The sequence below is a fragment of the Eutrema salsugineum genome, unplaced genomic scaffold, assembly GCF_000478725.1.
Source record: "Eutrema salsugineum unplaced genomic scaffold, Eutsalg1_0 scaffold_6, whole genome shotgun sequence".
In the NCBI taxonomy this organism is placed as follows: Eukaryota; Viridiplantae; Streptophyta; class Magnoliopsida; order Brassicales; family Brassicaceae; genus Eutrema; species Eutrema salsugineum.
Genome location: NW_006256547.1, coordinates 5,638,689 through 5,760,584, shown reverse-complemented (window position 1 = coordinate 5,760,584; position 121,896 = coordinate 5,638,689). Strand labels below are relative to the sequence as shown.

Sequence of the window (121,896 nt, the reverse complement as noted above, 5' to 3'; positions counted from 1 at the left end):
ACCATGAGAAGCGACCCCACCGCATTAAGGCATCTATTTCGATGTGTATTTGTCTCATTTTGTAGTAATCTTCACAAAGCTCTAAATAGTCAAATATGAGAATGGTCTGATTTGCCTTTCCTATCCATTCATCTATAAATACCTTCTCACACCTTCTCAATTTTTCACACACTCAGCTTTGTTTTTCCCCCTTTTTAATATATTCCTCCATCTTCAAAACCAAATCAAACTCATCAAAACAGTTACGTTCTATCAACTCTTATAAGTTTCGCATTTTACGATACATACGACATAACATGGATTACAGATCATCAATGGAGTCGTCGGAAACCCTAAGGTAACTATTTTCATGACCTCTTAACATTAAAACAAACAAAAAAAAGACTAGTTTCATAATTTCATGACCTACATCTATTATATCATACCTAATTCTATCAAAAACAAAAGATTCATGGAGTGGTATGCAATATCATACCCAAATACTATCAACAATTGATGAAAGACTAAAAGTAAGTATTAAATAAATTGTATATATATGTACACGTGCAGGAACAAGTGTGCCGCTTGTTATAGGCAATTCAACAAAATGGAACATTTAGTGGAGCACATGAAGATCTCTTATCACTCCGGTCATGAGCCTACTTGTGGTGTTTGCAAGAAACATTGTCGCTCTTTTGAGTCCCTCCGGGAACATCTTATAGGTAAATGATAACCTCTAGTACTCTATACACTTTGCATATGTAGCATTTTCTTATATTTTTAAATGTTGTTTAATCTATAGGACCATTACCAAAACAAGAATGCAAGAACATTTTCAGCCTTCGTGGATGCAGATTCTGCATGACAATCCTTGAAAGCCCGAACGCTCGTAGGATTCATCAAGAGAGATGCCAATTCTTGAGCGCCAACTCTGTAAGCCTCTCTTCCCATCATATTTATATAATTGAACTAGTAAAAAAAAAACCTTTGAACTATATACATATGATTTTCTCTTTTTCAGGGATTGACGACTCGTATGGCGGCTTTAGGCCTAAGAGATAAGGCCATGATCGACTACACATCATCACGGTCTCCAAAAGTGGTTGCACTATCTTGCAAGATGGTAGGAGGAGGAAGCGACGGGTCGGTGGATCTATGCGCCAGGGTTTGCATAACGGATGAGAGCGACAACGTTGTGTTCCACACATATGTGAAACCGTTGATGCCTGTGACGAGCTATAGATACGAGACGACGGGGATACGTCCGGAAAATCTAAGGGACGCAATGCCGTTGAAACAGGCACAAAGAAAGATTCAAGAGTTTCTTTGTAATGGAGAACCCATGTGGAAGATTCGTCCAAGAGGTGGGAAAGCAAGGATTCTCGTGGGACATGGCCTCGATCACGATCTTGACCGCCTTCAACTTGAATATCCGTCTTCCATGATAAGGTGACATTTATAAATTTATATAAAAAACTAAAGATTAAGAAGACACATATAACAAGATTCCCTAGTGTTACCTGATTTGTTTGAATATATCCATGATTTTATGTGAGAATATTATATAATTAGGAATTTTAATATTATTTTTTGCTCTATATAGGGATACTGCGAAATACCCTCCGCTGATGAAAACAAGCAAGCTCAGCAATTCACTCAAGTACTTAACCCAAGCCTATCTCGGGTAATATATCCAGTTTTCTTTTTGTAATTGAATATTTTCTTTTGTGCACAAACTGAATCGAATACTGTATATCAATTTGGATAGTGAATATAGACGCATGCATACGTATATTGATACATATATGTATCTTATATTTTTCCATTATGTTTTAGGTGCTGTGGGTATATATTGATACTTTGTATGGGCTTAAAGTCATAAGGAAGAGATTCAAAACGTGAAATGATTCTTCACATTATTACAATATATTCATTTCTAATTTTCTACATCTACCCACACATATACCGATATACGTATACATGTACCATAATACATTATATGACTAGAAACTGTGACCCAGAGAAAATTTTTTTACATGGTTTAGAAATTATTATTTTACATGAAATGCTTACTTTTTTCTCCGAGTCGTATACGTCAACCTATTTATTTCATTTTCTTTTCTATCAATCGCAACTAGTTCAAATATTGTGTGTATACATAGTTTTCTGTATGTAAAATAGGATAAGTGTGTATGCCTCGTATCATATGTTCCATAAACTAATCTATGTTCGTGTATATAAAACGAATCTAAAACATTTGAGTTCAATCAAAACGCGCGAATGTCTAACGTTCAAGATTTTATTTTTTTGGTATGATAACGTTCAAGATTTTTAATGATGATTATTGATTAATGTGTTTATAGGTACGATGTTCATGTTGGAATACAAGACCCATACGAAGATTGTGTAGCGACGATGAGGCTTTACACAAGAATGAGATATCAAAAACACAGGATTGAAGCTTACCCTTTAGCTGCGGACGCGCAGAACCGTAGCAACCAGGTGGCTTGGAGGCAGAGCGAGGTCGAGAGGATGTCTCCTGTTGAAATGCTCTCCATCTCTCGCTCTGACTATTATTGCTGGTGCTTGGACTCCCTCGCTTAATTTCGAAAAAAATTGTATGAATATTTGGGTAATCACTCAAATTACTTCATAAACTTTTTTCGAGATTTTAAATTTAGTAGCATAACGTCGAATAAGCATTAGTTCTGGATCCTAGTAGTATCTAAATTTTATAGTGTGTATCGTGTGAGATGCATTAATTGTTGTTGTACTGGTAATATTGCATTGCTCTCAATTATATTAATTACTTGATAGCTTTTTATCCATAAAACCATCTCTACTTGTTTTGAAGTTTTTTCAGTACATGTAAAAAATTACGCAAACTATCTATTACAAATTTTGTTAACATGCAATACAAGATTGGGAACAATGTAAAAAACAAAAATCCTCGAAATATCAAAATATGCAAGAGCAAACTCGGTTTTTGGTTAAAAAAACTACAAATGAAAATCTATGTAATAAGAAACCATCATTTTGACATAAAATAAAATACGTTTGTGAGTTAAAAAAATACACAATAAAACATAGTTATATATAATATCAATTTATGATAAAAATAGCATTTGGAATCAGAAAAGGATATGTATTAAAATACAAAACTGTTAATAGTAATAACATGATTTATACATCTTTACATTTTACCAAAAAAAAAAAAATGATTTATACTACAACATTAAAACAATATTAGAGCAGATTAATAATACACACATTAGAAGGGAAACACGTATCTTTTTTAAATGACAGAATACAATACTCGACTATTCTATCTAATAGAGCGGGCCAGCCCAGTTTAAGACTTGGGACGTTAAAGAGCCTAATAAGAAGAGCTGGAGCTGCGAATCTCGATGTCACCCATGAGATTGCTTCAAAGGGTTTAGATTTCTCTGACATACAACACGTAATCAACTACGACATGAATGATGCAATGGAAGAAGCAGAGACCATTGCTAATGCAAGTGGTGTCAAGGGTTGTGCTTATTGTGGGGGTCTCGGACATCGTATTCGAGACTGTCAAACACTGGAGCACCAGAATAGTGTGGCCATATCTAATTCAAGAAGAGAGTATATTGGCTCTGGTGGATACAGAGGAGAGATATATAACCTTGTGTCAATTTTCTTACATAGTTTTACTTTTATCCAAGAATCTTATTTTAATCTGCCTGCCATCTTTTTCTTTGACCGTGAATATAACTTTGTGTATATATATACACTAGTATTTTAAGGATTCATAAGAGCATTTTCCCTCCATCATGCAATTTTTTAACTTCATTATACAAAGTTCCTAAAAATCAGTTTTTTTTTCTACTCAGTTTTTTTCTTTCTACCCACAACAAGAAGTCACATCCTAAGATTTATTTTGCAACATCAAAAATTAAGTATTGAATTATGTTGCTTTTCCGAATTTCCGAGAAATAATTAGTAGTACCATCAATTTTCCGCGGGAAGACAATGATTTTTGTTCTTTTCCATTTTTACTGTTAGAGAATAATTGATTTTGATTGTGCATATTAATTCATCAAACTTAAAATGTTCCTCAAAATTCTACATACACCTATTTATATGTGTAGCATATAATAGTTAATATCTTTCTTAGACGAAAAAGGAGTTTCAATTCCATACACGAAATATGATATCGTTACTTAACGTATAGTTAAGTCACCCGAAGGCTTGAAATAAAAAGGACTTAAAAAACTAACTGCATCTTTTATTAATCTAAAGTATATATTCAAGCCGAAACTCGTTTAGTTTGTCCATGGTTGCCACTGAGTTGTAACTGAGAGTTAATCTTAGAAAGACCTTCCTCATCTTCTTCAACATCTTTTGGTGTTGTCTTGTAATAACAAGCATAGAGTATAAGTTGTACTGCTCCTGATACGGTTCCCAGTCCATTTCCAATCTATGATTCAAAAAAAAAAAGTAAGTGAAACAAGTAAATTCATAGAAGATATAGTAATACTATATAATTAAATGAACTTACCAAAATGAAAAGATCGAATTTAATAAGGGCATAAATAACCCAAATGACACCGTTGAGAAAGTTGCCAAGTGAAAGAGAGAACGGCATGTACTTCACACTTTTGGTCTTGATTACCTTACTCTGTTTCATTCACATCAAAAATGTTGTACAATAAAATATAAGATATTAAATAATAAGAAGTTAGGGAAAAACAAAGGAAATTCAAAAAATAGTACCATGATGGTGAGAGGAGCAATATACATGATGCTAACAAAAACGACACAAATAATTCCTACAAAAGAGGATCTCTGGTTATGTGTGTGGAACAATAGCAATGTGCATGTGGCTACTATTCCTACAAACACCATCTCTCCTATCAGCCATAGCCCCACTTTCACCTGCACCATGAATCAATTTAATTAAAGAAATTCAGAATAAAATTGTATAAACCATTTTTTTTGCCTATCACCATCCTAAAACAGAATCAATCATAGTCGACTACTGCTTGTTACTTTAGTTTTTGAGCGTTCATTTTAAGCCAAAAGACAAGAATCGAATCGACTTGAGTTTAGTTTTGGTTAATCTCGGTTTGATTACCATTAAACCAAAGCTAAAATTTTGTTAATAGACAATCTAAATTTTGTTAATTGTTACACACACACACACACACACTGACACACACACACACACATATATATATATGGTACACAGAACTCGAATTCAAAAATTATATATGTACCGTACCACTCTCGTTTAAATTCTTGTAAAATTTTCCGGATGACATTATAATTAGACCAACATATTAAATAACATTTTTAAAAATAACAATAATATCTCAAACTTCAAATAAACATATATATTGCTGCCTTGTTATATATCTATAGGAGACAAAATATGATTCAAAGAATCCAGATGGAAAACCAAAACCAAACCCAAAAGTTTCTAGTTTATGGATTTTTTGGTTCATCATTTGGCGCAACGAATTATCGTAAATGAAGAGAGTCATAAGGATATATAATAATATACCTTGCGAGGGTTGGGAGAAAAGTAGAAGAAGATAGAGAGATAGAAGAGTTCAATGGCAAGACCAGTGGCATTAATTGTGATCACAAGTAGACTATCTGGATGCACCATTGGTAAGCCATAAAAGACCCATAGTGCGCAATTTAGCACAGTGGCTAAGTATGGGTCGGCTTTGTACTCCTCCACCCTCTTCATCTTGTATATCGTTATGAATGTTGGTCTGCATTAATTATATTTTCTTATAAACATTGATTAATTAATATAAAATTATGTTATATATGTGCCTGAGAGACCTAAGTTAGTTGACCAAAAAACAAGGTCAAAGCAAGAAAAAGAAAAGGTCAAAGCAAGATAGAGAGAGAGTATGATTACATGGGAGATAGGAACAAGAACAAGGAGATGACATTTCCTGCGACAATTGACATATAATTCATAAATATTAGGAAAAAGGTTAAAGATTATTCAAAAGTTCATGCACATAAAAATCCCATATTTATATGTATTTTTGCGCTAACCAAAAATGCCGGCAATGTTTCTCGCAACTGTCGCGCTAACCATTTCACTAGATAAAGCAAATTCCGTTCAAGAACAAGAAGCAAGAACAGAAGAGAGAGAGAGAGAGAAAGAGCGAGAGAGAGAGAGAGAGAAAGATGTAATTTGGTAAAGTCTGTATGGTTTTTGCTTATATTTATAGATACACGATGAGGTGGTATAAATACAGATACGCATATAAGTAAGTGTATATATGTATTGTGATGACGAAGCGAAACTCAAGAAGTTTAAGGAATTGAAATGAAAACGACCTTCATGAGTTTTTCTTTCCAGTTTGAGGAAACTATCATGACACTTATCTGATTACCTTGCAAAACTTTCTCGTTGGCTTATTGTTTTTGGAGCCATGATCATAACTATGCCTACCCTTTAGAGTATACGTGTATATATATACATCACATGCATGTGCACTGCAATGTAAGTTAATTGTAATAATCTGTTTCACGGCCATAAATAATTTACAAAACAAGAATATTCAAAGTGATCCACGTGAGTGTAAGCTGACAGAAAATCAAATCACGCAACATTTATTTCCTTCTCCTTTTCGAACGATGAATTCATGATTTTCTTTTTGAACGACTTCTAAATTTGCGTTGTCATGTTAAATTATATATATATATATATATATCAATATCATATATATGATTGAAAAGGTAACTTTTTTCAATCGTCATGGATTTCATATGAATATATTCCTCTGCATTTCTCCTTTTATTAGACATCTAGTTTTAATTTTGGCTTTTTGCTAAAAAAATTTTTTATTATATTTTATTATAAGTAATTAATCCTTTACACAAAATTCATTATTAATTCAATTAATTAGTTTTTTCTACGATTTTTGCAGAATGTATAAAAATTTAAAAACTTAGGAAGTTGGATAATTGATCCATTTATAGTTTGTACAACATAACCGTATTAATTTTTCGATTTTTTGCGACGGCGAACTGATTCTGTTATAACAAAAAGACATAATATTCGCTTTATTGAAAAAACAGTTTCAATGATAAATAACATTCCGAAGCAAAAGGGAAATTCCTTTAACAGGTGTTATGAGAAGGTACACAAAGCAATGATTTTTGTAAGAAAAAATAATAATATAAAAATAAAGTAAGCATGCGACTATATGTCGACTTCGAATGTTGGATTCCAATTTAACCATTCTTTTTATGCTCAAGATTTTTTTTTTTATTCTTTTTGAAATATATGGATGATAAAAATCGCGACATATATGTTTTAAATTTGAATATATAAACATAAATTTGTTAGTGATGGATAAGGTATACCAACAATTAGATCAATGTTTACTTAGACACAATTGGTCATCTAAACATAAAACATGATTGCTATAAGAAAATTATTTTAAAATACTAATTTACTCACCTATTCCTTTATTATAAACAGAAATTATCAAAATAACTACAAAACCCATCATGGTGATTAGTAGTAATTGAAAAGTTTACCAGAGATCAAGATTCTAATTATTGCTGCCCATTGTAGATAATTTAGATGACAATAGAAAGTTTAGCTCTTCCACATACATTTTGGTAATTAATGTGTGTTTCAATCCATAATTTCCTTGACTAAAGAAAACTTTTTTTATTTCATTTTGTTATTCTAGGAATGGTTTAACAAAAATTAATATGTACAGTATATTATAACCATCAACATGATTCAACCATGCGATTTTTTTTTTTCGGCATTATGCGATCATTTATTATTTTAAATAATCATTTGTATATTTTTCTGGAAATACTTACGAATATCCGCAAGTCAACAAGACACAAGTGATCGATTTTCTTAAAACACTGGTAGGATGTTCTTCTAAAGACACTTCCGTGATTAAATCAATAATTTTAGACACGATTCGGAAGAGTGTTTGGAGGTTAAATTCTATGCAAGATAAGATATGATCCTAACTTATAATGTGAACTTTAGTGAGGTTTTTTAGAGTAGAAATATCGAACGAGCTAGGTTTCCTTCGATGAGTGGGACTACTGTTTAGTTCTAGAATTGGAACCTCTATTAAAGAGAATGTAATAAGCTTAAGATTTTTTGGGACTTCCAGACAAAAGAAAATGTGAGAATCGGAATCTCTATTTCTCCAAGTTCGCTCTAGCTCGGTTTAGGTTTTTTGCAACTATTCACGTTTATAAACGCTCTTTGGCTAACCCAGAGCGAGCTTGGAGAAATAAACTCATGCATGAGATTACAAACCGAATCTCGACTTGAGATTAGCCATCTCAGTGCCGGCTCAACGAGGCCTAGGGGCTAGGAGTACGACCTCTCTGGAGTCTACTAACTTTTCTAATCATTTGCGTCAAATATTAATTTTATTTCTGGTGTACATGATTATAGCTTCGTACGTCCTACCTATGTCAATGGGACTATCACGTGTCGTAATTTCATTTACTTTCTCCAATAGATTTTTATTTTTATGCCGAACCCGGTATATCTTTTTATCCTCAATAGAGAAAAATGATACCGCTATTAGAATGTTTGATTATTTATCAAAGGTAATGCATTTTTATTTTTTAACCCTACGTTAATTGTCTTATAGTATACAAATATATTCTAGGCGTTAGAATCTTGATGGATAAAGCTTTCTTCTCTTTGGTAATTACTTGACAAAATGTCACACATTTAATGGCTAGCCCAAGGGCTCCAACCACTTTAAAAAATGGTTGATATTTTTTTTTTCTAAATACAGCATTCTGAAAATATATAACCATAAGTTAATACGATGAAGTTCGTAATAAAGTAAAAATTCAATAATACTAGTGTTACTAATCAATCATAAATTAAATACGGAATTGCCTGTGTTGGTTTTTTTTCTCACTATTGATGATGTATTAGACATGAAAAATTTGAGACAACAAACTTGATACCTAAACTAATTTATACTGTCAAAAACACAAAATGTGGTCGGCCTAAATTTCCTAGCAGATGTGTTTGCTAAGTGATAATAGTCGAATTTTTTTCTTATATAGCTAAAACACTTCTCTTTAAATTAGATATGGTATATATAAATTATACATTTGAAAAAGATTACTTTCATTTATACGTTTATACACTATACACATCTCTTTCAATTTGAAACGTTTTCTTTCTTTCTCAATTAACAATTTAATACGTTTTACATTGTCACGAAGGCGTCGAAGGACATAGATGTTTCTCAACTTAAACATATAGGATGGTAGGATGGTTTGGATATATTATTATATTGATATCTAGTATGACTTTTTGCTAACCTGTCTCAGAGACTAAACTGTAATCAAAATAGGGTTTCATTTCACGTACACTGGCTACAATGAATAGTTATGTCTTAAAACGCTAACATTTCTATTTATTTTTTTGGACGGAAAGCTACTATACTGACATAAATAGATAAATAAAATAAGAGAACTATTAAACCTACATTTGATTGATTATGAATATGATCTGCATACATACGACATTACTACGATTTGTCTTTCAAATCTAATTCATTGAAATCAAATACTATTCAGTTGGCTAAACTGATGAGGACATATGCTGTTTAAATATAGAAGAACCAAACAGAGGAGACTGACACTGAAAGAAACAAAACAGAAAGCGCAAAAAAAATTATTGTCAGGATATTGAAATGACCAAGATACCACAAAATGTCACTCTAGCCGCTCATCATTTCCACGGTCACACACATCAATCTTTTTTTTTGGTTGGACAAAATCGGTCACACACATCAAATTTGTTACCCTCTTAATTTCTTTTGTTATAAGATGAAATAATTCAAACTTTATGTCTCTATTTGTAAGGGATGTACCGCAAAGCTTTTGCCTTATTTAGACTATTTTTATATGGACGGTTTGGAATTGTTCCTTGTTAGGATTCAATTCCATCGTGTTTGGTACACAACTTTTAAAGTAGTAAATTTATTGACCCAAAACAATATAGTAGAAATATTACAGTTAACAACCGATTATTAATTGCTTTGATCTTTTCATATCACTATTTGAAACATTCACCTGGACCACTTGGTTCCATTCGATTGATTTTACATGTGGCAAAATGAGTTCGGTTTTTTTAATATTTCTTTTTGTTGATAGCATATACATGTATTTTATTTCATCGGGTTTGAATATATATGGTAGGTATTGACAAAGAAAAAAAGAGTTGTATGTTGGATGTAATATATATTTTTAATAATTAATATGAGTTTTTCTAATTAATGCTTTTCTAAAAATGAAGAAAATTTAAAATTTGCGGTTAAAACTATAAAATTGTAGACAAAATAAAAAGATAGTTTGCATAATTTAAAAATTCAAAAATTTAAGAAATACTTTTATCTCAAAATATTCAGAAATTTAAATGAGTGACATAATAAATTATCTATTTTAAATTTAATATAATTAAAAATAAAATATAAGATTTAAACGAATAGAAGCATCTATTTACCTTTATGCTCTGCTAAACTTTGGCTTTTTCTCTTTTGCTTTTTCTTGTTCTTGCTTTTCTTTGTTGGTCGGCCATTCTTCATTGTTTTTGCCTTCGTGTTGGTCGGATCATTAGAGACCCGGTTACACGATTTAAAAACCCACCCGCTAAACATCACACGTTGCCTAGCCCGTTTTCGTTTGAGTCGAAAGGTTTAAGTTTAAAATTGGATTAGAGATTCAAGCAAACTCAATTGGTGTTGGCAGTACTTTGATCAGAACGAAAACGCACTGAGCACATTGGTTCATTTGAGACCTTCAATCTCTTAAATCTTCTATTTACAAAACCTTAAATATCTATTTTGTTAAAAAAAAAAAATTAAATATCTATTTTGTTGACTACAGATTTTGACGCATTGTATGGGCCAATACTGAGCCGGTCCAGTTATCTCATAAAGCGGGCCTGGACCATTTGTATGTGTAACCGTTGGGTCAAAATATTACGCCTCTAAACGACGTCGTATAACTTTAGATCGGCCGTCTACTGTATAAAGTGCTCTTGGCGGCAGCGATAACCGGCAAAGTCGTTGCTCAGGCGGCGAAGAAATTAAGAAACTGACAAAATATGGGAGTGCAAGGGCTTTGGGAGCTGCTCGCTCCCGTTGGTCGCCGCGTCTCTGTTGAAACCCTAGCCGGTAAACGATTGGCCATCGGTACGATTTCCGGCGATCACTTGGACATTTCCAGTGTCCTTAATTTCTAATTTTTAGTTTGTCACTTTACGAATCAATGATGTTGCTTCTCGTCGATTTCAGATGCGAGTATATGGATGGTACAGTTTATAAAGGCGATGCGGGACGAGAAGGGAGATATGGTGCAGAACGCTCACTTGATCGGCTTTTTCCGGAGGATTTGCAAGCTTCTGTTCCTGAAGACTAAACCGGTGTTCGTTTTTGACGGAGGCACTCCAGCATTGAAACGCCGAACTGTGATTGCTCGTCGTCGTCAGCGAGAGAACGCTCAGACGAAAATCCGGAAAACCGCTGAGAAATTGCTGCTTAATCGGGTCCGTGTCTGTTCTTAGTAATTAATAGTTTTAAATAAGAAGTTTAACGAGATTTATCTAGTTTTGAGTAAATTGCTTTGCTCGGTTTTGGGATTGATTGTTATAGCTCAAGGATATGAGGCTTAAGGAACAAGCGAAAGATCTTAAGAACCAAAGACTGCAGCAGAATATTAGTGCCGGAGAGAAGAAACGTGTATCTTTCGAATCTGTGCAAGAACCTTTGCGAGACTCTGCAAAGAAAGACGATGTGGGGAGCAGTTGTTTTCAGGAGGAAAAGCTAGATGACATGTAAGCTAACAATTATATATATTTCATTGAAATTGGTAGAATTGCTTTAACGACTTCAGTTGATGTAGATCTCCAGCATCTATGGTTGGAGAAAATGGTGTTGATAGTGTCATCAAAGGGAACACGGTAAGTGAATACTAAACATGGAATGGTGTTTTGTATTTACTTTTTAGCTCATTAGTTAAGACTGTGTTGTTGTTAGGATTTGTTGGTACTAGCCACTAGGATTCTCATTTCTCTACACGGACCAACTCAAACTAATTTGAAGTTAGATTGTGCTTGTCAGAGAATGGCGGAGTCCAGCTAATATTCATTTTGTTCCTTTTTATGACTTCAATCATGCTTCTTGCGGTAATTAATAGTTATAAGCTGGGAAATTTGTTTACGCTGTGTTGTGATGTTTTTCCAGTTTATGTTATTTCTTTTGCTTTCACATGTACTTTGTCTAGCATCTTTCGTAGTTATAACTATAGAATCTTGAGAATAGTTGACGCGACTTAACACTTAGTAGCAGACGTGGTGTAAATTTATCAATTTAGCAGACATGGTATTTCTATGTTCAATCCTTAATCTATCAATTCTTTCATCGTCCGTCTTTGTTCAATAATTTGCATGTCATTTGGTTACTGAGATTTATGAAATGCCTATTTTGTGGGTGACTCACAGAGGTATGATCCCAAGGGAAAGGGAGTTTTGTTGGATGGGGATGGCCAAGATAACAAAATGAAGAGTAATCTTGAACAAGATTCCCCAGCACGGACGAAGGAGTATCAGGAAAAGTTAGATGAGATGTAAGCAGTAATTGAGATATTGGTTGAAGATTTTTAGTTGCATGTAGTTATTTCATGTTTTCCTGTGTTGGTTTAATATAGATTGGCGGCATCCCTTGCAGCAGAAGAAGATGGAAATTTTACTAACAAAGCATCGTCTTCAGCTGCAGAAATCCCAACTGAGGAAGAGGGCAGTGAAGAAGATGAGCAAATTCTTTTGGTAATGTGTGATCTATGTACTACTACATCTTTCTCTTGTTTTAGTTACTGATGCTTAAGTTAAAGATCACTATTATTCAGGAGATAAACTTGGGTAAGTTATAGAAATTTTTTAATTTGAAGATTTTTAGTTAAGTTGGTGAATCTTCATTTCTTTAATGAACAATCATGACAGAATTGTGTATATATATATTTTTAAAGGAGTTATCTGATACTTTACCGTCTTCATCTGCTAATAATATTTTGCGTACATTTCTAGCCAGCAATGGATGGGAATGTCGACCCAGCTGTTTTGGCGTCTCTTCCTCCATCCATGCAACTTGATCTCCTTGTTCAGGTAACTAACTATATTGACAGCATATCTTCGCAGCATGTTGAATTTCATGAACGTTATAGTTTATTTGATTATTGACTTCCTTGTAGATGAGAGAAAAATTGATGGCAGAAAACCGGCAAAAGTACCAAAAGGTCAAGAAGGTGAGTCACATAAATCACTGACCCATTCCTGCTCCATTATGTATTTGAATCTTTATATATGAAAGAGATACGGAACACTGACTATGGAAGTTATTACTTTCTTTTATGACCGTATAGGCCCCTGGAAAATTTTCTGAACTGCAAATAGAAGCATATCTTAAAACTGTAGCTTTCCGTCGAGAAATAAACGAAGTTCAGAGAACTGCTGGTGGAAGGGCTGTCGGTGGGGTTCAAACTTCTAGGATAGCTTCTGAAGCGAATAGAGAGTTTATCTTCTCATCTTCCTTTTCTGGTGATAAAGAGTGAGTTGCAGTTTGAAGTCTACTGAAGAAATAGGTTCTGTCGTTTGAGAATATGACTGATATTTTTAATGTGTTCTAGATTACTTGCGTCTTCCAGAGAAGGAAGAAACGATGAAATTCAGAAAAATACGCCACAACAGTCTTTGCCAGTCCCTGTTAAGCATGTTTCTTCGCTGAATAAATCAGATGCTACTACTGAGTTGGACAAAGATGAACCCACAAATCCTGATGAAAATATTGAAGTATATATCGATGAAAGGGGGCGTTTAAGAATAAGGAATAGACACATGGGGATCCAAATGACTCGTGATATCCAGAGGAATTTACATTTGATGAAAGAAAAGGAGAGAACAGATTTTGGTTCTAACAATGATGAAACATTCAGCGCCTGGGAAAGTTTTCCTTCTGAGGACCAGTTTCTTGAAAATTTACCTAATAAGAACGGTGATGATGTGAATTTGGATGACCAGAATGATGATTCCATGCTGTTAAATCCATCTGCAATAGAGATATCATTTGAACATGATGGTGGTGGGAAAGATCTCAGTGATGACGATGATATGTTTCTTCAGTTGGCAGCGGGAGGACCAGTGACGCTTAGTTCTAAAGAAAATGATCCTAAAGAAGATTCTTTGTCTTGGGCTTCTGACAGTGATTGGGAAGAAATGCCTGCTGAACAGAGTAATGTTGCCTCTAAGATCGAAGTGAATTCAAGCAGTCAGCATATCCCCGAGGATATTAGTACCGAGGAGGATGCAGCAAGGGAAGGAAGTACTTGTAAAAATGCCAGTAACTCCATGGAGAATGATACAGTAACAAAGCTCTCCAAAGGCTATCTGGAAGAAGAAGCTGATCTGCAGGAGGCTATCGAGAAAAGTCTTCTTGACTTACATGATAAAGAATCCGGGGATATCCTTCTTGAAGAAAATCAAACGGTAGGGGTAAACCTAGTTGTTGACAAGCCAACTCAAGATAGTCTGTGTTCTAGTGAAACCGTTGGTAAAGCTGGGGAAGAGGGAAGTCTGGACGGAATAACAATCTTAAAAACTAGTGGTTCTATACATGAGCAGTCCAACACTTCTGTAACGGACAATATAGATAATCAGAGAGGGACAACCAAACAATTTGGTACACACCCTTCTTTCAGCTCTGATAAAATTAGACGTGATGGGAGCAACGAAATGCCACTGGTAAAGTCAGTTATCATACCTGAGAAAGCATTTACTAGTGCTAGTGAGAGCAGCATGCCGTCCACCATGGCTAAACAGCATAATGAAGACGGTTTTGTAAGTTTTGGTGGGGAATCTGTGAACGTGTCTGCGATACCTATAGCTGATGCGGAGAGAACTGGTTTTTTGGGTGAAACATCTATTCGCGGTAGTGTGGAAAAAGGTAATGCTGATGATGACTTAATCATTATGGATAATAAGAGAGATTATAGTAGAGATAAACCCCAGAGCCCTGTTTCTGAATCAAGGCAAGAAACTAAGTCTAACGACCCCGCTTTCAATATTGAGAGTTCAACGGATTTAGAAGAGAAAGGCATACCTGTTGAATTTTCAGAAGCAAATTTAGAGGAGGAAATGCGTGTTCTCGACCAAGAATATGTAAGTTTAGGTGGTGAACAGAGGAAACTTGAGCGGAATGCTGAATCTGTCAGCAGTGAGATGTTTGCAGAATGCCAGGTTTGCCTAATGTCGTTTAATACATACAAGAGTCATTTTCTTCTCTATACGATCGTCTTGCAAACTAGTTTTTGTTTTGTTTGATATGACAACAAACTTATAATGTTTTGTTGATTTTGGATTTCCTTAGGAGCTACTCCAAATGTTTGGCTTACCATACATCATAGCTCCCATGGAGGCAGAGGCACAGTGTGCATTTATGGAACAATCAGACCTTGTTGATGGCATTGTCACTGACGATTCGGATGTGTTCTTGTTTGGAGCTAGGAGTGTGTACAAAAATATATTTGATGATCGCAAATATGTGGAGACATACTTTATGAAGGTGTCCATAGCCGTCCTCGAACTCTGTTTTCTTACTTTGGATTTAAATAATTTGTTTGCTGCGATGAGTTTATTTTCTTCTTCAATTTCTAATCAGCTCCCATATTGTCTCTGGCTCTTTTGTTATAACTTCTTAGCACTTCTGTTCTTTCCTCTGGATTGTATAGTAGGTTGATACATGTGCCTTTATTGGCAATAGGTTGCTATGTCGCGTCGGTAGTTGTTTTTATCGATCTATTCCAGTTACATCTCTAATCCTTTGTGTTCACTTTTCAAAGTTTTAGTGATTACACCTCTAAACTCTTCTGATTTTCAGGACATTGAGAAGGAGCTTGGCTTGAGCAGAGATAAAATAATCCGCATGGCAATGCTGCTAGGAAGTGATTACACAGAAGGAATCAGGTTTGCAGAGTTTTTAAATGAACAGGGTCAAAGTCCCATTCTTTATGTACTTGATATCGTAATCGTTTTGACATGCAGTGGAATTGGTATTGTCAACGCTATTGAAGTGGTGACTGCGTTTCCCGAGGAGGATGGGCTTCAGAAATTTCGTGAATGGGTTGAATCACCTGACCCAACCATTTTAGGAAGGACTGATGCAAAAACAGGTTCGAACGTAAAGAAGCGTGGATCTGACGCTGTGGATAATAAAGGGAGCAGCTCAGGTGTCTCGGCTGATGACTCAGAAGAAATAAAGAAAATCTTCATGGATAAGCATGTACTGCTATTTTTCCTAAACGTATTTGATATGGTTCAACTTATCAGAGATTGACTTAAACTTTCTACTAATTTGATTTACCATATAAAATTACAGAGAAAGGTCAGCAAGAACTGGCATATTCCATCTACTTTCCCTAGTGAAGCTGTTGCTTCAGCCTACTTAAATCCACAAGTGGATCGGTCAACCGAGCTTTTCTCATGGGGCAAGCCTGATCTTTCAGTTCTTAGAAAGTAAGTGGTCTTTTAACTAGACAATTCACCAAGATTAGATATGTACAGTACCAGGTTTGCAAACTAAGAGGACTTAAAATCTAATTCCATTTACCTTTTAGCTTCCTTCAAAAAATGTGGCATAGCTTGACATTTTTGTGAAACCACCTAGGCCATGATAAGGGTTTCAATGAATCTGAAATAGAAACACGGAGAAAGTTGCATGATTTTGCCCACGGAAATGGTTTCTGCATAAAACTACTTGCACTTTATGAAACATTGTCCTGAGTTCTGATTGTGTAGTATCGTTTTTTGTTTTGGTGAAGGCTATGCTGGGAAAAGTTTGGTTGGAATAGTAAGAAGACAGATGATCTGCTACTACCTGTCTTGAAGGAGTATGAAAAACGCGAGGTCTTCATCTACATTTAATCTTTTATTTTACGTATGGATATGATTAATGTGTATATATATATGACTTCGTTTCCTTTTCCTCTGTTTCCATGAAGACGCAACTTCGGATGGAAGCTTTCTATTCCTTCAGTGAAAGATTTGCAAAGATCCGTAGTAAAAGAATTAAAAAGGCTGTCAAAGGAATTGGCGGAGGTTTATCATCAGAAGTGATTGATAATACTCTACAGGAAGGTCCAAGAAATGAAAATGAGAAAAGACCTGCTCCTCATGATACTGAATATAACACTTCAGAGAAAGATTCAAACATAGTCGATGAGAAGGAGAAAAACAAAAGGAGTCGCTTAGAAAAACCATCTAGTAGTAGTGGCAGAGGTAGAGCCCAGAAAAGAGGACGTGGAAGAGGAAGAGGAAGAGGAAGAGGAAGGGGCCGAAGAAACATCCTCCCTGAGCTTTCAGACGGCAGTTCTGATGATGATGATGATGATAAGGTAGTTGATTTGCAGGCTCCTCATGATGCAGAACCGGGCAGTTCTCAAAAAGTGCGAAGGGTAAGCCTTTTATATAGCTTTCATATTGTGGATTTTGATTGATAGTGTGGTGGGTTCACTTTGTTATCTGTTATTTCCAGTCAACACGATCTCGGAATCCTGTGAAGTACGATGCGAAAGAAGATGATGAATTGGACGAGTCAAGAAGCAATGGAGAATCCCCTAGCGAGAAATTGGAAGATGATGAATTCCTCAAAGACGAAGGCAGGGTAGGAAACGTCTCTGCGGAAAGAACAGAGAATGAAACAACAACGATCAACGATTGTCCTTCTGAAGATTATATCCAAATGGGAGGTGGGTTCTGTGCAGATGAAGCTGAGGTTGGAGATGCTCATTTGGAAGATAATGCTACAGATGATTACAGAGTGATCGGTGGCGGATTCTGTGTTGATGAAGATGAAACATGTGAGGAAGATGATGCAATGGATGCGGAGCTGCTAAAGACGGAGAATGAAGAACACAAAAACAAAGGTAAACGTGGAAAAGATGACGATGCATCGTTGGAAGAGAATGTTGAGATTGAAATTGGGAATTCTTCAGCTGGAGGATTAAGTGCTATGCCTTTCTTGAAGAGAAAAAAGAGGAAGAGCTAAGCAAAAACTAACATTTATATTGTAGGGAGTAAAATTGTATGATTTGAGATGTTTTAATCTTCTTTTTTTCTTGTTACTGATTTGACACAATTAACAAATGATTATGATGTGAATAGAATCTTGAAGGTATAACTTTTGTAAAGGCAGATAGTATTAAAGCTGAATTGGTTTTGTGGAAAACAATAAAAGGGAAACGGCAGAAAGAATTAGCGAAGAGATCGAGAATCAAACTTCAAACATGCTTATTCGTTGACCATCTCCATTGGTTTTTTCCCTTTGCTTCTCAAGAAAATATATTTTTACATCTTCATTAATCATAGATACATAACTCCATCGATACAAAAGAGCTATGTTTGAGGCATTGCAATACAAAATTAGTTACGGGTTCCCAAATTATTTAAACTAGGTGAATATCCGCACGTAACGTGCGGGTTTTTCTTTTCAAAATTTTTAATTTTTTTTATATTTTTATAAAAATTAATATAATCATCACTTGTTACTTACTTACTTGTTAATATTTTATTTTAAAAAATTATAAAATATTAATACATATTGAATATTATTTAATAATTTAAAGTTATATTAAGATTAATAAATATCATTCAATATTTTTAATTAGTTATAACATAAATTTTTGTTTAACATTTACAGAAATATTAATTGATAGTCAATTAATTAAAAAAATAAAATTAATATAATCATCATTTCATTTGTTACTTGTCAGTATTTTATTATAAATAATTTTTAAAAATTAATTTAAAATACATCTTGAATATTATTAAGTAATCTAAATATTATTAAGTAATCTACAATTATATAAAAATTAAATACATATCTATCAATATTTTAATTAGTTATAACATAAATTTTTGTTTAACATTAATATAAATTTTAATTAAGAGTCAATTAATAAAACAAACTTTTCATATTCTTTAAGTGTTTTAAATTTTAATATTAAAATTTATTAATTAAAATTTAAAGACAGGTGTTAACCTATCCAATGCTGATGTGTCAATTATATGGAGAAAGTTGAGCAACTTTTATATATAAGATTTTGGGTACTTTGAATTTTCATGAGCAACTTATGTATTTGTCCTATGTACAGTGTGTGAAACTTTTGTTTACATTGATTAGTAAGCCCTTTTTAAAAATTCTGCACGAAACTTCATATATCTCGGACACAACTCGTATAAGATATATGAGAAGTTTAAACCATTTTAGGCTACATGCAGATAGAACTTTTAAAAAATAATTTTTAATATATATAGTGTGAAAATAAAACGCGTAGAAAATTGTAGTGTAGTAATGTATAGAAGAAATTTTTTACGTTAAGAACCAAGTTTAAGAACAATGAAATGTTACAAAAGTTTGGGCTACCCTTTAATTCACATCTATGATTATGTGATTAATCTAAATGCTTTTAAATATCTTAGGGTTCATATAAAATTACACTTACACATTGTTCTTCGAAGTTCAAATTTGAAAGAAAATAAATGAGCTTCCCATTCTTATAAGACTATGTGCCAAAAAGAATATCTTGAAATGGGTAAAACAATAATTATTGAAAAACGACCAAGATTTGAGAACGTGGTCCGTTCCCAAGCATCAGACACCATCTTCAATCTTCAATATCTTATCGGCACTGTTTGCTATTATTGTGTAACGATGGCATCTTAAAATAATTACAAAATAGAATTGACACGATCACTAAATACTAAATACAAGAATATAATATTAATGGAAAGCGATAACTAAATAGTAAATACGTGAACATATGATCGGATTCAACAATTATTATTATGATTTTTGCCCTTGTTTTTAATATAATTTTCTTAAAAGACATTGTTAATATTTGATAATTTATAATTATAGTGCTAATTATATCATTTCGGTTTCCTCAATAAGGATTATTTTTTAGTTGCGTCTCTCTATCTATAAAGCATATTGTATTTTACTGTCTAATCAAAACAATATGTAGTGTAACCAAAACTAAACACGATCACAAATAATAGTCAATGGTGTTTTCAAAAAGAAATGTCTCTAACCAAGAAACATATCAATGTCCCTTAATAATAAGATTAATAGGGTTTAATCTTTAAAAAACTTAAGTGTAGTTCGTAATTTGAATCTAATTGAGAGCGGGGACGAGAGAGAGTGTCGGGACAAAAAGACAGATAAGCTAATTGTGCGGTGGATTTTTACACATAACTTTGTCAGTCACGAGTCTTTCTTGTTCTAATGGCACCAAGCCCTATTTTTGTTCTTTTCTTCTTCCTTTTTTTTCTTTTATTTCATCATATTTTATTTGCATTCTCACTTCATAGCTCTCTATCCCTATTGACCATACCCTTTCTTTTTTTCTCATATCTTCCTTTTCTCGTGATATGGCTTTTCACTCTATTATTACGTGCAAGTCGGGGCAATTGTATATCTTTACTTACATTCAATTGACCGGTTGTAAACATTATTTTAGTTTGGATTTCAGTTTACAAATCATTATGTAAAGAGTATTTATACCAATATGAATGATTTAATTTTTTTTTTAAATGACAGTGAGTTTCCATATTCAAGTAAACAAAATGAAAAAAATTATGATTTGGACATTTGTACTTATATGACTTAAACATTGCTTGACATATGATTTATTATTTTATAGCATGTTCTTGTTATATATGTGGACATCCAAAATATTATCTAAACTTTTTTTGTCATATAAGCTTGCTTTACATATATAGCGTGGTACATATTATGGTTCCATATTTTAAGAATACAATATACAAACAATAAAATCACTAACTAAATTCAGTTCACAAAATGACAATTACGTTTCCAATTGGTCTTCTTTTTTGTTAGATGGTTGTGATTTGTGTTTAGTTGTTTAAAATTGTTAGGCTCCGTTTGTTTAACTTTATATCATTTTAGGTGTTTAAAACAATTACCAGTTTACCACCCAAAACCTCGTAAGATGCTATTAGTTAATGGTCTGACTTATTTTACTATGTAACACGTGAAGACACATCCACTCAGAGAAAATCGAATAAACCGGACATTTTTGGTTAGACCGGAGCAGAACATGTGGTCCATTTGGCCTTAGGGATTCTATGTAACTCGATCTAGTCATTGTCTTCTAGCTAATTTCAGAATCTTACACTCACAAACACTTCGAGTTTCTTCTCATTGGCACAATACTCAACTCTTCTCTTTCTCTCTCTCTCTTCGCTCTTTATCATCAAAATGCTATAATTCTTCTACTCTCTCTCTCTTCCCGTACCAAATCAGCTTTATCTCTCAACCCAGCAAGAGAGAGAGATTTCTTGAATCCATCATAATGGGCGATCACAGAAGAAAATGGATCTCATGTACTCTGTTTCTGGCAATGACATTGATATCATTTACCAATGGTGATATTGACTCAATCCAGCTAAACGACGACGTCTTGGGTCTCATCGTCTTCAAATCAGACCTCAATGACCCATCTTCACACCTCGAGTCTTGGAACGAAGACGATGACTCTCCTTGCTCATGGAGCTACGTCAAATGCAATCCCAAAACATCTCGAGTCACCGAGCTTTCTCTCGATGGTTTAGCCTTAACCGGAAAAATCGGCCGTGGAATCCAAAAGCTTCAACATTTAAAGGTACTCTCACTTTCCAACAACAACTTCACGGGAAGCATCATCGATCTCTCAAACAACAACGATCTCCAGAAGCTGGATCTTAGCCACAACAATCTCTCCGGTCAAATCCCATCTTCTCTCGGTTCAAGAAGCTCCTTGAGATACCTCGACTTAACCGGAAACTCGTTCTCCGGCAGGCTCTCTGATGATTTCTTCAACAACTGTTCATCTCTTAGGCATCTCTCTCTGTCTCACAACAATCTCGAAGGTCAAATCCCTAGTACTCTGTTTCGATGCTCTGTTTTGAACAGTCTGAATCTCTCAAGCAACCGTTTTTCCGGAAACCCAAATTTCATTTCCGGATTCTGGAGACTTGAGAGGCTAAGAACATTAGATCTATCGTTAAACACTCTCTCTGGATCGATACCATTGGGGATACTCTCGCTGCATAACTTGAAAGAGTTGCAATTACAGGGGAATCAGTTCTCAGGATCATTACCTTCAGATATTGGACTCTGTCCTCACTTAAACAGAGTTGATTTGAGTTTCAATCGTTTCTCCGGAGAATTTCCGAGCACTCTTCAGAAGCTGAGATCTCTAAATCATCTTGATTTATCCAACAATTTGCTCTCCGGTGAGTTTCCGGCTTGGATTGGTGACATGACCGGTTTAGTACACTTGGATTTCTCCAGCAATGAGTTAACCGGAAAGCTTCCTTCTTCAATTGGAAACTTGAGGTCTCTAAAGGATCTAATCTTTTCTAACAACAAACTCTCTGGCGAGATTCCGGAATCTTTGGAATCCTGCAAAGAGCTTATGATTCTTCAGCTCAAAGGCAACGGCTTCTCCGGTAACATTCCCGATGGTTTGTTTGATCTTGGTCTTCAAGAAATGGATTTTTCCGGTAACAGTTTGACCGGTTCGGTTCCGAGAGGCTCAAGCAGACTCTTTGAGTCACTCGTAAGGCTCGATCTGTCTCGCAATAGTCTCAGTGGAAACATACCTGGTGAAGTAGGCTTATTCAACCACCTAAGATACCTCAATTTGTCATGGAACAACTTCAACACAAGAGTTCCTCCTGAAATCGAGTTTCTACAAAATCTTACAGTCTTGGATCTCAGGAACAGCGCTTTGATTGGTTCAGTTCCAGCTGATATTTGCGCTTCTCAGAGTCTACAGATCCTTCAATTAGATGGTAACTCACTAACCGGTTCTATACCGGAAGGAATTGGAAACTGCTCTTCTCTTAAATTGCTGTAAGTCTCTATATATCTCTTATATATCCCTGAAGCGCAATGTTTCCTCATTTTAATCATAAGCTTCCTTTTGCAGGAGTTTGTCTCATAACAATCTTACCGGTCCAATTCCAAGATCACTTTCAAACTTACAACAGCTCAAGATTCTAAAGCTAGAAGTCAACAAACTTAGCGGCGAAATACCAAAAGAGCTCGGTGACTTGCAGAATCTGTTATTGGTTAACATATCGTTTAACCGAATCATCGGAAGGTTACCCTTGGGAGGTGTGTTCCAGAGCTTAGACCAGAGTGCTCTTCAAGGAAACCTAGGCATTTGTTCACCATTGTTAAGAGGACCTTGCACATTGAATGTCCCAAAGCCTCTTGTCATCGATCCCAACTCCTACGGGAAGGGGAATAACAACGAGGGAATGCCTACAAACCAAGAAAGCAATGGCTCCAGAAAGTTCCACCGTGGAATGTTCCTTAGTGTTTCAGTGATTGTAGCTATATCAGCTGCAATACTCATCTTCTCTGGAGTCATAATCATAACGCTGCTTAACGCGTCTGTGAGAAGACGGCTTGCGTTTGTAGACAACGCGCTGGAGAGTATTTTCTCGGGGTCTTCGAGATCGGGAAGAAGCTTAGTGGCCGGTAAACTTGTTCTGTTAAACTCAAGATCATCGCGTTCTTCGTCTTCGTCTCAAGAGTTCGCAAGAAACCCCGAGTCTCTTCTCAATAAAGCTTCAAGAATCGGTGAAGGAGTCTTTGGAACAGTATACAAGGCACCTTTAGGGGAACAGGGGAGAAACTTGGCAGTTAAGAAACTCGTCCCATCGCCAATCATTCAAAACCTAGAAGATTTCGATCGAGAAGTTCGGATCTTGGCGAAAGCGAAGCACCCTAATCTAGTGTTGATCAAAGGGTATTTATGGACACCAGAGATGCAGCTTTTGGTATCGGAATACATCCCAAACGGTAACTTGCAGTCCAAGTTACACGAAAGAGAACCCTCAACACCGCCTCTTTCTTGGGACGCAAGATACAGAATCATCCTTGGTTTAGCCAAAGGACTCGAGTATCTCCATCACACATTGCGTCCAACAACAGTCCACTTCAACCTGAAACCGACCAACATCCTCCTCGACGAAAAATACAATCCGAAAATCTCTGATTTCGGACTCTCTCGTCTTCTAACAACACAAGACGGGAACACGATGAACAACAACAGGTTTCAGAACGCTTTAGGTTACGTAGCGCCTGAATTAGAGTGTCAGAACTTAAGAGCCAACGAGAAATGCGATGTTTACGGGTTTGGGGTTTTGATACTCGAACTCGTGACTGGTCGGAGACCCGTGGAGTACGGTGAAGACAGCTTTGTGATACTTAGCGACCATGTTCGAGTTCTGTTGGAACAAGGGAATGTGTTGGAGTGTATTGATCCTGTAATGGAGGAAGAATATTCTGAGGATGAGGTTTTGCCTGTTCTGAAACTTGCTCTTGTCTGTACTTCTCAGATACCTTCGAATCGGCCTACAATGGCGGAGATTGTTAAGATCTTGCAGATCATCAATTCTCCTGTTCCTCACCGGATGCTGGATAGTTTCTAAAAAAGCTTTGTGTTAGTTTAATTTTCTATAAGATCTTTGCAATTTTTCCTGTCCCTTTTTGTGTGTAGAGATTGCTTTCTTTCACAATGCTACGTTTACTCTTTCTCGCTATGTCATCATCATCATCATAAAGATCATTGACCATTGTCATCAGTAATAGGCTTTTTTCCTGAGAATACTACATGTGTTTATTATTTAGCAATATAGTACAAATGTATGATAATTACTGCCGTTGAACAATAAAAAAATTATCATCCAGTGACAAGAACTGGGTACGACAGACAGACAATAATGTGGCATATTGTTGTGAATGGTTCTTTTCTATGATCTTTTTTTCGAAGTCGTTTTCAATCATCGAATAAAAAAAGTTTTGTATTCCTTTATTTTACTTGTGGGGCAAAAACTCTTATCACTAACTGATATCTTACGCCGTAGTTTTTCTACCAAGTTGATTACACAAACACAAGCGCATCACGACTACTTGTATACTGTTTCTTCTAGATTTTCATATTTTCCTCTATGACTGACGTAAAAGCCATTCCCAAATGTTCTTGTATATGTTGTTTGTCAGGCTGCTAATATATATAATTTTGAATTCACTAAAAAACTTAAACATAAATCAAAGAAGCATGAATTGAATCAATGAAATGTTGTTCATCTGTTTAAATTCGGCTATTTTATTTAGAAAACGGTAGTTTTTGAATTTTGACTAATTATAAATATGAAAGAGAATAAAGAATACAATATTCAAGTCCAGACCAATAGCCAGAAAAAAAATCTCTAAAAAATAGAAGAAGTAACATGAAAACCAAAAAAAATGCCTTAAACCAAATCATTATTATAGTTCTAGTTAGTTATTTTATTTGTTTCATTGGTATTTTCAGTTTCATATTATTCAATTGGAATTCTTTTTTTATTTGACTCTATTAATATTTAGTGATAGCTAACTATGTCTTATTTTATGGCGTGTGGAAGATGCATGCATTATATTATAGAAGAACGGCCAAAACCATGTGTTTTGGTATTCAATTATAAATTTATAACAGCTATTAGCCTATTAGTTAGGACTTGGTTACTTTTTGTGATTATGATATAATCCTATAAGCTTTGATTGGTATAAGTAACCTCTTACCACATGTCCACATCGGTTATTAGGGATATTATCATATGCTGGCTATTTTCGTTACAAATGACAAGAATTAACGAATTTATTAAGATTTAACTTAACAAAAAATTAACGTTTTTAACTATTCTATCATATTATAGTGTTATATTTTCACCTTTTTTGTCTTCTCTTACCGCTATTATTTCCTTTAAAAAATTCTAACCGCTTTATATGTTACTTAAAAACATATATATTATTTAATCTCTTTTTTGCCAAACATTATTTAATATCTTAAGAAATGTGATAACTGTAAATTTATGACCACTTGTAGTTTCTAAAATTCCCGAAAACTCTAATCCACACGCTAGTAATAATTTATATTTTATGGAGTTTAAAACTCATCGATACATTAAAGGATGTCCAGTTCAAGGGTTGTATAATTCAACACTCTATATATTTTTAATAGCGTATATGAAAAACTGAATTCTCAAGTTATTGACCAAAATAATGAATTTAAATGATTTGGAAGAAGAATCTTTCTTTGTACAAAAAAAGTACTTAAATCTTATATATTAGAGTAATTAATCTGTCTAAACTTTAGGGAAGCGGTACAAAGTTTAGTGGTTTCAGAAAACAGTAGAAAATTATTTCTTGACCAATGAACGTGATATACATGAACTTTTAATTCTTGACATTGCTTGACCAAAAAAATGGACCCGAGTAAATTCCATCTATATATGTCATAAGAAAAAAACATTGTATTGTCAAGCATGTTACATGGCCTTTTTTGTCTGCTTCACATCTCTTACAAGTACTACACATTTGCTGAAAATCTAACTTTCACCCACTCACACTATTTTCTTCTTTTTTTTTTCCCCAAATAAAAAGAACAGAACGGCTCTGTTTCTCATCTTTCATCTTACTCCGTTTAAGGAAAAATCACTTCTCCGAATCTCCACATCTACAAGTAACAGAGAGACAGAGAGAGTAGAGACAAAGAGAGGATGGCGCGAAAATACTTTCAGAGAGAGGTGTTGCCGGTAACGGCGCTGGTAATAATGGAATGTGCGAACGTTGGCTTAAACACTCTGTTCAAGGCAGCGACTTTGCAAGGCATGAGCTTCCATGTCTTCATCGTCTACTCTTACGGTCTTGCTGCTCTTCTTCTCCTCCCTTCTCCTTTCTTCTCCTTCAGGTTAGAGTTTTATCTTTCTCCCCTGCTTAAAATTGATCCGATCTTTACGAATTTGAGCTAAATGTTTCGCCTTTCGTTGAAATAGAGTAATGGGTTCTTGTTTATTTGACAGATCACGAACGCTTCCTCCGATGAATTTCTCAATCCTCTACAAAATCGTGCTTCTAGGGTTAATTGGGTAAAGTTTCATTTTTTCCATTTCTTCAATTTTAATGCAATAATACCACATGTCTGATTTGAGCTTTGATTACCCGAAAGCTTCTTCATTTCGGGTCAGGTACGATCCGGAAAAGATGAGAATATTGCATCAGAGTTCTTTAGATTCTCAGGTTTTTCTTACCCAATCTTAGAGACACTTGGCTAAAAGTTGCTTCCAAAAGCTGCAAACTTTACTGCAAAAATCTAACCTCATTACCCTCCAAAAAAAAAAAAAAACTAACCTCATTGTGTTTTTATTTATTTATTTTCTTCGTAATAATTTATTTTCTGGAGGGGTTGCTTTCATCTTCGTAATAACCGGAATACATTATATTTTGTTAGATAGATTGATAAATAAAAATTGTCTTAAATAATATAGATGCTGCTCGAACATAATGGGATACACAGGGATAAATTATAGCTCTCCAACACTTGCTTCTGCAATCAGCAACCTCACTCCTGCGTTTACCTTCTTGCTCGCCGTCCTTTTCAGGTTTATTATCCTCTTATATATTCCTTTTACACTATCAATTTCCTTAATTACCCTCGGCCCATGAATTGTATTTTAGCCCTTAATTTTCAGCCCATGAGGCATCACTTATTTTTGTTTGAACATTTTTTTGGAGTTTGTTGATTGCAGGATGGAGAGTGTATCTTTCAAGAGGACAAGCAGCGTGGCTAAAATGTTGGGAACCGTAGTTTCCATAGGAGGAGCATTTATAGTGACTCTTTACAATGGACCTGTCGTGATCGCTATGTCACCACCGTCCGTTTCTATGCGATCACAGTCACCAAACCATAATTGGATCATTGGCGCGGCTTTCCTCTCGGTCGAGTATTTCATGGTTCCATTGTGGTACATTGTTCAGGTCTAGTCACTAAATGAACTCTATGTGCATATAGTATTATATTTATATTTCTTGATCTTTTCTTGTTTTTAAATATAATCATATTCCTTTGATTTTTGCTTCTTTTTGTAGACTCAAATCATGAGAGAATATCCATCCGAGTTTACCGTCGTTTGCTATTATAGCTTAGGCGTGAGCTTTTGGACTGCGCTCATCACATTGTTCACTGAAGGGAGTGACTCGAGTGTATGGAAGATAAAACCTAATATAGCTTTAGTGTCAATCGTTTGCTCGGTTAGAACCTAACTACTTATTTTCATGTGTGTGTTTCCTAGATATATAAATATGCGTGTAACTAGCTTGAAACAAGCATATGTTAATTACTGAGCATATCTTCTATGTTTAGGGTTTCTTTGGATCTTGCATAAACAATACTATCCACACATGGGCGTTGCGAATCAAGGGGCCTTTATTTGTTGCAATGTTCAAGCCTTTGTCGATTGCCATTGCCGTTGCAATGGGCGTGATCTTCCTCCGAGATTCCCTCTACATTGGCAGGTGAAAAAAAAAACTCACACTTTACATCAAATTCAAGTCTAGTAGTTTTGTCATGTTGTCTAAGATCAGTTTGAACTCGTTTTTATGTTAAATACATATATATATATATATATATATAATGTATACCAAGTCATATCACAAAAGGTTCATGTATCAAATCTCTATTTTTTTTTTAATCTTTTTTAAAGTATTTTCTTTCCATTTATGTGCTTGAATGTTGATCTCAGCTTGATCGGGGCAACGGTAATAACAATAGGGTTTTACACGGTGATGTGGGGCAAAGCCAAGGAAGTAGCCATGGTCGAAGACGAAAACAAGACTAGCCACGAGGATGCCGACGAGGCTGACCTCGACTCTCCATCGGGCTCGCAGAAGGCTCCTCTCTTGCAAAGTTACAAGAACGATGAACATGTCTAAATGTCATCAACCCGTCAAGATAGCTCTCTCTATATATATATAATATTTGTGTGAAATTTTCGTATATGAATGTAATTTATTTGACGAAAATGTGATCTTCAATTTTAGGAATCAAGTTATTTCTAATCACAATTTCATAATCTAGATATCAAGTCTTTTATTAAAACTTATCTTAGTCTGTTACATATTTAGGCACAAGAATGATTCTAATATCCATGAGTAAGACTGACTCTGGTGAGATAGTTAGTATATTTTTTGTGTTTTTAATTTAAGCACTAGTGTGATGAAGTTGTCCTGCATTTCTATATCCATTTTTTTACAGAAGATTAATTGAAAACCAGTCAAATTCCATTAAGTTCTTTTTTTAAAAAAAAAATCATTAAATTACATTAAAAAAAAAAATAGTTGAAATGGAGAAGGCAGAAGAAAATCTCCGTCGATCATAGTCTCGTACATTGGTCAAACCCTCACGGACAGAGTTCTGAATTCAGACAGATCTTCGAAACAAAACGAAGAGACAACGATGGCTGGGAGATTGTGTCAGAGAGACGGCGGAATCATGGCGGCGATGGTGGCGGTTGTAGTGTCTGACGTCGGAATGAATACTCTGTTCAAAGCGGCGAGCTCAAAGGGAATGAGCTCTTACGTCTTCCTCGTCTATTCTTACGGAATCGGAGCTCTTCTTCTCCTTCCTTCTCCTTTCCTCACTCACAGGTCCCTCTTTCTTTTCTCTCTAGATTCTTCTTCATCCTCCAATTTCCAAAATCTGTGAAATTAATTCTCAGGTCAAGATCTCTTCCACCATTGAAATTCTCAGTACTCTGTAAAATGGGACTTCTTGGGCTACTTGGGTAAGAAAGATCTCTTCTTGTCTGGTTTCATCTTCAATCTCCGATTTTAGATTTGCTGTTTGTTGTTGACTAATTACTAATCATCATTACTCTTCTTGTTGGGCAAAAAAAATGAGAGAAGGTGTGTGTATTTGATGTTAGGTTACACAGGAATCAAATATAGTTCTCCTACTTTGGCTTCAGCTATGAGCAATCTCACTCCTGCTTTCACTTTCCTCTTTGCCCTTCTCTTCGGGTAACTCTTCTTCTCTTATCCGGTTTATCTAAATATTCTGAATCGAATTCTGATTTTGATTTGGTTTACCACATTTCCGGTTATTCGGTTTGGTATATTTTTTTATTTTTTTTGGTATTGAAAGAATGGAGAAGGTATCTATAAAGAATAATAGCAGCTTAGCCAAAGTAGTGGGCACAATAGTTTCGATAGCTGGTGCACTCGTAGCCACTCTTTACCATGGTCCCATCATCTTCGCCGCATCTCAGCCGTCCGTTTATATTCCTCAGCCTCTCTCGCCGCCTCCATCGTCACCGTCGAATTCTAATTGGGTTATCGGCGGTGGTTTCTTAGCCCTTGAATACACTCTAATCGCCGTATCTTACATCATTCAGGTATAAATAACACTTTGATCATAATTCATACATGTATGTATTCACAAACTTTAATATATATTTATATTTTCCTTTTTAACATTTTTGATGGTGGTTAGACGCATATAATGAGGGAATATCCATCAGAGTTTGCCTTGGCACTTTCCCACAATGTATGTGTTTCGATCTCTTGTGCGTTTGTTAGTATTTTTGCGGAGGAGAACAATCCGAGCGCGTGGATTATGAGATCCAAAATAATGTTGATATGCATCGTTGCAACGGTATGGATCATATGTTTCTCTGTAGTTTTAAATAAGTATTCAAAAGAAAGAAGATTATTAGTTAAGCAAGCTTATTTTGTTGAAAATGTTTATATTATAGGGGATGGTAAATTCGACGGGGTATGTGGTCGAGTCATGGACGGTCCGACACAAAGGGCCATTGTTCCTAGCAATGTTCAGGCCTTTATCTATATTAACCGCCGTGGTACTAGGCGCGATTTTTCTAGGCGATTCTCTCTACTTGGGAAGGTGAAAAATAAGAGTTCAAAATCTCAAAATCTACTTAGTATTATTCACATTCAATTAATATTCTTTGTTAATTTGGCAGTGTGATTGGTGGAACTTTGATATCAGTCGGTTTCTACACAGTTATGTGGGGGAAAGCAAAGGAAGAGAAGGCGGATATCGACGCTTATGCGTCTGCGACAACATCATCTCATTCGAGGAGAGTTCCACTTTTGACGAATTACGCCGCAGAGAAACAAGTCTAACATTGTTAAAATATATTGATCTGGTGTAGCAACAATTCGTTTTCAAGGTTTTGATGTCCATATTTCATATATACACAAATGTTTTTGGCTTTAGCGGTTTAGCCTCATCCAATGGTCCGGACCAATCTATATACTTGTCGAACCAGCTGTGCAACGGTAAATCAGTAAGTACCACGGGGTGGGATTATATAAAAAATCCAAAAAGCTTTATAAAACACCATAAAACTCTATAAAAACCCGCAAGACGGATTGTTCGTGTCGAACTGATTTTATTTTATTTTTAACTATTTTTTTTGTTGTTTTCAAAAATAAATGGGAAGTTTAGGGTTTTGCTGTAAATGGACTCATATGGCTCTTGTGAATATGTACATGTCTACTGCTTTCACGTCACAGTCCCGTTAGTTTATCCACATGCATTCACAAAAATAAGAATAAAAGTTTATCTGAATTGTGGTTGATCCGCACGGGGTAGTACCATCCGTTGAAGATCTCAAGTAGCTCGTACAGTTCATAGTATATAAGATCTCAAGAATATTATTATATTTACTTCCCTCACAATTCAATGAAACACACGTACAGTTCACAATCATTAGGATCATTTCTATGAGCTAGGATGTTAAAATACCAAACTAAGTTTTATTAAGATGTGTGGATAAATTTAATGTTATCTTTACCTAATATATGAAGTGCCTTTTTCTGAGAGAAAATGAGGAGAAATACCATTTCGTCTAATTTTGTCAAAAACAACGATATCAGAAAGCTTATGTGTTTCTGATCAGGCTGAAATTCTCGGGTTATTTTTGTAACTCACTGATTTTGATCAGAGGTGAGTTTTGCATTCGAATAGTACACTTGTCACAAATTTGATTTCTAGCGGAACTATTTTCTAAAGCATCCACAAAAACTTGATATTATGTTCATTCAAAAAAAGAAAAAGGAATTGAATACTATGTTTATGATGTGTCCAAAAGCCCATATAACTAGGGTTCTTGGCTTCTTGCCAAGTAGGGACTCATGTGTTAAGAACATTAATGTAAGGTAACTTTGAAAGTTGTCCTCTTATAGTCTTATTGTATGATATCGTCATTCAAAGCATTACTAAGTTTGGTGTCCTTCAATTAATATTCTCATTTCTTTTATTTTCATGCATGTAGTAAATAAAGCTCTAAATGAGCTATCTCATTATAGTTTCATTTTCTATCTTAATAACCTCTTTGTTTGATTGGGAAATTGGAGCGTATTTCTTCCGAAAATGTTGTAGACTCGCGTATTCAATTCGTCCATTCGAAATTTGAAAGCCAATAAAAAGATAATTTTGGACCACAAAAAGGCACTTTCTTTTTTAGTCATAACACAAAGAAAAGAAACAAAGAGATAATAAATTACGGACTCTCATTCCACTCTAAGCTTTCTATCGATTCCAAAAATGACCGGAGCCATTAGTCTCTGGTGTACAGAGGCCATGTTCTTGACGGCGATGCTTGTGTCGGAAACCGGTATTGTCGGAATGAATACTCTGTTTAAAGCAGCTACTTCAAAGGGACTCAACTCTTACGCTTTTCTCGGCTATTCTTATCTTCTTGCTTCTCTTCTCCTTCTTCCTTCTCCATTCTTATCCAATAGGTTAATTTCTACTAACTTTAATCTCTGGACCATTGGTTATCTTTTCTTTTTTGTGAATTTTCATTTGATTTGTTTTTTTTTTTCCAGGTCAAGATCACTTCCTCCATTGAGTTTCTCAATTCTGTGCAAGATAGGTCTTCTTGGACTATTAGGGTAAATCTAATTAGCTACACAATTATTCTTCTTCTTTTTCCAATTTTGAATATGGAATTATCTTCCACTTAAGTGTTGATAATATACAAATTATGTTTTTGTTTCGTCTAATTAATATTTGGCTGAAAAATAAATATGATGAACAGATCAATGTATGTGATTACGGGATACATAGGCATTAAATACAGCAACCCAACCTTAGCATCCGCCATTAGCAATATCACTCCGGCTCTTACCTTCATCCTCGCCGTTATCTTCAGGTTTATCAACTGTATCCTTCTCTTTACCATTTTCTTAATCATGAGAGACTGTTTTGTAGTTTAAAACAACTTTTTTAGATCTTCATTATTCTAGTTGATGGGTCCATATATAACAAGGGGGGATTTTTTTTTTTTTTAACTTAGATCAATTAACTCAATCTTCTCCGATGACTTTATATATGTAGCTTGACAACTTAAATTTATTGAAATTAGATCATGTTGGTTTTTGTACTTGATCACTATATTGAACTTCGATATATTTAGCAAACCAAGTTTTTCCTAATTGGGTTTTCATTAATGCCTACGTTTATTTTTTTCTTCTCCCTTTTAAAGCATACATTTATTCAGGTTCGGTAAGATGGTAAGATTATTATCGCACAATCACGATCAATGAGACAAAAAAATATCACGATCATAATTTGTGGTTAACTCTTAGCAAGTACGTTGGTCCCATCCCTAATAAATTAAAGGTGCTTGCATTATTAGACAAGATGCGTATTTATCGGTCTTTCTTTCATATTTGGCAGCCAGGGTTTCCTTTTTCTTTTGTTACTTGGCATTTCGAAAAGAGAACAAAAATATATGGTTTTGAACTAATTGGAATAAAACATGACATAATCATTTTTAATTTGTGAAAAAAAAAAAGAATGGAAAAAGTATCTTTCAAAGAAAGGAGCAGTGTAGCCAAAGTGATGGGGACAATATTGTCATTAGTAGGCGCACTTGTGGTGGTTCTCTACCACGGTCCACGTGTCTTCCTCGCATCTTCTCCGCCGTATAAAAACCACCGTCGGATATCTCCGCCGTTATCATCTTCGAATTCCGACTGGATCATCGGTGGATGTCTTCTTACCATTAAAGACATTTTCGTTTCTGCTTCTTTCATCTTACAGGTATCATTTTAGATTCTCATGCATAATGGAAAATTTGTTTGTATATGGGAAAGATGATCCGTATCAAGAAAAAAAAATAGTCTATAGAAGTACATACATAGCCATTGGAATTATGAAAGTTGAATATTTAACTAATGATTAATCCGTTTATCTTATATCAAACATCAATTTATTTCAATGTTTTATTATGCAATGATTTTTGGCAGGCACATATAATGACTGAGTATCCAGCAGCATTTACAGTCTCCTTTTTCTATACTCTATGTGTTTCAATCTTAACCTCGTTGACTGGACTCGCAGTCGAGAATTCAAGCATTTGGATCATTCGATTTGATATTACTTTGATAAGCATTGTAACTATGGTACGCTTTATTTAAAGATTTTATAATTTGAATCAAACTTTCTCCGTTTTCATCTTAACATATATGGTTTTCTTGTAAAAACATTTCAGGGAATATTCACTCCAGTATACTACGTGATTCATTCATGGACAGTGCGTTACAAAGGACCTCTTTACTTAGCGATATTTAAGCCGTTGTCGATTCTAATAGCAGTGGTTATGAGCGCGATTTTTCTAGGCGATTCTATCTATCTTGGATGGTATATTTATTAATAGTCTTGATTCACTTATTTGTAAAGAACCAAAAAAAAAAACACTAATCATCTTCGGTTTTGTGCTTTTTTGTTGCAGTTTGATCGGAGGAGTTTTGATAACGTTAGGGTTTTACGCTGTGATGTGGGGGAAAGCAAACGAAGAGAATACTCGGTTATTGTCACTTTCAGAAAAAGAGAAAACCCCTCTTCTACTGAACCAAAACGACGACCAAATTTAAACAAAAGAAAAAATGGAATCTACGCAGAAAAAAGTTACTTTTAGAATATACATGCATAGTTTTAGTATTTCGGTACATAACTGTGACACTCTTGTTTCCATCATTTGATGGGACTATCATTCAAAGATTATATTTATTCGAGCTATGTAGATATCTTTTTCCGAAGACTCGGATGCCAAAATATTTTGTGGAATGCATTGATTTAAATAATAACACCCATATTAATTTATGAAAAAAGTTCAAAGAAAGGAGCGGTGTAGCCAAAATGGTGGGGACAATTGTATCACTGATTGGTGCACTTGTGGTGGTGCTCTACCACGGTTTACGTGTCTTCACCGTCGTTTCTCCTTCGTGTCCACAACTCCGTCAGCTTTCTCCGGCGTTATTATCATCAAACTCCGATTGGATGTCTTCTAGCCATCAAAGACACTCTCCTTTCTGTTGCTTTCATCTTCCAGGTACAATGCATATATATTAATTCATTTTGTTTTTGTTCGTACATAGTACAATTTTATTTTGTTTCTGCAAATTTGACGTTGCGGAAGCGTCAAGGATAAAAACTATTATCCATTTAAAGCACCCGGAAAATTAAGGCCTTTGTAATCTACTCATTTTTACAGAATTATATAGAAAAGTGAATAAAAGAAAATAATAATTTTGTTACTAATAATTTTACTTATATATATATTATATTTTTTATTGATTTGAATTTGGACACGCGCATATAATGAATGAATATCCAGCAGCATTCACGGTCTCTTTCTTCTATTTTGTATTTGCTTCAATCTTCACCTCGTTAATGGGACTCGTAACAGAAAAGAATAGCCCAAGCATATGGATCATTCGATTTGATATTACATTGTTTTGCATATTAGTCGAGGACCTCGAGGTACGTACAATTTTAAGTTTCTAGAACTTTTATATATACTAAAATAAATTCTGTATAAATTTTGGTCTTGTAGGGGATATTTCACCAAAGGATAGTACACAATTCATTTGTGGGCCGTACGTAATAAAGGACCTGGTTATATTTGGACCTTTGTCGATATTAATAGCAGTGAATCAGTGATCATGGGAGCGACTTTTCTCGGCGATTCTCTTTATCTCGGAACACACTTGTTTGTAGAGAAAAATCATCTAATGGTGCAGTTTAGTCCGAGGAGCTTTGATTCATGTGGGGGAAAGCAAAAGAAGAGAAGAAGACTAAATTGTTGTCACTTTCAGAGGAAGCTCCTCTTCTTATCAAAAAATAAAGACGACCAAATTTAATTCATTCCCCCAAAAAAAAAAAAAAAAAATTGGAAACAAGTAGAAGAGAACTCCACTGGATGCATTTATTCATGGTATTTAAGAGAACTGTCCTTAATAAAATCAAGATCTAGAATATCATGTCATATTCTTTACTCTTTTGTCATTTGTAAGGAAAAAGATGAGGCTATAATTTTTTACTTATTTTTTGTCGTCATTTCACTATTTTTTGGGGTTTAGTTAGATCTCTAATTAATTTTAAAATTATCTGAGTAATTCACGTACTCATCTTCCCCATTCGATCCAGCCCATAAAAATTCCCCCTTTTTCCTTCGTTTTCTCGCTGTCAAGCTTACCTTCTCCACCACTATCACTCCCGATCTCTCTTCCTTCTTCTCAATCGCTCTAAGGGTTCCTCTCTGACCCAAAACACTCCGAGATCTCCGTCTCAGATTCTCTGTGCCCTCTTCGATTTTCCGACGAAAATCAAAATAATGTCGGAAGGCTACGCGATCGAGCTCTATTTTGACCCAGCGCTCGAAAACCAAGTCTTGAAAGCTTGGAACGTCTTCGCTCGCCGTCAAATCAGCACCAAATTGATCAACACCGAGTCTCGCCCACACATAACCCTATTCTCCACCTCCTTCGTCGACTCGGCCAAGCTCGAACCCATCATCAAGACCTTCGCTTCCAGGCAGGAGCCACTATCGCTCTCTTTCTCATCGATCGGAAGCTTCTCCAGCGACAACAACGCACTCTTCCTCTCGCCGACGCCGTCGCTCTCGCTCCTCCAGCTACAGGTTCAGCTATGCGACGCGATTAAGAAAGAAGGTGTTGAGATCGGCGAGGAGTATCGTCTCGATTCTTGGGTCCCGTTCTGTCCTGTGGCTCTTGAAGTGCCAAGGTCTCGTATTGCTGAAGGGTTCTCTGTTTTGAGGGATTTGAAGCTTCCCGTGAATGGTTACGCCATGGATATTGGTCTCGTTGAGTTTTCTCCAGTTCGTGAAGTCTTCTCTTTTGCTCTTGGTAACAATTTGGAGTCTTGATAACATTTGTTTTGGCTAGTGTCTGTTCTCAGGTCCGATGATTTTTAGCTTATTGGTTTTATGTAATGGTTTAGAAAGATGAATTGAAACAATGGATGTTGTTTTAAGAATTGCTATTTCACTGTGTACAAAAGCTCCGAGCAGGAAATTTTCTCTCTTTCTCAGAGATTTAGCTATTGTCTTTCTGCTATAAAAGATTGATGATATTATTGTTCTGTAGAAATTCTCCATATCTTAAGTTGTTTCTGTTTCATCTACTTTTAGTCAAGCAGTTAAAGCTTGACTAAAGCCATATTTTTGATTTGAGATTCTTCACTTGTGTTCCAAGAACACGCATTGCTCGAAGCCAGTTAATATCCTGCAGGTTACAACGGCTTATCAGCGTAGAACTCGGCGAATACATGAATCATCATTACTCTCTGCAGGAGAATGGGGACAAGTATATGAGGTAAACGAAAGTTATGTGTGTTCTATGGAGTATCGTGTAATATCTATGTAGCATCAGATGTTCTAGAAGCCGCAGCAAAAAATTACATCTGTGATATACTTATTCATAAGTTGAAGGTAAAAGAATGGTTTTTATACAGTATTTATCCACAAATCATCATCTTAACCGTCTAATTATCGCCATTAGAAACTCGTTCCACGCATCAATTGGCCCTGGCAAACACCAGTGGACGCAATCATTATAACCTTTCATCCATTTATTTCCCCAGTTACCATTCGGATGGCCATCAGGTCTCATCATCATAACCTTAGTCACATCCAAAACCGCAAACTTCTTTGCCTTGTGGTCTTGTTTTGTTATTCTTTCAAGCTGTTCAATCTGTGATGTCCTGATCTTCATCTCGTTGCTTTCCAGGTCAATCTGGTTTTCACCAAAAGGACTCGTCCTGCTGCAAGATCCACCTGTATCCCAAGTCCCATTCTCGAAATGGGCAGGTGAAATAGTCCTCAGGACCGTCACTAAATCTTCCTTGCACTTCTCACACTCTACGATGTGCTTAAAAAACGCTGAATAAACAAGCTTAAACCCTTCTTCTGGTGTAATTTGTGTCATATTTGGTAAGTTACAGTAGATGCAACCAAGCGACTCGTCTCCTCTATGTATGAATATTGGTCTGAAGAACCAATGAGCAGCCGAGATAATAGCAATGTCTGTATTTGGTAGATCCTTAGACCAACCTTGATCGATCTTGCCAATATCTAAATCAAACAATCCAGTTCCTGTATTGTTAACGTCTCTCCTCTCTCGTTCCGCCACAAGAAACTTAGTCCACGAGGTCGAGAGAGTGAAATCATGGTTTGGAAAGTACCAAATCCTGTTTCTATCTTCATCATCCGTGTAGATATCCTTGGGTGTTTCTTCCTGCACAAGCAAAATACAAGGGTTAAGCAAAAGCAATTATTCTTTATGAAAAACTTTTCTTGTAAACAAAGCAACACATTGATCCTCAGATATATACGGTATACCATACCCTTGACAACAAGCAGAGAAGAGATTCCATGTGGTTCCTTGCTACAGAATCACCGATAAAATTCATCTTCTTTCCTTGAACCATACTGAGAAATGCCTTAGGGTTAAACCTCGGTAGATCGCAGCCATCGGGTTTCCATCTCCAGGACAAGAAATCTCTGTCTGGTCTCCCCTGTTTTATGCAGTTCTTCGAGTCAGGAATCGTGGAACAGCTTGAGTTCGTGTACAAAGATCCTCTTTTGTCTGGAACCCAATGTCCCTTGAACAAATCACACTTAGGATCTAACCAAACCACAACAAGAAAAACAAATCAATACAAATTTTCCAACAATATCTCAAGAACAAAAAAAAAAAGGAGATATTGTTTAAAGAGTTGGAAGGTTTTCAAACAACAGCAAAAACGTGGGAATAGTTAAAACACATAACATAAATCCATATAATCTCACGAAATCTTCGTAAACTGAGTCGTGGGAAAAAAAACCCCTAACAAATTCATAGATACAGCAAGATAGTAATGATCATGTTTTATATATTTTTCTTTATGTTTTACCTTACCGATTTGAGGTTGGAGGGAGAGAAACTGTCGATCGGAAATGGGTTTAAAAGGATTCTGATGGTAGACGAAGAAACCGGTGAAGAAGAGAGTTATACAAAGAGAAGACAAGAGTAATGGCGTTAATCTCCCCATGTTCGTAACTATCCATCTCTCTGTTTTCTCTGAATTTTCACGGAAAATCGATGATGATTTCATTGTTGCATGTCGATCATCCCAAGAAACATACCCACGCATATGTACATATATATGTTTTTCCAAATACACGCGGAGAGATTTGCCTTTTATTCTGTGTCTCTAAACTTTATTTTTGGCAGTAAAAATAAAAATTTAGGAAGATGAAAGGAAGGAGAAAGGTTAACAATGTTCAAAAAGAAGAACAAATTAAAGGAGAAAGGTTAACAATGGCGATTTATGAATTTTTACTATTTTTGTTTGTAATTTTTTTTAAAAAATATTTTTGTTTGCTTTTCATTGATGATGTAACGGTAGCCGTTAGATGACGACACGTGGTGTGCGACGATGTTGTATGGGTTTGCATGTGAATTGTGATGTGGTGACTCTTGACTCTTTTTTACATTAAACCACATTTCACGGCGTAATCTCTTTTTTCCTCTTTGTAGAAATTTTGTTGCCACTTTTTGTGTGATTTATTTAATGTATAACGCGTATACTATAATCTTTCTTCACCTTTTTCTCCCATCTTGCAAGGTCATTGATAAACAAATCATATTGTATCGATTTCTGAACTTTTCTAAGCTATTTTAACATTTTCCAAATAAATATAGTACCCTTTTCAATCGGTTTAAACATGTTATTACTACATCACTAATGACAATCATGTCAAGTAGTTCTAATTCGCATAATAATTTTGTTTTTGACAGCTAATTCGCAAATATACAATCGAGAAAACATATTCAGTTTAAGAAACTTGGATTTTTCAGCATCCTCTCCGCAATTGGAAATCGGTATAACTGACAAAATTGGCGTGTATTTATTTATACTAGAGTTGTACCTGTGCATACGCGCGGGTTTTGTTTGGCATAATATTTTTAAAAATATGTTTGTGTTGATATATATATATATATAGTTATAAGAATATGGTAATTGGTTTGATTGTTTAGTATTAGATTTTTTTTATAATAAAATCTTTGTAAAACAAATAACTTTTTCTTTAAGGATTGGAAGTAGGGTAAGTAGAAAAATTATTCTATTATTCTAGAAATCATAAACATGATATGTGTAAAAAATACGTAGATAAAAGTCATATTTTTTTGGTTGAATTGCTTGAAAACATATAATTGCCTCTGATTTTTAATGTTTTCATATTTATGACACACACAATTGTTATGGTTCTGCAAGAACCACTCCATATTTTATGTTCCACAGTAAAATGCAGCTATAATAATATGATATTTGACCCATAAAAACCGTCAAATCTTTGAATGAAGTGAACACTACATTTTTATATTCTTTCATATAACAAGCTTCGAAAAATGTGTTCATGATGAGAATAAACCGGAAAAAAGTATCAAGTTAGTACAAAAAATATTAAAAAATTTTAGACGAATGCCAAAAGATTAGAAATGTTGTTTATTTATTTTTGTTAGGAATGTGGAAAGTCTTAATATTAATGTAACTTAATAGTTATGAACATAAATACATATGAAATTAACATGAAATAGAAAATTTAAGTTAGAAGTAATGGTATTAATTAATTTTTATTTTTTTATTTTAAAATTTATAATTTATTAATTGGATAAAAAGATAGGTGTCCTCCATTCAAATGCTGATGTGGTAATATGATGAGAGTTCACATAAAATCATATATATGATTTGATATCAGAATCGAAATCCAGCCACATCATAAGTATAGGATAAAAGTGCTAAATATTATAATTCACACCACTACCATGGAAAGATCATGATGATAGATGTTCGTGTAAATCATCTAGTGAGTGATGAGGTCCAATGGAAATCCGAACGAGATTCCCGCATTGTGCAACTGACTTCTAATGGACTAGGAAAGAAACTTTAGAAAATTGGTGTCTTGTACATAAAATCTCCAAAAAAAAAAAAAAAAATTACACGATTAATGTGGTTTAGAGGAGCAATTGTAACTATATCATCAACTATCCTCGTCTTTTTGTTATCTATGTACAATATCACTAATACGAATCTCTAATCAAAAATATCTACTGAAACGTGGTGACCGGTTAAGACAGTATTCATCGTTTACTTCTTCTGGTAAAGCGGTAGTTATAATTTTAGTTAGAGCCTCGTACTTGTGATATTGTATATAGATAACAAAAAGATTAGGATAGTTGTTTTTGGTCAAGATAGATAGCTGGTGATATATTTATCATTATATAATATACACAATCACTTTTCTTCTACTAAGGGAAAATTCCATAATACACCAACTAAAAACTGAATATTTTCACTAAATTTATTCTTCTTCATTCCATACGCTATAAATCTATCGTCAACGAAATTGAAATGTCGGTTATATGGGCCTTGAAACATTACATCTAAATCTCACCTACAAAGCAGTTGATTGATTCCGATCCAGCCCAAGTCTTGCTTTTCCGTTACTTTTTAAAAAAATAAAAATCTAATATCGGAAAGAGTTCATGGGATCTTGAAGGAGTGGTCGACAGTTGAGAAGCCAATTGCAAGAAGCAACAGAAAGAATGGTTACTGGCATGGCTTGAACCAAAAGGTTGGCTGAGCCAAGATGCTCAAAATGGTGTTCAATCGATCATTGCCTTTAATCTTACTAACGAAGAAGATTTTTTTTTTGAATAATACAAAAGAAGAAGATTTTACAACTTGTTAGCCTCGCGATGAGAGAGCAGATGATATGGTTATAGAGGCTTTTGACAAAGGAAGAAGATTATATACAACTTGTTAGTCTAGAGATGAGAGAGCAGATCGATGATATGGAAGTTCAATAATTTGTTAGTACAGTTCATCTGACAAATTAAATACAAAGATAAGTATATGATTTTTGTTTATATTCTTTTGGTTATAATACTACAAAAGTTAATTATTCTTCAATGTGTAATATCCAACATATCACGTTTTCTTTTTTGGGTCGAATAGTATTCAATGTTTGCTACCTAGAATACTGTTTCGTAGATGTATACTCCATGCATATCATATGTTAGATATGAAGGAAATTATATCCAGCTAAACATATGGCTACCTCAAATTCATAAATCTAATTCAATATCAGGACTTACAATTACAAATTTTGATAGTCAAAAACTTCCAGCTTCTCTCCCAGAGCTATAGATGAGAGTGTTAAAACAACTTTACGTTATGAAGTTTGATTTCCAACCTATGTTCTGACTTCTGAATCATCAAAAAAGATCATCGAAACCTTGTATTAATTACAAATAAACAACCGTTTTTAAGGTTTCGATTCCCTACAAATTCAAAACTATTCTGAAGTTAAATCTATATATGTTCAAACAAACTACTTTGTAGTTCAGCTATTAATCAATCCAGTAATATATCCCAGATAGAGTTGTTTTGGAAGGTTTATCCACTCTGTAATTAGTCGGACGGTACAAACATTTTATACCAGTAATATATTTTCGTTTGTTTTGGAATTGAATAGTAGACCATTTTTTCCTTTTGGACCAAATAACACTTGATGGTCCCGTATTTTGATTGGGACGTAGTTATACATTTATATCATTGTGAACGATATAGCAGTTTCATGTTGTATTCGTGGTTGCAATTGCAAAAAGCCATTCGATTCGAAATTTGAGTTTGGGTTGTGAATAGTTGTAACCTCTAAAATATTCCTTTTGTTTCTAATTGGTAAATTTTCACATGCACAGATAAAAAAAAAACTATACATGATGTCAACAAAAATCACTCATTCTCTTTCAAAATAATTGATGTTTAAGATTTTAACACATAGATCCAGAAAATATTCAATTTTTATTTTTATAAAGAAAAATCTCATTTCTGATTTACCTTAACACAATTCAATCAATGAATGTTAAAATACAGGATGGTTCATGAGAGTGGATAAAGCTTGCAAAACCAAATATATGCAAATCTCAAAGAATAAACCCGCTAGAGTGAATCAACTTGGAATCTCCTTACCATCTATCATCTATGCTTAATAGAATTAAGTCTGGCCGAGTATAACAAGTTCATTTTTATATTGCTAGTATATGACCGTTTATACTAACCCTCTTTGACCTAGCAAGAAATTTATTAAATCAAATATATGTATTATTGATTAAGTAGAAGATTATATTGCAAATCTAGCTATAAATGCAGATCCAATTATTGTCGTATATATGTTATATAGTAGCTAGATTATGAGAACACTGGAGATTTTATCATGAAATCCCAGGCCCAATTATCAGAATAATAAAAAAAAACTCAACTAAATGATTCGAAAACTATTGTTTAAAATTTTTATGTATGTACACATTATTATACAATCATGGCCAGAGAGGCCATACCACATGTGTTTAGTACAATTTCACATGTGACAATGCCAATGAAAATTCACAAAACTAAAAACATTAGCTTAAGAGTTCAAGACATGTCCCATGTTCACTTTGGCTTATCTCTTCAAGACTTCAATATCTCCTTGATTTTGCATTTGCTTGGTTGCTAGGACACACTCGCATATAGGCACATGAATTTCCAATGACCCATATGTTCCTTTAGGTCCAAAATTAGGAGTAAGAAAATAATACAAATTTCTTTTTTACTCTCACATGTACTAGTCATTTTTGTTTAAACCGCTTTTACATTCTTCGTGTGGAATGGTGACAAATCTTACTACAATAGGTAGTGTTCCGCCCAAAAAAAATGGAGCTTTATATCCATAAGAACTATTTTCACGTCGATCGAAAGTGATTTGAATGTTATTTTCTACTATATTAAATCATATTACGAAAAAAGAGTTTAGTACATAATAATTCACCTATTTATATGAAAGTTTTTGGGGATTAATTTGGCGTGGGATTCATAATTTAGTTCAAGTCCCAATTAATCCCAAAATGGGCATTTTGTCTCTAACTTACTTTATTTTGGATCCCACTACTTTGTTGGAACTTTTTAACATTGATAAGATTCGAAGATTTTACAATATATAAAATGCAATGGAAACTAACGAGTCAGTCAAATCGAGATCGGTCATTCCATAGTGTCTAGGGTTAGAGATCATAGAGATGTTCAAGGGTATCCATACATAGATATGTGAATGAAAAAACAATAGACTAAAGTAGAAAAGACCCTCATTTGACTTCTAAGCAGTTAAAATATTGTCTTATTGATGAAATTGACCAATCAAGACACAAAAGAGGATTGTATTACGATGGAAAATAAGTTTCAATAATTTAAAACCAGAACCCCACCGATTGCATCTAAAAAATATATTGCTTATTGTTTTTTTTTTTTGATATTGATAAATATTCATTGTATAAGTTACATAAATATATCGAATTTTCTTTTGTTCAACCATACTGGCAATATATATTGAAATGAATATCTGATTGAGAATAGAAGATACAAAAACTTGGCCTTCTCATGTACGTGGTAGACCTTACTTCAGTGAGACTGTGCTGAGTAGAGAGCATGTGCCTCTATTAATGACATATAATAATTTTTATATATGGTTTCTCCAAAATGTTTGTATGTAACATAACACAGATATATATACAACTAAAAAAATGTTTCTTGGCCTGGTAATTAAGTAATTAAAACCTAATAAATGCTAAGTGGGAGGAATCCCCATCAGCAAGAAAACTCATAATTATTGGGAAAGGTGTAATTCTTCATAAAATTTGTTTGCTAAAAAAATATAAAAATGAATACTATACTCCAGGCTCCAGCTTCAGTAATGCTATATTTGATACTTTAGTATACATTTTGCAAAATGTTTTTTTTTTGCTGGATTTTCGAAATCATATACGTAAGAGTATTACCATTTACCAGCTCATGCGCGTTTTAGACCAATTGCTAAATAAATCTGGTCAATATATATCTAATCACATAAGCATCATAAGTATGTCGTAAGAGAGTAAGATTAGTGAATAAAACACAAGTGGTAAACACGTGGGCTTATAACGTGTATAGCTGTATTATATATTCTGTTCCTAAGTCAAACTGGTAAAATTCAATATATATCCACCGTTTGTTTCAATATGTATATTATAATAATGTTGTGAAATAATATTTTATGCTCGCAAAATAGAAACTTCCCATGTGCTTTTCTGATTTCTCTCACCAGTTACGGTTACTGTCTTTTTCTTAGTATGTATACTTGAAAATAATAACTCATTAATTTTATAAATACAAGAATATTGGCATTGCTGATAAATCACTTTTCTTAAAATGCTATACGCGTGTAAGTAAATAATTTTTGAGTTTTTTGCTGAAATAAAACAAATGAAAATGTTTCTATATATAAAGGGAAATCAATAGGCTACAATAAGCGGATACATTCAACCAAGGGCATTTAACACTGTTAACCAGGATAATTAAAGAAGTAAGAAAAAAGAAAAAAAGAAGTTGGAAGACAGTGAAGGGACAACATTAGCTCCGTTCTCTATTAGTGTACTTTGAATCAAAAGTAAAAGGATTTATTAAAGTTGATCTAATTACATCTTATATAAGTTAGTTCTGGTCTTCGCTGGACCAAGTTGTCATCCTCCAATTCCTTGCCAATCAACCAAATTTATTTTAGGGATTTTCTTGGAATCATCTTATTTTCCTTGTGTTTTCATTCATTTTTTTCTGAATACATACACATATCTTATATATGCATGTATCCACACGGTTTTATGATTGCATATTTTATTGAAAAATGTATTTACGAAATTATGGGGATAGAGATCTAAATTTTCCTAAAATAATATGTACAACCGCCTTTCTCCCTACACATTCAGAATAAGTAGACGCGGCTTTATGCTTTTCAAAGTAACTTTAACTAAAAAAGCTCAATATGTAGAGTTTCATTGGTAACATAAAATTGACCAACCAACGATCTGTCATATTGGTACTAAACTGGAGGAATAGGTAGTATTTTCCTGATATATATTTGTAATACTTTTTCTTATCAATTTTTGTTTATTTTTACTATATATACAGAGGATTATAATTTTTAATCTGATTTCATATTTACAAAAGGTTACTTACCTTGTAATCTCGAGTCTTGTTTTATATATTACCACAAAAATCTGAAAATTCAGAAGTATCATAAACTTTAGATTTACTGTTTACGTAGATAGTTAACACTTTCTGAACCTAGAATATGTAATACTTCTAAAGTTTTGGATTCGGATGATATTAGAAATAAAACATGTTTTCTGGTATCTAGGATATTTTATCTTGTTCTATTGTTATAAATCTCTCTTCTTTTAGTTATGAAAGCTGGAAATAAACATCCACTAATAAGATACCTGCCGCCAAAAAATAAAGAGGAAAAAAGATCCAACTTTTCTTTACTTTTTTAATTTTTTTAAAAAAGAGAAGAAAATTCAAAGAAAGGAGGACTCTTTGTTCTTCTTCTTCTCTCCTCTTTATTACCAGTTGTTAACTTCAGCACATGATCCTCGTCTCTCTCTTTCTCTCTCTCAATCACAAGTTTCAGTTACACAGCTGCACAAGCGTATCCCAGATTCTGATCTGATCACTGTTTTGTCTGTGAAAACAAACGATCCAGTTTTTATGGAAACTTTAATGAAACAGTGACGACCCAAATCCTTTTTCCATTTCCCTGTTTCATCTTTATAATGACAAACATTTCGTAGTATCAAACATCAAATCTCTCTTTTTTTTATACTCCTACTCTGTTTTTCTACTTCTTCTCTCTTAAAAGTTTCATTCATGGCTCCAAATTCAGTGGCAGTGACAATGGAGAAGCCAGATAATTTCTCTTTGCTAGAGATCAACGGCTCAGATCCATCCTCATTCCCTGACAACAAAAGAAAATCAATCAGCCCAAAACAATTCTCATGGTTCCTCCTCCTCAAAGCTCACAGAGTCGTCTCGTGCCTCTCATGGCTTTTCACTTCAGTCAAAAAAAGAATCGATTTCTCCTCCAAAAACATAAACGAAGAAGAAGATCCCAAAAGCAGAGGAAAACAGATGTACAGATTCATCAAAGCCTGTCTCGTTATCTCCATAGTTGCCTTGTCCATAGAAATCGTCGCGCATTACAAGAAATGGAATCTCGATCTCATAAACAGACCGTCTTGGGAGGTTCGTGGCCTTGTCGAATGGTCTTACATGGCTTGGCTCTCGTTTCGATCCGATTACATCGCTCCTATTGTCATCACTCTCTCCAAATTCTGCACTGTCCTCTTCTTGATCCAGTCTCTTGATCGGTTAGTCCTCTGTCTCGGCTGCTTCTGGATCAAGTTTAAGAAGATCGAACCAAAGATCATAGACGATGATCTCGATTTGGAAGACGCATCCAATTTCCCAATGGTCCTTATTCAGATACCAATGTGCAATGAACGAGAGGTAAACTGTAAATACTCTGTTTTTTGGACTCTGTTTCTTACTCTGTTTTGTGTTCTGTTCTGTAATTGTCATGTTCTGTTTTTTGTTAGGTGTATGAACAATCAATAGGAGCAGCTTCGCAGCTTGACTGGCCAAAGGATAGGATCTTGATTCAAGTTCTAGACGATTCGGACGATCCAAATTTACAGCTTTTGATCAAGGAAGAAGTATCGGCTTGGGCCGAGAAAGGCGTAAACATAATTTACAGGCATCGATTGATCAGGACTGGTTACAAAGCTGGGAATCTAAAATCGGCTATGACCTGTGACTACGTTAAAGATTACGAGTTCGTTACCATTTTCGACGCAGATTTTCAACCAAATCCTGATTTCCTCAAGAAGACTATCCCTCATTTCAAGGTAATCACACAATATACCCTTACTAAAAAAGGAAAATCTTTTTCTTTTCAAGTTTCGTAATTTACGATGATGTTTCAGAGAAACTCAGTGAAAGTTCCTTTTTTTTTACACTGGTTTTATAATTTAGGAAATAATCTTCCAATTATACTCGTCACCGACAGTTGTCTCGCTTTTAAAATTATATATTTTTCGGTGGGTCATGTTCAAAGTAGCCGACAAATACAAAATATTCTTGAAATGAGTAAGAAAATCTAAGTTGGATGTTATGTATGAAAATCATTAACCGACAAAAGTAAAATTACAAAAATCAACACGTCGTTGGTTGATTTTCACAGAATCAAACTAAATCTAGTTGAACCTAATTTTGAAAATTTATGAGATTTTTTTTATTAGTGATTTTGTATTAGAAGACGACTAGAACTAGAAGTTAAAAAAAGTTGGTCTTTTGTTGTGTTATTTGTTTCTTTTTTTGCTAAAAAATGTTCTGTTGTGTTGTTTATTACAGGGAAATCCAGAGCTAGGATTAGTCCAAGCAAGGTGGTCCTTCGTAAACAAAGACGAGAATCTCCTCACGAGGCTACAAAACATAAACTTATGTTTCCACTTCGAAGTTGAACAGCAAGTGAACGGAGTGTTTCTCAACTTCTTCGGTTTCAACGGAACCGCAGGTGTCTGGAGGATCAAAGCATTGGAAGAATCCGGCGGGTGGCTCGAGAGAACCACCGTGGAAGATATGGATATCGCGGTTAGAGCACATCTTAATGGATGGAAATTCGTCTACCTCAATGACGTTGAAGTCACTTGTGAGTTACCTGAGTCTTATGAAGCTTACAAGAAACAGCAACATCGTTGGCATTCCGGTCCAATGCAGCTTTTCCGGTTATGTCTTCCTTCAATCATAAAATCAAAGGTAAAAATAAAACTAACATTCAATTTCTATAATGACCTACTATAACCACTTAGCTAGGTTGAACATCCAATTTCCAATAATATGGATAAGACTGAATTGTTTTTTTTTCCTCCTGTTTTTGATTTTGGTTTTGCAGATATCCGTAGGGAAGAAGGCGAATTTGATCTTCCTCTTCTTTCTTCTGAGGAAGCTTATTCTTCCATTTTACTCATTCACACTCTTCTGCATCATACTTCCATTAACAATGTTCATACCAGAAGCCGAGCTACCTTTGTGGATCATCTGCTACGTTCCTATTTTCATTTCGCTTCTCAACATTCTCCCTTCACCTAAATCTTTCCCTTTCTTAATCCCTTACCTCCTTTTCGAAAACACAATGTCGATAACCAAGTTCAATGCCATGATCTCTGGGCTGTTCCAGCTCGGATCGGCTTATGAGTGGGTTGTGACCAAAAAGACAGGGAGATCATCTGAATCCGACTTGTTAGCGTTTGCTGAAAAGGAAGAGAAATTGCATAGGAGAAACTCGGAGTCCGGCTTGGAGCTTCTGAGCAAACTCAAGGAGCAAGAGATGAATCTTGTGGAGCAAGAAACCGTGAAGAAGAGCATTGGAGGGCTTAGGCCGAAGAACAAGAAGAAGAGGAATATGGTGTTCAAGAAAGAGCTCGGGCTTGCGTTCTTGCTGCTAACCGCAGCTGCAAGGAGCTTTCTATCGGCTCATGGTCTTCACTTCTACTTCTTGCTGTTTCAGGGACTGTCTTTCTTGGTTGTAGGATTGGATTTGATCGGAGAACAGATCAACTAGACACACACACACAATATGAAGACAGAGAAGAAGGGAAAAAACCCGTTTATATTCGCTTATTTTTTTGTTTGTTTTTTTAATTCTTTTCCCTTTTTTAAAATGTGGGTTTTATACATAATTTTCAAGAACTTATAATGTCCAGTCTCAGATAAACAAATGAAACGATTAATTTGTGATATGATTTTGGCCTAACTGTCAAAAAGTATAGCTCTTAAATGTTATGTATTAAGAGTGGTTAATTAAGATTATGCTAGTGATCAGATTGAGTTTAAAACATTGTCCTATTAACAAGGGAGGCAAAAGAGAAATGTAAAAGAGATATGTTAAAAAAAAAAAAGATGAGCCAGCTGGGTTTACTAAACCAGTTTGCCATGATCTGGTTTGAAATTATCTTCATCTGTAAGTCTTCTGTTCTCATTGTTTATCACAGTGGCGGTCCTGGCGGAGGCAGGTGTAGTAAGATGGGGGCAGGTGCCCCCAATAAAAAAAATAATTAGTGTAAATTGTTATAAAAAATATTCTTGTCTAAGACTCCCACTAAAAGGGGAGCCATAAAAACTCTCCCGGACATACCTCCCTAGGTGTCTCCTTCCTTTGCTCAGATCTAGCTTCTCCTCCTCTCTCACCGGTCGTTTGTCGACGCTCCGCCTCTCCCCTCCTCCTTTACTCAGATCTGCCTCCTTGCGTCGAGTCTTTCTCCGGCCTTTGGCCGTGAGAAAGGGCCGACACCTTTCTCCTCCGCGTCGTCTCGTCTTCAATCTCTCCCATCATGTTGCTCCTTTGCTTCTCGTCGTCAAGCTGTCTTCACACATCATCTCGCCGTCTCGCCGTCTCCATGACTCGTTGGATGGTTGATTTTAGAGCGCTGCGCTCTCCTCTGCTCTCCTCCGTCAGATCTGGCTTGTCGTCGCCAGCGAGTCTTCCTCTCCCCCTGCAAGGCTGCCCCTCATTGTTTGTCATCTGTTACCCAAAGGATGCCTTTCTGCAGTTGGTTTTGGAGATTACGAAGCTCGCTTCTGTCCGACCACCGCCATGATCGCTTTTCTCAGAGGGTTTAGCTCATCCTCCGACAATACCATCTCCTTTCCTCTCCCGGTCCTCTAGGTTTGCTCCTGCTCTTCACTCTCTGTTTCCTCTGCTTTGGAATGTTATCGGATGATTGTTGAGTGGGTGGCTCTGGTTTTGTGGAATCTGGGTTTGATTTGTTATGTCATGATGGTTTTGGTCGCCTTCGGTTCCACTCTTCTGCCCTGTAGTGGCATACTTATCGCCTTGGTGCGATCTTTTACTGCAGTTTGCAGTGTCTTTACTGTGGAATACAGTGTCCTTACTGCGGTATACAGTTTCTCTATTGTACTCAATCCGGTTTTTGGTGCTGTGAGTTTGTTTTCTTTCTTTTGGTGGCAGATTGAAGATGAATCAAACATTACGTCTCCTCCGGTGATTCAGGTTCCATCGGTGTTTGTAACCCTTTGGGTTGCATTGGATGCAGTCTTTCAAGAAGTTCATGAGATCGTTTTAGTTTTTTGATTTCTTATGGCTTTTTATGAGTTGTATTGCCAATCTATTTTTCGGCACTTGTTGCCTTGCTTTCATGTATTCTCTCTTTTGTTGGTTGCATTTTTTATTTTGTCGATAGAGTTTGAGGCTCCTAAGTAATGAAAAAGTATTTGTTTGACAAAAAAAAATGATTCTTGTCTCCACACCATATAATATATTTGTTCTTATCATTTGATAATGTTTTAGTATAATTGTTTTTGCTTCTAATAAAAAATACTCCTAGCTCCGCCACTGTTTGTCAAACAATTTTGTCTTTTGTTATTGTTAGTTTTACATTTTTAAGATAATAATACTAAAGAGATCTCTAATACTAAATGTCCATGTTTTGGTCTTTCTTGTTTTTTTGGGAATGTATCCAACTATCCATGATTAAACATGGAAACAGAGAGAACTGTGGCAAATGTTACACAAATATGACTACGCATGGTGGTCTTTGATCCACATTAATCTGTAATGTTTTACATATCTTTCTTTGATCCACCTTAATCTGTAATGTTTTACATATCTTTCTTTGATCAAATTTTTGATGTCACATCTATGTTTACGTATTTTAGAATTTCCTATATTCAAATATTTAAACCTATTCAAACCTTTGTACGATGGTCAATCGACAAATAATCAGTTATCTTCAACACGACAGGTAAAAGTGACTATTCTTTGTGTTTAGGAAACACAAAAGTATGAGAAATACTTTGGCAACCCCCGCAGCACCAAAAGTACGGATTAGTGTTTTGCGATTAAATTGTTAGCTAACTGGCAAAGACAACAAAAATAGGTGAAAGTACATGAGTATACGACTTTTAGATCATAATAGATAAAATATCTTGAAAAAAATCGGGATTTTTAGTCAGCTCTTTTTTTATAGCTTTGACGGCCAGGATCAATGACAAATTACCAACATATTGTGGGTCCGCTAAATCACATGCTTCGACAAAAATCACAACTGTGTCTAGCTATCATTGCAATATTTCCAATTCTTCCTTCGAATTATATTTTATTTTAAATAACTTGTCTTTCAAAAGAAATCACATAGCTTCTACGATCAACCGATATATCTAACAAACTTTGAATAAAACTTCGATCATCATCACATTTTGGGCTATTTGTATGCTCTTAATCTCCGAATAAACGATTCAGTTTTCTAAACACAATCCTACAACTATCATTTAAGTTTTGGGGGAATTTATTATGGCCGTATCTAAAGCATATATGAGGAGTACTGTATGCGTAGACTTCATTAAAAATTGGTGTCTTTAAGGATCTGAAATATTTGTAAGAAAAACACATGTAATTCTAATTTATATTTTAAATATCGAACATTCACCATAAGTATTTTTGAACCGGCTTCGAGTCATTGGCGTTATCTGTAAATTAACGTAAATTAATTATATTACTTTTATGCAAATCGTGTATTACTAATCATTTGTTTATTTCATGGGTTTTTAGGCCGATCCTAAATATGTTTGGGTACGATCTTACAAAGATTTGAACAACTTAATGGACAAAACAAATTTCAACTTATATTCTCCGAATCATTAGCATTATGTGTAACTTAATGTAAATGAATTATCTAACGTCATATATATATATATATATGTTAGTTTATGCAGATCGTGTATTACTGATTTACTGATCACTTGCTTCTTTCATGGTTTTAGACCGATCTTAAAAATATTTGGATACGATCTTACAAAGACTTGAAAAACTTAATAGACAAGACACACAATAGGTAGCTCACTCGTATCCTCTGAGGTATACATCTTTAGGACAGTATTCTTGACGTTAAAATTATTCACGTTTTGACTTTCCTCATGTATAAGACTAGTCTAGTTAATGAGACAAATGAAATTTAGAATTATTCATTTTTAGGAAAAAATATAAGATTAGACTAGTGAACTCGTTATTTTCTCGAAAAAATCAACTATTATAAAACAGAGGGAGTAAAAGATTCAACAAATAATCGTCTTTATCAATGTGCGTTTTAAATAATTTGTCGGCCATCTAACACAAATAACGGCAAGATTGGCTGCAATACTCGACTATCCCATATACTTTCTACCCAACACTCGATCCGGTATACTAATTTGGAATATATAAATCCAAATTTTTAATTTGTTGCAACTTAGTAACAAACGTGGTGTGTGTAAAACATTATTTGCAGGATCGTTAGCGGGAATATTCATTTTTGTTTCTTCGATATGTAATTTGTTCGATTTAATTATTATTTGTAAAATGCTTTTAGATGGAAATAAGAGAGCCTGAAACATATTTGGAGTTTCCTCACCGTCAGATATCTGATGATAATATGGACCATTACAGTTGTATTTTGCTGTTATTTCTTCTATTGGGTATTACAAACAGAAGATAACAATTGTTAACCAACCCAAGACGCCTCTTTATTATAATTCAGCACCGACATTAATACACACATAAATAATCACAAGTACCATAAAAATGTTTATGCGGTGATTATTAAATACTAATGAGATTCATCACATAAATATTTGGTACTGCCATTACAGCCCAAACGAGATTTCTTAAACACAGTGCTTATTAGGCATGATTTAGGGGACCGTTCCGTTATCATCAGGCATAGGTAAGATAATCATATAGTTTTTTATTTTTCCAAAACACATTTCAAAAAGTACTATTTCAGATCATTAAGTTAAATTAAATATGTAGTACATCATTTCACTCAAGACAAAAAGGACGACACTTTTTAACTTTTTTTTAAAACGAACTGTACTCAAATGATTTTAATCCAGCCAAAAGTCATGATAATTCTGAAATTACCGAATCGCCACGTAATTTTCAATTAATCAAATAAAAACCATGAGACTTTTTAGATTTGGCTAGTCTGTCTTCTCCGCGTGGACGAGAGAGATATTACACAAACAAAAAGTTCAGCTGCATGTGAACTACGTAATGTCCGTCAATTTCTCTGTTTCGCCAATTTTTGGTATTAATAAAATTATCTACACGAATAATTGAATATAAGATATGCATTATCACTAAAAAACGTCATTAATCTATACAACTAACTTTTCTACCGTTGTAAGATTATTTCTATGAACACCCTTATTAAACTCAAATGTTTTCGTTATTAGGTTAAAAATCTATTATGCTATTCCATTATCCATAGATCAAAGTCCAAATTTCTTAATTAAGAATTCGGTTTGGTTCGGATTCAATTTCAGGTTTTTTTTGGGTGGATATCTAACAAGTAATCTTTTAAATCAACTTTATTTTGTGTTGCTCAAATTTAGATCGATTGGGATCAAAATCTCGAGTAAACTGTGTTTTAATTGCCAATAAACCGGTCTACAACAGATAAACCAATCCATCTAATTTAAATTAGGTAAGTGAACCGGATCCTCCATCTACATCCCCGTGATTAGTGGACCGTACATCGGCGCGTGGCATTCACTCTCCCTCCCACTATCTTCATCTTCCTCCTTCCCATTATAATCCCCAACCCCTCTCACTCTCTCTCTCTAGCGCCCCCAAAAAACCTCATTTCTACAACAATGGCGGAACAATCGCCACTCAAATCTCTCTCCCTCCTCCTCTTCTTCCTCACTCTACTCGCCTCCACCGCAGAATCTCGCCTATCCACCGATTTCTACTCAAAATCATGCCCTAGATTCCTCGACATAGTCCGCGACACAATCACAAACAAACAAATCACGAACCCAACCACCGCAGCCGCCGTAATCCGCCTCTTCTTCCACGACTGTTTCCCCAACGGCTGCGACGCCTCCGTCCTCGTCTCCTCCACCGCCTTCAACTCCGCCGAACGCGACTCCTCAATCAACCTCTCCCTCCCCGGCGACGGATTCGACGTCATCACCAGAGCCAAAACCGCTCTCGAGCTCGCTTGCCCAAACACCGTCTCTTGCTCCGACATCATCTCCGTCGCGACTCGCGACCTCCTCGTCACCGTCGGTGGTCCTTACTACTCCGTCTTCCTCGGCCGCCGCGACTCGCGAACCTCGAAATCGTCTCTCGTCGACGATCTCCTCCCTGTTCCGTCTTCTCCGATCTCGAAGCTCATTCACCAGTTCGAATCCAGAGGATTCTCCGTTCAGGAAATGGTCGCTCTCAGTGGGGCCCATTCCATTGGATTCTCGCATTGCAAAGAGTTTGCGGGTCGGGTCGCCCGTAATAACACCGGGTATAACCCGAGATTCGCGGACGCGTTGAGGAAAGCTTGTGCGAATTACCCGAAAGACCCGACGATATCTGTCTTCAACGATATCATGACTCCGAACAAATTCGACAATATGTATTTCCAGAATATCCCCAAAGGTCTCGGGGTACTCGAGTCGGATCACGGGTTATACTCCGACCCGAGAACCCGGCCTTTTGTTGATCTTTACGCTAGAGATCAAGATCGATTCTTTAAAGATTTCGCTAGAGCTATGCAGAAGCTGAGCCTTTACGGTGTACAGACTGGCCGACGGGGAGAGATACGGCGAAGGTGCGATGCGATTAACTGAGTTTTTGGTTTCTTATTTATTTATATTTTTTTGGGAGGAAAAATGTGAGATTTGAGATCGTGAATGGTCTGAGTAATTTGCTCATGTTTTAATGTAATGGAAAACACACATATAATAACCATTATGGTTTATCGTTTTACTTTGGTACAAAATGTATTAACTTTTGTGACGAGATTTGGATATGAAGTTCTGCATTTGAGTGTTAAGATGATAACACGGTTTTTTTTTTTTTTTGAAAGAATGTAAAATTCAAACAAAAAAGTTTTTACATCAAGTGCAGCTGTAACTGAATATGTTTTTGATCAAAAAACAAGCTATTCTAGAAAATTGTAGACAGAGAGTTTATTGAGATATGCAAGAGAAATGCTTTTAGCTTCGCGTCGAGAAGCAGAGTTCTAAGCCATCGTCGTAGGTGTGATCGCCCTGAGTTCGAATACCACTCAGCCTGTTTCGAACCGTCTTGTCAATGAGCTTGATAAGTCGAGCCTGATGGGAGGGGTTTCCTCCATGCCGTCTGTCATTCCTTTCTCGCCAAATGCCATACATGGTAGCTTGGAGTGTATAACGGAGGATGAACATAGAAATCCGATCCTGCGAGCTATCTTTCACAAGGCTAAGGACCTCATGCCAATTCGTGGTGTACCGATCTCGTAAGAGCCCTCGTATCAAGGTTTGCCAGATCTGTTCTGAGAATGGACAGCTGAAAAAGAGGTGATCAACTGTTTCAAGAGGATGATTGCAGAACACGCAACTTGGATTTGCGTTTGCATTCCATTTGATCATACGATCCCCTGTGGAGATACTGTTGTGCATTACCGTCCAGTGGAAGAGAGAATACTTAGGCGTAGCATATTTGAACCAGACCACTTCCTCCCAGCCCCATCGAATGTTGGTCTGTCGAATTTGCAGCCATGTATCTTTTGATCTAAACCTCTGTTTAAATTTTTCGTGACCACATTTCCAGAGTGCTACATCTTTCAGATCGTAGTTTGCACTGGCTCTGTATTTCTCTATTTCATCCTCGACCTGATTCAGAATCCCAACTCGATGTCGCCTGCGTCTATGGTGTTTGAGGACCATCTCCACTGTTGTATTCTCTCGGAAACCAAGATCTATATATCCCCTCTGACCCAGAATATCAACGAGACGTCCAAGAGATGACCAATGATCAAACCAGAACGATGTCGCCGAACCACTGCGAATGTCCATGCGATGGAAAAGTTTTGCCACTGGTCTTAACTTTAAGAGTTTCCTCCAGATCCAAGAGCCAGCTTGAGTCTTTTCCTTGAGAGACCAGAAAGAGTTCTTGCCAATCAGATTCTGGTGAGTCCACGTCACCCACATTGAGTCGTGAGCAGAAAGGATCCTCCATACAAGTTTTAAAGCCGAGATCTTATTGATTTCCTTGAGAGGACGTAGACCAAGTCCTCCCTCACTCAGCGGACGAGTAACCATATTCCAGGAGACTTTTGCTTTATGCGAAAGAAGAGATGGACCAGACCATATAAAGGCAGAGCACATCCCCTCGATTTCTTTAATCTAAAGGCCGCCAGCCAGAAGTTTGCTATGCTTGAAAGAACAGAACGAACCAATTGTAATCGACCAGCGTAAGAAAGGAATCGAACTGTCCAACTTTTGATTGTAGTTCGAATCTTTTCTATCAACGGAGCGTAGTCTGCAGACGTCATCTGCTTCGTAAGTAAAGGCAGCCCCAAGTACCTTACTGGAAGATGACCCGAGGCAAATGGAAAGTCCGCAAGAATCGAGTCTTGCTCGTCCTGTGCCAATCCTGCCATGAAAATGGTGGATTTCTCCACACTAATCTGCAGGCCTGAACCAAGAGCAAATTCATCAAACACACCTGTATGACCCCTTCAATGGATCTCTTTCTACCATCCGTGAATACCATAATATCATCCGCGAAGCACAAATGTGTTAAGGGGATATTTTTACATCTGGGATGGTAACCAAACTTCCGATCAGCCGCCGCAATATCCAATTTTTTTGATAAAGCATTCATGCAAATGACAAACAGATATGGAGATAGTGAACATCCCTGCCTCAACCCCCTTTCACTCCTAAAAAATCCAGCCAATTCACCATTAACCTGGAGATAGATAACACGGTTTTTTACCTAAAAAAAAAGATGATAACACGGTTTAGAATTGATTTCTGCTAAACCAATTAGTCATGAGTTTGTTGGATCATTAGTGGCAGTCTGATAATTAGTAGTGTCTCTTGAAAATGATCTCATTGATAATGGACTTGCCGCAAATGAAATGTGTTCCTGATCAAAAATTGAGTTCCGAGAGATTTGCAAATTTGGTGTTACATTTCAAATTCTTGTGACCTATCAAATCTTTGTGCATTTGGAAACATTGATATTTACGAATTCAAGAAGTTCATTTTTTTGTTATTTTAATTTATGAAAGATTTGTATGCGTTTTCAATATATTAAAGCAGAACAACTATCTCACTATCGGATAAGCAAATCTCATGTAAACCGCTCTATGGGTATATTCCGAGACATTTTTAGCTAACACTGCTTAAACATGATTTGTCTAGATGACTAGATAGTATGCTTTCCAGTTCCTATTCTCATGTTAGCTGACACCTAATGATGTATATATAAATTTAAATGGAAAATTGAAGTTGATAGATAGTCGATTTTGAAAATATAATTGACTACTAGTTACCTTACGAGTTACGACCCATAAGTCTTGCTTTACGAAAGAGTCACAAGTATCGTTTTTTTTTTCCTACAAAGTACCACATTCCATACCTTGAGGTAAGTGGCTTATCACTACATATTCGTTTCAACATGGAGATGTTTGGGAATTACTTCAACCACTTTTTTTTAAGGTATCGAATTGTCAATGATCTTATATGTTTCTAACTACTACATGTTGCAATATCTCATATAACGTGGTACAACAGCCATGAGTTGGAAAGAAAAGACCCTTTAGGAAAATGCAGCTTAATCCGTTGTAGCGCGTCAAATACTAAATATAATATTTCAGCTGAAAAATGTAGTTGAAGTGAAATGCAAGAAATGTTATCCTGTTGATATATAATATTTCATAGTTGAAAAATTAGATCAAACCAATTACATAATTATGTCGGAAAAATAACGAAATATATAAATACTTTCTTTACTATCTTACAAAAACAAAAGTTGATCCCTTTTTTTGGTCAACAAGATAACATTTTATTTGATCTAATTTTCTAAATATTAAATATTAATATCATCAAATTTATTTGACTAAATATAAGATAAGCTATTAACATTTTTTTTTTGTCGACAGATAAGCAGCTATTCACATAAAAAAGATAAATTAGGAAAAATGTAATATTAGTTTTTTTTTTTAAGGATTCAATAAAATAGGAACCAAAATGGGCCTAGAAACATCTAAACCGCGTCCTAAATCCAAAATAAGGAAATAAAAAAAACGAGAATAGTCGAGCAGAGGAAGAAACCAACTTGGATGCTGGCTTTGCCTCCAAGTCAGCCCCAACGTCTCTATATATAAAAATATTCATACGGTTTTCACAAACAAGAACATACCAAATCGAAGGAGAGGAAAATCAAGAAGAAGAAGATAAGCTATGGTAGGAGGAGGTACAGAAGCATTTCCTGATCTCGGAGAGCATTGTCAAAACCCTGATTGCAAACTCCTCGATTTTCTCCCCTTTACTTGTGATGGTTGCAAATTGGTAAACTTTTCCCGGAAAGTCTCAGTTTTTAATTCTTTTCCAGGATGAATCCCTCAATTGAATGCTTGCTTAATTGAAACCTATCTGTATCTGTGTGCAGGTGTTTTGTTTGGAGCATAGATCATACAAGTCTCACGATTGTACAAAATCCGATCACGGAAGCAGAACTGTTTCTATCTGTGAAACATGTTCTGTAGCGATTGAAACAACTGGTTTCGATGAAGAAGGAATCAAATCTATGCTAGAGAAACACGAGAGATCTGGAGATTGTGATCCTAGGAAGAAGAAGAAACCAACTTGTCCTGTAAAGCGCTGCAAAGAGATTCTGACTTTTGCGAACAACCTTACTTGCAAAGATTGTGGAGTTAAGTTCTGTCTGAAACACCGGTTTCCGACAGATCATGTCTGCAACAAGAAGGCCGTCGCTAACTCAGGAACAAGCTCGAGATGGAATGAGAAGTTTATGGAAGCTTTGAGCTTGAGAAACGAGAAAGGATGTGGAAGAAAAACTTCTGTTTCATCAAGTTCTCCATCTGTTAGATCATTTTAGTTTCCTCTCTCTTCCTTTCTTTGCAACAGTTTGCTTCAACCAAATCTTCTTTTTAAGTTTCTCATATATTCTCCATTGTTTTCATGAGCATTTCAAAATGTGTAGCATTGCTTAAAAGAAGGAAGAAGATAATTGGTTTTTATCAATATACCGATGTACATTACAAATTACAATATACACAAAGCGATTCTATCTCTCTCTCACATATTAGCTGTGGTTTCCTTTATTTCTTCTGATGTAATAGTCTGCAAGACACAAAGTCATCAAATGATTAATCTTGTGTTTCAGTATAACAAGATATGATTTGAGTTGTTTGTACCTGATCTTTGCCAGCGAAGTCGTTGTCAGGAGTTAAGAAAAGCATACAATGGCACTCCTTTCTGATGAACCAAAAGGGTCAAAATTTTAGTACAGAGGTGAAAAGATACACAAGCATTTTCCAAATTAGTCGGTTGCATATGCAAAGTTTATCTGTGTTTCTACCACCCCAAAAAGATATATTCCTCTAGCTAAACAACATAGCACAATTCCCTAACTAGTCACTATATATGAATTATTCAATCAACTTCTGTCCAAATACTAACGAGTATTGGTAACGCGTCTGAGCCTGCTAGATTCTCTACTAAAGCAATCACGAGGAGAACACAAGCTTAGTTTTCTTCCTCTATATAACAGAACATCTTGACTTATGGTAGAACCAGTTTATAGCTTATAGTTTAGAGTATATACCTCTCTCTCATTGGAACACAAGGGCAATTCCAAAACCCTTGTCCAACCTCAGCAGCTTTATCATCGTAGTGTCTGCAAAAAACGAAAAAAGGATCAGACTTTTTCTGTTACATACAAAGAGAATGCAAATGTTGTTTCAGAACATGTGAATTTCACCTGCAAGGGCAAAGTGGTGCTCCATATGAATCTTTATGCTCAGCCAATCCCTGTACAAACAACTCAGTTCCAGAAATTTCAATACTTCATATACATAAACTCAATTTCATCTACAAGATTCCACGAAATAATTTCTAATAATATTGGTCAACTATAAGAGTTTTATATATACCTTAATAACAACAGAGGTAACTCCTTTATCAACACAGAAGTAAGTTCCTGACCTACGAGCGTATTGCTCAGAGAACTTCCTCATGATCTCAATAGATTTCTCCGACGGTTCCGCTGCAAATGAGATGAAATATCCAAAATCAATTTTTGCTAAATTATGTGGTTCAAGAAGAATATGAAGAAGAAAGGAATAAAATTTACATTTCGCTCGGATAGTAAAGCTGCGTCGGAATGAGGCTTTGTAAGAGTGAAGTGAAACGCAAGAAGCGCAGCCGAAGCTACAAGAAACGGCTTGAAGATTCATCGAGTTTTGGTCAACAAGAAACGAAACCAAAACAATGGTTTTCTGAGGAATTTTTTCTCCCGGGATTTGCAATATACAACACAAAGACTTCTCCTTTTTTATCTTGAATTTGGTTTCAGGTCAAATTGCAGATTTTTTATGTTTTTTTCTTCTTCGTCCAGATATATTTGTGTTCACTCGTTAGCACACTTGAAAAATATGATGAAGCACCATAACCCCAGAAGCGAACGCTAGCCACTCGGTTCACCTTCATAAGAAACTCTAACTGAGATAGAGACTCTGACATATCGGTAGATTTGCAAACCGGAGGATCTTGGTTAAATTCAATTTTTAAAATTCCGGCCCAATTTTCTAATCTTATTGACGGTTAAAGTCTGGTTGGATGGTGATGTGGATTCCAGAGGTTTGTTACGTTTCCTAAGTTTTCATCGTAAATGAGAGACTTTGAAGGTGGAGGTCTAATTTCAAGATTTCTCTTAAAACCAAATACTTTCCGAGTTTGAAGCCTACCAAAGAAAATTCTTCATCAACATGAGATGAGTTTGCATATGGTACCAGTTTGATTAATATGAATTTTCAATGCAATATAGTAAACGGTAGCAGACATTACCTTGCGTTCTTCAATTTCACGACTACCACGCATCGATCTTTCTTATAATCCAGAAAAAAATCTGATCTTACCTTGCGTTCTCCTCTGTTTTCACTCTCTATTTGCTTTTTTTACTCTATTCAACTCTGCTATTTCTTTGTTTTAATGTTTTTATTCTGTTTCTAAGTTGTCTGATGTGATAATGTTGTGTTTGATTTACATGAACTCAAATTTTTTTTTTTTTCAATTTCCATTGTTATCTTATATGGATACATTTAAGAGTCTAGAGTGAATTTAATATTTTATGGGAAAAAAGAAAAACCGAACAAACAAAAATGAAAGGTACATAAAGCATAAAGCACCCCTTCGAAGCATTAGGTAAGTAATAATTATTTGGTAATTCCACAAAGGTCCAACAAAAGAAAATGCACACTGAACAAGAGACGTCTTGAACAAAATTAAGCACTTTAAAGAGCAATGGAAGACGTAAATCCTCAGTGTATTTTCAGTTTTATATACATAAAAGCAAAAAAACAAATATTTGTTACTAACAAAAAAATAGAATCCATGGAATTGAGTAGGAAAAAGAATTTATATGAATCAAAGAATTTCTAACTCTTGATTGTATTGAAGATACTGTCTCTGTGACTTATGAAGATCATAAGGAGCCCATAGATAATCAACTGGACAAGGCTTACCATCATCAAGCCTTACCCATGGCTTCCCTTTCCCACTCCAATGTATCAAACTCACCGGACCAGGATGCAACGATCTGCAACTACTTACGACGTTGTCTCCACCTAGACCGTGCTGGTTCCACTGGTGATCAATGGCTTCAATCTCGCCTGAAAACACCAGAAGAAAAGGCGGTAACGAACCCAACTCGTAAATCCTCTCTTCTTTCTGAATCTTCATCCAATTTTCGATCTTTCTCGTGTACTCGCCTTCTCTCCATCTCTCCAAATCGATCACCATCACTCCTGTGTTGAAGTAGCAAGGGGTTTTGGAATCGAAGACTGAGGAGAGTTTTTGATCTGACCAGAAACGATCTGAGAAGTATTTGGTGAAGTTTGCGTGGCAATACTCTGGTGCACCGATTGTTCTTGACCCGGATAAAGAAATCTTCCATAGTTTCTGTATATCGTCGACTACGATCACATCTGAGTCGAGATAGATCACTCGATGAACACACGACGAAAGAATCTCGGACAAGTAGCTTCTTGCGTAGTTCAAGGGGCTATCGAGAGCTTGTCTTATAGAAGAAGAGATTAGATCCTTCACGATGGTTTCATCAAAGGTGTAGACTTTGAAGCTCAGAGAAGGGAAAACAGAGGAGAGAGTCTTTGCGAGCAAAGCGTGGCTCGAACCCGAAGCAATGAAGTGGAAGAAGATGTTTTGAGGGCAAGAGGTGTGTTTGAGGATGGAGTGGACTGCAGAAACCGTGCCACGCAAGTAAGCTGGGTCAAGGGTCATAGCTATATGAACAGCTGAAGGATCACAAGCTAACAAGAGTCTGTTTTTGGCTAAAACAGAGCATTCGAGTCCGTTTTGGTATGCTGGAGCCTCCATGAAATCTGAAGATGCATCTTCGAGTGAAGATCTTTCATCTGGGAACAGTCGAATCGATCTGACGGTGAAGAAAGCTGTGGAGATTATTGCCAAGATTATTAGTCTAGAGATTAATCTAGAACCAGACATCATCAGAGAGAACGAATCGGTTTGAAGAGTGGCTAAGATCTCAAGCAGGACTCTTTTAAGGTTTAGATATTGAGTTTCTAGAATTTATGGGGAGAGAGATGGAGAGAAAGGGAGAGAGGTCGAGGAAGAAGACGAAGACGAAGACAAAAAATGAAACGCGGTTTTGTAGAGAAAAGAAACACGGTCAAATTACGCTTCGTTTGAAACTCGTTTCTTATTGTCACTGTCAATGTCTTTTTGTCGTAGATATTTCCTTTTTTTTCTATCTAGAACAATTAATTCTGATACGAAGCAAAAATACAAAGTATTAAGTTCGGGGTTTAATATTGAGAAACATTCAATTTGAACACGGCAGAAAAATGTAAAGTGTTCGTGAATATTGTTCTATCCTTCAATGGTTTTTTTTGTTCTATCCTTAATGTTTGCAACCATATACACTGGTGACATTTAAGAATCATAAAGATATATAAATTAATTTCATTATTAATTTACATATTCACACCATCTAGCTAAGACTATCGACATATTCACCACCTTTTAAAATCGTGAGTGTTCAAAATCTTTAACCTTAAATGTTGAGAGAGGGGATTAACGAACCCATCTGATTCAGTATTGACATAAGTTCTTATTAAATATCAAAGCTTAACCAATAATTAAGTAAATGAATACGCATGTAAATGTAGACATTACATGCATAGGCATCAAATGTTAAGGCATCAAATGTTACATATAAAAGAAAACCATGTTAGGTTGTAGGAATCCAGCAACTTAGAATATGGGTTGATAATGCTCCAATGAACACATGGGTCCATGTGCTTTACTACTTATTTCGAAATATATAAAACCTTACTCTTTTAATATAATTATTGCCTGACGCCCGAAAAACAATAATATATTTAAATGGTCAGCTCACATTCATTGGATACATATGCTCTTTGTATAGATTTTTTTTCTTTTTTTTCAAAAAAATTGGTTGTATTTTTTACTTATAGCATGTGAGTATACCTCGTTTAGATGGATTTCATTTGCAGGGTTTCATGTCCTTTTCTATGAGTAGAATTTGTTGTTTCCTTAAGTAGAGTTTTTATTATTACTTTTCTCTGATACTAACAATGATATACTTGTTGTAGCATCATGCCAAACAAATATTACAATTTTCTATGACTATACACATCTTATGTTATGATATAGTTGGAATTTTCAAATTTAACACATTATTTCTTTCTTTTTAGATCCTAAAAGTTAATTAATACATTGACTTGTCGTTTATGCGTGGCTAAGACCTTTTAAACACGGTATCAGAACAATTGTGGTTTGATAAGTCACGGTGAATGGTTACATCCGCGTCTCGCCGTGCACTTGAGTACTTGACTCACATTAATTAGAGTGTGTGGAACGCCAGTCACTCTCGCGTTTGTCGAATATTGACGCTGGAGGTAAGTCTCCGAAAGGCTCCATGTGAACTTCACACCCACGTATAGCAACATGAATCGCTGGTACTTGATAAAAGAGAAAATTTACCTCCTGCAATTGTGATAATATCCCAAATATTTGAACAGTTTCGAAAGGCAAAAATGTTTGATAAAGTGTATTTACGATGTGGTATATATATAAACTTAAAAGTACTATCATTTTAACTCGTTTTCAAACTTTTTTCTTGTTCTATTAAAAGTTCAAACGGTTTATATCAGAGCTAAAATGACATCTCTCTTCGTCAGTTCGTCTCCGAGTTTTTGCCATCTTTAGTATCAATTATTATTCCATATATTAGTATCTGGACACCATAGATTAAACTAAAATCTACCCTTTTAGAAACAACTTAACATATCGACTGATATCTTCATCATTTCAATACCAATTTGGAGACTCGATATTAACAAAAAAAAAAGGCATTTTTTGTAAAAATTTGGAATAGAAAATAGAGGACATTTTATAATAGAAAGTTGTTGCTCCACGATCTTGATACACTCAAATCTTTGCAATTATTTTGTGTTTACCGAAAAGCAACCATGACCCTTTCACTTGTTTTTATTATTGGTTTTATGTTAATCTTTTAGTTGGTCGAACTGGTTTAATGTTAATCATGCAACTGCTTTCTTACACTTTTTTTTTTTAGAATTAGAGTTCTTTTTTTTACAATTGTTCATTACAATTACAAATACGAAAAGAAAATAGTGTCATGTTTAAATACAGCTGTATGTGCGGCTGTGGGCTGGCAATATCATTATTCTTTGTCATGAGTGAGTATACATCGAATCATGTTCACCTAATTACAAAACTTCCTATTCTAGCAACTTCTAATTTAGAATAAACTCAATAAAAGGAAACTTTAAATTGGGACGTCTGCTACGAGTTGCTTTCAACAGTATCTTGATAAGAAAAACATATGGTTTGTATGTATTGTAATTTCGAATATACACTCATTAACTCGTAGTTAGTATCCTTTACCAACGTGGGATTAGACTAGTAGTTGAACAAAAATAAAGAAAACCTTTAAGGAACAAAACTAATTTTAATGTGTAAAAATTTGAAAAGAAAAATTAATTAAAAACTGATTTCTACTCTAAAAGATATATAGATCTATAGGTCCAAAACTTTCTAATTAACAAAAAAAAAGAAACGAAATAAATCGCAACTTATCAAATATATTACAATCATTAAATTCAATTATAAAATTCAATAAAAGGGAATGAAATTTAGTTTAGTAAATCAATTTGGTTCACTTTGAAGGCGGTTTAAGTAAACCGAAATATATATGGGAAGTAAAACCGAGAAAATATTATGAATCCAATTCGCACACTTAGCTTATAATTTTCCAGATTTCACACACGCGTGCACCAAAGCGTACTCTGCGACGACATTTAGGGTTTTACGAGTGACAGTAGAATTATTGAAATCTCAACTCCATGGCGGACGAAGATTACCAAGATGTCGACGATTTGGGGTACATTCTCGCTTTCTATCTCTTAGATGAGTCTATCTGTTTTTTTTTCTTCTTCTTGTTGACTAATCATGGTGAGCAACCGAGAGCGTTCTGTTTGATGTCATAAACTAAAGTTCTTAACAAGTAATACATGAACGAAGTTTGCTGAAACTCTGGTTCGGTTGGAACAATTTATAAACTTTAACTGATTTTCTAGAGAAAGAGCCAATTTTTTTTTTTTTTTTTTTTGGTCGACTATGCTACTGCAGCGTTTAATGGTGCAAAGAGTAATCTTTTTTTATCAATAAATCATCCACATTGTCCAATTTTGTTACTTGCAGAGCTAAATCATATAGTTTGATTGTCTATAAAATCATGCTAATTGTGATTTCATAACACATTTGTTTTTACTTAAACTCATGTTTTCCCATCTCTTGGAAATGGACATCACTTGAATGTCTAGAGGTGTAACATGAGAGTGAAACTGAAGTTGGTTTATGTTATGTTCAAATGCTCTTTCTTTTTCCGGGACTGTTTCTCTACATATTTTGCATCTACGTTTCAAAATGCTTAAGAAGCGCAATCGATTGTCCTGTAGGTACGAGGACGAGCCAACGGAGCGGGAGATTGAAGTAAGCGAGTATACCTTCTTTACAGTAAATGAACATGGATTTTGCAGACAACTTGCGATTTCTGATTAGTTGTTCTGATTAGGAAGGAGTAGAGGACGATGTTGAGATGAAGGAGAATGATGATATCACTGGTGAACCGATTGAAACGGAAGATAAGATAGAGCAGGAAGCAGTACAACGTCCACGTGAGACATCAAAGTTCATGACCAAGTATGAACGAGCTAGGATACTCGGCACTCGTGCTCTCCAGATTAGGTCTAGTTTCTGCCTCTCCTGACCATCATATCTAATTTTCATCTTACGAAAAGCAATCGTCAAACGTTGTTCTAATGTTCGGATTCTATTGCTTATTGTGTTGGTGTTGTTACTAGCATGAATGCTCCTGTGATGGTGGAGCTGGAGGGTGAGACTGACCCACTTGAGGTTGTTCACTCTTACTCTCACTTACTGTCTATTTCTTTCTCTGTTTTAAAGAGTTTTCGTTTGTTTCTGGATTATGAGCAACGCATGTTATATTTATGAAAGCTTAAGTTTCTATGAACTCTGGTTTGGTCAGATCGCAATGAAGGAGCTTCGACAGCGTAAGATACCTTTCACCATCAGGCGTTACTTACCTGACGGGAGGTGATTGTTTGTTTCATTTCCCATTGATATACTTCCTTTTTTCTTTTTTTTTTTTCTTTGTTATCAATTCACTTGTTTGATTCTGTTTTTTTTTTTTTGTGACCTCATAACCAGCTTTGAAGATTGGGGAGTCGATGAACTCATTGTGGAAGATTCATGGAAACGTCAAGTCGGTGGTGATTAATTGGAAAAAATTACGATCTGTAGCTTCTTCTCTTAATGTTATATGCAGGTTAATCAAACAAAGTGAAACATAGATTTGCTCTAGTGTTTGAATATATAATTTAACATAGATTTGCTCTAGTGTTTGAATATATTATTTTTGGTTACAAGTAAATATATTGGCGTTATGTAACATGGTCAATTTCATTAGAAACATGGGTCGTCTATCTTTGTTTGACCCTTTTTAGTCGTCTTTATTTAACAAGAAGTTCTTTGAAGACTAACCAATGAGAAGTAAACACCTGTGGGACCTTTTGCCAACAAGGATGAATGGGTCCCACGTTCAACGAGTTTTCCTTTGTCTAAAACAGCGATCGCGTCGCAGTTTTGAATCGTGCTCAGTCTATGCGCGATCACAACGCTCGTCCTCCCAACCATCACGCGCTCAAGCGCGTCTTGCACCACGCGCTCCGACTGGCTGTCCAAAGCGCTTGTCGCTTCGTCGAGGAGCAACACCGATGGGTTCTTCAACACAGCCCGAGCGATTGCGATTCTCTGTTTCTGACCACCGGATAACTGTATTCCTCTGTCTCCGCAGTACGTATCGTAGCCGTCCGATAACGATGTGATGAAATCGTGAGCGTTCGCTGCCCTCGCAGCCTCGATGATCTCTGATTCGTCGATTTTATCCGACGCTCTTCCGTATAGGATGTTCTCTCGGATCGTCCCGGCGAACAACGTCGGCTCTTGGCTAACCAAAGCTATGTGTTGACGAAGCGATCTCAGATTATACGATCTTAAATCGCGACCGTCGATTAACACAACACCTTTAACCGGATCGTAAAACCGTTCGATCAACCCGATTATCGTCGATTTACCCGACCCGCTTGGACCAACAATCGCAGTCGACTTCGCGGCGGCGATATCAATCGAGAAATCTTTGAATATCATCACATCCGGTCTAGTCGGGTACGAAAAGTCCACATCGAGAAATTCGACCCGACCCGTTATTCTCTCCGCCTCATATCCATCCGAATCCTCCGGGTCAATCGACGTGTACCGGTCCAGAACAGCGAAAACCGACCCGACCGCATCCGAACCTTTGGCTAAATCCGTGGTCATGCTTCCAGCATCGGCAATAACCCGACCGGTACTAACCAAGATCATAAACGTTTCGAACAAAGCTTTAGCCGTGATGTAACCATCACCGATTAATCTACCACCGTACCAGAAATCCAAAGCCCACGTGCACGACGTGAGGCTCTGCGACATGGCTAGACCGATGCCAGCGAACCACGACTGACGAATGCTCTCTCTCCTCGGGTTTTCTTGAGCCTTTTCGAGCATTTTCATGATACGTTCTTGTGATGAAAAGGCAGTGATGGTTCGAACGTTTGAAACGGCCTCTGCGGCTAGTTTGCTACTCTCGTCTTGAGCCTTGATCGCTTGTTTCAACATGTTCTTGAGCAGAACACGGCGAGTGTAGAAGCAAACAATAATCAGCGGTTGCACTGCGATCATCACAAGGGCTAACCTCCACGCGATGACCAAACCCATCGTGCAAGCTATGGTTACTGCCGATATGGTTTGTACCAGTAATGCCATTCGATCACCTACCAACGATCTCACCTATCATAAAACCAAAATATTAGAAAGAGTCTAAAGATCAAGAAACGTTAAAATATTGTTCTTAGTTTCAAGATTCATGTACTTACCACATTAGCATCTTTTGCGAGTCTAGAGCAAACGGCACCGCTCGAATTCTCATCTCGATCGAACCAACCGACTTCAAATGTTAGCACTTTAGAGAGCATCCGTTCTCGGATACGCTTAGTCAAATACTCTCCCATGTATGCGAAATTGTAGTGTTGGCTTATATTGATCAAGAAAGAAAGCACGGCTAAACCAACAAAAGATAATGCATAGAGCCTCGTTTTCTCCTTGATCTCCTCGTGGCTCGTTAAAAAATAAACCGATACCATTGACCCTAAAGAATATGCGTATGCTGGTTGTATGGCACCGAACAAGGCTGCGCTTATGCAACCGTACAAGGCCTGTTTCCATTCCGGTAAATTCATTGCCAACAGTCTCTTAAACGATGGTAAAGGCGGCTTCTTATCTTCAGAATGATTCTTCACAATGCTTGAACCTGTAACTGGGTTAGCAGAGCTTGACCGGCTAAGAGTCGAGACTCTTGAAGTACTTCTCAAATCTTTGTTATGATCCGAGATTGGACCCATTTGCACATTGACGCTCATATTCACGTCTGAGTCTTCTTTTTCAATCTGTTGTAAACGGACTAGTGAGGCATATTGACCATCAAAGTTTTCCATTAGCTCATCGTGTGATCCAGTCTCAACAACATGGCCGTTCTTGACTACAGAGATAACATCAGCGTTACGAATAGTAGAGAGACGGTGGGCGATAAGGATAGTTGTGCGACCAATCGAAGCATTTTCTAAGGCTTCTTGGACTACTCTTTCGGATTCAGAGTCTAATGCGCTTGTTGCCTCGTCTAGAAGGAGAATTGTTGGTGATTTGATTATTGCACGTGCGATTGCAATCCTCTGTTTCTGTCCTCCTGACATTTGCACTCCTCTCTCCCCAACCTATTTGTTTTCACAAAAACTAAATTAACCTCCAGACAAAACTACAATAAATATATATGTTTCAAGAATGGAATCTAACCTGAGTTTCATAGCCATTAGGTAACTGAGAAATGAAATTATGAGCATTAGAGGCCTTAGCAGCTTCCACAACATCATCCATAGATGCATCTTCTTTACCAAACAATATGTTCTCCTTTATGGATGTGGCAAAAAGTGCAGGCTCTTGGCTAACTAAACCCATTTGCGACCTCAACCACTTCACTTGCAGCTTATCAATGGATACACCGTCTATGAGAATCTCTCCTGCAACAGGGTTATAAAACCTTTGCAAAAGCGATATCACAGTTGATTTTCCCGACCCGCTTGCTCCCACCAAAGCCACGGTTTTCCCGGACGGAACTCTCAGACAAAAATCGTCAAAGACCAATGTCTCGGGTCTTGATGGATACAGAAACTTTACATGTTTGAACTCGACTTCTCCTCTAATTTTCTCCAATTTTTGTCCTTTCGGATTGTCTGAATCGATCTTGGGAACTCTGTTTATCACTTCCATGATTCGTTCCCCAACTGAAGCCGCCTCAAAGAAGTACTTGAGATTACACAAACCACCACCAAGTGATCTGAAACAATAACAAAGATTGGTTACGTAACAAACAAGTTATCTTACCATTTGGCTGATTCTAATTATTTTAATACGTAAAAAATGGATTCAAATAAAGCATAATTTTCCTTTTTACAAAAATATAGATTAAAATATAAGATTCTATAATATTTGTGTATGATTCTAATTTGAATTGTTGAAACCGTTTTGCATATCTCATTGTATCATGCAATCAGTAATTTTTTTATGCCCTGGTCACTTTCTAGTGATAAATACTTACACGCCACCGATGGCAACAGAGGCGGCTACAGCAAAGACAGTACCACCTTGAGCACCATGGTACATGACCATCCGGCTTCCATACCAAGACATGAACGCCCACATAACGAAAGTGATTCCATTGCTTCCAATGGTGATTCCTTTAGCTAGCCCTTGTCTAATCCCTAGCTTCACCGAGCCTTGAAGCGCGGTCGAAAACTTGGAGATCGTCTTCCTCTCCCCGGAAAACGCATAGACGGTTCGCACAGAAGAGATAGCCTGCTCGGCCACAAAACCAGCCTCATTGTACTCTTCGCGTATCTTCCTCGAAATGCTTATAAGGGCTCGGCCATACATAAGTCCCGGGATCACTAAGAGGACAACGAAGGGTAAGCCAACTATGGCGAGTCTCCATAACAAGATAAAGCCAACTATGTAGCTTCCAACGAACGTTGATGCGCTCATCAAAAAATTTGGTAACTGCACCAAAAATCGAAATCATAAGAAATCGGTTTAAACAGAAAAAGAAAATTGATTAGAATGAAAGATATAAAAAGGTGAGACCTTTTCGCTAAGCACGTCTTGGATGACGAAGCTGTCGCTAGAGACACTTGTGATAACATCAGAAGTACTTGTGACATGAAGATCAAAGTAACCCACATCTTGTCTTAAGACTGCTCTTAAGTACTTCTCTCTCATTCTTGCTGTTTGTCTCTCCCCTGTTCTTGTCCAACAATATCCTTCTGTTTTTTTTTTTAAAATAAAAATTTAAATATTAATTCCAGCCATAAATTTATTCGTTACTCTGTAATCGGGGTCAACTATAGAGAAAAGGTTAGGAAACATTATTAAAAAGGACTTACCAAGGAAACAGACAACCCAAGATCCACAAGCCACATAAAGCAAAGCTACAGCATTCTGTTGATTACCAAAAAAAAAAAAAAAACCATCGGTCCTCTTTCCTTATGGAAGACACTGACAACAAATTTAGAAGTGCATGTGTCATCGATTGACATCTAAAACGTTAGAAACGACTTGGATGAGTCAATCTGGTTATTATAGTTTGACCTACTGTATATCTCCTCTGCATAATAGTAATTTGTAGTATTGTTGATTTTTCTCAAAAAAAATGTCAACGGATTCTGGACAATAAAGCATCGAAACAAAACCACACAAAGAAGGAAACAAAAACTTGTGATCATTAGATCTAATTAGAAAACAGAGAAGAGAGAGAATTGAGAGGACCTTGGAAATGCTTTGCATGAAGGTTTCAGTGTTAAAAGGGGAACCACCAAGATTGTTCATGAGCTTGCTGGTGATGAGAAGAACAAGAGGAGTTGAGAAGCCATCACCGACGGCTCCGATCAACCCTAATCCCATCAGCACCCAATCTACACCGTCCGCGTGGATGAATATCGATCTTATGCTTCTCAAGCTCTTCATCGTCTTCTTCCCAGTCTCTTTCCCCTCTTCTTTACCCATCTCTTTTGTTCTAAAGAGAAAGAGAGACCAAAAACGACACCTTAATCTTAAGGATACGGCAGCAGTCTGTTCTCTTTTCGTGCAGTTTTAAAAGCGGAAATCCTTTATTTCCTTTTCTTGACTATTATAAATTATTTTATGGTTTTCTTTGTTTTGTGATGTTTTTGTTCTATGCTTCATTCACATTTTGTTGATCGAATGTGTTGTGTTAGTCGGCAGATATTTATAGAAACCGAGAGAGAGAAAGAGAGAGGCCAACTGGCTTCTCGGAACTTCGGCTGTCTAATTTATATAGAACTTAAAATATATTAGACTATGTTTTGGTCTATATCAAATAGTATTATACTACTAACATTTAGTGAATTTTGTTAGTACGTACTATTGATGTATCATTATCGATTCAAAACAAGATACATCACTTGTCAGAGATCAAACAATATTATCCTCTAAATTTGTAACAGGATCCAAACACAAGACAATCTAATTTCTCGTCTCCTAAATTTTTACCATTTTGGGAATTTAAGCACCAAAAAAAATTATGTATATTCTTAGTTTTTTAGATGATGGTATAATTCGGCACCAAAGAAAATTATTACGAGAATCTCACAAAGAGAAATAGGAGGAGAGAACGAGATTGTAAGAAGAATGAACATGTGATTACAAAGGCCTTTTTTTATCATTGTAAGGATATTTCCGAAGTCATCCAATATTACTCTGTGAGTATACTTTCTTCTTATATAGTTTTGAAATTGGTGGGTATATTCATGGACTCTTACCGCTGTGATATAATCTCTTACCAGTTTCCACATTAAGAAGATACATTGCTATTTTAATTTCTTTAATTCATTTTTATGCTATTTTAATTTCGTTGATTCATTTATGTATTAATTATAGTTTAACAGTTTTGTGTTTTTTTTGTGTATGTGTGGAAATCCATCTCATTTAAATTTTAGAGCTACTAATAAATTGAATCAACAACAAAAGACAATTTAGATATTTTACAAATTGATTTTGCTTAAAAATATAAATTTGTAAATATCGCTTATACTGATGAAGGCGGTATAATTCTAGTAATCAATGATATCTAGTATGCACATGCATGGAATTGAATTCGTTTTCTTGCGACATTAAAACCTGCGAGCAATTCCCCATGCGTGTCATGTGCGTGTCTAGCAGCCTTGCATGCAGGCACAACTCTGTATATTTATTTATTACTACTACTACTACTTTTATTTTTGAATTTTGACATCATTTATTTATTTATTGTAGTATAATACAACAAAGTACTGTAAAGGGTTTGCTCCGTATTCCGAGGTACGGTTATAATTGGATAATAGTATGATACTAGTATTTAATAAAGTGTGGTTCTTGCTACTTCCGGTATATGATAAGTTATCATATCGAGTAAAGGAAAGTTATTATTGATAACTATAGTCAAGAAAAGGAAAATTTAGGTATGTGCGCGAATTTGTGTCATGGAAATATTTTTTACACAAGCTGGACAGGAGTATAGTTTATGTAATACGTAAGCTTTGTCCGAGATCTACCTCTCGTTTCGAAATTACAATTCATAATTAAAAATGAAAGGAAAGCGCGATTAAAAGCGCGATTCCAAGAAGAAGAAAAAATGAAATTTTTTTAAAAGCATTTGGAAGTGTGAATTTCGTTTTATTTGCTTACTAAGCCGATCAAATCGGAAGATTCGATTGTATTTGATAATTTTTGCATCCTAAGCTTTTTTACTCTTTGTAATCTCTTTACAAAATTAAGCTATATGATTTAGTGCCATGGCTTGTAACAGTAAGTTAGTGAATAAAAAAGGATTCGGTTAAAAAAGTGTGAATTTCGTTTTAATTTTTCTTTATAATTTTTTGCAATTCTAATTTTAATGTACATTATTATCTACTCAAACTAGTTTATGAAATATATGGAGAGTTCAATTTTCTAGTTACTTAAGATTTTCACAGTAGAAAATTTCGAATCTTAGTCTCTCAAAATTATCTAACTCTGGAAGAGTTGGCTTACTCGATGATTAATTTGTAAAGCATGTAAGCCTACTTTAAAAAAAATTCACTGTCTGCTCTGATTTTAATTTGTTTTGAATGATGCTGATCTATATATTTTCAGGTATAAAATCCATCCCAGGACCGATACGTCTAGGTCTCTACGTCCTTGCAAAATTTTGATGTCAAAGCAATATATATTTTGTTATGCGATTATGAAACTGTTTTTAATTTGTCATTGCGCCTTAAACATTATAATACTGGTAAGAGAGGTTGCTATAGAGAAAAGCGGACACGAGTACAATCTCTAATACTGGTAAAGTGGTGAGGGTGTTGTGTCTGGTTGCTGGAAATCACTGGCATGAATTCGTGTATTATGTCAAACGTTTAGTAAAAAAATTGCTATGGTTCTTATAGTCTTTGACCAAAAAGTTATGGTTCTTATTATATTGATTTATAGATATTTGATCGTATATATAATTTGCTTCTATTAAGTACGTTGGGAGATGCTTTTCGAATATTGGACTGCACCTCTGAATAATTTATTCCTCCATCAAAATTTGAAGTATACCTATATAATGTTATCATCAAATACTTGATATGCAATCCCGCGTGTGGTATTGTAGGAGTTGACAAACTTTAGATTACAAGGCATAAATTCATAGAGATTTCAAATTCGATTTTTCTGTCCAACAACCGAATTGTACGTGGACCACTTCGTATGATGAACCAGTATGGCAATTGTACTTGTCCATCCCAAAATAATCGTATTAATTCGGATCATCAATGTAAGTAAAAAAAATGATTAATCTATTTCTGAATTAACACGTATAATTTAATACATTAAACACACATTATGTTGGCATATTATATTGTCCCCGTAGGTGATCTCTAGGGTTTGTACGTATGTGGTGACGTTTTTTTTTCCTCGCTTAAATTATGTAAACGTTGACTTGTAAATTAGTTTTATATTGGAATGCTTATACTAACTTTTTGTTAACATTACCCTTTGTTACTATATATCCCAATGATTATCACTAGCTTTTTTTTTTAACTTTGAAAACAGAAGCTGCAGGTTATTAATTACAAGATCGGTGTAAACTACGGTTAAGATTTTCTACACAGAAGCAGATTATTGAATAACTTTGAACTTTTCTTCATTTTTGTATGTTTGACACACTTTTTTCTGTGTTTAATTATTATTTGGGTTTTAATATTATTTATTATAATTCTTATGTATCAATCCGTTTTTAGTGTAAAACAATTAACTGATACAACATAGAAGAACGCTAAATCATATAAAACTAGTGGAGGTATGCTAAAAATATCATGACACATATTTTTTATAAAGTTAATTAGTATTCAATAGGTTTGAACGTTCTCTTCAAACACACATAAAAAAAACATATGAACGAAAGACATTGTTACAGTTTCTTCGAATGATTTATTCTTTATTTTCTTAAACACTACTAAGTACAATGCATAAATTTTCAGTCCGATATGCACCATTCCCATGCGTTATATTGAGTGAACAAAGAAAGATAGAGGGATATATGTGGAACCCACTAGTTCAATTAGAGGTTGTAGTTAGTGACGACATTATAACAATCACATGAAATCACACTATCTATTTCCTGATCTCTAAATAGCTAGCTATTTAGTACTGGCTTGTTTCAGTTATGTGCATAGTATTGACCTAGTCTCCTAGATACAACACTATAAATACATATAAACAAACGGTAAAGATAAATTTATAATAAATAAATATATTGTCTTAATTCATTTAGAGTCTCTCTTAACTTCTAAATACCCATATAGCGAACGGTTGTTACAACAAAATGCTCAAAGGCCGGCCAAATGCTCAATAGTCTTCATAGAGAAGTTTCGGTTAGGTATTAAAGATACAAAATCACTACTTTAATTTGATTATAGATCCCAACACACACATATATATATATATGTATATATATATATATACAAAAGAACAATATTATATTATATACATACACTAATTGACCATTTGGTTTGTACCCCCCTCCCCAAAATTATAGTATTCTACCATTAGCACGTTTAGGGATCCGTAGTCTTCCTCCTAGGATTCGATCATAATAATAAATGAAGTGGGAAAAAAATCAAAGTTTCATGAAATTCAACAAAGTGTAATGATTTGTATATTGTGTACAACATTGAGTGGCACACCAAGAATAAAACCGGTGGGGGACACAATGTTTTTTCAGTTCACGTTCTTTATGTTTCACTTAAAGCGATAAAAGAAAATGTCACTGATTGTTACATTAGAAAATGCTAAACGCTCTCAACGGCAATCCAAGCGTTTAAAATGTCTACGAGACTCTAAAATGGGTATCTTTAAAGGAAAAAAAGCAGTTTTCTAAAACGTAGAATAAGCCAAACGCTCAAAGTTTTAGTAATTTATCAGTTAAACATTTAAAATATGTGTATAATATACCGTTTAAAATATGTGTATATTTCTAACGTTAAAATCATTAAATTGCAAATTACTAAATCTTTGAGCGTATGGCTTATGCTATGTTTTAGAAAACTACTTTTTTCCTTTAAAGATTCCAAGTTGGCCACCCAAGAAGATAGTAAAAGCGACTTAGAGTGAACAAACCAACCAAGAAAGATACATTATGATAGTGACATATATATTTACAATCAGTGTTCATCTCTACTGTATAACCCACCAGTGGCGGAGCCAGAATTGTTTTTAACTGGAGACATATAAAAATATATATAATTTAATAAATGGAGGCATTAATATTAAACACTACTAAATTACATCAATTTTTGAAAATTAGTTGGGGGCGAATGACCCCATGCTAATGCATGTGGCTCCGCCACTGTAACCCACGCTTTCCACTGCCAAGTGCGACTTCTATTATAGACATTTATGGTTCGAGTTTAATAATTAATCAAAAGACAAATACAACTTTACTTCGTTATCGATGAACCCAAATAATTTTCACATCTTCAAACTTCGCAATCCAATGCCGAACTTGTCTTTCCCAGCTTTGAATCCCAAAACCCACTTATGTCCTTCAAATTCCACTCTTGTAAATCTTTTTTTTTTGTTTTTTTTTGGTAAAAAGGGTTCCGCTCTTGTAAATCTTTTGCTCACTGCTATTAATAAAGCTTGAAACTGTGCTTCCACAGCCGTTCTAGCAAAATGCTTCCTTTAGAAGACCATCGAAGCATTAACAGAAGTTTTAATCATCATGTCAGTGACTTGCTTGATCGATACAACTTGTGGGGACTTAATTTGAGAATCCAACCATTTTCTAGAGTCATCAAGTGCAGATTGCATAACTTTATTCCATTGATTGTATTTCCGTGAAAGAAAGAAAAAGCCAATAAACCTGTGCTTATATGCCATAGTATCCGCAGAGCCAATCGCAACCGCATTTAATTTACTAAATTAATGCTACTATATTATGATTCTTCTTTTTTTTTTTCATTTTTAAGTTTTTCACGTTTGAACAAAGAGAAGATACACTGTATCTTACAACTATGTGAAAACATTTATATAAAATTATATATACATTCTATATGTGTAACTACAAATACAATTACATCTTACACGTTTTCTTTTGATATTAAACGGCATTTCAGTTACATTATACGATATCGTTTAAGAGCAAAAAATAAAAGATAAATGAAAGTGGAAGTTGAGAGAGAGTGTTAGTGGGTGTTTATAATATATATATATATATATATATGTCATATCATATCTTAAATGTACGAAAACCAAAATCCACTTTACTAGAACTCTATACATTCACTAACAAGCTCAAGAAAAAAAAATCCGCCAAATCATAAGAGTTGCAGGTTTCCATAAGTGGCAAAAGGCTCATCAGCCATCAGCCATCAGTTATCACTAATTGCTTTTCAACTTGGCCTACGAGTGGTGATTTTCACTCCTTCACAACCACTAAACCTCACATCATCTCTCAACGTGTACATCCATAGACTATCATTATAGTGCTTACATTTTCATTCTTATAACATTTTGAGTGAAAGGTTAAATACATCAAGATTAATGGCTCACATCCATATATTTTCAAATTAGTGTTTCTAAATTAATGATAACACTCATATCGGATGACACACTTGCCTAGATATATTTTTGTTGTGATTCTTGCATAAATCTCCAGCCAAAGCTGAAGCGTAACTCTCAAGTAACCACGATATAAATTCTCGTCCCTGATGAGACAATCAATCGAACTGTTTGAGAACAAGACCATAGATGAAATAATAATTAACTGTCCAACTAATTAATAAAAGATATTAATCACTTCAAGGTGTAATCCATTATAGTTTACAATATAGTCAGTTTCGCAATAAACAATTACCATCGATAAAATTTAACATTTAGATATGGTGGATTCAACGTGATGTATCAAATCTTTATGCTACTTTTTTTGTTTTAATTTTTTAAGGTATCAAATCTATAGGTTCTGCTCTTTTGTGAATCCTAAACCATCTTCATTTTCTATGAGATTTACATTTTGAAAGAAAAAAAAAACGTCGCTCCTATGTGGATCTCCTCCAAAAACATTTTGGTGAAGGAATATTATGGTAGATTTTTCTTTTTGTTGTTAAAGAACGGAATATGGTAGAAAGTGAAACATATACCTTATAACAGTTTTGATGGAGGTTTTTTTTTATTTTGCATTTCATTACAGTTTCTTTTTTTTTAGTTTTCTTTCATCCCACATCAGGTTTAGATTTATTTATGAAATAACATTTAAGCAGAAATCGTTACGATTAAACGTTTAGCAAAAAAAAAACAATTGTTTCGATTGCGCGAAAGTTAATGACCAACGGAGAAGTGCATGCAACACGTGTCAGGTTCGTATATAAAATTTGGGCATGTCCATATAACACGTGTCAGCTTCGTATATAAAAGAATTAAAAATTGAGTACAGCTTTATAGTTCCATACCATAATAAATATACACAAGATATTTAGGCTTAGTATTTTGGGCTCAGTAAAAATGGGCCGACATTGCTAATAATTCAGCCTCGCACAGACGCAAACGTCTCCATTTTTCAGAACGAAAGAAAACTGAGATATTTTTCAGTGAAGCTAAACAAACAAAGAAACCATGGCGGGAATCGATACGCAGAAGCAGCTTCTCTCTCTGATCCGCGACTTCACCTCTGAGAAATCTCGAGGAGGTAAGATCTTCGTTCCTAGTTGTAAGCTTTGTTACTAAATTTCTGGAAAAGGTCTCGAGATTTCGCAAAGTTGACATTAGTGAAGAATCGGAAGGCGTCTAGCAGAAATTTGAAAACATTATAAGTAGATCTGCATTTCGTGTGAAGTTTAGGGTTTAAGCGTTAATTTTATGCGATTCGATCTTCGTTGTCTCCGTAATTTGAGAAATATGGTTCTGAATGTTGGTGATTCTCTCCTCAAGAGCAAAGAGTGGTTGGATTGAAGAAGAGGATCGAGACTCTACAATCGGAAGTAGAAGCAGCGAATGCAGAAGTTGAACATGCCAAGCGTATCAAAGAAGTGGCAGAGGAGGAGCTCAACGGCTACGAAGTTGAATTGTCTTTGAACGATGCTACGATTCAATCTCTGGAGGTTTCTATTTTCCTTATTTCAAGTTGTTTATCGGATGATTTAGAGCGTTTAGTGCTTGATCAGATCGATTACCGTGTACAGAATGCGTGATCTAGCTGTGTTTCTTATCGTGAGTGTTTTGATAAGGCTTTGCTTGGAAACTATGCTTATTTCAGGCAAGGATTGCTCTTCTTCAGGATGAAATTTCCACTGTTGGCAATGAAGTGGATACTCTCAAGGTTTTTCTTACTCACAGTTTGCATAAGGTTTAGTGCTTATGGCTGATTTTTTTCTCTGTTTGAAATTCTGGAATTTTTGTGGATGATTTGATGTGGGTGGGGAAACAAAGAACAAGGAAGGATTACTCAGGTGTTCTCATATTTCTAACATCTTAACTAGTTCTACTTCTTGACATGAACTTAGTCTGTGTTTAGTAAATTTCTTATTCTTTTTGTTATACAGAGAGCAGTTTATAAGTGAAATGGCTGAACTGAACAAGGAAATAAGGTTATTATCCATTCTATGCCTTTTTATTTTGTTTTGCTGCAACAGATCTAAGTTACGTGCTTGGTAATAGGGTGTTCCAGAGAACAGTAACTTCCAGTTTGGGCATTGATGATAGTACTGGCATAACAGCAAGTGAGTAGCCAATATTTGCAGTTTACTCGTCTTGTCTGGTTTCTCACTATTTAGTAAGAGACAATGGCTTGTGAATATGTTTTGTAACAACAGATATCAAAGTTTTTGAGGGTGGTTATGGAGCTGATTCAGAAAATATCAAGGATATGCTCTCTGATGTAAATTCTCAATTAGCAAAAGAGGAAGAAGGATACCTGGCAGAGCAGATCATAAAAGAACAGGTAATGGACCAGGGGTTTAGTCTTGTATCAGTTGTATACTTGAAAGTTACTTCGCTGGTCCAAATACCATTTGCGAGCTTATCCATTCCTGTTTTAGTGTTTTTTTAATCATTCTATGAGGAGAACGTTTTGGGGTTGATATTTCGGATTTTTGTTTTCTGTAGCTGCAGAAGGAGCTTGATGAGTATGAGAAGAAAAGGTCACTCATGGAGGCCATAACGGACAAAACAAGTTCAGTGCAAGTTCTCGCTAGATATCCTTATTTTCGTTAGCAAGTGTAGCATGGTTTATAAACTTATAACTGAGGTTGTAACAACCATTTATCTCATTTACACCAACTAGTTCTGTTCTTTCTGTGACAGCCTGCACTCTGCAGCAGAAATTCTTTTGCTAGAATTTAAGAGCAAGCAAGTGCTTGTACTTTTATTCTCATTTACCATTCTTTCAAAACATTAGTTTCCTTGATGCACAACAAGCAGACTTCTGAGTTGGAACAGACATTGGCTTCACTCGGGGAGGAGCTGCAGAAGAGATGCCGATGTCAACATTGCCAGGCAGAAAATTTGGAAGTCTTGAGCTTACTTCTCCAAGGAGATCAAGTATGTTGACTCTTACAAACTATTTTTCTCATTTCCAAACAATTTTCCAAAATTCCATTAAGATACTGTAACCAAAAACTTTTATAATCCTATGTTATGGTTACAAGCTTATGTGGGAGGTTGACATACGGTCTGTGACGTGTTCAGATATTCTCCATTTTTTTCTAGTTTTCTTAAAATCAAGTTGCTAATCTGTTAGTCTAACTATACAACAGAAACCAATAAACCTTTAACCAGAATCTCAAAGGTAATAAAAATAGAAGGCATCACACGTATAGGACTTACCTGATTTCTTTTAGACAGGTTGAAGCAGGCATTCTCTAGTTAAGACTTTTGTAGTCTATTGAGCATCCAATTTTATCGATGATACTTAGTAAACCGTATAGTCAGGAAAAGACATCAGATATAGGTTCTGCCTCTTTTTAGTTGGAATTCTTATCCGGAAAGTATATAGACATGTGTAACTTGTTTGGCTAGCTACGATTTCAAGATGCATAATCTGTATAGGGAGTAACATTTTCAAAAGTTTAGCACTTCGACTTTTACATTTTTATAGTATGTGAAGAGAGTTGTTATGATCAGAAAACCGGCTCTCACTTAGCTGTGGGGCTTTAGTATCTGTCCTCATGAATAGATTATATAATGTCATATTTCTCGTGACAGTGAGTAATATATGTAGACTGAGCTTGGAATTTCTTATATATAATCCTGTATTTTTTCTGCAAGCTTTCATGTTTACAATTTCGTTATGTTTTGGCAGAATATGGTGGTGTCTTAGTTAAAGCCAATCTTACTTTTGGATTGCTCGAGGGAAGATCGATTAACTCGGGTTCCAAAATGGTAAGACATTTACTTTCACCTCTAGGATATAAGAAACCACTTCTCTAGAAATTTTACTAAATGTGCATGTTGAAGGAAACATTAGTCAAGTGTCTTAAACAATGAGCACATATTCGGTTTTAAAGGCACAATCAATCTCTTGAAATCTGTGAAACCGAAGCACAGGTTTCTTTACGTTAACAGTTCCAAAGCCAATAACAACTCTATTGTCTCGTAACTGAGAACGTACACATTAGCCAGATTCTTGAGATACCACTCATATAAAGCCAATGCAAGACTTGCAGATGATTGAGAATTTCCTCCTACACTAAAAAGAAAAAAAGGGAATATCGATCTTATGATTTCCCTTCTCATCTTCTTTTACTGTTTCATAGAAAAACTCAAAACAAAAGAAACGACAACCCTCGATGAAATACAACTTCCATTCGTTGCATTAGCATTAAACCAATAAAAGTTCAACTGCCAAATGCGTTAACTCACAGGAACTAAAAATAGCCAATTACATCACTGTTTCAGTCAGGTATGACACAGAACAATAACATCTCCGTTTTAATTTACGTCCATTTCCCCTCTGAGTATGCCGGGATTTATGTGTATGTGTATACACATACAAAGTTACTAACTCTTTTTTTGAAAAATCTAAAAAGAATACATGTGTAGATGGATAACGTCCAGCTTACTTCATGTTTAGACAGAGAGAGCGAGAAGTATGAGAAAGAGATGTACTGATAAATTTGATCTTCATCAACATAGATTTCTTTGGAGACTGACCAATGAGAAATAAGCACCCGTGGGACCTTTTGCAAACAAGGACGAGTGGTTCCCACATTCGATCACTTTCCCTTTGTCCAAAACGGCTATAGCGTCGCAGGTTTGTATCGTACTTAGCCTATGTGCGATCACGACGCTCGTCCTCCCGACCATCACGCGCTCGAGCGCGTCCTGCACCACACGCTCTGATTGGCTGTCCAAAGCACTTGTTGCTTCATCTAGAAGCAACACTGATGGGTTCTTCAACACAGCCCGAGCGATCGCGATCCTCTGTTTTTGACCACCGGACAATTGTACTCCTCGGTCTCCACAGTTTGTGTCATAACCATCAGATAGTGATATGATGAAATCGTGAGCGTTAGCTACCTTAGCTGCCTCGATGATCTCCGACTCGCCGATCTTGTCTGATGCTCCTCCGTACAAGATATTCTCTCGAATTGTTCCGGAGAACAATGCTGGCTCTTGGCTAACTAGAGCTATATGTTGACGAAGAGCTCTCAAATGGTATGACTTAATATCGCGGCCATCGATTCTCACAGTACCCTTTAACGGGTCATAGAACCGCTCTATCAAGCCTATTATTGTGGACTTACCTGACCCACTTGGACCAACGATGGCCGTTGACTTCCCCTCGTTAATCTCAATGGAGAAGTCCTTGAATATAATCACATCTTGTCGTGTTGGATAAGCAAACTCCACATTGTGGAAACTGATTTGGCCCTTTATCTTTTCAGGGAGATAACCATTTGGGTTTTCCGGCTCAATGGTTGTGCAACGGTCTAACACTGCGAACACTGACCCAACCGCATCTGAGCCCTTGGCTAGATCCGTCGTCATGGTCCCAGCATCAGCAATAACCCGACCCGTGCTCACAAAGATGGTAAACATCTCAAAGAATGCTTTTGATAAGATCTTGCCACTAGCGATTAGTTTACCACCGTACCAGAAACTCAAAGCCGAAGTGCATGTTATGAGGCTCCGGGTAGTCCCTAGAACAATCCCTGCTAGCCATGATTGGCGTACGTTTTCTCTACGTGGACCTTCTTGAACCCTTTTGAGTAGTTTCAAGATCCGTTCTTGTGATGAGAAAGATGTGATGGTTCGGATGTTGGAGACGGCTTCTGCTGCTAGTTTGCTGCTCTCATCTTGGGCTTCGATTGCCTTTTTGGATATGCTTTTGAGCAGAATGCGTTGTGCATAGAAGCACACAACGACAAGTGGTTGCACAGCAATCATCACAATGGCTAATTGCCAAGCAATGGCTAAACCAAGTGTGCAAGCTGTGGCCACTGCCGATATGGTTTGTACCAACAGTGACACTCGTTCACCAACCAGTGATCTTACCTATCATATCAAAACATTATAAGATAAAGAATTGGTAAACAAGAATATTGTTTAATGAAATTTAAATTAGTACAGAGGAAGACATACCAAGTTAGCTTCTTTTGCTAGTCTAGAACAAATCGCACCGCTTGAGTTCTCGTCTTCATCAAACCAACTGACTTCAAAGGTCAATATCTTCGAGAGCATCTTTTCTCGGATACGTTTTGTTAGGTATTCACCCATGTAAGCAAAACTGTAGTGTTGAATAATATTGATGAAGAAAGTGAATAGAGCTAGACCAACAAAACACAGCACGTAGACCTTTGTTTTCTCCCTGATCTCGTCATGGCTCGTTAGGAAATACACTGACACCATTGATCCTGAAGCATATGAATAAAGTGGTTGTATGGCCCCATATGAGGCTGCACTTAAGCAACCATACAATGCATGTTTCCACTCTGGTTTATTCATCGCCATTAATCTCTTAAACGATGGCACAGGTGGCTTCTTATCCTTAGGTATCGAACCAGGAAGATTGGTATTAATGCTTGGTGCCTTAGACCGGCTTTGAGTAGAAAGTGTTGGACTATACTTCAAATCATTACTCAAAATCGAGAGTTTATGCCCTTGCACAGTTACGTTGATGTTGACATCTGACTCTTTCTTCTCCATCTGTTGTAAGCGGACTAGAGAAGTATATTGACCGTCCAAATTCTCCATGAGCTCTTCGTGTGATCCAGTCTCTACAATGTGACCATTATGGACCACACAGATAATATCAGCGTTACGAATAGTGGAGAGTCGATGTGCAATAACAATAGTTGTACGGCCAACAGAGGCATTGTCTAAGGCTTCTTGGACTACCATTTCTGATTCTGAGTCCAATGCGCTTGTTGCCTCGTCCAAAAGGAGAATTTTTGGTGATTTGATTATTGCACGTGCGATTGCGATCCTCTGCTTCTGACCTCCTGACATTTGCACTCCTTTTTCTCCAACCTGAGTTTTGTAACCATCAGGAAACTGAGAAATGAAATTATGAGCATTTGAGGCCTTTGCAGCTTCCTCTACTTCATCCATGGACGCGTTCTCTTTACCAAATATTATGTTTTCCTCTATCGATGTGGCAAAGAGCGCTGGCTCTTGGCTAACTAGACCCATCTGAGACCTCAACCACTTCACTTGCAGCTTATCAATGGATACATCATCAATGAGAATGTCTCCACCCATTGGGTCATAGAACCTCTGCAAGAGGGATATCACGGTTGATTTTCCTGATCCGCTTTCACCAACCAGAGCCACAGTTTTCCCGTATGGAATTCTCAAACATAAATCATTAAAGATTGGAGTCTCAGGTCTAGACGGGTACACAAACTTCACGTGCTTAAACTGGATTTCTCCTTTCATTTTCTCTAAAATCTGACCTTTCAAGTTGTCTGAATCAATATCAGGAACTCTTTTTATCACTTTGGATATCCTCTCCCCTGCTACAATCCCCTCCGAGAAGTATTTGAAATTGGACAAACCTCGGCCGAGTGTTCTGAAAAATGTAAGATACCTAATATAAAGACTACCATATGGTTTGCTTTTGTGTCAAGAAAACTAGAGTGTGGTTTGCTTTTGCGTCAAGAAAGCTAGAACATGTATATTTATACTTACGTGCCACCATAGGTGATGCATGCGATGACTGCAAAGATAGTACCGCCTTTTGCGCCATGGTACATAACCATCCGACTTCCATACCAAGTCATGAACCCCCAAATGGCAAAAGTAATACCATTACTCCCAATGGCGATTCCTTTAGCTAGTCCTTGTTTCAGCCCTAGTTTCACCGAGCCTTGAAGTGCAGCTGAGAATTTCGATATTAATTTCCTCTCATTACCAAACGCATAGACAGTTCGCACCAGCGAGATGGCTTGCTCGGCAATAGAACCAGCCTCATTGTACTCTTCGCGTATCTTCCTTGAGATGCTGATGAGGGCTCGTCCGTACATAAGTCCAGGGATCAAGAGGAGGATTATGAAAGGAAAGCCTACGATTGTGAATCTCCACAGCATGGTGAAACCCGCGATGTAGCTTGCAACGAAGGCAGATACATTCATCACAAAGTTTGGTAACTGTTCGAAATCAAAATCATCAGAAACCAGTTTAAAAAGCAAGAAACATGATTAGAAAATAATAATAGAAAGGTGAGACCTTTTCACTGAGGACGTCTTGGATCACGAGGCTGTCACTAGAGACACTAGTGACAACATCAGAAGTACTTGTGACATGAAGATCAAAGTAACCTACATCTTGTCTTAACACTGCTCTTAGATATTTTTCTCTCATCTTTGCTGTTTGTCTCTCCCCTGTTCTTGTCCAACAATATCCTTCTGTTTTTTTTTTAAACCGTCCACAAAATAATTAAAAAAATAATATTGAAAGGAACCAAGATATTGTTTTAATTAGATATTTGTTTCTAGATAAAAAGGGAAAGAAACATGTTCCAAATAGACTTACCAAGGAAACATAGTACCCAGGATGCACAAGACGCATAAAGCAAAGCTACAGCATTCTGTTAATTACCAAATGTGTACAGAGAAAAGAAACGTCAGTACTCTTAATTCTGGTATGAAAACAATAGATGTACATTCTAAACGGTCAGTTCACGACTCGATTTACATGTCATTAGTGGAATGGATTTAACTCATATCTCAAATCTATTATATTTTTTCTTTCACTTATTATCATGGTCATAATCTTTGCTGTTTGGATTTAACTCCTAATCCTAACATATACATGGTCATATATAAGATAAGTTAGTAATCCATTAAGAGGTTGAGTATATCAAGCCATGTTTGGTCTACTTACAGAGAATAGAGACCAAAAAACAAAAAAAAGGGCAATCGAAGAGGAAAAAAAAAGACCTTGGAGATGACTTTCATGAACGTTCCATCGCTGAAAGAGCCACCGAAGTCATTCAGTAGTAAGCCCATGATGAAAAATATAATAGGAGTAATGAAGCCATCACCGACGGCTCCGATTAACCCTAATCCCATCAACATCCGATCCACACCGTCGGCGTGCATAAAAATCGATCTTATCCTTCCCCAACTCTTCATCTTCTTCCTTTACGTACCCTTCTTTTCTGTTCCAGAGAAAATAACAGAACGACACCTTGACTTTAAGGAAGCGACAGTCTCCTTTCTTCTTTCTTTTTAAGAACAAAAAGTTCTCTCTTCTAGCGGTAATATTAAAGAGCAACCATTTCTTCTTCTTCTTCTTTTTTTTTTTTTTTGTGTGGGGATTTTCTCGTTTAATGTTATTTGTTCACGTCTGATATCGTTTTATATAGCAACCGAGACAGAAGGAGAAGGAGACCGTTGGCTTTTTAATATATGAAAAAGTTAACATGACTTTATATTTTTAATCAAAAAAAAACATGATTTCATATATCATCAACTTCCTTATTTTATTTCATATCTTCACGTTACTTTTTTTTTTAACTTTGAATATTGTTCTGTATTTATATTGAGAAATCGTAGAATTACTAAATCTATTTTTTTTAACAGCATCACTAAAATATTTCTGCCAAAATATCTTTCAAACTTTCGTGTCTCCCACCTCGTACTTTGTGATTTATGACCAAATTTTGAAAAAAAAAAATACTGAAATTGAATGCCAGAAGAATCAAATCTGTAATTATTTTATTTTTTATTGTGAAAGTCTAATATTTTGACAAACGTTTCTACAGTAAATGTATATTATCTTCACGAATAGCCATCAGTCATATATTAATTAAAGACCAATGTGAACATTTTAAAACAAATAATTATATGTTAATCAGGCAAGTTGTCAATGTACCATTGACTTTAGCTGTCTTTTACATAACATCATCAAAACGTCGATTCTATATTGACCACTAGAATTATAATGAAAGACTGGATTTTTTACATCATACTTAATTAAAAAATTATTTCTTTTTGTTTTTTTTTTTCGTTATAAAAATTTATTTTTTAATGATCTTTGATCTAATACTTAAACCTTTGAAAATAAGAAGTTTATAGTTTTTGGACCTTTTGCAAATAATCTTTTTATTGATGATACATTTTAAGGAGTAAGTCATCTATACCCAAAGTTGCCAACCCTAAAGTAAACAATTACTCAACTCAACTTAGAGTGAATGTGACTGAAATATTAAGTTTTAATTTGAAAATTAGGTAATTAAGATAAAAAAAGTTTGACCATGCATAAATATCCTCTTCATTTTGTTTATTTACACAAATTGATATTGATATGAACACTTTTTTTTGGCAGCTATGCTGTTCATCAACCACGTCACGACACTATTCATTCGAAGTCAACAAAACCATTATGTGCGTAGTTTTGTGAAAATAAATTCCAACTAGACGTGAAAGCTTGTATCTTTCCTTAATAACAATATTGAATTATATTGTCTTACTTATATATTTTGGTTAAATAATAAAGTCTTACTTATATATTCGATAAAATCTTATATACAGTATGTTCAATTAATATAATTACTCATTCCGTTTCACAAAGAGTGTCATTCTGACATTTTTCACACAAATTAAAAAATAAGATAAAAGATTTTTTATACCCTTATTAATTTGCAGAAAATGACCTTGGAATTATATTTATAATTAATTTTCTAAATTTATTGAGGTTAAAAATGGTATTTTATGTTAAAAATTACATTAAAATTCTAAAACGATATTTTTTTGAAACAAAAAAATGTCAGAACGACACTCTTTATAAAACGGGGAGAGAGTACTATCTATGAAGATTCTTCGATACGCACATGCGTGGAATTGATTAGGTTTTGTTGTTCATTTTGTTGCGAGATTAAAACATGAAAGCAAATGAGTGATCCATATGCAAGTCATTTACGTGGGCTTGCACAACTCTTTATTCTTATACAATTGTTTATTTTTCTAAGAGGAGTTTCAAAGTTATGATAAATAGTTTCAAGGGTTTGATTATAGCATCGTCTTCTAAACCCTTATAATTGTGGGTTGTTTGGGGTCTGACTTCTGAGCCATGTTTTGAAATAATAAATTTCTGGAATAAAATGCCCTTTTCAAGACAGGCATGCACATGGCCTCTTAAGTCTCTGAGCCACCCCAGCATGACAGCGAGTGAGAACTTGGGCATGCTTTCCACAGTATAACTGTCTTAAATTTGGACCAATAACTTCGACTTCGAAGTTCGAAGCTACATGCTTCCATATGTTACTTCGCCCAATTTATGAATTATTATTACAGTTCACTGGTTTATGTTAATGTTTGATTTGATTTTCTTCAATTTGTTCTTTTGTAGAAATTTTGATTTAGTCTTGTTCTTATGACATTACATCCAACCAAATATTTATACTCCAAATATGCGATATTATGAGCTATTTTGATTTATATGGTCTTGTGTTCAGTATTCTTATGACATTACATCCAAAAAAAAGAGAGAGATGATCTTATGAGCTATTTAGCTCAAAACCCGCAAAAAAACGAGGCCAAAGAACGAACAAAACCAATCGAATGTAAAGAACAAAAAAAAAAAGATTGTAGAGAAACTCTTAAACAGAGCAAGTGACTTCCCGACCTAAAAAGCTAATGTTAGCGTCTTTTGATATCATCTTCTGGTCAGTCTCTCTGTCTCTACCTCTTCGCGCATCAAGAACCAAATGTTGTCTGAACGTTGTTATGAATGCCTCTACTCTCTCATTTAGCTCCTCGTTCGATAACCTCCCTGGCTCAAATTCATCTTCTTCTCCATTGAAGTCTACGGATTTCTTGTACAACAAGCAATCTTTCACAGTTACATCGAATTCAGGACAAACCCTTTTCGTCTCCTCCACGACGCAGTTCTTGATTACCTCCTTTGGCTCTACGGCAAGGAAAATTTGTTCGGAACAAGCTGGTTCATCTACCATTCTTGTCTTTGTAGTCTTCTTACTCTTCTTCCCTCGCACCATCCTCATTCTACTTCCCCGACGAGTCTTGAAATTGCGAGTCTCGCCCGAAGTAGGACGAGTCGAGGTGAAGTAAACGGCTAAGACGACGACGTTGAGTAGAAGGAAGACCAAAGAACGCCATTGTTCGATCAAATACGATACAGAGGAGAAATGTTTTAGACAAGCCATTGAGAGAACAGCAAATGCAGTCAACAACGCCGTACACATGTTCTCTTCCTCCACCTCCTTCTTCTCCACTCTAAGATCTTTCTTCATCTCCATTATTGTCTCTCCCTTTCTCTCTCTCTCTTTTTCTTGCTCTAATCTGTTTCTTTCTTCCTCTGGTCGATGACGGTGAGATTCTTATACGAAATTTTCAAGATTCTAAAACAAGAAGTTGGTGGGTCCGATTGTGGAAGACCAAATGGCGAACAGAAAGAACAAAACGAAAAGACAGGAGAAGGAGAAGAAGAAGAAGGTGGAGGAGACAAGAACAGGCATGCCCCTTCATATCTGCTCTTATTCCAGACATCTTATTATTACTTTCTTCTCAGGCTTTTCTGATTTCCTCTGTTTCTTCTGTTTTTCTGCTTTTCTTTGTTTCCCTTTTTTTCCTTGGGGACCATTATTCCTTAAAACAATCATTTTCAACTTCCACTATATGCAAATTCAATTTCAACATCAAAAGAAGATAGAAAACTTCCAACTTTTGATATTTATATGTAAAATCTAATATATATATATATATATATATATATATATTCTAATAAATTCTGATTTTTGGGTTATGCAAGTTTTAGTTCACTAATTGTTTTTAGTTTCCGGAGTAACTTTTTTTATATTTTGCTGACAGTTAATATCATTATGTTAACCACATTGTAAAAACATGCGATTGCTCAAGATTTTATTTTATTTTTGCTAACAGAGGGAATCCTAAGCTAAACCAGACTCATCCTCACAACCTATGAAAAACGGAATTTTTTAGCCATTTAAAGCGTTCATATACCAATGACCAACCATACTTAAAACTGAAGTGAAAATACTCGATTTTGGTTTGTTTGACTAATATGGTAAATCATCAACCACTAGATCAAAGTTGGTTAAAATACCAAATGATATCTATTAAGTTTTCATTTCCCAAGTGTAAAGAAAAAACAAAAAAAAACATAAATAGAGAAGTGTTAGCTACTCAAAGTTAAGTTCACCGAGACACCGCATGCTAAGCAGAGAGGTGGAAACAGTTTTCACAGAAACAAGTGTATATCTTTTAGTTAAAAGGTTGAATAACACTACGAATTAACAAAATAATTAAAACACATTACACGCCTGCTTCTCTCTGTCTTGTTAATTCTTTCAGTGCAGTGTGGCCCCATTTTTGTTCTTCTTTCCCAAACACATGCGCTTTGTGTTTGTAAATGTTCTAATCCCGAAAACATTATAGACAATATATTTTTATACTATATAAACAGAACTGCATTGGATAACTTTTATTCAAACTATTTTTCATATATTTACTGAGTCTATAATCAGATCTATTCTAAAAGTTAATAAAGTTTAGTAGTTTGTACTGTAAGCTTAAGAACATCCATTTATATCTTTTTCTATGTTAGAAAAAAACCATTTCTAATCAATCAACAAAAAGTTAAATATTGAACAAATTGACATTAATTTAATCTAGATTCAGTTTTTATTATCAACCAAAAAAGGATTGAAAACCACTGTTTGATTATATTGGAGGGATTAAGAGGTTGTGATTCTTTTTTTTCGAAGATAAGTGCCATCTCAGACCAATTCTGATAGATGATAGATAAATGAGTTAGTCATATTATGCACAGGACCACGCTTATGAAGTTTCATTCAAGTTTTTAACGTTTTCATTCACCAATTTAGTTACAACAATACCAAACTGGTCAGATTTTTGACAATTTCAAAAATTAAGTTAGACTTGTTAACACTTTCAAAACTCACATATTGGTTGTGATTCTTCTCCCTCGTTTCACTAGATCTTAAAACCCCACAATCACATGAACTACTACGGTTATAATAGCTAATAATAACAACTTAGTACCCTGAGAAAAACACTCTCCTTTCCAAGTTCCAATGACTCAAGAACACTGGGTTGTCACAGATAAGCTGAAGTTAAAAATATAATCCTTAAGGTGCCAAGATCGATACATACTTCTCAGCTTAAGCTTTAGTTGATAAATCTGTTCTCAAAGAGTTCCCCTGCACAAAGATTTGCCAGTCTACCATCAGCTTTCAGACAAGGCTTTAAGCTGCACATGACAAAAAGAGCCTGCTTAACTGAACAATTCCTGATGCTGTGAGTGTCGATTGAAACTAATATGCAAGAAAACTCATAGCTTTAGTTGTAAGACTATAATAGATTCAGTTGACAGGAATGTCGTATCAGAAAATATTGGTAAGGCTTGATAAATGGGCGAAAATGAATGGACGAACTATGCAATAATGTACTCGAATTTACTCACCTTTGTGGCAACCTCAGCTAATCGTGGGGTTTCTCTGGATGGTTCATTACTCAAAGTGGGTTTAATTGGGTGTTGCGCGTTGTGTTCTTTCTCCTCAACCTCTCTTTTGAATGGAAGGTTATTACTTTCATCATTTTCATTTGAAGACCCTCTCTTTCGTTTCCTTTGAAATGTATACTTCACAAGTCGATTTACATTGGCTCTTAGAGGCTCACTGATTTGATCTGATACTGCTGCAGTAACTTTTAAGTCAGAATCCATATTGACCAACTCAGAACCCATTTTGGTAGATGGAACCACACTATCTTCTTCACCCACAGATCTTACCAACACATCTTCATCTCTTGATTTTAAGTCTTTGTCTGATGATTGATTTCTTGCAGTCACACTGACCATAGTAACATTTGTGGATCCTGAAGTCGGATCCACATTGCTTTTAACTGAAGTTAACCCGGGATCCAAACGATGAAGCGGCTTTATCAGATTAGACTGAGATTGACAAGGTTTGATAAGCTGAATTTGAGACCTAACTGATTTAGCTTTTGGCTTTCCCCACCTCCTCTTTCTCCTTCGACGTAATTTGTGTGACTTTCTGGTTTTCTTGATTCCTAATGCATTTGAAGGCTTTGTTAACACCTCTGCATTACTGGCTCTAAGAGCAAGAACAAGAGATCTTGTGCTTCCCGAAGTGCCAGCTTCATGGCCGTTCACTTTACCTGAGCTCAAGTTTTCTTCACTATCCTTTTCATTTATGCCTTGTTCTGCTTCGTTTGCAGAAGAAGATGAATTCCTCTCCAGAACTTTCCTTTCCAAAGCGTGGATCCTATGTGTACAACCATTTCTAGAAAGCTCAAGCTTTTTACTTATGATATTGGCTTCCACTTCAGACTCACAAGCATCACTTCCTTTAAAGGCATTAACACTCAACCCGTCAAACTTCTTTTCGTCATTTTCACATTCAACATCATGCAATGAGCTAAGATCCGGAAGAGGGTCATTCACGACAGAGAGGCAAGTATCTGCAACCTCTTGATTAGGATGCAAAGTTCCAACAACAACAACCTCAGAATCAGCCTTCTGAGCAGGAATCGTTTCTTCTTCCTTGTTCACTGCATTTCGCACCTGCGAATCATAAACCTTTGCTTTCTCCAATCTGTCTCTCACCCATCTCAACTCTGACCTCAGGTCAGTAATAATATCTTCAGCCTCTTGAAGCTGAGCTTCAAGCACATCAATCTGCCTTTGCTGGTTTGTTGATGTAATCTCTCCTTCTATTTTCTGTTAATAGGGCTTAATAAGTAAATAACAACAAGCTAAACGAATTCTAAACCATTCTCGTTAAAGCAAAAAGCAACACAAGAGAGACAACAAGGGAAGCTAACATCTTTATCTAAACATTAATCCTCCTAAACAAATGATACCCATTAATCACGAGACCAAAAATACTACACCGATTGAAGGAATAGACCATTAAGTATTCCTGAAAAATCTGTCGGATTTTTCTAATGTTTGAGCAGAACATTACCTTAGCATCTATCATCTGTTTCAATCGGACAAGGAGACGAAGAGCCTCATCCTTGGTTCCGCAGAGATCGTGGTGAAACCGAGCTGATTTTCTGTCGGAAACCATAACCCTAGCAGCCGATTCCTTCGTCGTGTTTAGAATAATCTCCGCGTAAGCTTTCTTCAAGGCCGTCGTTTTCTGCCACCGGAAAACCAAAAAAAAAGAACGAAATTCGCAATCAAAAAAATGCTAAGCCCAGATCGTTAAAACAAAAAAAATCAAAGCACAAGTAGTAATATTCTCTGTACATCTAACTCTTCCATAGTCGAATATCGTCTCCAATTTCTCCCGCCGAAGAGCAGAAACTCGGAAGCAACAAAAAAAAAAAAAAAAGCTTTACCTTTCACTGGTCGGTTAGGAACTGACATGCTGTTTGTTTAAATTACCATTTCACCCTTCGATTTTTTGGAATCTTTCAAAACACAAAAACGGCGTCGCTGCATTTCACATAGAAGGCTTGAAACGACATCAGATAGGCGATGGTGATTAAAAACCTAAAAAATTCGGAACATTTCACAATTTCAGTGACTAACTACTTAATCATAATCCAACTATTTACGTCAATAATATTAAACATATTAAGGGAAAAAAAACTCAGATCTTATTATTTCCATAAGCAGTGTATATATACATTACATAACTAATATATCAGAAACCCTAATGGACTATGAGACATTAACATAATGGTTAATGGGCCGGTTACTAGAAGTCCATTTGTTTATAACACCCCCCTTGGATAAGGTAACCGTGCCTGTCACAAAACCGGGATCTCTATAATGCGCTGGGGAATGTTGCCTCATTAAAACCTTACCAGGAAAACCCAGTAAGAAAAACCATGGTGAAGGAAAAAGAGTACAACACGCATTACTCTCCTTGGTTTAGGCATCACTGTAGATCTCTAAGTCTACGCATTCCTATCTGATGAATGAGCTTCCGGAGTGTAGAAGTCGGTAATGATTTAGTGAATAGATCGGCTGAATTTTCGCTTGATCGGACTTGCTGAACCTTGACCTGACCATCCTTCTGCAGCTCATGAGTGAAGAAGAATTTGGGCAGAATATGCTTCGTCCGGTCACCTTTGATGTAGCCGTCCTTGAGTTGAGCGATACAAGCTGCATTGTCTTCATACATCACCGTAGGCTCCTTATCTTCGTCCATACCACACTCTGATCGGATATGCTGAGTCATGGACTGCAACCAAACACATTCCGTTTCTTTAAACTATTCAACTCCACGTTTATGGCTTCTTTCCATTTCAGCCAATCTGATCTACGAGTGCACTCAATTATAGACGTGGGTTCTAGATCCTCTTGCGTGTGCACAATCTCAAGTGCTACCTTGTATGCAAAAGTTTCATTGATGTCGACATCTTTTCTGTTCCATAGAGAACCGAATATGATATAATTGATTGAGATCTCATTATTATCAATCCCTTCAGAACCTTGAGTTTTGGCGTCCCAAACCTCTTGAGATGGTTCGATAGGGTAAGTATCAGCTGAGGCTGTATCCGTGTTCTCTTGAATCCCGGTTTCAATCATTGCACCTTTCTTTGATTTCCGGGGATTCTTATCTTTGGAACCTGGTGGTCTGCCACGTTTCTTACGTGCGTCAGACTCTGTAGCAACTTGACTTTTCCCTGAGGGGACATCTATTCGTACTGGTGCATTACAAGCTGGTATGTACGATTTGGTAACTTTGTTCGGGTCAGCAAAGGAATCTGGCAATTGATTAGCTAGCTTTTGTAAATGTATAATTCTTTGGACCTCTGAATCACATTCTAGAGTCCGAGGATCTTGCCATTGTGTGGATGTTTGATTCCATGAAAGTTCTTTTACCAGCTTGTCTGTCTCACCACCTAATCTAGGATATACCGATTCATCAAATCGGCAATCTGCATATCTGGCTTTAAACAGATCTCCTGTAGTTGGCTCGAGATATTTTATGATGGTGGGAGAGTCAAAACCAACAAATATTCTCATCCTCCTTTGAGGTCCCATTTTAGTCCTCTGTGGTGGTGCAATGGGTACATAGACTGAACACCCAAATGTTTTAATATGGGAGACGTCTGGCTCATGACCCGTTAGCAATTGGGATGGTGAATATTTGTGCTCACTAGATGGTCGTATGCGTATTAGTTCAGCGGCATGTAAGACTGCGTGTCCCCAAGCTGAGACCGGGAGTTGTGACCTCATGAGTAATGGTCTAGCAACCCATTGAATTTGTTTAATGAAGGATTCAGCTAATCCATTTTGTGTATGGACATGTGGAACGGGATGTTCAACACTTACCCCCATGGACATACAATATTCATTAAACGCTTGGGAAGTGAATTCACCAGCATTATCAAGACGTATAGTCTTTAATGGGAAGTCTGGAAAATGGGCTCGTAATCTGATGATTTGGGCCAATAACCTAGCAAAAGCCTGGTTCCTAGAAGAGAGCAGACAGACATGCGACCAACGGGTCGATGCGTCAATGAGGACCATGAAATATCTGAATGTCCCACAAGGTGGGTGAATTGGTCCACATATGTCTCCTTGGATTCTTTCCAGAAAGTTCAAGGTCTCTTTAGACACTTTGACTGGTGAAGGTCGGGTAATCAGTTTCCCTTGTGAGCAAGCTGTGCACTTGAGGTGCTGAGGGAAAATACCATTTGGTTTAAGGCTGTGCCCTTTAGAATTCTGGACTAATTTACGCATCATGTTCGCACCGGGATGACCCAGGCGATCATGCCAAATAGTGTAATTCTAAAAACCGTGCTTTGATAGCAGCATTAGCCTCAATCATACTGACTTTAGCATGGTAAATGCCAGTAGATACGGCGGGTATAGTTTCAAAAACTTGTTTATGGCCATTTATCATTTTAGTGATAATTAAAAACTCTTTGTTCCCTTCATCCTGAGTTTCGATATGGAAACCATTCAATCTTATGTCTTTGAAACTCAATAGGTTTCTCTTAGAACTGGGTGAGTATAAGGCATCAAAGATGTCTAGATATGTGCCATTTGATAACAACACATTAGCTTGGCCATGACCCTCTATTAGGCTCGAACTACCCGCTATAGTGCTAATGTTTGCTGTTTTGATTACTAAATTTATGAAGAATTCTTGTCTTTTAGAATGGTGTGGCTCGATCCACTATCCACAATGATATCCATATTGTCTTGCATATCTTTTCGCCAAATGGATTTCTGACCGGCTTATGATCTGGGAGCTAAAGACCACAGATATCTACTGGAAACTCCTGGGACAGCGCCGATTGTTTTGAGTCGTGAGGGCGCGTCTGGTGTCGGATTGAGGAGCGGTTTTCACTACTAGATTCTGCTCTTCCAGGGCTTCAAAATGATATGTAGATCGTCTTCTAACTCCTTGTATTTTGAGAGATATGAGCGTTTGAAGTTGAGCTTCATGCTGATAACGTATTAAGGGAAAAAAAATTCAGATCTTATTATTTCCATAAGCAGTGTATATATACATTACATAACTAATGTATCAGAAACTCTAATGAGCCATGAGACATTAACCATCAGGTTAATGGACCGGTTACTAGAAGTCTATTTGTTTATAACAAAACAGACATTCTTACACATGCATATCGTGCGAGTCATTTAATTTACAATAATATATAAGTTTTGCGTTCGTCTATGAAAACACGTTGAGTGATAGTCACAACAATTACTTTAAAAGTTTGGTTGGTCAAAAAACGAAGGCCCATTGGGTAAGAGAATATTTTTGCTGGGATTTTGGGTCTTGGGTGGTCCTATCATTTTCACAGCAATTGAGCTCATGTATAGGTAGGTTAGTTTAAAAATGATATCATGTGAATTCCAACTTGTTTAATTGCAAAAATGTATATTTGACCATACCAAACCCATACATACCTAAAACCCAATTTGCTGTCATCAAAAGGTCTACGGTGACAGCACACACACGCACGCACATACAGTAATACTAATTACATCAATTATTAAAAAATAAAAACATATCCATGAAGTATACATTTATCTTAAATAATTATGATATCAGTTGAGGTTTTGAATATAAGCAAAGATAATGTAAAAGCTGCTCTCGAGCAGGTCGAACCAAAAATATCACAAGTTGTCCTTAATAGCTTGGTTTAAGGTTGTAACTGAACCTCTTAAATTTTCCTTTTTTTTTGTTTATTTCATTAATTTTTTTGTCTACAAGACCAGTCAACTTAAGAAAACAAAAACAACCATACCATTAGGCATTAGCAACCCTACAATATTCGAATATTTATTAAATAAAAGTCCGGAATGATTGAAATTTCGTTTTAATTGCTTTCAAAACATTAAAAACAAAAAATTACTATTTTTTTTTGCAGGCAGGATGAACAATAAAATAAATAGAAAAAGACATCAAAGTCGACGACTACTCTGCATCAATCTAATCCTTGTCCTTGAGACGACCGTTCAACGCGTCTGACTTGCAGGCCTCTCTCTCTCTCTCAAAACTTCATTTCATTGGCAGATACAGAAATAAAAAAGCAAATTTTAATCCAAACCCAGAAAAACCTTTGAACACTTCATCCATGGAGATCAACTCAAGCTCCAGAAAGCTGCTTCCTTTGTTGATTATCACTACTGTGTTCGTCTTCTTCCTCTGCTATTCTCCTGCGATGGCGGCTGATGAAGACGATATAAGATGCTTACAAGGACTCAAGAGCTCTCTTACCGATCCTCAGAACGCGCTGAAATCATGGAACTTTGCAAACTCTACTATCGGATTTCTCTGTAATTTCGTGGGTGTGTCTTGTTGGAACAATCAAGAGAATAGGGTTATCAATTTGGAGCTTCGAGACATGGGTTTGTCTGGTCGAATCCCAGAATCTCTACAATTCTGTGGGAGCTTACAGAAACTGGATCTCTCTAGCAATCGAATATCTGGTAATATCCCAACACAGCTGTGTAGCTGGTTGCCGTTTTTGGTATCTCTTGATTTGTCGAATAATGAGCTCAACGGTGAGATTCCTCCTGATTTAGCAAAGTGTAGCTTCGTGAACTCTATAGTTTTGTCTGATAACCGGTTATCTGGTCAAATCCCGGTTCAGTTCTCGGCTTTGGCTAGATTGGCCAAGTTCTCTGTCTCTAACAATGAACTAACAGGTCGCATTCCATCTTTCTTTGACTCGCCGAATTACTCCTCCGATGATTTCATTGGGAATAGAGGTCTTTGTGGTCCTCCTCTATCTTCGTCTTGTGGAGGGTTAAGCAAGAAGAATCTCGCGATCATAATTGCAGCTGGTGTGTTTGGTGCTGCTGCATCGATGTTGTTGGCTTTTGGGATTTGGTGGTATTACCATTTGAAGTGGACAAGAAGAAGAAGAAGAAGCAATGTAACTGAAGGAGGAGTTAGTCGCTTGGCGCAGAGACTTCGTAGCCATAAGCTTGCTCAGGTCTCTTTGTTTCAAAAGCCTTTGGTTAAGGTTAAACTTGGGGATTTAATGGCTGCAACAAACAACTTCAGCTCCGAGAACATTATTGTTTCCACTAGAACAGGAACAACGTATAAGGCGTTTCTTCCTGATGGCTCAGCTCTTGCGGTGAAGCATTTGAGCACGTGTAAGCTCGGGGAGAGGGAGTTTCGTTATGAGATGAATCAGTTGTGGGAGCTTCGTCACCCTAACTTAGCTCCACTTCTTGGATTCTGCGTTGTGGAAGAAGAGAAGCTTCTTGTTTACAAATACATGTCTAACGGGACACTGCACAGGTTGCTGGATTCAAACGCGGTTGAGTTGGATTGGTCTACTCGGTTTAGAATCGGTTTAGGTGCTGCAAGGGGTTTAGCTTGGCTTCACCATGGTTGCCGCCCTCCGATACTTCACCAAAACATTTGTTCAAGTGTGATTCTGGTCGACGAGGATTTTGATGCAAGGATTATAGATTCAGGGCTTGCGAGGATTATGGTTCCCTCGGAGAACAACGAGAGCAGTTTCATGACTGGTGATTTAGGAGAGTTTGGGTATGTAGCTCCGGAGTATTCTACCACAATGATAGCTTCACTAAAAGGTGATGTGTATGGACTCGGAGTTGTCCTCTTGGAGTTGGCGACAGGGCTAAAAGCTCTTGGTGGTGAAGGTTTTAAAGGGAGTTTGGTTGATTGGGTGAAACAGCTTGAAAGTTCAGGAAGAATCGCTGATGCATTAGATGGAGACATTCGAGGGAAAGGGCATGATGAAGAGATCTTGAAATTTGTTGAGATTGGTTGTAACTGTGTGGCTTCAAGGCCTAAAGAGAGATGGTCAATGTTTCAGGTATACCAGTCATTGAAAGCTATCGCTGGGAAACAGGGTTATTCGTTCACAGAACAGGACGATGACTTTCCTTTGATTTTCGACACACAAGAGAACGAGGCCGTGTGAAGTATGAAATCTTATGGGAAGCCTGTGATGGTGAGGATTTTCAGGATTATATTATCTTGAGGTATTATTTGTGTATATCATCTTGTACTACTTTCTACTGCCAAGTTAGAGAAGATGCTTTTATAAAAGAATTTGTAGACTATGTTATTGTAAAAAACAGGAGTGTATATGTTATGCGTCAGAGTTTTTCAAACTGTTGCTTTGGTGTTTATATAACTGATAGATTCTGAAGAGAACTGTTTAGAGAATTTAAAACATGGGTTTCATGGGGGAGGAATTGTTTCTTCCTGGAGTCTTGAAAGAGTGACAACAATTTTCACTCATGTTTTCTTTTAAGAACAAAAAAGAAAGTGCAAAACTGGAATCTGTGTCCCATGCAGAACAAGATAAAGAGGATTTTTCTCTGCAGAATCTTACTTTAGGGTCTGCTTCTCGATACAGTCAAAATCAAAGCCAGCAAAAGAAGCTAAAGATTGCAAGAAAGCGAGAAGGAGAGGAGAGAGAAAGAGAGGTTTGCATCTATGCTCACTCCTTTTGTATTTCACTTTGTCAGATTCCCAAAGTTCAGAAGAACCCAAAAATGAAAATCTAAGTGATTCTAAAGTTGTGCAAGGACAAGCTTGTAATAAGAAGCAAAATCATGGGGTCTCTTAGTTGTCTTAGTGGTGGAGATATATTACAAGGCATAGATTATATGATAACAATCAGTAATTTAAGGGGCAAATGAGTTTTTGAAAACAGAGCAACTTTAGTTAATGGTTTGCTTTAGCAGAGGAAACACAAAAGCAAACTTTAAAGTTAATAGATTTAAAAAGAAAAGGCAAAGATAGAAAAGAAATATGAGGAAAACAGGAGAGCTAGATAAAAGACATAAGCCTATAATTCTATAAATGTTATTAAAAAACCCTACAAAGCCATTAAGAAATCTTAATATCTGCCTCAATCTTCTCTACACCTTCACGTCTAAAAAAAATCAATCTTTAGACAACAATGGTCCAAAAAGAAAAAGAGAGCATGACTTCACCTTCCAAAACGCTACAGAGCCAAGAAGAGACTTCACCTTTGCAAAACAGAGCAAGGCTACACAAGCTATGAATTCATAGCCTGTATCTATATTTGAAGTTATGGATCGCTCCACCAAAAAAGAAAAGTAGCTTCTTGACGTGGAAATGCAATTGAGAGGTCGCGTAGTTCACTTTGTGTCTGAAAACGGTAGAAAAACCGAAAATGAACAAAACCCACATAATAGTTTCATGAAGTATCTATAGAAAAGTTTGCATACCATTCACGTCTCGTAGCTATATCAAACTCGTGTTGGCCGTCTCGAAGTTTCTGATTTCCTGAAGAAATAGTTTTGAAAGAAAAGCTCAGTAAAGTTGCGTTCCCTTCTTTTGCAGTAAAACTTTAAATAAAGTGGTCAAATTCTTCACAAGTGCCTTTAGTTTTCTTAAAGCATAGATATTAGAGAAAAAAAAAGCTTTTACTAAAACATAATAACATTATCTGCTTTCAAAAAACGAGTTCTTTAATGGCACAAAATGTACAGTGACACTGAAAAGAAGGAAAGAACAAGAATTCTCCATGCAATAATCTTTTTAGAAACCAGTGATTATCGGTATCCGTGTAAAGTTACATCCAAAACATCTTGAATTGAGCAAACACTTATACTTAGTTTTTGTATAAACATACTGAAAAGTGAAAACAACTTCAAGACAAAAATTCTCAAAAGGCTTCATCTCTGATAGAAAACTCAAAGAAGCAAATGTAAAAGATCGAACTTTAAGAGAAGATAGGAACCTGTTATGAATAGGATCAGGTCCATTTGGAACTTTTCGCTTGCTCACATGAAACAGATTCACATCCTCACCACTAAACCGCAAAGTCTTGACCTTTCGTGTTGATGGAACCCTTGTTGCAGAGTTTGCTAAGATACCGACAAGAAGAAACACAATAATACCCAGAGACACAACAGCTCCAACCAAAGCTCTAATGCCATTTCCACCCATACTGCAACCTATGTCCCTACAGCTTCCTGTTTAACATGAACAACTGGCCAACCAAACCCAAGAATAGACTGAGCAGAACATCCATGATGTTGGTGAAGTGACTGTCACATAAATAGAGAGATATCTTTGGACAGAAGAAGCTAAAAAAAAAGGGGGAAAGCGAAATGGGAAGCAAAAAACAAGCATTTAAGTTGTTTTTGTATACCTTTGAGGACAAATCCGTGATTGGCCCTATTTAAAGATTAAGCACACAAAGCAACAGCATACATACGTAGGTGTCCACGTAGAGAGAGAGAAAGGATGCAAGAGGAAGAGAAAGTTAGAGAAAACGTATCTTTATGTAACATATGGGCCCTTGGAGTACCTTTTTCTTTGCTTTGATTTGTGAATTTTCATGCACCAAACCATTGGGGACCTCACAAGCTCCCCTAACTACATATATTTTAAGCCAAATAAAAGCATAGGACAGTGTAGCTTTTGTGCCTGAGTATTAGCAAGCCTACTACTTTCCTTACCACTATCTTAAATCGCTTGGATGTTTCTTTTAAACAATAAGAAAATCAATTAAGAATGTAACAATGCATAAGTAAAAAAAAAAAAAAAAAAACAAATCTGTGAAAAGGAGGTTGAGCTACAATTTTCTTTCTTGTTAAGTATTCCCTCCTTACCAAGAGCCCATTAGCAGAAAAGAAATGTATGCTTCTTCTGATAAACTCTTTCTTGTGATCAACAGAATTTAAAGATAAACTGGAAACTTATAAGGGTACTTACTACACAGTACCTCAAAGCAAATGAAATGATATAGAGATACGCGTAGGTAAACTATATCCAAATTGCAAAGAAAAGAATCCATAACTGATTGACAGCTAGGGAAGATTGAGCAAGTTTGTTTCCATATCACAAGCAAACTCCCTTTTGGACCTGGTGGGATAGAGAAGCTTACCTTCTACATAGTAAAGCCAAGTGTTAAACTGACCTGGCCCCCACAATATTCTTACTATATATCTGTTTCCCCTATATTATTTTAGGGATCTTACACATGGTCAGGATAGTGTCCTTCTAGTACTGATTCTTACAGTGATTTTGTGAGCAAAAGCATCCCAATATTGCTCTCTGGAGATTTCTAGTTACATGTTCTATTGAAGAGTTGTTTACCAAAGTAGACTCAATTAGAGAGAGAGAGAGAGAGAGAGAGGAAGAAGGCTTCGACACATACCTCAGTTACGTCACTTTCGTAAAGGTTTTCTTTAAATTAGGAGAAATGTTTAGAATAAATATTGATGTATATGATACATACATATAGAAATCATGTGTAGCAAGTGGCTCTCTGAGACCTTAAGGGCTTCAAAAGAATCCATTTGTAATGGAAAAAAGAGAAACTCTAACTGACATCATATCTCAAACTGTGTACAACTATATTTCTGCATCACAGAGACAGAGGGCGACATACACCATTACCGATTTTAGAATTATCTTAGGACTGCAACTTGTTTCCATCTTAGGTCTCGGTAACAAACAAAATGGCGATTGATGGACAAAAGCACCTGCAAACATTTAACCTGAGACACTAAGAATATGTGACAGGAAGAAACGGAGATGAAAACGAAATGATCTTGTATCACATGACAGATGCAAATGCTGCAAATCAAACATTTAAGATGTAACAGCTAAAAGAGTATCCACATATTTATTTATTTATTGGTTTACATGTGAAAAACTTACTCTAGTATTCAAAGTTTGGAACAAACTAGTTCTTCAATTTCAGCCTCTGTTCATTCCCTTCAACCAAAAAATGGTCAGATGTGACCGTTGAGATTAACTGTGGCTTTAGGATTTTCTTGGCTTTTGAGCCCATTTCGGTCCATATATCGCCAGGTGTGTCCGGCCAAACCTTCGATCAGTCATCTGTATGAAATTTCTCTAATCAGAATTCATTCAACCCCATCCATTACACGAGTAATAAAAGGAAATAGTTACCTTTTCCAGGCATCCGCATGAATCAAGCATTGTGGTTCGTGAAGGGTACTCAACCACCTAGATCAGAACACGTCTAAGTGAACATGAGAAATACATGGTGACTTAAAATATGGTTTAAGGAGGGAAATACATAGCTACTCACAATAAATGTATTTTCTCCAATTGCTGCTGACTTAGAAATCTGATCCATCAGAACCTCATAGTCAACCTCCATGTACGGTGGTGTAACGCTGATATAGTCAAATGCTCCATCCTTACCTGATAGTAACAGATACTATTAAAAGCTGAAGTTTGCAAGTAATAATGAGAGATGAAACTGACAACTGTTTAACAACTTCAAGACTAGAGGCATGCCTACTAATTTATCTGCACGTTCCAAGAAGTTTTCGACTCGAGCAGTGTGTATAACCGAAGCATCAACAAATCCAGTGTGTTCCAAGTTTGGTTGTAGAACATTTGAAACAACCCAAGGATCCATCTCAACAAAGTGTGCCTGTAGAGAATAAGTCAAATCCTGTTTAGCTATCACTTAAACAAAAATAATCAAACAAGATCATACAAAACAATATCTCCCATTACAGTTATTTTTATTTCTTTGCTACCTCAGAACATCCTCGGCTGATTGCTTCAATTCCAACAGATCCTGTACCACTGTACAAATCCAACCACCTACCAGGACGCAGAGACGTTGGACAACCACCAGCAGCCTATATAGAAGGCGGATAAGAATCAGTTCTGGAATGTCAGAGAAATCCCTAATCTCAGGTGATAAATTCAGCTAAATGCAGAAGAAAAATAGCTAAAAACAGTCCATTTCTCATCAGTATTACCTGAAGAATTCCAAAAGCTGCTCCTTTAACAACTTCCATCATAGGTCTCACATCCATTCCCTTCAGAGAAAGCAATTTCTTTCTCTTGGCAGTTCCTGCAAGAACCTAAACCACTCGACACATTGGGGGAATCGAACAACAGAAACCCCAAAAAGAAGAAGCTTTAAAACACCATAAAACAGGCAAATGCACACCTGAAGTAACCTATGAGTTGTTCTTGGCTGAACAATAACCTCTTCCTGTTTTTGGCTGTTCCTTTCCTCTTCTTTTCTTCTCGTCTTCTACAATGAGTGTGTAACCAGTATTGAAATGATCAAACAGTAACTTTCCAACTTTCCAAAACAAAAATTTCAGCTCTCAAAAATTTCATTGATCAGAAACCGAAACAAAGAAATAGAGATGGGCAATGAACCTTAGATTGAGACGCAAACTCATTGGCATCATAACCATATCGTTCCAGCAACAACTTCTTATCCTCGCTTGCCAAACCACTGCCTGAATCTGATTTCACCAAAAGAAATGAACTGAGAAAGGAATCACGAAGATGCTAACAAGAAATCTATCTGTACAGTTCCAGAAAGAAACAAAATTTCCACACTTTTACGGCTCGAGACGACGGTGACGACGGATTTCCGAATACACAGTGGATTACAAACCCTGAAGGCGTGAATTTTTGGGAAAGAAGAATACGAGACACCCAGATTCTTATTCATGTCGATGTTGATTCCTAGTGGAGAGACTATGGGAGAAGATAACATAACTGCCATAGCTGAAAGGTTTCGACTTTGGAGCTTGCAAATGTTTCTCAGTAGCAAACCGAAAGAATAGCAAGGATAGGACTAAACTAAAACCCTCTTTTGGAGCCGGAGGGTCCATTTCCATCAAAAGGTGTCTAATTTGAGCTGTGTTTACAAACTGAAACATAATTGGATCCCAAGAAACCTTTTTTTTTTGTTCAACATCCCAAGAAACTTAGTACTAATAAAGATCATAAAGAAAAGAGGAAACTTATTGAAAACCCAGATGAAATATAGTTCTTGAAAATCATAAACCGTCCAATTTAAGGTAAAAGAGAAGCAGCAACAATAGCAAAAACAAGGATCTAATAATCGAAATCATTTAACAGTTGAGGGAACTGTGACAGCATCTCTTGGTCCTTATCCAATATTTCATCAACAAAGGAGCTCGCGGAATGACATGAACCCGAGGCCTTGGAAGCGATCTTCTGAGAGCTGCATTCGCCTTGGCTGTTGAAGTTTTCGTTCTGCACAAAAGTGAGGTTGCTAGTAGCAGAGGATCCCACTACTTGTGTCTGAGAATCCAGAGGTAAAGCCGGATCCGAGAGAAGAAAATCGCTCCAGCAGAATGTAGTAACCGGTGCTTGAGCCCCTTGGTTTGGCTGCGTGATACTAGCAGAAGACGAGGAGGAAGAACATGAAGATGTGGTTCCATTGAGCAGATGATTTGAATGGCTAGAGATATGGAATGGAGTAGTAGCTTGGAATTCAGATGAAGTGGGATTCGTAAACATCATAGGAGAGTTGTAATTACTCTCATGGCTTGTTGTGTTCCTGAACATTTCCCATGCTGAGTTGGATTGTGTGAGTATAGAGTTGTTAGATGGTTCTGTTTTGAAGTCTCTGACGAAATTTTCAGATGAAGTTCCATGGCCATTAATGTTTCTGAATTCTGAAAGGAGCTGAGAAACCGGTTTATGAGTCACTGGATCTATACCCATTTTCATCAGCCTCTTCTTCAGCTTCGTGTTCCAATGGTTCTTCACATCGTTGTCCGTTCTTCCTGGAAGCTTTCGTGCAATCGAAGACCACCTGAAAGCATCAGAGATTATTTACTATACATTACCAAATGAAATGTTTCAATGACAAGAAGTTTGATAGATTCTTGTCTTTGTTTTAAAAAAGTTAGTTAGCAATTAGGTTTCTTCTTTACCTGCTGCCAATGATTCCGTGACACTGAATGATAAGCTCTTCTTCTTGGGGAGAGAAGCTGTCATGTTTAAGGTCAGGTCTTAAGTAATTAGTCCATCTCAATCTACAGCTCTTTCCACATCGATTCAGGCCTGCACAGCAGAAACAAAAAACATTCAGACTTGTACAATGAGAAATCTTAAAAGAAGGGAGAGATTTATAGAAAGACCTGCTTTTTTAGGGATCAAACTCCAGTTTCCTACACCATGGATTGCAACATAAGCAAGGATCTTGGCGTCTTCTTCAGCGGTCCAGAGACCTTTCTTGACATTGGATTTGTCACAACATGGAGGCCTTCCCATTTTTTTTTTTTGTATTCAGACACAAGAGATAAGATGAACAAGAAGTTGAGAAATGTCTGAAAGTACCACAAGAAAGGATTTATGGAAATAGAGTGATGCAATGTAAAAGCTCTGAGACAGTGCTAGAGAGAGAGAGAGAGAGAGAGAGAAGGAAGGTGAGGATCTCATGCTTGAAGGCTCCTAATTAACGGTAATTGCATGATTGTTACACTTCATTAGAAATATAGTGTTTCGAAGTGCATGACGTAGTTTAGACAACTATCACCTCATGTACACTACATATTGTATATACATAATTCAGTTATCATGTATTGCTAGCTGACGATAAAATAAACTGACTTTTATTAAGTTTTGTTCTACTTATGAACCACAGGGAACATAACTGAACATGAAACTTAGGATCAGAATTATTTTTTAGTTTTGTTCTATATGTTTCCTTCTATTAACGAAAGGTTTTTCTTCCCCGAATGGCGAAAACCATTTTTTGCTATACAAAAATTTCCACCCTTTAATAAGAGTTTTTTTATTTTACTTGTTCTTAAGATGAGCAAGCTTTGCAACTCTTTCTGCAATAACCATGGTCTGTTTCTGAACCCACCATGTACGTTGGATTCTTCTCGCATTCCCCTGACTTGGCCCATTTTGGGCAGCTCTCATTCTCGTCCACACACCCAGTTGGCCTCTGGATCGGTCTCTCAAATGACTTAACATGAATCCATCTGGTCGCTGACCATTTCTCTCCCTCAATCACTGGACAGCTTCCATGTAAGCTGCTCGGATCTGTGGTTGCATTGGGATGAAGATTGAAGAAGAGCAATGCATCCCCTTTCATCGGTTTCACTGCAAAGATGCATATTTAGATATTACAATATACCAGTTGGAGGGACAGAATCATACTACTACAATCACATATGTCTGGAGCTTTTAAATTCCTCATTTTTCCACATTGAAACCAAATGCATGTTGAAGAACAGTATTCTACATGTGTATATATATCAAACAATATAGTGCTTTTACCTGCATAGCCTTGTTTTGCACATTCGGTCCAGCTATCGTCTTTCGGTTGAATTGTTTCACCCTTTAAGAATGTGTGATAAAATTGAAATGAGGCCACTTCAAGAAATGAAATCCAAATCTTAGGAGACAAGTTATGGAATGGGAAGTGATATATGAATGTCATTTACCTTCCACATGGGAAACACTGTTTCTCCGCCCTTTTTGACATTGGACAAATACATCAATACAGTGGCGATCCGATGACCACCAAGCTCTAGGTTTACCTGGTCGTGAAAGTAGTCAAAATGCGGTTCATATTTTTGACCATTCTCATAGTGCAGTATTTGCATGGACTCTCCATTTTCTAATCGACAACACAGAAAAAAAAAAAAAAAAAAAAAAGAGATTAGTTATCTGCTACTAAAGGATAAAGTAAGAAACATATGCCTCGGAAAATACCTTCAGGAAGAAAGGTCCATGCAGCAAGTTTTGACTCGACATTAGCTACTACATCATCCTGCACAGACACAAAACCTTACCATTGAAGTCTTCAAGCTTAAGGGTCAACAATCAGTGAATCACAGAAAACCATATACAAATCGAATAGAAGCAAGATTAGAGCTCAGCGTAACAGCGATCATTCTCAGAAAAATACATCATAAATTCAACTGATTGCACAAATCGATGCAGATAATAAACCACAGCTTCTAAAAGGTCAATCGAAAGCTCAGCAATAGGCAACATATTTTCCATGGATTCCCACATGTTCTGAATTTTTCCAAGATGGATCATATAGAGTAATAGAATCAAAGCTAACCTGTCTTTTGGACAGAAACATTCCAGAACTTGTGCGTACTTCACTTTCTACGCTCTCACCCGAATCATTATCCGCCACCATTGACTTCTCAAGCTTTCCTTTCGCCTAAAAGCAATGTCAAAATCCAAACAAAGTTTCTGAATTCAGTCACACAGTCCCAGAACATCCTTGATCATCACTTATGGAGAAAAAGTCAAGAAGGTGTTTGATTCTACCAAGTTGATAAAATGATCACATTCCTCATCGGAGAGAAGACCCTTGTATAAAAATACCCTGAAGAAACCACAAAAATCACATATTTATTACTTAGAAAAAATCAATCAAAATCCAGAGTTTTTTCCTGATACGCAAAACCAACAAACCTAGGGGTCCAAGAGAGCTGAGTGACACGAGTTGGATCAAAAGCAAGAGAGGAAGCACTCGTTTTCTGCTTAATCACAGACCCATCTCTAACCCAAAAAAAAAAAAAATCTCAGTCAACCAATCGAAATCCATCTCCACCATGATCAAGCACAACTCGAGGGAGAGAGATAACCTTTTACTCCATCGAGGGAGGAAGCGGATAGAAGCAGATGAAATTCGAGGGAAAATCAGGATAAGGCAGAGGGAAAATGCGAAAAAATTCCGAGAATCCATCCGGAAATTTTTCCTGAGCAAAAGATTTGATTGGCGTTGGCAACGTAATGAATTGTTGTATTCTTCTCAATTCTCACCCAAAGAATCTTCTTCTTCTCAATTTGTTTCACGTAGCTTTGCGATTTAACATTTTTTACCCACTTTCAAGTATAAATGACGGTAAGCGAGCGCCCACTGTTTTTTTTCTGCCTTGGTTTTTAATTCCCTTTGACTAGTAGTTCACTTTTGGTAGATCCTTTACCTCTTTTTATTACCAGCAACATTTAATGTTGGCAAAATAATGTTTTTTATTAATTTTGTCATGTCTGATATTTCCAAGTTTCCAAACAAGTTCCAATAGAAAAAGGGAAATTACCAAAAATTCTCCTTCTCATCCTCATTAATTACAGGATCTTGTAGAATTAAATAGATCAGAAGTTTCGACCAAAAAAAAAAAAATCAGAAGATTTGGTTTAACATTGAAGCCCACTAAAGGCCCGTAATGTGAATGGGTATCGCTTACAGCATGGGCCCATTAAAAAACTTCTGGCTCTCTTTCGTGTATCGTACGTACGGAAAACCCTAAGTCTCCTCATTATGGGGCGGCATTGGCCAATAAGAAGAGTCCTTTAAATACACAACCTTAAGGGCACTTTCACTAACCCTAGCAGTCATTTTCGCATTTTTATCGATTAGCAGAAGAAGAAGAGAACGATGAAGGTGATCGCTGCTTTTCTCCTAGCGAAACTCGCCGGAAACGAGAACCCAACGAAAGATGATTTGAAGAAGATCTTCGATTCCGTTGGTGCTGAAGTCGACGAGAAGAAGATAGATCTGCTCTTTTCTCTGGTCAAGGATCACGATGTGACGGAGCTGATCGCTGCCGGGAGGGAGAAGATGGCTGCTCTCTCATCTGGTGGCCCAGCTGTAGCTATGGTGGCCGGACCTGGAGGCGACGCTCCTTCCGCGGCTGAGCCAGCGGCGGAATCTAAGAAGGTTGAGGAGGAGAAGGAGGAATCGGACGATGGTGGAGGCATGATGAGTCTCTTCGATTGATTCGGTTTATCGTGAAGTTAATTAGAGGATCTGATTAATTAGTATCGTCGTCTCGTCTGGGTTGTTAATTTTCATCGCTTTTAAAATTTTTAGGGTTTATGTGGGATTCTGTGGATGGATCGTTGTTGCTACCTTTTAAGGAGGATTATTCATTGTTTTTAGAAGTTTTGAAATCTATCGTGAATAGATCTTTCTTGCTTATTGATCCGCACTCATATGCTTGTTCTATGAAGTTACATTGTTTTTGCTCGTAATTTGGAAAATTGTGGATGATGAGATTCTATAATATGAAATTAGTGCAGTGCATAGTGAGTATACTAATCTTATTTGGATGGGTGATTTCTATCAAAAAGTTGAATTGAGGTTTTTGAAAATTCATTTAGAAGCACACTGAAGTGGCAACAAAAGATTTCTTCTTTCATCTTCACTTGAATGAGTTTGGTGATCGAAATCTGTCAATAAGGCTTGCGTTATAGATGACTTGGTGTTTATCTACCTATCGATGTCTAATATAATAAACACATGAATATCACCAAAGATTTTCGTTTAGGAGACCAATATAGATTCATGAAGAAAACAACCAGACATCTGAGTGTTTAGAATGTTTATCCATGTTAGACAAGATTATCCTGAAGAGAGCGCATTAGAATCTGAATTTAGTTAAGTTTTCAGATTGTGGAAGTAACATTTGAACAATTAACAAGGTTTCATTTCACTTACATAGATAAGAAACCCACAAAATTAGCTCTTCCAAGTACTAATTCTTCCTCACGGACCAACATTCCTCTATATAGATACTCGAACTGTGAAAGTTTTGCTGATTTTGAAGCTCTCGAGTTGGCATCATTGTCCGTGTGAGGAGTCATGGAAAGAACAACTCTTCTAAGAGTCTCTCGGCTCTTGTAGTTGATGATCCAATCTTACTCTAAGTGTGTACTGAATGGGTAGCCGCTTTCGATTTTGCTATTAATGGGCCTTTCGATATCCTCCTTTCAGCTGACGTCATCCCAAAGAAGAAAACATCGCTAAGCATGCTGCTATAACTAACAAACTCAAATGACTTCACCAAGACCACAGTTTCATATTTCATATGCAATTAACATTTTTATAAATCAGTTTTTTTATATAAAAAAAAAAGAGAACATTTAGTTTAAAATTGTGTTATAACACTGTCATATGTAAATATTTGTCATCCTATCGTTATCAAAAAACTATTTTTAAGCGAGAAATTAAGTTTCAAAGTAGAGGTCCCAATTAAAAGCTTTGCAATAGAACACAAAGACAATTTTTTTACTAATGATTGATGTCTTCTTTTCTTGTGGGTTCTTCTTATTACGTAGAAAAGTTTAGAACCAATTGGTTCTTACAAAAAAGAAATGATAACTAAATAATAGAAAAAAAACAATTAAAGAGAAACTTTGCTATTAGTATGACTAGTGGCGGATCTAAAACTTGTCTTTAGCCGGAGCAAAGACTAAATTATAGGCATAATATAATACATTAAAAGGTAAATTAAACTCTTACACTAAAATTAAAAATGTCATGGTGGGCAACTGCCCCTCCCAATCACTATGTTCCTTATTCACTGGATGCAAGTAATAGATAAAGAATGGTAATCGTGACAATGTCTTAGTCAATGTATTTTGAGTTGGGTTCCTTTACACGTTTAGGCCTTCCTCTCATGTCCGTTGACTGTGCTATCTCATCAACTAACAATAAAGAAACGAAGACCTTACGTAACTACGTCATTATAATTAGTCTTTGCTGTTAACGCTTTTTTTTTTTTTTATTGGATACTATATGTGTTAAGAATATCTTTCTGGATTATCTCTATCGAGAATAGGAAATGTCATTGTGTATATATATTTGTATGTGAATGAATTAAAGGCACCACATTGCAAATTATTTCATTTTTTGTAAACAAACAAAAAAGCTTAGTCGAAGGTGTATTTCAGTATTTCTTTACCTTAGTCGACTATAAAAGAAAATTGATCTTCTTAACAAAAATGATTTGTGTGGCTCGTACTTAATCTTAAAAATATTTTAAGTGTCTCCTCGCATGATGCCAGGAGCAAAGCCTGTATAGACAATTTCCTACACTCTTCACCTAATCCTAATAACTAAATGAGAAAGCCTAGTGACGTAAATGACAATGCCTCTTTTGAAGAGGGAAAGATGAAATAAAGTAGATTAAAAGAAAAAAGCCTATTGACGTTATATAATTTATAACTGATAACTACATATAAGACTGATTACTCATCGGCGGCATCTTCTTTAAAAAAACACGCAAGAGAGGAGACCTTATTATAATGTATGCTTGTTTAGTTGTTTACTAGATCAATTCTTCTCTCCCTTTCGTCTCTGAATCATTCTTCTGATGATGACCAGATACATTTTGTTACTGCAATATTTCGAATTTGACTATCTTGAAGAATATTAAAACGTCTAAATTCTTGCAAAATATGTAACTTTAGAAGTAAGAAAAAACAAAAGAAATTGCCGGAAAGGTCTGTCTGTTGGGAATCAGTCCGATGTCACAATGCTACATCAGATGTCATCAAAACACATACATATATGATCCTACAACAGATCCAACAAAACCAAAAGAACAAAGGATGAAATAAAAAATATACAGAGACTCTATATAAATCCTAATTTATAATATAATTAGGAAACAAAATGATCGTAACAATTCAACATCCTAATAATATTATACACATGTATGATCAGTTTCCTGAAAATTAATCAGAGATTTCGTGGTAGCTTCCTCGCACACTCCAGAGTAATATAAATATAGTTTTTGGGTAGCAATGAAACCAAATCAGAGCCAAGTCTCAATAGTAAACACAACACAAAGTACTTTCTTGAAACGCAAGCAACCCAAAAAGATGCTTGAAACCGGCGCAATATGGGGATTAACCGGCACGACAGTGACCACCCTTATGTTCATTTGGGCGATTTACTCACAATACGCACCTCGCCAACTCCGAGACCACGTTGAGTCATACTTTTTCAAGATGACTGGATGGATCTCCGTAAACGTTCACATCAAATTCACCGAGCACACAGAAGAAGGTCTCAAGAGAAGCGAGAACTACGAAGCGATACGCAACTATTTATCCGCCAAAGTATCGGCTTGTGCGAAGAGGCTAATGGCTAATGAATCGAAAAACAGCAAATTGTTCGTGCTTAGTATGGACGATCACGAGGAAGTTGAAGATGTGCTCGCCAATGGTGTGAAGGTGAAGTGGTACTCGAATGTGAAGTTGACACAGACTCAGTCTAATTCTGGTCGAAGCAGCTCGGACGAGAGAAGGTTCTTTACGCTTACTTTCCATAAGCGACACAGAGAGATGATCATTGGGACTTATGTTACTCGTGTCTTGAAAGAAGGGAAAGAGATTGGTCTGAGGAACAGAGAGAGGAAGCTTTACACTAACAACTCGAGTTCAGAGTGGCAACCTTGGAGGTCAGGAATGTGGAGCAACGTTCCTTTCCATCATCCGGCGACATTCGAGACTTTGGCTATGGATCCTGAGAAGAAAGAAGAGATCAAGAAGGATTTGATTTGGTTTAGTGAAGCGGAAGCTAAAGCGTACTATGATCAAATTGGGAAGCCGTGGAAGCGAGGCTATCTCTTGTATGGCCCGCCCGGGACAGGGAAATCGACGATGATATCTGCGATAGCGAATTTATTGAAGTATGATGTGTATGATCTTGAGCTAACGACCGTGAAGGATAACTCAGAGCTAAAGAAGCTGTTGCTTGATACAAAAAGTAAGTCTATCATTGTGATTGAAGACATTGATTGCTCGCTTGATTTTACGGGGCAGAGAAAGAGCAAAAAGGAGGAAGATGAAGAAGAAGATGAGGAGAAGAAGAAGGAAGCTGAGAAGAAGAAGGAAATGAAGGAGCCTGCGAAACAGAGTAAAGTGACATTGTCAGGGCTACTAAACTCCATTGATGGGTTATGGTCGGCTTGTAGTGATGAGAAGATCATTATATTCACAACGAATTATGTGGATAAGCTTGATCCGGCATTGATACGCAGAGGAAGGATGGACAACCACATCGAGATGTCTTATTGCAGGTTTAAGGCATTCAAGGTTTTGGCTAAGAACTACTTAGGTATCAAGTCACACGAGTTGTATGGAGAAATCGAGAGATTGCTAGAGGAAACCGACATGTCTCCTGCGGATGTTGCAGAGACTTTGATGCGGAAATCTAATGAAGACTTAGGCGCTGCAGACATTTGCCTCGAGCGTTTGTTTAAGTCTTTGGAGGAAGAGAAGGAGAAAGCGAGGAAGTTGGCTGAGGAAGAGAAGAAGAAGAAAGGGGAGAAGGAAGAGAAGAGGATAAAGAAGGAAGCAGAGGATGCAGTGGAAGCAGAGAAGCCGATGAAGAAGACAGAGGAAGAAGATAAAGAAAAGAAAGTGTGAGTGGGTCAAACGAAAACGGCGACGTTTCTCAGAAAATTGGTACCAAACTAAGAAGATCCGAGGAAAAGAAGTGACGCCTGATGAATTTACGTTTATTGTTTGTTATGTTGTACTTTGCCATGGTGTTGCAAAATAAATTCTTAAGTTTAAATGCAAAAGTAAGATATAAACATATACTATATTGTTGTTGAGGATAATATGATAGGTCACAAGTTCTTGTTGGCAAATTTCTCTGCCTTTTCTTTTAGCTTTTTCGATTTATATAGGAAGCAAAGGTGGAAGCAAAGTGCAGTACAGGGAAAGAAACATGGGAACGTGAGAACTCTGTTCCTATAAACTAGGAGACTGAGTCTTACATCAATTATTTGCTAAATGAAAGGAAATAAAAACAAATTGAACAAACCGAGTCAATCCTGGTATCGTCGGTTTGGTTTCCTCATACGAACCTGTCGTTGGTTCACTTGGGCGATTCCAGTCGCATCATAATACAAAAAAAAAAAAAAGATCAAATTTATAATGTTTGTACTTTTTACACTATTTTAAGGATAATACACACTGATAAGTCTGATATATATATATATATATATATACATAATATATATATATATACATAATATATATATATATACGCCTTGATGTTAGTATACTATCCATAGAAGTTTTTCTGAAGTAGACAAACAAATCCTCAGCATCTTTTTACGTTTCTAGTGTACAGTGACAACACTAACAATATTCTTTGTCTAGGAGTTATAGGCTGATGGTATGTATTAGCGCCGGATCTGGGCCAAAACCTAATAAAACATTTGTTTTAGCTCCCAAAATTTTTTTGTTCAATTTAATCCATAAAATTTTTTTTTAAAGTTTTTTTTTGTATAACCAATTATAGGTTCCTATTTCTGTTTTTGTTTCAAGCCTCCAAAATTTCAGATTCGGCTCTGTATATTAGTAGTGTTGTTGTATATATTATCACACAAATTAGATCCAACCGGATATAATGCATATTATTGAAAAAAATCATTATTTTATTATAAAATAATATTCAGTATTCTACAAAAATAGAAAATTCATTATTTTTGTGAAGTTAACATCAAAAAACTGAAAAAAGACATCAAAAAGCTGAGAGTAAAAGAAGAAGTTAGCATCAAAATAAAATTATACTCGAAAAATGTTTTTCATATAGTTATTCTGCTATAAATTTTTTTTCATTTTTCTTGGATTCATATTTTTACACTACTTTTTCTGTTTCTTTTCCAATATTTCTCTCTCCTTTTTATTGCATTTTATAACAAGAAAACTGAAAAATTATTGTTAAATTTATGCTTTTCCAATCTTCAGGTCTAAAGAAATATAATGAATTCCGTATATTTTTTTATATAAGGTTTCCAAGATTTCTATCTCGTAATACAGGATTATCCTAAAGAGAGCGCACTAGAATCTGAATTTTGTCAAGATTTTAGATTTTGAAAAGTTGCACTTGAACAGTTACCAAGGCTGATAATTTCTTAATACTGACACTGGTTTCATGTAGCTTCTCTATTCCTTTTCAGTTTCATTTCACTTACATAGATAAAAAAAAACCCCACCAAATTAGATCTTCTAAGTCCTTACCAGTTTCTTCCTCACGAACCAACACTCCTCTATATAGACAAAATATATCCGTTACTTTGGTGGCAAATAAACTTAACACATGATCTATCTTTTTGGTCATTGAGCTTTGCTTCTTAATCTTTAATCATCGTTAGACTCAGAACTGTGAAAGTTGTACTGTTTACTGCTGATTTTGAAGCTTTCAATTGGCACATTGTTCGTATGAAAGGCTCAAATTTTTGACAAGTTATCTCTTCTATATGCTGTGGAAAGAGGGACTCTTCAAAGAAGCTCTCTGCTCTTGTAGACTAGTAGTGTGTACTGAATGACTCGGAGCCGGTTATGTTTTGGGCTTTCGATTTTGTTATTAATGGGCCTTTCGAAGCCCTATTTCTTGATAGTGCGTGAGTTGAGAAACTGACCGTCGGATTCGGAATCCTCGTTTTGTCATAATTTGTAATCAAAATTATTCAACTGACATCCTTCCAAAGAAGAAAGCATCGTTAAGCATGCTACATGCTGCTCTAAGCACACCCACGTACTAACAAACTAAAATGACATCAGCATGCTGCTCTAAGCACACCCACGTACTAACAAACTAAAATGACATCAGCATGCTGCTCTAAGCACACCCACGTTCTCATATTTCATATTCAACTAACATTTTTATTCATTAGTGTTTTTTTTTTAAGGAGAACACTTTTATAAAGTAGTTTACAATATGGTGTTATGCGTGATTATTTAACTGCTAAGCCGTTGTTAATTTTCTTATTTTTTTTGTTCTCGTAACTTCGTTTATATTTGCCAAAAGAAAAAAAAAATTCGTCATTATATAATTTGCGAGTATGACGTTTGAAAACTTAGTATTTGTTCATCCATCCAATAAAAATAAAATAAAAGATGTCGTGATTTTATAACATGTCATTATGTAAAATATACTTTCAAAAGATAACTTTATGTTTTAAGTTTCAAAGTTCATAGACTAAGAATAAAGAAACGAAGACCTTACGTAGTCACGTAATTAACTAGTCTTTGCTGTAAGCCAAACGCCTTTTTCGTAAACCGACAAAAACCTAAACTTGTAGTCGAAGGGGTATTACTTTACCACAGTTGACTTGACTAGAATTATAAAATTAAGAAAAATTAAATGATCAGTTCGTTAAGAAAAAATAATTTGTGGCTCGTACTTTACCCAAATTTTCTAATCTTAAAAATATTTTTAAGTGGCTCCTTGCGTGATGCCAGGAGCAAGCCTATGTACACAATTTTCTACACACTTCACCTAATCCTAAAAACTTCGTAAATGACAAAGCCTAGTGAGGTTATTCATTTATAATAAACCCTAAAATAAAATTAAAACATAATTATGAAACAAAACAATCGGAACATTTCCACATCATAGTAATATTATACACATGCATGTATGATCATTTTCCTGAAAATTAATCAGGGATTTCGTGGTAGCTTCCTCTGATACTAGAGAGTAATATAAATAGAGTTTGGGTAGCAATGAAACCAAATCAGAGCCAAGTCTCAAGAGAAACACAACCACAACATATTTTCTTGAAACGCAAGCAACCCAAAAAGATGCTTGAAACCGGAGCAATATGGGGACTAACCGGCACGACCGTGACGAGCCTTATGTTCATTTGGGCTATGTACTCACAATACGTCCCTCGCCATCTCCGAAACCACATTGAGAAATACGCTTTCAAGATGACTGGATGGATCTCTGTCTACGTTCACATCAAATTCACCGAGTACACAGAAGAAGGTCTCAAGAGAAGCGAGAACTACGAAGCCATACGCAACTATTTATCCGCCAATTCAGCGGCTCGTGCACAGAGGCTAAAGGCCAACGAATCCAAAAACAGCAAATCGTTGGTGCTGAGTATGGACGACCACGAGGAAGTTGAAGATGTGTTCGAAGGTGTGAAGGTGAAGTGGTACTCGAATGTGAAGGTGACACAGACTCAGTCTTATGGTCGAAACAGCTCGGACGAGAGAAGGTTCTTCACGCTTACTTTCCATAAGCGACACAGAGGGATGATCATTGAGACTTATGTTGATCATGTTTTGAGAGAAGGGAAAGCCATTGGGTTGAGGAACAGAGAGAGGAAGCTTTACACTAATAACTCGAGTTCAGAGTGGTATCCATGGAGGTCAGGAAAGTGGAGCAATGTTCCTTTCCATCATCCTGCGACATTCGAGACTCTGGCTATGGATCCTGAGAAGAAAGAAGGGATCAAGAAGGATTTGATTAAGTTTAGCAAAGGGAAAGATTATTACAAGAAGGTTGGGAAGCCATGGAAGCGAGGTTATCTCTTGTTTGGCCCGCCCGGGACAGGGAAATCGACGATGATCTCTGCCATAGCGAATTTCTTGGAGTATGATGTGTATGATCTTGAGCTAACGACAGTGAAGGATAACTCAGAGCTAAAGAAGCTGTTGCTTGATACAAAAGGTAAGTCTATCATTGTGATTGAAGACATTGATTGCTCGCTTGATCTTACGGGGCAGAGAAAGAAGAAAAAGGAGGAAGATGAAGAAGACGATGAGGAGAAGAAGAAGGAAGCTGAGAAGAAGGAGATAAAGGAGCCTGAGAAACAGAGTAAAGTGACACTGTCAGGGCTGCTAAACTCCATTGATGGGTTATGGTCAGCTTGTAGTGATGAGAAGATCATTATATTCACAACGAATTATGTGGATAAGCTTGATCCGGCATTGATACGCAGAGGAAGGATGGACAACCACATTGAGATGTCTTATTGCAGGTTTAAGGCATTCAAGGTTTTGGCCAAGAACTACTTAGATATCGAGACACACGAATTGTATGGAGAAATCGAGAGATTGCTAGCGGAAACCGACATGTCCCCTGCGGATGTTGCAGAGACTTTGATGCCGAAAGCTGATGAAGAAGATGCAGACATTTGCGTCAAGCGTTTGGTCAAGACTTTGGAGGAAGAGAAGGAGAAGGCCCGGAAGTTGGCTGAAGAAGAAGAGACGAAGAAAGCGGAGAAGGAAGAGAAGAGGAAAAAGAAGAAAGCAGAGGAAGCAGAGAAGAAGAAGACGGAGGAAGAAGAGAAGAAGAAGAAGAAGACAGAGGAAGAAGAGAAAGAAAAGAAAGTGAGTGGGTCAAACGAAAACGGCTACGTTTCTGAAATAAATGGTACCAACTAAAAAGATCAGAGGACAAGAAGTGACGCGAATTTAAGTTTATTGTTTGTTATGTTGTACTTTGGCATGGTGTTGCGAAATAATTTAAGTTTAAATGCAAAAGTAAGATATACACTTATACTATATTGTTGTTGAGGATAATACAACAAAAGATATCAATTTATAATGTTTGTACACTGTTTTTAAGGGTCATAAACACATTAATGTTTGTATACTATTCATAGAAATTTTTCTGAAGTAGACATACAAGTCCTCAGCATATTTTTAATAGTGTTACAGTACTAGAAAAAATATAAATCAGAAACAAATATACATATATATTCTTTAGATGAAGCCTTCATATTCTTGTTATTAAATGTTATATAAGATGATTCTGAATATAAGAGTCAACTAAAAGTCATTTTAATAGTAGTTTTGTGTTTTTTTTGCTCTCTCTTTGATGACCAAAGAATAATTTAAGAATGGGGTCCATGAGAAAGCATCCAAGTGGAAAAGGGTACAGCTCTAATCTCTATTCAAATATATCTGTCATGGACTCATGGTCAAGTAGCCACTTCTTCGTTGTTTCTTGGACAATTTAGAATTTTAGATCGTTGTCTCTTTGTTTCCTTTTCTGTTTTAATTAAAATGCATTTCAGAAAGAAAGAGAAAAAAAGTTGATGGAAACAGAGTTTGTGTAGACC

The 121,896-nt window shown here is 36.1% G+C and overlaps 30 protein-coding genes across 35 annotated transcripts; 17 read left to right on the top strand and 13 right to left on the bottom strand.

Annotated features, from left to right (window-relative positions):
• Positions 1-296: 296 nt before the first annotated feature.
• Positions 297-2,583, top strand: LOC18011763 (RNA exonuclease 4). The gene is made up of 6 exons (XM_006395323.1): positions 297-337; positions 550-701; positions 782-912; positions 1,001-1,428; positions 1,583-1,663; positions 2,343-2,583. The coding sequence occupies exons 1-6, from the start codon at positions 297-299 to the stop codon at positions 2,581-2,583; spliced, it is 1,074 nt and encodes a 357-aa protein (XP_006395385.1).
• A 1,499-nt stretch (positions 2,584-4,082) lies between these two features.
• Positions 4,083-6,325, bottom strand: LOC18011581 (bidirectional sugar transporter SWEET4). The gene is made up of 6 exons (XM_006395321.2): positions 6,037-6,325; positions 5,894-5,930; positions 5,525-5,741; positions 4,735-4,896; positions 4,520-4,639; positions 4,083-4,438 (listed from the first exon to the last, which is right to left on the bottom strand). The coding sequence occupies exons 1-6, from the start codon at positions 6,077-6,079 to the stop codon at positions 4,268-4,270; spliced, it is 750 nt and encodes a 249-aa protein (XP_006395383.1). The 5' UTR covers positions 6,080-6,325; the 3' UTR covers positions 4,083-4,267.
• Positions 6,326-11,061: 4,736 nt separating this feature from the next.
• LOC18011799 (DNA repair protein UVH3) lies at positions 11,062-18,098 on the top strand. Of its 2 annotated transcripts, XM_024151074.1 has the most exons (17): positions 11,062-11,198; positions 11,301-11,551; positions 11,658-11,839; positions 11,908-11,965; positions 12,506-12,630; positions 12,712-12,829; positions 13,088-13,165; positions 13,252-13,305; positions 13,423-13,607; positions 13,687-15,292; positions 15,423-15,617; positions 15,933-16,018; positions 16,097-16,334; positions 16,431-16,567; positions 16,873-16,957; positions 17,053-17,505; positions 17,586-18,098. In XM_024151074.1, exons 1-17 carry the CDS (start codon positions 11,111-11,113, stop codon positions 18,096-18,098), a joined length of 4,452 nt encoding a protein of 1,483 aa, XP_024006842.1. In that variant the 5' UTR covers positions 11,062-11,110. The 2 variants fall into 2 exon arrangements, with proteins under 2 accessions (XP_024006842.1, XP_024006843.1); XM_024151075.1 differs by lacking the exons at positions 11,062-11,198; positions 11,301-11,551; positions 11,658-11,839; positions 11,908-11,965; positions 12,506-12,630 and having other exon boundaries at positions 13,092-13,165.
• A 3,197-nt stretch (positions 18,099-21,295) lies between these two features.
• On the top strand, positions 21,296-24,722 carry LOC18011798 (probably inactive leucine-rich repeat receptor-like protein kinase At3g28040). Its single transcript, XM_006395319.2, has 2 exons — positions 21,296-22,970; positions 23,047-24,722. Exons 1-2 carry the CDS (start codon positions 21,427-21,429, stop codon positions 24,557-24,559), a joined length of 3,057 nt encoding a protein of 1,018 aa, XP_006395381.1. The 5' UTR covers positions 21,296-21,426; the 3' UTR covers positions 24,560-24,722.
• Positions 24,723-26,459: 1,737 nt separating this feature from the next.
• On the top strand, positions 26,460-29,040 carry LOC18011804 (WAT1-related protein At3g28050). Its single transcript, XM_006395318.2, has 7 exons — positions 26,460-26,859; positions 26,972-27,037; positions 27,437-27,550; positions 27,698-27,926; positions 28,038-28,199; positions 28,312-28,463; positions 28,691-29,040. Exons 1-7 carry the CDS (start codon positions 26,669-26,671, stop codon positions 28,878-28,880), a joined length of 1,104 nt encoding a protein of 367 aa, XP_006395380.1. The 5' UTR covers positions 26,460-26,668; the 3' UTR covers positions 28,881-29,040.
• A 183-nt stretch (positions 29,041-29,223) lies between these two features.
• LOC18011615 (WAT1-related protein At5g40210) lies at positions 29,224-31,154 on the top strand. The gene is made up of 7 exons (XM_024151857.1): positions 29,224-29,594; positions 29,666-29,731; positions 29,853-29,966; positions 30,091-30,340; positions 30,439-30,600; positions 30,701-30,849; positions 30,929-31,154. Exons 1-7 carry the CDS (start codon positions 29,404-29,406, stop codon positions 31,089-31,091), a joined length of 1,095 nt encoding a protein of 364 aa, XP_024007625.1. The 5' UTR covers positions 29,224-29,403; the 3' UTR covers positions 31,092-31,154.
• Positions 31,155-32,460: 1,306 nt separating this feature from the next.
• LOC18011614 (WAT1-related protein At3g28100) lies at positions 32,461-35,060 on the top strand. Its single transcript, XM_006395316.2, has 7 exons — positions 32,461-32,714; positions 32,802-32,867; positions 33,014-33,127; positions 33,774-34,020; positions 34,227-34,382; positions 34,472-34,620; positions 34,712-35,060. The coding sequence occupies exons 1-7, from the start codon at positions 32,518-32,520 to the stop codon at positions 34,851-34,853; spliced, it is 1,071 nt and encodes a 356-aa protein (XP_006395378.1). The 5' UTR covers positions 32,461-32,517; the 3' UTR covers positions 34,854-35,060.
• LOC112083386 (WAT1-related protein At3g28130-like) lies at positions 34,866-36,294 on the top strand. Its single transcript, XM_024151095.1, is given in 6 exon segments — positions 34,866-34,886; positions 35,092-35,261; positions 35,263-35,311; positions 35,572-35,742; positions 35,838-35,971; positions 36,276-36,294. Coding segments are annotated over 6 exon segments (564 nt in total).
• A 67-nt stretch (positions 36,295-36,361) lies between these two features.
• On the top strand, positions 36,362-37,368 carry LOC18011613. The gene has a single exon (XM_006395315.2). It carries the CDS (start codon positions 36,596-36,598, stop codon positions 37,145-37,147), a length of 552 nt encoding a protein of 183 aa, XP_006395377.1. The 5' UTR covers positions 36,362-36,595; the 3' UTR covers positions 37,148-37,368.
• A 279-nt stretch (positions 37,369-37,647) lies between these two features.
• On the bottom strand, positions 37,648-39,534 carry LOC18011720 (protein ALTERED XYLOGLUCAN 4-like). The gene is made up of 3 exons (XM_006395314.2): positions 39,180-39,534; positions 38,626-38,906; positions 37,648-38,516 (listed from the first exon to the last, which is right to left on the bottom strand). Exons 1-3 carry the CDS (start codon positions 39,412-39,414, stop codon positions 37,752-37,754), a joined length of 1,281 nt encoding a protein of 426 aa, XP_006395376.2. The 5' UTR covers positions 39,415-39,534; the 3' UTR covers positions 37,648-37,751.
• Positions 39,535-46,770: 7,236 nt separating this feature from the next.
• On the top strand, positions 46,771-49,971 carry LOC18011719 (xyloglucan glycosyltransferase 4). The gene is made up of 4 exons (XM_006395313.2): positions 46,771-47,682; positions 47,772-48,080; positions 48,586-48,990; positions 49,127-49,971. Exons 1-4 carry the CDS (start codon positions 47,044-47,046, stop codon positions 49,793-49,795), a joined length of 2,022 nt encoding a protein of 673 aa, XP_006395375.1. The 5' UTR covers positions 46,771-47,043; the 3' UTR covers positions 49,796-49,971.
• A 4,873-nt stretch (positions 49,972-54,844) lies between these two features.
• On the top strand, positions 54,845-56,068 carry LOC18011863 (peroxidase 31). The gene has a single exon (XM_006395312.2). The coding sequence runs from the start codon at positions 54,883-54,885 to the stop codon at positions 55,852-55,854; it is 972 nt and encodes a 323-aa protein (XP_006395374.1). The 5' UTR covers positions 54,845-54,882; the 3' UTR covers positions 55,855-56,068.
• A 155-nt stretch (positions 56,069-56,223) lies between these two features.
• LOC112083385 lies at positions 56,224-57,375 on the bottom strand. Its single transcript, XM_024151094.1, has one exon. The coding sequence runs from the start codon at positions 57,373-57,375 to the stop codon at positions 56,224-56,226; it is 1,152 nt and encodes a 383-aa protein (XP_024006862.1).
• A 2,035-nt stretch (positions 57,376-59,410) lies between these two features.
• On the top strand, positions 59,411-60,278 carry LOC18011862 (zinc finger AN1 domain-containing stress-associated protein 12). The gene is made up of 2 exons (XM_006395311.2): positions 59,411-59,568; positions 59,669-60,278. The coding sequence occupies exons 1-2, from the start codon at positions 59,461-59,463 to the stop codon at positions 60,116-60,118; spliced, it is 558 nt and encodes a 185-aa protein (XP_006395373.1). The 5' UTR covers positions 59,411-59,460; the 3' UTR covers positions 60,119-60,278.
• On the bottom strand, positions 60,205-61,699 carry LOC18011580 (ferredoxin-thioredoxin reductase catalytic chain, chloroplastic). Its single transcript, XM_006395310.2, has 6 exons — positions 61,376-61,699; positions 61,176-61,288; positions 61,004-61,053; positions 60,848-60,919; positions 60,438-60,498; positions 60,205-60,363 (listed from the first exon to the last, which is right to left on the bottom strand). Exons 1-6 carry the CDS (start codon positions 61,476-61,478, stop codon positions 60,319-60,321), a joined length of 444 nt encoding a protein of 147 aa, XP_006395372.1. The 5' UTR covers positions 61,479-61,699; the 3' UTR covers positions 60,205-60,318.
• Positions 61,700-62,446: 747 nt separating this feature from the next.
• Positions 62,447-63,868, bottom strand: LOC18011579 (probable galacturonosyltransferase-like 10). The gene has a single exon (XM_006395309.2). It carries the CDS (start codon positions 63,766-63,768, stop codon positions 62,668-62,670), a length of 1,101 nt encoding a protein of 366 aa, XP_006395371.1. The 5' UTR covers positions 63,769-63,868; the 3' UTR covers positions 62,447-62,667.
• Positions 63,869-66,561: 2,693 nt separating this feature from the next.
• LOC18011675 (DNA-directed RNA polymerases II, IV and V subunit 6A) lies at positions 66,562-68,202 on the top strand. The gene is made up of 6 exons (XM_006395308.2): positions 66,562-66,709; positions 67,287-67,320; positions 67,403-67,575; positions 67,692-67,743; positions 67,877-67,944; positions 68,059-68,202. Exons 1-6 carry the CDS (start codon positions 66,672-66,674, stop codon positions 68,126-68,128), a joined length of 435 nt encoding a protein of 144 aa, XP_006395370.1. The 5' UTR covers positions 66,562-66,671; the 3' UTR covers positions 68,129-68,202.
• A 60-nt stretch (positions 68,203-68,262) lies between these two features.
• On the bottom strand, positions 68,263-73,056 carry LOC18011743 (ABC transporter B family member 15). The gene is made up of 7 exons (XM_006395307.2): positions 72,820-73,056; positions 72,438-72,492; positions 72,139-72,317; positions 71,597-72,054; positions 70,795-71,335; positions 69,822-70,715; positions 68,263-69,735 (listed from the first exon to the last, which is right to left on the bottom strand). Exons 1-7 carry the CDS (start codon positions 73,054-73,056, stop codon positions 68,365-68,367), a joined length of 3,735 nt encoding a protein of 1,244 aa, XP_006395369.1. The 3' UTR covers positions 68,263-68,364.
• A 7,041-nt stretch (positions 73,057-80,097) lies between these two features.
• Positions 80,098-83,127, top strand: LOC18011742. Of its 3 annotated transcripts, none has more exons than XM_006395306.2 (10): positions 80,098-80,257; positions 80,500-80,669; positions 80,825-80,887; positions 80,998-81,017; positions 81,111-81,155; positions 81,226-81,287; positions 81,381-81,508; positions 81,673-81,775; positions 81,997-82,107; positions 82,868-83,127. In XM_006395306.2, exons 1-10 carry the CDS (start codon positions 80,185-80,187, stop codon positions 82,993-82,995), a joined length of 903 nt encoding a protein of 300 aa, XP_006395368.2. In that variant the 5' UTR covers positions 80,098-80,184; the 3' UTR covers positions 82,996-83,127. The 3 variants fall into 3 exon arrangements, with proteins under 3 accessions (XP_006395368.2, XP_024007402.1, XP_024007401.1); XM_024151634.1 differs by having other exon boundaries at positions 81,679-81,761; positions 81,984-82,107; positions 82,868-83,074; XM_024151633.1 differs by having other exon boundaries at positions 81,673-81,761; positions 81,984-82,107; positions 82,868-83,074.
• A 535-nt stretch (positions 83,128-83,662) lies between these two features.
• Positions 83,663-88,166, bottom strand: LOC18011619 (ABC transporter B family member 22). Its single transcript, XM_024151794.1, has 6 exons — positions 87,948-88,166; positions 87,541-87,595; positions 87,235-87,413; positions 86,698-87,155; positions 85,150-86,578; positions 83,663-85,062 (listed from the first exon to the last, which is right to left on the bottom strand). Exons 1-6 carry the CDS (start codon positions 88,140-88,142, stop codon positions 83,692-83,694), a joined length of 3,687 nt encoding a protein of 1,228 aa, XP_024007562.1. The 5' UTR covers positions 88,143-88,166; the 3' UTR covers positions 83,663-83,691.
• Positions 88,167-90,610: 2,444 nt separating this feature from the next.
• On the bottom strand, positions 90,611-91,277 carry LOC18011618. Its single transcript, XM_006395304.2, has one exon. The coding sequence runs from the start codon at positions 91,268-91,270 to the stop codon at positions 90,611-90,613; it is 660 nt and encodes a 219-aa protein (XP_006395366.1). The 5' UTR covers positions 91,271-91,277.
• Positions 91,278-92,882: 1,605 nt separating this feature from the next.
• LOC18011625 lies at positions 92,883-95,361 on the bottom strand. 2 transcript variants are annotated; one of them, XM_024151795.1, is made up of 4 exons: positions 95,290-95,361; positions 95,003-95,179; positions 93,478-94,755; positions 92,883-93,214 (listed from the first exon to the last, which is right to left on the bottom strand). In XM_024151795.1, exons 1-4 carry the CDS (start codon positions 95,302-95,304, stop codon positions 93,176-93,178), a joined length of 1,509 nt encoding a protein of 502 aa, XP_024007563.1. In that variant the 5' UTR covers positions 95,305-95,361; the 3' UTR covers positions 92,883-93,175. The 2 variants fall into 2 exon arrangements, with proteins under 2 accessions (XP_024007563.1, XP_024007564.1); XM_024151796.1 differs by having other exon boundaries at positions 93,164-93,264.
• A 4,111-nt stretch (positions 95,362-99,472) lies between these two features.
• Positions 99,473-101,621, top strand: LOC18011624 (inactive LRR receptor-like serine/threonine-protein kinase BIR2). The gene has a single exon (XM_006395302.2). The coding sequence runs from the start codon at positions 99,594-99,596 to the stop codon at positions 101,421-101,423; it is 1,830 nt and encodes a 609-aa protein (XP_006395364.1). The 5' UTR covers positions 99,473-99,593; the 3' UTR covers positions 101,424-101,621.
• Positions 101,622-102,303: 682 nt separating this feature from the next.
• On the bottom strand, positions 102,304-103,569 carry LOC18011726 (CLAVATA3/ESR (CLE)-related protein 25). Its single transcript, XM_006395301.2, has 3 exons — positions 103,221-103,569; positions 102,706-102,763; positions 102,304-102,626 (listed from the first exon to the last, which is right to left on the bottom strand). The coding sequence occupies exons 1-2, from the start codon at positions 103,427-103,429 to the stop codon at positions 102,727-102,729; spliced, it is 246 nt and encodes an 81-aa protein (XP_006395363.1). The 5' UTR covers positions 103,430-103,569; the 3' UTR covers positions 102,304-102,626; positions 102,706-102,726.
• Positions 103,570-104,669: 1,100 nt separating this feature from the next.
• Positions 104,670-107,020, bottom strand: LOC18011725 (putative rRNA methyltransferase YlbH). The gene is made up of 10 exons (XM_006395300.2): positions 106,835-107,020; positions 106,649-106,737; positions 106,431-106,517; positions 106,237-106,341; positions 106,009-106,113; positions 105,761-105,899; positions 105,549-105,664; positions 105,407-105,463; positions 105,152-105,334; positions 104,670-104,973 (listed from the first exon to the last, which is right to left on the bottom strand). Exons 1-9 carry the CDS (start codon positions 107,001-107,003, stop codon positions 105,257-105,259), a joined length of 945 nt encoding a protein of 314 aa, XP_006395362.1. The 5' UTR covers positions 107,004-107,020; the 3' UTR covers positions 104,670-104,973; positions 105,152-105,256.
• Positions 107,021-107,338: 318 nt separating this feature from the next.
• On the bottom strand, positions 107,339-108,526 carry LOC18011591 (transcription factor MYB35). The gene is made up of 3 exons (XM_006395299.1): positions 108,394-108,526; positions 108,187-108,316; positions 107,339-108,065 (listed from the first exon to the last, which is right to left on the bottom strand). Exons 1-3 carry the CDS (start codon positions 108,524-108,526, stop codon positions 107,339-107,341), a joined length of 990 nt encoding a protein of 329 aa, XP_006395361.1.
• Positions 108,527-108,851: 325 nt separating this feature from the next.
• Positions 108,852-111,100, bottom strand: LOC18011590 (probable prolyl 4-hydroxylase 7). The gene is made up of 8 exons (XM_006395298.2): positions 110,875-111,100; positions 110,702-110,788; positions 110,555-110,612; positions 110,340-110,444; positions 109,982-110,039; positions 109,711-109,886; positions 109,544-109,604; positions 108,852-109,366 (listed from the first exon to the last, which is right to left on the bottom strand). The coding sequence occupies exons 1-8, from the start codon at positions 110,973-110,975 to the stop codon at positions 109,065-109,067; spliced, it is 948 nt and encodes a 315-aa protein (XP_006395360.1). The 5' UTR covers positions 110,976-111,100; the 3' UTR covers positions 108,852-109,064.
• Positions 111,101-111,596: 496 nt separating this feature from the next.
• LOC18011558 (60S acidic ribosomal protein P2-3) lies at positions 111,597-112,219 on the top strand. Its single transcript, XM_006395297.2, has one exon. The coding sequence runs from the start codon at positions 111,669-111,671 to the stop codon at positions 112,008-112,010; it is 342 nt and encodes a 113-aa protein (XP_006395359.1). The 5' UTR covers positions 111,597-111,668; the 3' UTR covers positions 112,011-112,219.
• A 2,679-nt stretch (positions 112,220-114,898) lies between these two features.
• LOC18011557 (AAA-ATPase At3g28510) lies at positions 114,899-116,449 on the top strand. Of its 2 annotated transcripts, XM_024151639.1 has the most exons (2): positions 114,899-115,581; positions 116,285-116,369. In XM_024151639.1, exons 1-2 carry the CDS (start codon positions 114,899-114,901, stop codon positions 116,367-116,369), a joined length of 768 nt encoding a protein of 255 aa, XP_024007407.1. The 2 variants fall into 2 exon arrangements, with proteins under 2 accessions (XP_024007407.1, XP_006395358.1); XM_006395296.1 differs by having other exon boundaries at positions 114,899-116,449.
• A 3,099-nt stretch (positions 116,450-119,548) lies between these two features.
• Positions 119,549-121,409, top strand: LOC18011573 (AAA-ATPase At3g28510). The gene has a single exon (XM_006395295.2). The coding sequence runs from the start codon at positions 119,624-119,626 to the stop codon at positions 121,214-121,216; it is 1,593 nt and encodes a 530-aa protein (XP_006395357.2). The 5' UTR covers positions 119,549-119,623; the 3' UTR covers positions 121,217-121,409.
• The last annotated feature ends 487 nt before the right edge of the window (positions 121,410-121,896 follow it).

Bases quoted from the DNA above. Each gene is read 5' to 3' on its own strand.
- LOC18011863 (XM_006395312.2), top strand. From the start codon at position 54,883: ATGGCGGAACAATCGCCACTCAAATCTCTCTCCCTCCTCCTCTTCTTC.
- LOC18011618 (XM_006395304.2), bottom strand. From the start codon at position 91,270: ATGGAGATGAAGAAAGATCTTAGAGTGGAGAAGAAGGAGGTGGAGGAA.
- LOC18011613 (XM_006395315.2), top strand. From the start codon at position 36,596: ATGTCGGAAGGCTACGCGATCGAGCTCTATTTTGACCCAGCGCTCGAA.
- LOC18011580 (XM_006395310.2), bottom strand. From the start codon at position 61,478: ATGAATCTTCAAGCCGTTTCTTGTAGCTTCGGCTGCGCTTCTTGCGTT. The intron at 60,920-61,003 runs GTGAAATTCACA...CGTTTTTTGCAG, and splicing joins GCACCACTTTGCCCTTGCAG to ACACTACGATGATAAAGCTG. The intron at 60,499-60,847 runs GTATATACTCTA...TTGGTTCATCAG, and splicing joins TGTGTTCCAATGAGAGAGAG to AAAGGAGTGCCATTGTATGC.
- LOC18011799 (XM_024151074.1), top strand. From the start codon at position 11,111: ATGGGAGTGCAAGGGCTTTGGGAGCTGCTCGCTCCCGTTGGTCGCCGC. The intron at 15,618-15,932 runs GTGTCCATAGCC...TCTGATTTTCAG, and splicing joins TGGAGACATACTTTATGAAG to GACATTGAGAAGGAGCTTGG. The intron at 16,019-16,096 runs GTTTGCAGAGTT...TTTGACATGCAG, and splicing joins GATTACACAGAAGGAATCAG to TGGAATTGGTATTGTCAACG.
- LOC18011591 (XM_006395299.1), bottom strand. From the start codon at position 108,526: ATGGGAAGGCCTCCATGTTGTGACAAATCCAATGTCAAGAAAGGTCTC. The intron at 108,317-108,393 runs GTCTTTCTATAA...TCTGCTGTGCAG, and splicing joins TTTGATCCCTAAAAAAGCAG to GCCTGAATCGATGTGGAAAG. The intron at 108,066-108,186 runs GTAAAGAAGAAA...TGATGCTTTCAG, and splicing joins CACGGAATCATTGGCAGCAG to GTGGTCTTCGATTGCACGAA.
- LOC18011725 (XM_006395300.2), bottom strand. From the start codon at position 107,003: ATGGCAGTTATGTTATCTTCTCCCATAGTCTCTCCACTAGGAATCAAC. The intron at 105,900-106,008 runs GTAGCAAAGAAA...TATTCTCTACAG, and splicing joins TCAGCCGAGGATGTTCTGAG to GCACACTTTGTTGAGATGGA. The intron at 105,665-105,760 runs GCATGCCTCTAG...TGTTACTATCAG, and splicing joins ACGTGCAGATAAATTAGTAG to GTAAGGATGGAGCATTTGAC.
- LOC18011579 (XM_006395309.2), bottom strand. From the start codon at position 63,768: ATGATGTCTGGTTCTAGATTAATCTCTAGACTAATAATCTTGGCAATA.
- LOC18011619 (XM_024151794.1), bottom strand. From the start codon at position 88,142: ATGAAGAGTTGGGGAAGGATAAGATCGATTTTTATGCACGCCGACGGT. The intron at 86,579-86,697 runs GTAAGTATAAAT...TACATTTTTCAG, and splicing joins TGCATCACCTATGGTGGCAC to AACACTCGGCCGAGGTTTGT. The intron at 85,063-85,149 runs GTATGTCTTCCT...TTGATATGATAG, and splicing joins TAGCAAAAGAAGCTAACTTG to GTAAGATCACTGGTTGGTGA.
- LOC18011557 (XM_006395296.1), top strand. From the start codon at position 114,899: ATGCTTGAAACCGGCGCAATATGGGGATTAACCGGCACGACAGTGACC.
- LOC18011624 (XM_006395302.2), top strand. From the start codon at position 99,594: ATGGAGATCAACTCAAGCTCCAGAAAGCTGCTTCCTTTGTTGATTATC.
- LOC18011573 (XM_006395295.2), top strand. From the start codon at position 119,624: ATGCTTGAAACCGGAGCAATATGGGGACTAACCGGCACGACCGTGACG.
- LOC18011581 (XM_006395321.2), bottom strand. From the start codon at position 6,079: ATGGTTAGCGCGACAGTTGCGAGAAACATTGCCGGCATTTTTG. The intron at 5,931-6,036 runs GTTAGCGCAAAA...CAATTGTCGCAG, and splicing joins AAACATTGCCGGCATTTTTG to GAAATGTCATCTCCTTGTTC. The intron at 5,742-5,893 runs GTAATCATACTC...TAATTAATGCAG, and splicing joins TTCTTGTTCCTATCTCCCAT to ACCAACATTCATAACGATAT.
- LOC18011742 (XM_006395306.2), top strand. From the start codon at position 80,185: ATGGCGGGAATCGATACGCAGAAGCAGCTTCTCTCTCTGATCCGCGAC. The intron at 81,156-81,225 runs GTTATTATCCAT...GCTTGGTAATAG, and splicing joins GAACTGAACAAGGAAATAAG to GGTGTTCCAGAGAACAGTAA. The intron at 82,108-82,867 runs GTATGTTGACTC...ATGTTTTGGCAG, and splicing joins TACTTCTCCAAGGAGATCAA to AATATGGTGGTGTCTTAGTT.
- LOC18011719 (XM_006395313.2), top strand. From the start codon at position 47,044: ATGGCTCCAAATTCAGTGGCAGTGACAATGGAGAAGCCAGATAATTTC. The intron at 47,683-47,771 runs GTAAACTGTAAA...GTTTTTTGTTAG, and splicing joins CAATGTGCAATGAACGAGAG to GTGTATGAACAATCAATAGG. The intron at 48,991-49,126 runs GTAAAAATAAAA...TTGGTTTTGCAG, and splicing joins CTTCAATCATAAAATCAAAG to ATATCCGTAGGGAAGAAGGC.
- LOC18011625 (XM_024151795.1), bottom strand. The intron at 94,756-95,002 runs GTAATGTTCTGC...CCCTATTAACAG, and splicing joins AACAGATGATAGATGCTAAG to AAAATAGAAGGAGAGATTAC. The intron at 93,215-93,477 runs GTGAGTAAATTC...ATCTTTGTGCAG, and splicing joins TAGCTGAGGTTGCCACAAAG to GGGAACTCTTTGAGAACAGA.
- LOC112083385 (XM_024151094.1), bottom strand. From the start codon at position 57,375: ATGTGCTCTGCCTTTATATGGTCTGGTCCATCTCTTCTTTCGCATAAA.
- LOC18011720 (XM_006395314.2), bottom strand. From the start codon at position 39,414: ATGCGTGGGTATGTTTCTTGGGATGATCGACATGCAACAATGAAATCA. The intron at 38,907-39,179 runs GTAAGGTAAAAC...TGGTTTGGTTAG, and splicing joins CTCCCTCCAACCTCAAATCG to ATCCTAAGTGTGATTTGTTC. The intron at 38,517-38,625 runs GTATGGTATACC...TTGCTTGTGCAG, and splicing joins TTCTCTGCTTGTTGTCAAGG to GAAGAAACACCCAAGGATAT.
- LOC18011590 (XM_006395298.2), bottom strand. From the start codon at position 110,975: ATGGATTCTCGGAATTTTTTCGCATTTTCCCTCTGCCTTATCCTGATT. The intron at 110,613-110,701 runs GTTTGTTGGTTT...TGGTTTCTTCAG, and splicing joins CAGCTCTCTTGGACCCCTAG to GGTATTTTTATACAAGGGTC. The intron at 109,605-109,710 runs GTAAATGACATT...ACATTCTTAAAG, and splicing joins CAGTGTTTCCCATGTGGAAG to GGTGAAACAATTCAACCGAA.
- LOC18011862 (XM_006395311.2), top strand. From the start codon at position 59,461: ATGGTAGGAGGAGGTACAGAAGCATTTCCTGATCTCGGAGAGCATTGT. The intron at 59,569-59,668 runs GTAAACTTTTCC...ATCTGTGTGCAG, and splicing joins CTTGTGATGGTTGCAAATTG to GTGTTTTGTTTGGAGCATAG.
- LOC18011726 (XM_006395301.2), bottom strand. From the start codon at position 103,429: ATGGGTGGAAATGGCATTAGAGCTTTGGTTGGAGCTGTTGTGTCTCTG. The intron at 102,764-103,220 runs GTTCCTATCTTC...CTATTTCTTCAG, and splicing joins CCTGATCCTATTCATAACAG to GAAATCAGAAACTTCGAGAC.
- LOC18011614 (XM_006395316.2), top strand. From the start codon at position 32,518: ATGACCGGAGCCATTAGTCTCTGGTGTACAGAGGCCATGTTCTTGACG. The intron at 34,383-34,471 runs GTACGCTTTATT...AAAACATTTCAG, and splicing joins TGATAAGCATTGTAACTATG to GGAATATTCACTCCAGTATA. The intron at 34,621-34,711 runs GTATATTTATTA...TTTTTGTTGCAG, and splicing joins GATTCTATCTATCTTGGATG to TTTGATCGGAGGAGTTTTGA.
- LOC18011798 (XM_006395319.2), top strand. From the start codon at position 21,427: ATGGGCGATCACAGAAGAAAATGGATCTCATGTACTCTGTTTCTGGCA. The intron at 22,971-23,046 runs GTAAGTCTCTAT...TTCCTTTTGCAG, and splicing joins TGCTCTTCTCTTAAATTGCT to GAGTTTGTCTCATAACAATC.
- LOC18011675 (XM_006395308.2), top strand. From the start codon at position 66,672: ATGGCGGACGAAGATTACCAAGATGTCGACGATTTGGG. The intron at 67,321-67,402 runs GTAAGCGAGTAT...TGTTCTGATTAG, and splicing joins CAACGGAGCGGGAGATTGAA to GAAGGAGTAGAGGACGATGT. The intron at 67,576-67,691 runs GTCTAGTTTCTG...TGTTGTTACTAG, and splicing joins ACTCGTGCTCTCCAGATTAG to CATGAATGCTCCTGTGATGG.
- LOC18011804 (XM_006395318.2), top strand. From the start codon at position 26,669: ATGGCGCGAAAATACTTTCAGAGAGAGGTGTTGCCGGTAACGGCGCTG. The intron at 27,927-28,037 runs GTCTAGTCACTA...TTCTTTTTGTAG, and splicing joins CATTGTGGTACATTGTTCAG to ACTCAAATCATGAGAGAATA. The intron at 28,200-28,311 runs GTTAGAACCTAA...TTCTATGTTTAG, and splicing joins TAGTGTCAATCGTTTGCTCG to GGTTTCTTTGGATCTTGCAT.
- LOC18011558 (XM_006395297.2), top strand. From the start codon at position 111,669: ATGAAGGTGATCGCTGCTTTTCTCCTAGCGAAACTCGCCGGAAACGAG.
- LOC18011743 (XM_006395307.2), bottom strand. From the start codon at position 73,056: ATGGGTAAAGAAGAGGGGAAAGAGACTGGGAAGAAGACGATGAAGAGC. The intron at 72,493-72,819 runs GTCCTCTCAATT...GGTAATCAACAG, and splicing joins TCATGCAAAGCATTTCCAAG to AATGCTGTAGCTTTGCTTTA. The intron at 69,736-69,821 runs GTAAGTACATGA...GTTTTATGATAG, and splicing joins TCGCAAAAGATGCTAATGTG to GTGAGATCGTTGGTAGGTGA.
- LOC18011615 (XM_024151857.1), top strand. From the start codon at position 29,404: ATGGCTGGGAGATTGTGTCAGAGAGACGGCGGAATCATGGCGGCGATG. The intron at 29,595-29,665 runs GTCCCTCTTTCT...ATTAATTCTCAG, and splicing joins TCTCCTTTCCTCACTCACAG to GTCAAGATCTCTTCCACCAT. The intron at 29,967-30,090 runs GTAACTCTTCTT...TGGTATTGAAAG, and splicing joins CTCTTTGCCCTTCTCTTCGG to AATGGAGAAGGTATCTATAA.
- LOC18011763 (XM_006395323.1), top strand. From the start codon at position 297: ATGGATTACAGATCATCAATGGAGTCGTCGGAAACCCTAAG. The intron at 702-781 runs GTAAATGATAAC...TTTAATCTATAG, and splicing joins CCTCCGGGAACATCTTATAG to GACCATTACCAAAACAAGAA. The intron at 1,429-1,582 runs GTGACATTTATA...TGCTCTATATAG, and splicing joins TATCCGTCTTCCATGATAAG to GGATACTGCGAAATACCCTC.